Source organism: Lepus europaeus, chromosome 19 (genome assembly GCF_033115175.1).
Source record: "Lepus europaeus isolate LE1 chromosome 19, mLepTim1.pri, whole genome shotgun sequence".
Lineage (NCBI taxonomy): Eukaryota > Metazoa > Chordata > Mammalia > Lagomorpha > Leporidae > Lepus > Lepus europaeus.
Window position 1 is genome coordinate 45042691 of NC_084845.1, and position 131792 is coordinate 45174482.

Consider the following 131792-nt stretch of genomic DNA (forward strand, 5'->3'; position numbering starts at 1 on the left):
CTGGTAAAGCTGCTGCCTAAGACGCCGGCATCCCATATGGGCGCCAGTGCTCGCCTCAGCTGCTTCGCTTCCGATCCAGCTCCCTGCAAATGGCCGAGGAAAAGCAGTGGAAGATGGCCCAAGTGCTTGGGCCCCTGCTACCCATGTAGGAGACCTGGATGAAGCTCCTGGCTCCTGGCTTTGGTCTGGCTCAGCTGTTGCAGCCATCTGGAGAGTGAAAGAGTGGATGGAATATTCTCTCCCTCTCTCTCTCTCCCTCTCCCTCTCTGTAACTCTGCCTTTAAAATAAATAAAAGAAATTGGGGAGCTAGTGCCACGGCTCACTTGGCTAATCCTCTGCCTGTGGTGCCGGCATCCCATATGGGTGCCAGGTTCTAGTCCCGGTTGCTCCTCTTCCAGTCCAGCTCTCTGCTGTGGCCTGGGAGGGCAGTGGAGGATGGCCCAAGTGCTTGGGCCCCTGCCCTGCATGGGAGACCAGGAGGAGGCAACTGGCTCCTGGCTTCGGATCGGCACAGCACACCGGCTGTAGCGGCCATTTGGGGGGTGAACCAACGGAAGGAAGACCTTTCTCTCTGTCTCTCTCTCTCTCACTGTCTAACTCTGCCTGTCAAAAAAAAAAAAAAAAAGAAATTTTTTAAGAAATTAAGGAAGGGACCGTTAAACAAAAAGGAGCCAGCACTTCTGGATTTGGGATGTTCTTGGCCTGTGCAGATTACAGAGGACACTGAAATGAGGAAACTACAGCTGAAAAATCATGCCCTGGAGAGGGGACCAAGGGTGTGACACAGCTGAAAGGATTAGAGGTGTGACTCACGGATCCACGCAGCCATCCCAGCAGAGAGGCCCTCACCCAGGAGGCTGTGAAGGAGAGGGGAGGGCCACAAGGTTTTGAGAGCTTTACATCAGTGGAAACTCTGCCAGCGTGGCCTGGAAGGGGTGGGGACCACAGTGCCAGCCTTCCAGGACTCTACACACAGGGCTGGCTGAGCCCCTGAGGGAGTCCCTGAGCCAAGAGACGTCTCTCGAGTCTTAAAGCTGCACTGACCCTGCTGGACTTGGACTTGCTGAAGACCAGTAACCCATTTCTTCCTTCTATTGCTTTCCCTTTGGGAATGGAAATGCCTAACCACACCTTCCCAGCACAGTGCTGGGGAGACGCATTCTTGTTTTCTAGTTTGACTAGTGGACAGAGATTTTGCCACAGGATGGCTCCTATTCAGATTCTCACCCATATCTGATTTAGATCATGAAATTTAGGACCGATCTGAGACGATGATCTTCAGATGCAATTTTGGATATAGAATCAATGCTGCTGGGGCCAGCACTGTGGTGCAGGTTAATCCTCCACCTGCAGCGGTAGCATCCCATATGGGCGCAGGTTCTAATCCCGGCTGTTCCTCTTCCAGGACAGCTCTCTGCTATAGCCTGGGAAAACAGTACAAGATAGCTCAAGTGCTTGGGCCTCTGTACCCACATGAGAGACCGGGAAGAAGTTCCTGGCTTCTGGCTTCAGATTGGCGCAGCTCCGGCCACTGAGGCCATTTGGGGAGTGAACCAGCGGAAGGAAGACCTCTCTCTTTGTCGCTCCCTCTCACTGTCTGGAACTCTACCTCTCAAAAACATTAAAAAAAAAAATCCTAGTCCCTGTCGGGGCACCGGATTCTGTCCCGGTTGCCCCTCTTCCAGGCCAGCTCTCTGCTGTGGCCCGGGAAGGCAGTGGAGGATGGCCCAAGTGCTTGGGCCCTGCACCCCATGGGAGACCAGGAGAAGCACCTGGCTCCTGGCTTCGGATCAGCATGATGCGCCGGCCGCAGCGGCCATTGGAGGGTGAACCAACGGCAAAAAGGAAGACCTTTCTCTCTGTCTCTCTCACTATCCACTCTGCCTATTGTACTCTGAAAAAAAAAAAATCAATGCTTCAATGGACTGAGACTTTTGAGGGATCTTGGAATGGGTATTTTACAAATGTGCATTTTGGAGAACCAAAGAGCAAACTGTAGTGACTTGGATGGTGGCCCCATTAAAGGTTTGGTACGTCCATGTCTTACCTATTCCCCAGAAAGTTACCTTATCTGGGAAAGGGTCTTTAAGGATCTTGAGATGAGATTACATGGATGATTCAGGGGTCCCTTAACCCAATGGCAAGGGTCCTTAGAAAGAACACACAACAGGCAGAGAGAGAAAGGCCCCGTGAAATCAGAGCCCGCATAAACCAAGGCGCCCCCGGAGCCCCCAAAAGCTGGCACGCTCCCTCAGACCCCTTAGAGGAAGTGGGGCCCTGGGTTTTGGACATCAGCCCTCCAGAACCATAAGAGAATGGGTTTCCTTTGTTTAAGACACCAAGGCGGTGGCAATTGGTTACTGAATGCAGGAAGAAAATTCTGTGGAAATCTAGGGAAGAATGTTCTCAGAAGAGCGAGCCTCATAGACAAAGGCCCTGAGGCAGGAATGGAGCCTGGTGGGTTAGAGAAGCGCCAGGAGCCGGAGCAGCTGGAGAAGATTAGACAGGGGAGAGCGGCAGGAGGTGAGGTCAGAGGCTGCAGGGCAGCAGCTTATGTGAGATCCCGCACAGCTGAGCTGGCCTTTGTGCTGGGCGAGGCAGAGCCATCAAAGGGTTTGAGCACAGCAGTGACATGATCAGACTATGAGTTTACATAAACACAGGAGTAAATGAATGCTAGCAGCCGCCATGCCACATCCCAGTTATGTCTGCGTCCAAGCCATCGGCCCATGTGCGAGTCTGGGGCAAGAGTGTGCCTTAAGTGCTTTTGCATCCCTAGGGTTCGGCATGAACAATCAAAGAGCTCCTACAAACCAATAAGAAAAAGATCAAAATATAGGCAAGAGAAAAAGAAATGCAAGACATGAAAAGAGGCTAGCTCAATTGCATTCCTGGAGAAATTGCATTCCAAGAGATACGAAAACATGTGTTCACAAAAAGACTTCTGTGCGAATGGTCAAAGCAGCTGTATTAACAATAAGTAAAACCGAACCAACTCAGGAATCCATCAACAAGAGAGTGGACAACTTGTGTGTCTACACAACAGACAACTATTCAATAAGAAAAATAATTAACTCTTGCAATAACATGGATAAATCGCACAGACATAACATGGGATGAAAGACGCAGACACAAACATACACAAACTGTATGATCCCATTTATAGAAAGTTCCAGAACAGGCAAAACTAATCTATGATGGAAACACAGTGATTTCTTCTCCGAGTCTGGAAGTATGTTACTCAGCGTTTTATTACTTTAACTAAAATACCGGAGAGAGGGGGAAAAAAATACCAGAGAGGAACTACTTAGGAAAGGTCTGTAGTTTTGGGGGTTCACAGCCCAAGAACTGGCAGCTCCACGGGTTCAGGATCCTGGTAAGGCCTGAGGATGGTGGAGGAATGATCACACAGGAGCCAGGAAGCAGAGAGATCATGAGGAAGCACAATAAGCCAGAGTACTCAGGGCTCCCACGACACCCCCCTTGTGAGGGCATGCCCCAAAGAGCCACAGGCCTCCCACTAGGCCCACATCCCAAATCCCCTACACAGAGCAAGTCTCCACCCTTAGGCCGTCAACCATCAAGATGTCACCCATAAACTGTTAACAGAAGGCTATGGGGTGGGAACCTCCATGTGAGTTTGCGGAGCCAAAGCCGGTTCAAACCACGCCAGGGAGCAGAGGTGGATGGGGTAGAGACAGCGAGGCATTTTGGGGGGTTGTGTTCTGTGTCGTGATAGAGGAATGGGTTACCTAGAGGTATGTGTTTGCTACAATAATCAAGTAAAAGGGCCGGCATCGTGGTATAGCAGGTTAAACTGCTGCCTGTGACACTGGTATCCCATGTAAGCGTGGGTTCGAGTCCCAGTTGCTCTGTTTCCAACCCAGCTCCCTGCCAATGCACCTGGGAAAGCAGCAGAAGTTGGCCCAAGTGCTTGGACTCCATTTACCCATGGGGGAGACCCAGCTGGAGCTGCTGGCTTCAGCCCTGGGGTAGCCCTGGCTGGTGTGAACCACTGGATGGGGAGGGGTCTCTAAGTTTCTGCCTCTCAAGTAAAAAGTAATTTTTTCAAATGTGAATCAGAGAACCGATATGGTGTGCCCAAGCCCCCCAGGTTCTGTCTACTCCTGCGTGTTGAGTGGTTTCTGATGAAGTACTGAGGCTAGTGAGGGGCTCAGGGACCAGGGATGATGGGTATCACAATGAGGCTCACTCTGGCACGCACTGGAGAGCCCAAACTGTTCAACACTGGTGCTGTCCGTGTGCGCAGGGGTGTGGGGCTGGGCCGGGTGGGGTGGCTGGCGTAACCCCCCATGCGTGGTTCTTGTCCCCTGCTGTCTGTGCACCTGTGCCTTTCCATGCAATGCCTGCTGTGTCACCATGTCCCCACTTCTTTGGAAACCTTGTACTGAACACAGGTTTTGCAGGATTTGAGGATTTAAAAAAATGACTGTGAAGTTCATCGTAGAAAAGTTAGAAAGTCCAGAAAAGCTCAAAGCAGAGAGAAAAACTGCCCTGCCCTGCCCTGCCCTGCCCTGCCACGCCACGCCCCCGCCCCCAGCACTTTGTTGGCCCTCCCTCTTGCCTCTCCTAGGCACACGCCTCTGTGTCCACACACACGCACATTCACACGGATTTATGTTTGCATGTTATTTTTTGTGTTAGTCTATTCCTACTCTTATTTGAAATGCACAAAGACAGAGATCTTTCTCTGGTTCACTCCCCAAATGCCCACCACACAAGGGCTGGGCCCGGCTGAAGCCAGGAGACAGGAACTCAGTCTGGGTTTTCCTCATAGATGGTAGGGACTAGGGCCATCACCTGCTGCCTCCCAGCATAGTGTCAGCAGGAAGCTGCATCAGAAGCAGAGCCAGGACTCAAACCTGGGCCCTCTGCCGCAGGATGCGTGTCCCAAGTGTAGCCGCTACACCGAACGGCCACCCCTGTGACCCCTGTGTGTATTTTAACAACACTGAGGTCCTATGGGACTCTGTGTTTCGTGCATGTTTTTCATATTTAATAAGGTTCTTCTTTTTTTTTTTGACAGGCAGAGTGGACAGTGAGAGAGACAGAGAGAAAGGTCTTCCTTTTGACGTTGGTTCACCCCTCAATGGCCGCTGTGGCTGGCGCAATGCGGCCGGCGCACCGCGCTGATCCGAAGCCAGGAGCTAGGTGCTTCTCCTGGTCTCCCCTGCGGTGCAAGGCCCAAGGACCTGGGCCATGGTCCACTGCACTCCCTGGCCACAGGCAGAGAGCTGGCTTGGAAGAGGGGCAACCGGGACAGAATCCGGCACCCCGACCGGGACTAGAACCCGGTGTGCCGGCGCCGCAAGGCGGAGGATTAGCCTGTTGAGCCACGGCGCCGGCCTTAATAAGGTTCTTCTGAGACATGGTTCTCTAGCAAGAATCCACTGATATCTCACAGGTGGGGTCCACGTAGGGTCAGCCCGGGGCTCGTCTGCTCTGTGTGGAGACCCCAGGGCAGCGACAGGGCTGTGGACACAGACATAAGAGGCACGCAGGCTCCTGGGGCACAGGGCCTGGCAGAAACACTCGGGTGACCCTGGAGCAGAGACACCTGATCCCTTGCCCTAGCCTGGCTGCCCTAGTCCCCGCCACTGCCACCTGGTGTCAGAGCTCAGCCAGGGGCCAGGCCCGTGAGCCAGGTTCCCCGGCCGTCCTGAGCCGCCCCTCATCAGGTCAGGCCCGCGGTCAGGAGTCTTTCTTGCTGCAGCAAAGCTCTTGGCCCAAGAGGCATCCTCGCTCCAGCCCGAGCCCAGAGGAAACCCCTGCGCGTCAGACCGCATTGTGTTTCAGGATTTCCCGTATCCTATTTCTGGGCCACAATGGCTCCTTCCCCAGGGAAGCCCCTACTGTACTCAGCCCCACCACTGGCGGCCTCCGGACTGGACCACACGGAAGAGCGGCAGCCTGCGTTGGCGCCGGGCAGGGACAGGCAGGGGCTCTCATCACAGCTGCTCACCTCGGTAGACTGGCAGCACCTGCGGGTGCGGGAGTGAGGGTCCCGAGGCTCCGCAAGGAAGCGTCCAACAAGCCATCAGCCTTCAGGAAGTTTGTGGCAAAGGGAAGTAAAAGTGTGAGTCTACTTTGGTGCACAACATTTTGAACGTCCTCCACAGTTTCTTTCATAATATGCATTTCTTCATATTATAAAACTTTAGGGGCCGGCGCCGTGGCACACTTGGTTGGTCCTCCGCCTGCGGCGCCGGCATCCCATATGGGTGTCGGGTTCTAGTCCCAGTTGCTCCTCTTCCAGTGCAGCTCTCTGCTGTGGCTCGGGAAGGCAGTGGAGGATGGCCCAAGTTCTTGGTCCCTGCACCCACATGGGAGACCAGGAGGAAGCACCTGGCTCCTGGCTTCGGATCAGCGCAGCGCTGGCCGTAGCGGCCATTTGGGGGGTGAACCAACGGAAGGAAGACCTTTCTCTGTGTCTCTCTCTCTGTCTATATCTCTACCTGTCAAATTTTAAGAAAAATTTAAAAAAATAAATAAATAATTTAAAAAAGAAAAAAAAAGCTTTAACACCAACATAAAATCAAATCACTTGAATTCCATTCTTGCACGCCGTCCCTGTTTGGGACAGAGCAGCGGTGAGTGGCCTTGAACACACCGGCCTGGCCCGCAGGGCACTGAGGAGCGCACTCAGCCTGGCCCCAGCTTCCTTTCTCACCTCACTTCCTCCCTCCCTCCCACAGCCCTGCCCTCCAGCTGCAGGGCCACACCCTCTTCGGAACAAACCCTGCCTTTTCCTGCCACAGGGCCTTTGCTTATAGCGTGCCTTTGCTCACATCCTTCTCTGCCCCCCAACAATCCAAGCAGGCAAAGGTTAGGCAATGCAATCAGACATCAAGACCCTGATTCAAATATCACCTCCTCCTGGAAGCCCTCCAGAGCCCCTGGGACCAGGCCACACTCACACTCAACCCTGACTCCGTCCCGTGGGAGGGGCCCCCAGGGAAGCGGTGTGGGTGTCGGGCCCAGCTCCCCGGAAGCAAACTGGAGATGGGAATTCCTGCCCAGAGGTTTAGCAGGAATCTCCAGACAGAGCCGAGCAAAGGCGCAGCTCCAGGAGAACCGTGCCCCAGCCTGAGCCCCCAGGAACTCCAGGGAGGCAGTACACCGAAGACAGGGACAAGGGGGCCAGGCTGCGCCCCACCATGTCATTCCTGTCGCTGCTCGTAACCTCCCAGGCACGGCCACTAATGTCGCTGGCACCCAGTGGCCAAGACCAGTTGAGCTGAGGGCAGGCCACGGCCACAGCAGCTGGGAGAAGAGCTTGCCAGCCTCTGCCTGGGGCAGCATCCATACCCCCCACCCCCCCATGCGGGCGCTCCCCAGGGCGCAGCTCCCACTGCCAAGCTTGGAGTGGCCCTGGAGGGGCACTGAGCAGCCGACAGGTCAAGCACAGTCCAGGGAGGGCAGCAGCTTCGGGTCTGGTACCGGCCAAGTCCACGGCCTGAGCCGGGGCTGGCAGGGACCTTGCCAGAGGCCTGGGGTCCAGCGCTGGCCTCATCTCTCTCTGGCTGTGTCCCATGTCCCTCCCCGTGGTAGTGTAAGCAGGTGCGGGAAAGGCCACAGGCCTCTGTGCACAGGTTCTGGATCTTTCTCTGGTTCTGTCCACCTTCCACTCTTCTCAACTCTCCTCTCAATGGGCAAGCAGCTCCCCCAAACCCCTTACCCTAAATGCCTCCCCAGACTGGCCCACCCAAGGGGCTCTCGGCTCCATTCCCACCATCACGAGAGCTTTAGGACAGCTGTCAGAAGCTCACTGAGGCAGGAGCCTAAATACCAGACCCTGATGAATCCTCTTCCTAGGAGGGTTTGGCTCACCAATTCGTACAACCATGCACCAGGAGACAGAGCGCTGTGCTGTTGGGGCTGAGAGGGCGGCCCACCCAGTCCTGGTGACTGTGCGGCCCCAGGACGGCCCATGCTGGGGGTGGCAGCAGTGTCCCAGCAGGGCTCCGAGACCCTCTGCGCGGGCAGCCGCTGTGGGCCTGACTGGGCCACTGTGGAGGAGCTGTGTGCGGCTGGGCGAGTGTGTGTCACGGCCTAAGGACTGCTAGCTTAGGCTCACTATGCTCACTTGAAGTCAAGGGCCCTAACACCCAGAAATAGGGTTGATCGTCGAAAAGGTGGCCTTGGAGCCTCCTCCTCCTCCCCCTCCCCACCCCAGCCTTTGTTCCAGGGCAAGCAAAAAAGGCAGCTGGAGGAGAGGGCTGGAGGCAGGAGCCTAGCCGAGTGTTGCCAGGGAAAAATTGATCCTTCCCTGGACGGGCAGCCAGTGCCGCCACCCCCACCTTGCCCCCCACGCCCACCGTCCCACTGGCTCCGCCACTGCCCCATGTCTCCCTCCCTCCCTCTCCTTGGCAGGAGGAGCCCTGCAGCTGGAAAACCAGGCTCTCTCCGCTCCCACTCTCAGTGATGCTGGACCTGGGGTGCCTGTGGGTGGGGTGTGTGTGTGTGTGTGTATTTGTGAGTGTGAGTGCATGGGCCTGTATGCATGTGTTCGTGCACATGTGTGAGTATTTATGTGTATGTGTGCTCACAAGCATGTACATGAGTGTGTGTGGTTGTGAAGGGTGCGCTTGTATGCACACACGGCTGTAGCCGCCGGCACCCAGGTGCAGGTGAGTCAGTGAGACACCTGGGGGGGGGGTGAGCCAGGCCTGAGCTGTGCCTCAGTGTTACCACCTGAACTCCATCGATGGCTCTTGCCCTGCCGCCCTAGGGCCGAGGTAAGGGCCATGGAGGAGCCCAGGCGGGCAGGGCAGAGGCATGTCCCCGAATCCCTGCTGTCACACCAACTCTGAGGCAGGCTCTGTTAATTGTTTCCCCGACACACACACAATGTGAGGAGCCCAAGGCTCAGGGTGTACCAGGCCCGCAGCTGGCGAGTGGCTGTGAGACAGGCACCAGGTGTCTGGCTGCCTGCGGAGCCCAGGCCAAGGCCCCTGGGCTTCTCTCCCAGCCCTGCACTGCCATCCCCAGGGCTCTCCCTCAGGACTCCGTCCATGGGGAGCTGCCCCTCCGCTGACTGTGGGACCTGAGGCCTTTCCCTGACTCAGGTTGGCCCAATCCCTTGTCATTCATTTGGGGAGCTTCCCAGCTTGGGCTACAGAACCCCCATCCCACCCTGCCATTGTCACTAAGCAGCGCCACTGTCCTCCACATGGGTCCTGTCAGTCAGGGACGGGCAAGGGAAGTCCACGCCCTTTGAGGATGGCCCGTCCCTGCCTCGTCCCCTTCCCCAGTGGGCCTGCTCCTTCGTCAGCAGGATGGGCCACCGCTTGGGCCAACCGCACCCCACAGCAGAGGGCCCGGAATCCAGTCCTGTCTCTGGTTCTGATCCAGCTCCCTGCTAAGGCACCTGGGAGGCAGCAGGCGATGGCCCAAGTGCTTGGGTTCCTGCCACCCACATGGGAGACCCAGATGGGGCTCTGGGCTCCCGACTTCAGCCTGGCCCAGGCCCCGCTGTTGCAGACACCTGGGGAGGGAGCCAGCAGACAATCTCTCCCCATACGCTCGCAGGAGCACACATACACACAAGTTCCTGCGTGCGTCCAACCACCTCCTCCTGCTGTGGTCCCTCTGCGTGCTGGGAACCGAGCAGCACCGGCCTCGCCTCAGCGTCCACACTGGCCGAGGAGACCTAGGGGTCAGGGTGAGTGCCCTGCACAGAGCCAGGAAGTGGGAGGACCGGGGAGAAGCCCCTGGCTCCGCTGCTCTGCTCCCTCCCCTCCCCTCCCCCATGGGCTTTTCTTCCTCTTTCTAGGGCTGGCTCACTTCCCAGGGCTTCCTCCTTTGCCTTCTGGCTCTCCCCCTCCCCTCCCTCCTCCTTCCTTCCTTCCCTCTCTCTTGCTTTTTAAGATTTATGTATTTATGAAAGGAAGAATTACAGAGAGAGGGACAAAGAAAGACAGATCTTCCATCCACTGGCTCACTCCCCAAAAGGCTGCAAGGACGCCAGGAGCTTCTCCCACGTGGGTGCAGGGGCCCAAGCACTTGGGCCATCTTCTGCTTTCCCAGGTGCATTAGCAGGGAGCTGGATCAGAAGTGGAGCAGCCAGGACTTGAGCTGTCATATGGGATGACAGTGTTGCAGGTGGTAGGCTTTACCCACGAAGCCCCAGTGCCAGCCCCTCCCTCTGTTTCTATCTCACTACTTCCTACCCTCACCCAGGCTCTCCCATCCAGCCCTCCTGGGGAAACTCTCCCCAGTTTGTCCCACCAACTCCTCAGACTGCCCTGCACTGCCCACACGCACCCCAGGGCTCCCAGCCCCATGGGTGCCCCCACCCCTTCATGGCAGGGTCAGAGCCAGGGTGCATCTTGAGGCGGTTCCTATCATCAGCCAGGCCCATCCTTCCCCAGAGCCCCACTCCTGGCTCCCATCTTCCCGGACAACTCCTCCTGCAGGTGCGTATCCCCTCTCTGGGGAGGGCCCACTGCTTCTGGATGAATCCCTGGCTCTGGTGCAAGACTTGCTGGCTCTTCTGCATGTGGCTGAGACCCTCCCTCCCCAACTCCACCTCGGCTGCAGGCTCACCCCCCCCCCCACCGCCCCTGGGCCTTTGCTCAGCTGCCGCCTGCACCTGGGAAGCCAGGTGCTCTCGCTCCCACTCCTTGCACAACTCCACCCCCAGCCAATCAGCTTCCTGGCCTCTACCTGACCAGGAGGCCTCTGCTCAGCCTCTGTGCTTCCCACTCATCCGACCTCCCTCATGCGGGGCAGCACAGCAGGTGGGAGCTGTCGTGAGGGACAGAAATGGGTTCGAGGTAAGAAGTCCAGGCCGCTGGCCAAGCAGAGCCCCAGGACTGCGGGGCTGGGTGGGGGGGCCTGTGATCGCAAGCCCAGCCCTGCATGCCCCAGCTGGGGACCAGAGCCTGCTGCCTGGGATCCGGGCAGGCACCCCCCTTATCGCCTGGTGCTGGGCTTTTTGCCCAAGGCGCTGAGGCCAGTCGGGGTCATGCGAGGCTGGCCCCTGCAAACCACTGCCATGTCTGGCCTGACTCCTGGCTGGCCCAGGCTGTGAAAGAGAAGCAGGGAGAATCTCCTTGCCCAGGCCCCGCCCCCGCCCCGCCCCTGCCCATATAGCAAGTACACAGCAGAGAATGGGGGTCTTTATGCCCATGGGCAGGAGGGCACCACGGCCCCTCGAGGTACCCCCACTGTGCCTTCTGGTGAAAGGGCTCTTTGTGGGGCTCTGAGACAGCCTGGGGGCAGACGCAGGGCCCTCCCCCTGTAGGAGGTGGCAGCAGTCAGCTCCAGGGCCCTGCCCGGGTAGGGGTCACAGATCGCGGCGGGGGGAAGCCTTGGGCCCAAGGCCCTGAGGAAGAGGCCGGGTGACGGCAGCAAGAGGGGGTGGAGCTGGACTCGCGTCCTGTGTCCCCCAGGCCAATCCCGGGCCTCCTCCCTGACCTCATCCTCACCCCCCCAGCCCCCTTGCTGGCGTTGATGCTTGGGCGCCTGGCACCGCCCACCCCCGGGCTTTGCCACGCCGCTCCTGTGCCCTTGATGCCCCTTCCTGAGGTGTGAGTGCTCTCCGCCTCCGCAAGGGGGCCCGCTGGGGCCACACCCTCTGGATGGCCTCTGCTGGACCTACCCCGTCACCCTGCTCAGGCTCCATCCCCGTCATTTATTAGGTCGGGATGGGCTATTTTTTAAGATTTTTTTTTTGAAAGGCAGAATTACCGAGAGACAGGGAGGAAGACAGAGAGAGAGATCTTCCATTTCTGGTTCACTCCTCCAAATGGCTCTAACGTTTGGGGCTGAGCCAGGAGGAAGCCCTCAGCCCGGAACTCCATCTGGGTCCCCACGTGCATGGCAGGGGCCCAAGGACTTGGGCCACTTCCTGCTGCTTTCCCAAGCACATTAGCAGGGAGCAGGATGCAAAGTGGGGCAGCCAGGACTCAAAACAGAGCCCACATGCAATGCCAGTTTTGCAAGTGGTGGCTGAACCAGCCACACCACAACGCCATGGGGTTTTTGGTTGGTTTCCCTGATTAGAATGTAAATTCTATGAGGGGACTTACTTTTATCTCCTGTCTCAATGTCTGACACCTTGGAGGGTGGGATGGGCTGGGTTAGAACGAATGGACAGATCATTTTACTTATCCTTCTCCAGCCCCAAGAGAGGCACTGGGGACTGCAGGTTGTTTCCCACATCACACAGAGAGAAAGAGGTGGAACTGGCATTCCACTTGGGGATGTCTGAGCCCTGCCGTGGCAATGTGCACCCCACCTCCCTGGTGACAGCCACTCCACATGTCACACCTGCTGCCTGCCTGGGCCCCTGGCACCATGCTGCTGAGGATGCTCTTCCAAGTCAGCTCTGACACCCTGAGCCCTCCCTGCAGGCTGGACTGATTCCAATGCCAGGTGCGCATGCAGAGCCCTGGCAGCACCCAGCCTCCTGCCTGTGAACGCCAGGAGCAGCTCCATCCCTCCCCTGAGCTGTGCCCTGCCACCCTGTGCCACCAGCCAGGCTCCCGCTCTCTGCAGCCTTAGCCCCCACTGGAACACAGGGCAGTAACCTGCCCAGCAGGTGCATCTGTGAGCCATGCGGGAGAGAATGTGCAGGAAAGGGCTCCTGGGACCTGACCCCACCTCTCCACCAAAGCCTGAAGCTGGCAAGTGGGGAGAAAGGGGAGGATGCTTGATGTCCCCACCCCCCGGCCCCCAGCTGGAAGGAAGGCTGAGCCAGGGGCTGCCAAGGCCGTGAGTCAGCCTTCCCTGAAAAGCCGGGCGGGGGGGGGGGGGGAGGCCTGGGTCTTCCTGCATGGGTGTGGAGGACTCCCAGGGGAACAGCAAAGCCACGGGGCTAGGAGCCACAAGGAGGAACCTGGAGCAATGTTCGCAGCCCCTGCTGGACAGCACTGGCCCCTGGAAAAGCGGTGTCTTCCCAAAGCCCAAATGTGGCATCCACCTGAGGCAACCTGCCCCTCCCCTCCGACCGCCACACCCCCTCTCCATTCCTCCTCCCCACCTCCCGGCAGCCTAGGACAGGACCCCAGAGGGCAGCAAGCCAGCCACTTCACCGGGCAGATGGAGAGAGGGACTCAGGAGCAGCAGTGAGCCGCCAGGCCCACCAGCCTGCAGGCCTGGCTCTGCCTGGCCCCAGAGCCTGGCACTTGGCTCTGCCCTTGCCCCATTTCCCACGCCCCTCCGTCCCCACCTCCTGCTTCAGCCGCGTGGAACTTCTGGCTGCTCCAGCCTCGGGGCCTCTGCCCATGCTGTGCTGGGGGCCTGGGAAGCTCTTTCCCTGTTCCTTTCTCTGGTTGAGCTCCCAAGCGCAGACGGGAGACTTCTGCAGAGCGCTGCCCCCTGTCCCCCAGCCCACCTGTGCAGGCCGCGTTCTGAGGCCCTCTCTGGACTCCCACCTGCCACAGCTCAGCTCAGCTCCCAGCAACATCCCCCCCAAACACACACAGCAGGTGCTCACTGTTTGCTTGTGAGGGCACCTGTGAACAATGGGGAATGAGGGAGGGTCTCTCAGGTGGGAGTGCGCCCTCCTCCCTCCCCCACGTCCCTCCTGTGGCCACTGCAGGCAGCTGGGGAGGAGCTAGGAGTGCCAACGCCACCCTCAGCTCTCACTGTCGCTTACCCAGCCTCGGGTGCGAACGCTCCCCTTCTCTAGCTCCTTGTCCCAGCTCCAGACTGGTCATGCTGGGCGCTGACCAGCCCAGACACCCATCTACCGCGGGCTGTCTCCAGCCAGGGACACAGGGAAGGACTGAGGCCCAGGGAGCCAATGGTTCAGTCATTCATCTGTAAGCACCATCTCCACTCCGGGCATTGCCCTAAGTGCTAGGGACACCTAGGAAGAAAACTGGGGTGGGCCCTGTCCTCCGGGGACAGACAGTCCTGCGCCCCCCCCCCCCCGCCCTGCACTGTGGGAGCCTGACTTTGTCTCTGGAGGGGACCTCTGCGTGCCTCCTCTCCCTGCCAGGAACCCCCTCCTGGCACCCTCTCTGCATGCCTAAAAGTGACTCCAAACATGACAGGACGGGGGGGGGGGGTGTGATGACACTGTCACCATGGCAGTGCTCACCTGGGCTGTCAGTCACTCTCTCAGGAGGGTTCCCAGGTCTGTGAGGTTAATGGCATGTCCTGAGGGCTCATGGTTGGTAAGCAGCAAAGCCAGGATTCAAGTCCAAGTCCACCACCGGGCCCCTGGCTTCTCCAAGCCCAGGGGCTCAGATCCACTGGCTCATTCCCTGACAGCGGTGCCACCAGCAGGAAGGGCCGTGGCCGTTGTCCACCAGGCCAGTTTTCTGTCAGTCAGGAAGAAGGGGCTGGGGTCTTGCCTGGCTGGAAGGGTGGTGGCCCCCTCCCTGCCCCCCCCCAGAAGCCCCATCTCTGTCTAGGGACCTCCTTTCCTTCTCCACTGTTCTCAGTGCCTCAGGGGCGCAGCAGGGGAGGCCATGTCCACCCCTCCCAACCCCGCAGCCAACAAAGACCACGCCAGGGACCCCGACTCTGCCGCCCCCGCCTCCTGCCACTTCTCCCTGACTGGTGCTCTTCCCCACTGGCCCTGTCACGGTGCGGCTGAGGCTGTGGGGGTGGCCCTGAGGCAGGCCCCGCATGGTCCAGCTCATCCATCCAGGCCCAACATGGCCACCCGAGGCTCCTGGTCTCAAGCCAGTGAGTGAGCAACTCAAAATAACTGCTTCCCTTCCCTGACACAACTGTCTTCCCTGGGGTGCACGGCAGCTGCAAGGGATTAGGGTGGGGAATGGAAGAAGTCCCCCCACCCACAGCCTCACCCCACGCGGCAGGATGAGGCAGGTGGCAGTGGGCGGGGCGCAAGGAGCCTGCCCCGCCCCCCATCCACAGCCGCTGCTCTGGGGACCAGGTCCTCCCTGGGGCTGGACAGGGGAAAGAAGGGATGTGAGGGGGGGGCCTCTCTAACCCCTCACCCCAGCCTGGCCAGCACGTGGCCCCTCACTTGACCACACCCCTCAATCTGGAACTGTCTTTCCGGTGAGGAGCAGGCCCCGGATGAGGCCGACGCCGCTGTCCCTTCCTTGGGAGAGCCTGGTGGTACTTGCCTTCCAGCCTTTATTTACCCCCTACCCCCACCCGCAGTTTTATCTGCAAGGCCGGCAGACACACACACACGCACACGATCAGAGAACCATTATCTGGTTCACTGCCCAAATACCCACAATAACTGGGGCGGGGCCAGACCAAAGCCCAGAGTCCAGAACTCCATCCGGGTCTCCCAGGTGGGCGGCAGGGACCCAGCTTCCTGAGCCGCCCCCCCCCCGCCTCCCAGGGTGCACGTGAACAGGAAGCTGGACCGGAAGCGGAGCCGGCACGCCACCCAGGGTCTCCCTCCACCCAGGGTCTCCCTCCGCCCAGGGTCTCCCTCCACCCAGGGTCTCGGACTTCGATGCAGGCGTTCTAAGCAGCATCTGAACTGCACGAATACTACCCCCCCACCACCGCGCCCCCAACTTCTAGCTTTTAAGAAACCCTTGCATTTTATGTATTTTTGATAAGCCACCTCATATCCTGTTTGGAACAGAGACACAGCATCTGTTAAGAAATAAGTAAACATCACCCACTTTCTCCCGACTGCCTGAAGGTATTCCCTCCTCCCCGGCTCCAGATGAGGGACTGCACATTCGCCTCTGACCGGTGTTAGGTCTGGGTAATCAGTGGCTAAGGAACTGCCCCCCCCACCGTGGCTTCAACCAATCACCACTCAGTGCGCTCCTGAGGCTTCCTCTGCGGCCCCGCCCTCTGGGCAGTCCCGCGCCTGGCCCTGCTGGCAGCCTGGGCCGCGCCTCTCACCTGCTCCACGTGTCTGCACAAGCGTCGCCAGACAACCTCGGCCGTGCTCACGGTGTGCAAGAACACAGCAGTGGAAGCCAGTGGGGCTCCTTAAGGCTTAGCCCGGAAGCCGCGCAGCGTCACTTCCGCCCCGTCCTCTGACCCTTCCAGCAGGTGCAGGGCCCACCCAGATCCAAGGAGAAGGGGCTACTGGAGGCCTTGAGCGCTGCTGGGCCGTCCTGCTCCCCGGGGCCGCCAAAGTCGCAGACTGTAGAAAGCTACACGAACACTGGGAGCGGTGTATGAGAAAATCTTTTTTTTTAAATTTTTTTATTTTTTACAGGCAGAGTGGAAAGAGAGAGACAGAGAGAAAGGTCTTCCTTTGCCGTTGGTTCACCCTCCAGTGGTCGCCGCGGCCGGCGCACCGCGCTGATCCGAAGGCAGGAGCCAGGTGCTTCTCCTGGTCTGCCATGGAGTGCAGGGCCCAAGCACTTGGGCCATCCTCCACTGCACTCCTGGGCCACAGCAGAGAGCTGGCCTGGAAGAGGGGCAACCGGGACAGAATCCGGCGCCCTGACCAGGACTAGAACCCGGTGTGCCGGCACCGCAAGGCAGAGGATTAGCCTGTTAAGCCACGGCGCCGGCTGAAAATCTTTTTTTGAAGATTTACTTGAAAGAGAAAGTGGGGGAGGGAGAGCGAGAGGAGAAGAAGAGATTTTTTTAAAAAGATTTATTTAATTTGAGAGGCAGAGAGAGAGAGCGAGAGAGAGGTCTTCTATCGGCTGGTTCACTCCCCAAATGGCTGCAAAGGCCGGAGCTGGGCCAATCGGAAGCCAGGAGCTTTTTCTGAGTCTCCCACGCAGGTGCAGGGGCTCCCGCTGCTTTCCCAAGCAGAGAGATGGATTGGAAATAGAGCAGCCACGACTGAACGGGCGCCCATGTGGGCTGCCGGCGCTGCAGGAGGAGGTGTAACCTACTACGCCACAGCCCTGGCCCCTGAAAAAATTCTAACAAGGGTGGTCTTGCATGGTGGGAATATGAGTACTATGTGCTTTCCTGTTCTTACACTTGAGAAAAGAAATACAGGGGAGGCTGACATGAGGCGTCTGGGCAGAGCTGAACCAGGGAGCCAGGCTCTCTGGCATCAAGGACCCCTACCAGGGGAGAGGCGCAGCAAAGGAAACCATCCACGGCAGACTGAAAAGGTAATCCACAGAATGGGGAAACTATTTGGAAACCATATATTTGATAAAGGGTTAATATCTAAAATACATAAGGAACCCCTACAATGCAACATCAAAACAAACCAATCAACCCAAATTACTAAGAAAGTGGCAGGCGGTGCTGTGGTGTAGCAGGTAAAGCCACCGCCTGCAGTGCCAGCATCCCATATGGGCGCTGGTTTGAGTCCTAGATGCTCCACTTCCAACCCAGCTCTCTGCTGTGGCCTGGGATAGCAGTAGAAGATGGTTCAAGTTCTTGGGCCCCTGTACCCGCTTGGAGACCCAGAAGAAGCTCCTGGCTCCTGGCTTCGGATCGACGCAGCTCCAGCCGTTGTGGCCAACTGGGAAGTGAACCAGCGGATGGAAGACACCCCCCCCCCCCACTCTGCTTTTCCTTCTTTCTCTATGTAACTCTGACTTTCAAATAAATAAATAAATCTTAAAAAAAAAAAAAGATGGCATGAATTTAAAATCTATTTTTAGGGGCTGGCACTGTGGCACAATGGGTTTTAAAGCACTGGCCTGCAGCGCTGGCATCCCATATGGACACCGGTTTGAGTCCCAGTTACTCTACTTCCAGTGCAGCTCCCTGCTAATGAGCCTGGGAAAGCAGCAGGTCATGGCCCAAGTGTTTGGGCCCCCGCACCCATATGGAGACCCAGAAGAAGCTCCTGGCTTCTGGCTTTGGCCTGGCTCAGCCCAAGTCATTGTGGCCATTTTGGGAGTGAACCAGAGTATGGAAGACCCCCCCCCCCCCGCCTCGCTCTGTAATTCTGCCTTTCAAATAAATAAATAAATTTTTATTAAAAAATATTTTAAGGCCGGCGCCGTGGCTCGATAGGCTAATCCTCCACCTTGCGGCGCTGGCACACCGGGTTCTAGTCCCGGTTGGGGCGCCGGATTCTGTCCCAGTTGCCCCTCTTCCAGGCCAGCTCTCTGCTGTGGCCCGGGAGTGCAGTGGAGGATGGCCCAAGTGCTTGGGCCCTGCATCCGCATGGGAGACCAGGAAAAGCACCTGGCTCCTGCCTTCGGATCAGTGTGGTGTGCCGGCCGCAGCGGCCACTGGAGGGTGAACCAATGGTAAAGGAAGACCTTTCTCTCTGTCTCTCTCTCACTGTCCACTCTGCCTGTCAAAAAAAATCTATTTTAAAAAAAGATAATTTATTTGAAAGAGAGAATCTTTCATCTGCTGGTTCACTCCCCAGATTGCTGCAACAGCTGGGGCTGGACCAGGCCGAAACTAGGAGCCTGAAGCTCTACCGGTGGGTGGCGGGGGCCCAAGCACTTGGGCCATCTTCTACTTTTTAAAAATTAATTAATTTATTTGAAAGGCAGAGTTACAGAGAGGCAGAGGCAGAGAGAGAGAGGGACAGAGAGGGAGGCCTTCCATCTGCTGGTTCACTCCCCAAATGGCCGCGACGGCCAGGGCTGCACCAATTTGAACCCAGGAGCCCCCTCCGGGTCTCATGTGGGTGCAGGGGCTCAAGGGCTTGGGCCATCTTCCACTGCTTTCCCAGGCCATAGCAGGGAGCTGGATTGGAAGTGGAGCAGTTGAGACTCCAACTGGCACTCATATGCCAGTATTACAGGTGGCGGCTTAACCCGCTGTGCCGCCATGGCGGACATCTGTTTTGTCTCTGCCTGTGAAATAAATAAATGACACCATTTTTTCAGTGCATCGACAAGCCCCTTTGCTAAGCTGGGACAGGTGGCACAGACCTCTTCCGTGCTAAGACATTTTGTCCAGGGTCTGAGATGTGCTCCCTGTGCGCACCTCTGGGGAGCCAGCTACAGAATTACTGTTTTGCACTGTCTCCCAAGGTCAGAAGTTTAGGTCTGTTTCCAACACCAAGAAAAGAGGTCCCCAGCATGGAAGAAGGCTTTGAGTGAACCCAAGGGCCATCTTGGAGGAGGGAGACTTGGAACCCGAAAGTTAGTGTGTTTATGGACAGATTTTACTCCGGTCACTGATTTCACCACATTCCTTCTCAAACAGGAGGCTTCGCAGTTTAAGACTGTATGGAAGCAAGGCGTGGGGCAAGTCAAGTGATGAGAGAAGCCACGACAGCTCTGACGAGCGCTCATTGCTCCCAAGCAATCAGACGAGGAGGCTCCCAGGCTGTCTCAGACCCATTTACAAGGGGCTCTGCTCGATGCATTTCCAACCCCGCCCCTTGCACACTGTTTTGCTTTGCCCCAGGAACCATGGAGACCAAGAGGCACACTTTTTCCAAGGCTCATGCTCCAGCCAGATGCTCACCGTCTTGCAGAGCTCCAATCTGGGAGCCTCTGTGCAGCCCGGAGGCACTGCTGGCTTGCATCACGGGACCTGCATTTCCAGGGTTTGGAAAAGGTAGAGATGTGAGCTACAAGCTAGAATTCGGGGAGAGGGTGGCATCTGCGGCGGTGCCCAGGGCGGGCCGCTCTTTCCCTTCTCCCCCCTCCCCAGCACCTGCCTCTCCACCCGCAGACCCATCACTTCCACTCACTCACTCCGGCAAAAACACCAGGAGTTAACACCCGATTCCCTGGATCGCAAGAGGCGCAGCCAGGACTAGAACCAGTGCCTATATGGGATGCTTCAGGCCAGGGCTTTAACCTGCTGTGCTGGCCCCTGAATTTGATCTTTAAAAATTGCCGGTGCCGTGGCTCAACAGGCTAATCCTCCGCCTTGCAGCGCCGGCCCACCGGGTTCTAGTCCCGGTTGGGGCGCCGGATTCTGTCCCGGTTGCCCCTCTTCCAGGCCAGCTCTCTGCTATGGCCTGGGAAGGCAGTGGAGGATGGCCCAAGTCCTTGGGCCCTGAACCCCATGGAGACCAGGAGAAGCACCTGGCTCCTGGCTTCGGATCAGCGTGGTGCGCTGGCCGCAGCAGCCATTGGAGGGTGAACCAACGGTAAGGGAAGACCTTTTTCTCTGTCTCTCTCTCTCTCACTATCCACTCTGCCTGTCCCAAAAAAAAAAAAAAAAAAAAAAAAAAAAAAATTGTGAAGTTTAAATAACTAAAGTTAAAAAAAAAAAAAAAAAACACTACTCAGGCTAAGGAACAGAGCAATGCTGACACTGGGAAGCCCCTGAAGAGGCCGTCCCGCGGCTGCGGCCCTGCCCCAACACCACCATCTTCAGGTAAAGCCTGCTCCTGCCTCCTACAGCTACACATTGTTTTCTCTGCCTTAACTCTTTATGTAAAGGAAAAAAAAAACTTTGTATAAAGGGATCATATTAACCTAGTATGGCTTGTGCTTTTTCACTTTGCATTTTGCTTTTTAATTTTTCTTGTCTTTGCAGTTGAAGAGCAAGCTCTGATCTGCTGGTTCACTCCTCAAATGCCCGCAGTGTCATGGCTCCCAGAAGCCAGGTCTCCCGTGTGAGTGGCAGGGACGCAGTCCGTTGAGCCGTCACTGCTGCCTCCCAGGATGTGCGCGAGGAGGCTGGAGTCAGCAGTGGAGCCAGCACCTGATACGGGACACAGGCTGCTCCGCAGCACGGGAGCCACTGTTCCCAACGCCCGCCCCTTGCGCTGCGTTTTGCTGGTGAGCTTCCTCTGTGTCCTTGCGCCTCGCTGCCATTGGCTCCTTTTCATCGCTGAACCGTGTTGACGAAGCATGAAGATAGCAGGCGGATGTGAGCTGCTGCCCGCAGAAATGTCTGCCAGCCCAGCTCCACGCTCAGCTTCCCGCGCGTCCTCAGCCTCGTTCTCTAGGGGAGCAAGCAGGCTCCAAGTTGAGTGCTTTCAGTGCCCAGGCCCGGGGTTCGACAGCCGGACTCAAACCTGCTTCTGCCGCTAGGAGCATCACCGGGTGACCTTGGGCAGTCATCCCTGGGCTTTGGTTTCTAGTTCAGTGTTAAAATCCAACAAAAGACGACACAAGTGCTACAACTTCTGCTGGCCATGGCAAAGCTTGCATTGAGTGTTAGCTGCCAGTGTCAACAGACACGGCATGTGAGCTTCAGCTCCTGCACCCCCTTCCCCTCCAAGCACATCGCCACTGCCTATTAGAACGGGTTCACTCAGCAACCTGCCGCTGAAAAAATGGTCAGGGACTCGGGAAAGCAACAAAATCTGAAAACCTGAACTAAGCTTCGGTAGACATCCCGTCCTGAGGGAGAGGTGGGGCTGTCCTTTATGGACCCCACCCCCATCAAGTCTATTCTAGATGCTTCCTGAGCAGGTGTGGTGTGTGCTCCACAGGGTGTAGGCTGCAGGAGGCTGGCCTTCTGACAGGCAGCCTTGGGCTTCACTCCCAGGCCTGGCCCATGTGAGCCCTGCAGCCCGCATGAGTGCTTTGAAGTCTGTGCTTGTCTGTGGACGAGGGTGGCCCCTGCACCTGACCTTCCAGACGGGGTGCTAAGGGTGCCATGTGGGAGGGACATGGAAGCATGCTGCTGCCTGGGAAGCCATGCATCAGCATAGGGCGCTGTCCCCACCTGCGCCCAGGGGGCTGGCGCGACCTAGGCCTCCCATATTGGAGCATGGGTTCGAGTTCCAGCTGCTCTACTTCCAACCCGGCTGCCTGCTCATGTGCCTGGGAAGGCAGTGGATAATGGCCCCTGCCACCCAAGTGGGAGACCTGGATGGAGTTCCGGGCTCCTGGCTTCAGCCTGAATCAGTTGCAGGAATGACCATTTGGGGAGTGAACCAGCAGATGGAAGTTCTCAATTTCTCTCTCCTCTATTTGCCTTTCAAATAAATGAATAAACCTTAAACAAACAAACAAACAAACAAACAAAAAAAAAAAAGAGAGAGAGAAAGAGAGAAAGGAAGAAAGAAAAGAAAAAAGAAGGAAATGACCCCTAGTACCAGGCCTTCCCAGGCTCCTGGGAGACAAGAATGGCAGTGATGTGGACCCAGAAGGCCAGGTGCAGGGCGACTGGCTTTAACTGCCATCCCAACCTCTGGGGCTTGGGGCTGACTTCACACTCTTCATACCGTCTGGATTCACCGTGAACACTTGTTACTCTAATGATCCCTCCATGGAACACAAACCTCTATCCCCTAGCTTCTCACCCTCAGGCCCTGGAGTTCAGTGGGCACGCAGCCACGTACTGACCAATCAGGCCAGCCCTCACTGCGGAGTCACAGCCCCCTCGCGTTCTCCAGGCAGGGGACCTCCAACACGAGGGAGGAGAGGGATGGCATGTAACTCCCACAGGTGACCCGGGGCCTCGGGCCAACTCTGTCACCCTCAGAGGAGCTGACCCATTTCTCTCTGGGCCTTCGTGTCCTCATCAATAAAATGAGAGGCTGGGGTGCAGGCAGGATGTGTGTAGTCGATTCCGACATTCAAGGCCTTTGGCTAAGGCCACTGAGGTACGTGCGGTTTGGGGGCTGGTCTCCGGCACACCTGCTTCCCTCCAAAATGGCCCCGGGTGGGGCCGGTCTCCCAGCCTGGCTGCAGAGGCAGCAGTCACTGGGTGCCAGGCAGTGGCTGCGCGCTAGATCCGCAAGGTCGTGCATCTGACTCCACCTCTCGTCTAGAAGCCAGTCCTTGTACAACAGGCCACGACTTCCAAGGCACTGGACAATGCAACTCAGCCTGCCCCAGTGGCTGTCAACATGCAAGGCCAGCCTCCAGCCCGGGCAGCCTGACCCATCTGTCCATCTTCTCTCAGCCTCTTGCCTCGCAGTTGTCATCTCACTAGGCTGGGAAACTGAAGGCAAAGAGACCGTGTAGTCAGGGTGGCCCAGCTCCAGCTCAGACACGTCCGTCACCCTGGACGCCTCCCTCACTTCCTCCAGGACGGATATGCGAAGCATCTGGGAAGCCAGCAGCTGCCGCCTGCCACCCCACGGAGGGCAGCGGTGAGGTCATCCCCATAGGGGACGGGGGCCTGGGGTGAAAGGGGCTCTGTGTGCAGGAGACAGCCTCCCTGTCTTCCTGTGAACTCCAGGAGCACTGCACGGACATGCTGGCACCACAGATGAACCGTCAACCCCGCTTGGCTCGCCTCGCCACCACAAAAGCATCTTTCATTGTAACAGACTCCAGATCGCAGGAAGAGTTCACTGAACAGTGGCTGGAAACAAGCAGCCGCGTTGAAGGCGCTGGTTGACCCCAGTCATCTCTCAGGATTCCTGCTTTGCCCCGGAAAGCCGGGGAGACTGGTCCATGGAGTCTGTGTGGACCATGGCATGTGGAAAGATGGAGTGGATGGCATCCAGACCTGACCAGGCTAGCCCTGAAGGAGCAGGCTGTCATGCTGAGCCACCAGGGGCTTCGCAGAGGGGCGGCAGCCACAGGACAGGTGGCTCTAGCCTGCCTGTCAGCACACAGAGAAAGGGGAAAGTTGTGTTCTTTTTCCCAAGATTTATCTATTTATTTGAAAGGCAGAGTTAGACACAGAGAGAGATCTTCCATCTGCTGGCTCACACGCCAAATGCCCGTAATGGCTGAAGCTGGGCCAGGCTGAAGCCAGGAGCCTGGAACTCTGGGTCTCCCACGTGGATGCCAGGGGCCCAAGCACTCAAGCCATCTTCAGCTGCTTTCCCGGGCACATCAGCAGGGAGCTGGATTAGAAGTGGAGCAGCCGCGACACAAAGTGGTACCCAAATGGGATGTGGTGTTGCAGGTGGCAGCTTCAGCTACTGCACCACAACGCCGGCCCCGGGAGAGTTGTCTTGACTGAGCCCGCGGAGGTATGAGGCCTGTGACCACTGGGGACGGGGGAATGCTCAGCGAGCCACGCAGGGTAGCACAGCCGCACGACTCCCTCCACAGAGACAGACACAGGACGTGCCCGTGGGAGAGGGTGCTTCTTGCCACTTAACCTCTCAGGAGGCGGCAACAGTAGCAGCAGACCTCTGACCCAAGTGATAACGGCTGGTGCTGCCAACCCCGAGCTTGCCCCTGTGGAATGAAACCAAATCCAGAAGGAAGTGGCGAGGGGACAGCACAGATCTGGAATGGCCTTTTGTTTAGCTGACTTTTAACTTTCAATTACATAAACATAACCTTTCCAAAAAGGTCTGGGTAGAGCACACCAAAGTACACAAGTGCTGGGAAACCCACGCCGCCCGGGTGTCAGCACCGCGCGTCCTTCAAGGTGCTCGAGGACTGTCAGTCCCCACACTGCTCTCCCCCACAGAAATGCCGCATCAAATAAACGCGCTTAACTTCTGCGAACGGAACGAGAGCAACAGCGCCAGGCTCCCTCTCCTCACAGGCACACGCCCCAGAATAATGAGCAGTGGAGGGAAAGCAGTGCACAGCTTGGGTTCCGGCCAGGGACTCCCTGTTTAAGGAAACATTGTCCTTAAAGCCCCGCACTCAAGCAGGGACTCCATCTGGAACTCGGACAGGGAAGCGGTGAGTTGGTCCAGTGCAGACAAGACTAGATTATTCTAGTCCGGAGAGAACACGCAGGGCTGCAGTATGTCACCTTCCTAAGGTGATTAAGAGCAATTTGGACCGTATGTCATCTTGCCTTAAGCTCCACTTACGATCCAACTCCTAGTGAGAGGATTCTACTGGCCATTTACTATTTGTGTGTTTTTTCCATTTAGTTTATCTCAAAAGTTGTTCCCAAATCAGCTGTACACATCTGCCTTAGTCTTTAACCGCTCAGCGCGAGTTCCCAGTATAACTGCACACTGTTCTATTCCTGTATCACAAAGGAAAGGGAAACACCATTAAAAAGGTGGGAACCAAACTTACAAACCAAGAATATAGCATTTTATTCCTCTCCAGACGATGAGTCTTACACAGCGTGTACATAGATGCGGGGACTACAAAACCAAGCCTGGGCCACAGGAAGAGCAACTGGTCTGAAACTGCCACACGGGACACCTTTACCCTGTGCTGCACGCCGAGTTATCTTCCACAACGCTGGGGTGGGCCGCAGTCGCGTGCACTTCACGGTGCCCCGCACCACTGTACGTACACCGCAGTCACGTGGTCGCTGGGATCCACACAAGGGGACCAAGTAGTAAATAAAGCAATCACAGCACAGGGGATTAATATAAATATGGTTTTGCATTGTCCTCCAGATCGTTTCCTTTATAAACCAAAGATCACATTCAGGCTCTTTCCCTTGAGTTGTATTTCAGTTATTGCTGGAGGGGGGAAAAAAAACCAGAAAGAAAGTTCAGTTTAAGTTATTGGAAAATGGGAGTGGGGGTAGTGTGGTGCAGCGGGTTAAGCCGCCACGTGGGGTGGGCGCCATCCGATATTAGAGTGACAGTTCAAGTCCCAGTCATTCCACTCGGACCCAAGCTTCCCGTCACACGCCTCAGAAACAGCGGATGATCCCTCAAGTAGTTGGGAGACCCGGATGAAATTCCTGGCTCCTGGCTCTTGTGGGCATTTGGGGAGTAGTTAACCAACAGATGGAAGACCTGTCTGTCACTCTGCCTTTCAAGCAAACAACTCTTCAGAAAATGCATAGTGTCACCAGCCCACTACCTCCGATGACACTGGAGTGGGCACTGGGCTGAGGCACGCACACACTCTGCAGCACTTAAGCAGCCACCAGTGTGTGAGGAGGGACCTCTCTGCGGGACTGATAAAGAGGCTAAGCTGGAAGATCTCGCTGGAAGGAGGCCCCAGGGAGGGGCAGGTCCCGTTGTGGCCGTGGAACAGCTTAACAGTCCTAGTCCCTCCTAGGGGCAATCCTGACACAGGGCTGACCCTGGAGGAAGACCTAAGATCTTTCGAGGCAACGGACAGGCCGGGCCAGAGGTGCTGCAGCCACAGGCCCCAGCTCACTGTCTGGCCCTCTACAGAAGGGCCGGCTCACCTTTGCCTTGTTCTGCACTGGAAGATATAGTTTGAACTCTGCTGGCAGCTCATCTTCTGAGTACAGCCTGTCGGAGAAGTAGACCCGCCGGATGCGACAGTTGGCGTGGATCTGCGGAGGCAAGGCTGACTTTGAGAGCGCCCCCTCCCGGACCCTGGCTAAGCTTCATCTCAGGGGCCCCTCTTCAGCAGGGCCCGAGTGCGGATTCTGGCAGGAGTGCCTTCTGTATCTGAGCTTTTTCCAAGTACAAAGCCCCCCAGACAGAGACTTGGAAACTTGAGCCACAAGCCGGGGTCAGAGTGCCCCCCGCGCTCCCCAGCCTGGGCTCCGTCTGGAAAGTGAGCAGTACCTGCACCCTCAGCGTCTCGATGTAATTCGTGCCATAGGCTCGCCGGGTGAAATCGGACAAGTTGAACTGGATCTGGTTCCAGCCGTCGTCCAGCCGCATGGGCATGGTGCAGATGAAGGGCTTCACCCGGGTGGTGCTCTGGTAGTTACTCGCCCGAAACCGCCGGCGCACATTCTTGTCATCTAGCACCTGGGAAACATGGGCAAAAGTCATGCCACTGCAGCTCGGCACAAGCGAAACAACCTCAGTAAGAACTCCCGCAGCCTGGTCTCCCGAGGCAGATACCCAGAGGGAAGCAAAAAGACCAGACGCAAGCCAGGCCACACAGTGGATGCAGATGGCCTGGAAGCTGCAAGTTGATCTTGTTTGTTGCTAAGACAACATCAGCTGCTTATGACATATGACAACCAGCAGGCTGTCAGACCATAGAATAATTTCATAAACATTCTTTAATTTCAAAAGAAAACAGAATAACCCAGTTATAAATAATTACCCCTCACCCCACATGATACTACACTAATCCTTAAACTTGTAGCTTTTTTTTTTTTTTTTCCCCAAATTATTTAAAGGCAGAATTAGAAAGGACACACAGACATCTTCCATACACTGATTCACCCCAAATGTTAACAACGGCCAGGGCTGGGCTGGGCTGAAGCCAGGAGTTAGAACTCCATCCAGGTCTTACCCATGGGTGGCAGGGGCCCAAGCAGTTGGGCCATCTGCTGCTGCTTTCCCAGGTGCATTAGTGGGGAGCTGGATCAGAAGTGGAGCAGACAGGACTTGAACCAGTGCCCACATGGGATGCCAACGCCCGCATGGGATGCTGGCGACACAGGCACCAGCTTAACCCACTGTGCCGCAACGCTGGCCCCATCTTGCAGCTATTGGTCATATTTTAGGTGCTTACTATTTAGAACTTAGCTTTACATTTCAATTACTAATACCAAATTTGTACCATAACACCAGACACACAGACAGGGACACACACACACACACACACGAGTGTACAGATGGTTTCGCAGCCCCTCCTCCTCTCAGTTGAATGGCTCTGTGGCAGAGGCAGCAGTGAACATAACCATGCGCCCATCTTCTGCTTACCTGAACTTCAAAGGTGAAATATTTCTTCAGGTTCTTGATAATCATGACAAGGAAAGGAAGTTTAATTCCCAGTGTCTTCTTAGGGTCTGCAGGGCATGTGATATAAGTGGTGCTGCAGAGAGAGGAAATACCAACACCCTCACTGTCTGTCTGCTCTCTTCTGTGGTATGCACAGCAGGAACACATGGGGCAGGAGGATCAACTGGAAAGCAGATCTCAAAGATTAAGACTCATCACCCTCAACCCCAAGTCAAATAATGCCTTAAAAAATACTCGGCTCAGAAACTAAAGATGAGACATCAACAACAAAATAACTGAAAAACAAAGCCAGGGCAGTGGCCCTTAGAAGCCCTCTCAATGAGAGAAGATTTTAATGCTGAGCCAAGAGAACCATGAGATTCTAGAAGACCAAAACTATGACCACCATGGCATGAAAACCACAGGCACCCGATGATCAGTGTCCCGCCCCCTCCCCTCTGGTTAAATAATACAGCTAATACTTACAGAGGGCTTACCATGTGTTACGCATGAGTTTAAGACATACTGGTCAATCTAACCCTCACAATAACCCTACTGTTACAGAGATGTCTCGTTCTCATGTCCATCTTACAGATGAGCAAACTGCGGCCTGGGGGATTCAGTGACTTGCCCAAGGTAAGCTCTGTGCAGCACGGCTGGATTCACACGGGGTGGTCTGACTCTGCAGTCTGTGCCCTTAACCTGTACGACCACTGCCCCCTCAAATCCATCGTGTCTGGGAGAACAGAGCTGGCGACCTACCTGACATTTGTCCCTTCAATCTCCAGCACCAGGGACTGGATGTCGTTATCAGTGATCCTTTTGATGTGGCCATTTCGCACCTATCAGGAAGAAAGTTAGATTGGTTAGTCCTGTAATTTCTGCTAACAATCTTGTAAAGACTTTGAAGGCTCAATTGGGACACATTTAAAGAAAATCACAGTAGTCCAAAGGGCAACAGAGGTTGGGGACACAGTCGGTTGAAGCTGATACATAAAGACACCAGGCTATTACCTCTATCCAGGGTGCCATCGGCCACCACAGGAATCCCACGTGACTTCACAACCTGTACTTCAGGATCTACTCCTTCCTGAAGAAATGACTCTGGATTCAGCTAACGTTTACTGAGTGCCTACTGTGCACTTCATGGTGTTCACATCCATTCCCTCAATCCTCACAAAAACAAAAATGAAAAGCTGGGTGGTGCTGCTTCTGTGTTACCCACGTGGACATCAGCCCCCAGGGCCCTCAGATGACAGACTAGAGGGGGGAGAGTCAGGATGCACCAGGCTTCCCACTGCCTGATCCTGCCTCACATATGGTGGCCAGAAAGGGCAAGGGGATGCGCACTCCTGAGAAGGAGGGTGGCGATCGAAAGAGTGAAATCTTTCCTCTCCTTTGCTCACTCCCACTCCTTGTCGACTTCTCCAGAATCTTCTGCTTCAAGTATGAACTCAAGTCCCATCTGTGCCACACACAGAGGCCTGCGTTAGCACTGTCAGCCCACGCTGACCTCTCTTCTGATCTGCTTCTCTGGCTCGCATTGTCTAGACTACACAATTTAGCACTTCATCCTCCATCGTTCCATATTGTCTGCCGCAGATGTAGGAGGCACAGAATGGGGAGGAATCAACATTCAATACCAACTCCTCCTCTCAAAACATTTAGGAAAGAAGTTCTCTTCCAGCATTAAACTCTTTAGCTCCTAACAGGGACAGAGCGATAGGCAAAGGCACTCTGGAGACAGGGCTACACTGTGCCAGCGTTAGAAAAAGATCCACCAGCTTTAGAACAGGACACATCAGAAAGACAAACGTGATCTTCTAGTTGTGAAAATGGGTGTGCCGGGCTGTCCGATCCTATGACTTGATCCCACTAACTGAAGCTCTCTTTGTTCATTAATTGGCCTCATGGTTACAATTTTGCTTTTCATTACATCTGCACAGAGAGGGCGAGAACAGTGTTGAGTCTGAGAGCTGTATCTTTCAACATGAATGATTAATACGATGGCATTCTGTTTTTAGACACTGGTCTCTGTGCGCTCTGTTCCTGAGAGTCCGAGCCACTGGCATCGCGCTGTGGTGTGCCCCAGAGAACAGTGACATCACTGCCTGCCTTCTTCTACAACTGTGACTTGAATCGTCTCTCCTCAAAAAAGTGTAAGCCCAAGTGAGAGCGGGGTCCGTGTATTAAGCATCAATACTATCTTCTACAAAGCTCTGTACTGTGCTAGGCGTAAGCTAAGCATTCAAATATGTGCTGAATTCTGGAATCTGTCACCCTAAGAGCTGGCACACATGAATAGGTTCGAGGAGGGTTTTGAAAATATTCCTGGAAACATATCCACCATGGACTATTATAGGAAGCCAGAGATCCTGGGGGATATCACAAGGCCCATGAAGCTGCCAGCATGAAGAACGCTCTCCCATAAAACATCCTTTGGTGCCCATTGTCAGAGACAGAGTGCTGGGCTGGACAGGCCCCCCAAGCGCTACCAATGAAGCATTTCTTGGGTTCTCAAGACACAAGCGTCACATTGAAATGCTTCTCAAACAAAGCTGGCGACACGCAATGCCCTTCTGCTTTGAATTCTGGGCTTCTGTCCAAGGGAGATTAAGAGCACAAAGGCGCGGGTCTGTGCAGAACATGCCAGTGCTGCCCACCTCGTTGTCCACAGACACGATCCCAACTAATGTGGCGATATGCCTCCTGCGTTTTCTGTGGACAATCAGGCAGACTCGTTGGTGAAGGAAGAATTAACCAAGAAATTATCGCCAAATAACATGATGTGGGCCAACCGATAAGAGCTGACAGTAATTCCAACGAGATGCAAACACTAATGTTATAACATGCCACAATTATTCTCCGTAACATAAACATTCTTTCTTTAAAAGGTGCACACAGCAAAGATCAAATAGATGGTTAAATTAAAGGATTAAGAAGTAATTAGGGCCAGAAGACTACTGTTGCTAAGAGGCAACATGTCACTATTTAGTCATTGGTGTTTTTAAAGCCAGACCTCCAGCTCATGTCCCCAAAGGTCTCTCAGGCCAGAGTTCCACCGGGCCTCTCTCAGCCCCAGGATGATCAGCTGATCTCTGATCTCTCGGGGAGGAAACAGCAAGGGATTTGCCTCTGCCCACCTCAAAGTTTCTAGCAGATGACTTCATCAGGGCATGCCAGCAAATCTGACCCATTCAGGTGTTCACAGAGGAAAACAATGCCTTGCAGCCTCCCATAGAAGCCACAGGGACTCCCAGGATCCCCACACTTCCGCCCCAGAGGGAAGCCGGCTTTCGGCCGGACTTTCCGACTTCCTAAAGAGACTTCTGTGGTGTTGCTGGATAACTACCACACTCCCGGGTTTAATTCTCACCCAATGCATATCTTCCCCACAATGAGAGGCCTGGGAGGGGAAAGGCAGGGTTTTGAAGGTATGCCGGCTAGTCTCTTTTGAGTGTGAACTTGGCTGGGGGACAAACAAAACAGAATTTTGCCCAAAGAAGAAAGTTCAGTCCCCAAAGAGGAAAAACACAAGCATTCCCATATCACATGCTTTCAGAGCTTTGAGACCAAAGTTGATTTGCTAGTGAATTATGATTTTTCTCCATTATTAAACTCAAAGGGCTACAAATACAAACTTACTGGAAGAAACGAGGAAAATGAGGTGGGGGAAGGCTAGCACTGGGAGCTAGGAACGCTGAGGGCAGTAAGTGCCAAGGCCAGGTCTCTAGACTCTAAAGCCAGGGCCAAAGGAGAAAGGGCAACTGGGAGGTCTGGCCTCACTGCCCTCAGTCAGGCCCTCCAGGAAGCAACTCCTCTCCTCAGACCGGCTGCTGACACGCACACACAAGAGACATGAACAAGATCTGTTAACAAGGCGTCCACTTCCTTTCCACTCAGATACCAGGGACCAGCCTGGCTCGGAGATGAAGATAAAATGCAGCGGTCAGCGTTCACTGCTCACGATGGAAGCAGGGTCTCACTTTCCTCTCTAATCAGAAAGAGCAGCTTACTCCCACTTGTTCATCCTTTCTCATTCGGGGTACATTCCTGTTATCACAGCGTGGCCCAGGGAGGTTTATTCCTGGAAAACAAGGCCACGGTGATCTTACAGGACTTTCATTTCCTGCGCTGGAGGTCCTCCGGCAGCCAGCACCCCGGTCCCTGAGTTACAGATCCGAGTGGTTTTCGGCCTCTGCAGACTCCCGAGTCCAGCTCAAGAGCCCTCTCCCAGGCTTTCCACGGTTGCTGGGGCAACCAATAAAGAACACTAATTTTTTTTTTCTCCTCTAATGTAAGCCCCAGGGAAGAGGATCAAACCGAAGGGGGAAAAAAAAAAAAACACTACAAGGATAGGGAGGAAATTGGCCAAGGCTCTCTATTTCTATGAGTGCTTTAAAAATAACACATGAGCTGTAGCCATTCCCTTCCCTTCCCTCCCCCCACTTTAGTTTTCTGGCTCCACCCACTCACCCTGGCAGGCAGCTGCACCCCAGCCATCTGGCATCCTACTCTTAATGACACATGTTCCAATTCACATTAAGCCAAGAGAGCTGTCCATTTCAGCAGGAGGGTTTCTGCCCCAGTCGGCTGGGCTCCAAGTCAGAAAACAGGCTGAGGGCGCCCTCTGTGGGGCAAACCGGGCATAGCTCTGACTCCACACCTGCGCCTAGCCAGTCTAGGGCTTCTCTTCCTTTGTAGCCCTTTATAGATCTACCTGGACTGCAAGCAGGTAGCTCTGAGCTTCTCCAAACCCTCATGGGACAGTTAGCGTGGGACAATAACGTGCACTGCTAGCCAGACTCTTCCTAGCAGCGCCTCAACAGAACGACTGTAAGGAAACCCAAGCCCCGATTCAATGGCCGGAAAAGCTCTCATCAGGAAAATGACGAATAGCATCTGACTGACCCTGGGAAACTCAGAAAAACAGTGAGTCCATGGATCTTTCTCTGCCCAGATGCACTCAGTAACGGGCACCAATAAGGTTTACTCCTTAAAAACTATGGTGGCCGGCGCCGTGGCTCAACAGGCTAATCCTCCGCCTTGCGGCGCCAGCACACCGGGTTCTAGTCTCGGTCAGGGCGCCGGATTCTGTCCTGATCACCCCTCTTCCAGGCCAGCTCTCTGCTATGGCCAGGGAGTGCAGTGGAGGATGGCCCAAGTACTTGGGCCCTGCACCCCATGGGAGACCAGGAGAAGCACCTGGCTCCTGCCATCAGATCAGCGTGGTGCGCCGGCCACGGCGGCCATTGGAGGGTGAACCAACAGCAAAGGAAGACCTTTCTCTCTGTCTCCCTCTCACTGTCCACTCTGTCAAAAATTTAAAAAAAAAAAAAAAAAAAAAACTATGGTGTAGAGTTTTTTTCTGGATACTTTGTTCACTTTAAAAATTAGAACAGAGGGCCGGCACCACGGCTCAATAGGCTAATCCTCCACCTTGCAGCGCTGGCACACCAAGTTCTAGTCCCGGTCGGGATGCCGGATTCTGTCCCTCTTCCAGGCCAGCTCTCTGCTGTGGCCCGGGAGTGCAGTGGAGGATGGCCCAAGTGCTTGGGCCCTGCACCCCATGGGAGACCAGGAGAAGCACCTGGCTTCTGCCATCCGATCAGTGCGGTGGGCCGGCCGCGGCAGCCATTGGAGGGTGAACCAACGGCAAAGGAAGACCTTTCTCTCTGTCTCTCTCTCTCACTGTCCACTCTGTCAAAAAAAAAAAAAATTAGAACAGATCAAAGGACTCTAACACTAGCCAGTGAGACAACAAGGAAAGCCTGTGTTTGGGGATTTACTTGGGAGAAGAGGAGAAACAGCAGTAGCAGACAGACAGGTGGGAGAGGCCAGGGAGTCAGCAGTGTCATCTTGTGGCCTTTGAGCTGAGAATGCCGGGTGTAGCAGTTAACACACTGCTTGTGATTCCTGCATCTCCTACCAGAATGCTTGGGTCTGAGTGGCCGTTCCACTCCCAATTCCAGCTAATGTGTATGCTGGGAGGCAGCAGGTGATGGTTCAAGAAGTTGGGTCCCTGCTGCACACATGGGAGACCTGGTTTAAGTTTCTGGGTTTTAGTTCTGCCCTGGCCAAGGCTGTTGTGGGCGTTACGGGAGTGAACCAGCAGGTGAAAGATCATTACCTCTCTCTGCCTTTCAAATTAATAAAATTTTGCTGGAAAAAAAAAAAAAAACGACTGGGGCTTATACAATGTTTTACACGTATGTGGGAATAGAACCTCCTGGTACTCTCCTTGCAAACCACAAGTAACGTTTACATTAAGCATGAGTCCTTTATTAAATTTAAGATTTGCCACTGGTCCAAGAAGAGAACATGAAACAAGATAGAGCCAATTTCTAAGTGAGTGGCTTGAAAACTTTAAAAGGCCTCTATGATCAAAAAACAATGTAGCCAGTAGTACTTTTTTTTTTTAAAGATTTATTTGAAAGAGTTATAGAGACACAAACAGAGATAGAGACAGGGAGAGAGAGATCTTCCATCTACTGATTCACTCCCTAAATGGCCTCAGTGGCTAGGGCTGGGCCAGGCCAAAGCCAGGAGCCAAGAGCTTCATAAGGCCTGTTAAGCATTTGGGCCATCCTCCACCATCCCCCCAGGAAAAGCAGAAGGGAGCTGGATCAGAAGTGGAGTAGCTGGGGCTAGCACTGATGTTCATATGGGATTCCAGTGTTTCGGGTGGTGGCTTAACCCGCTGCGCCACAACACTGTCCCCAGGAGTACAGATCTTAAAAAGCTAATTCCAGTGTGACGACCTAGACAAGTTTACTCAGTCTGCAGTCCGGAAGCCCTCTCTGAGAAAGCACCTCTGAACTGTGATCTGGGGACTACGGCAGGTGGGAGCAGGGAGAAGATGGGGCAGCCAGTACAGAAACCTGAAGGGGAGAGAACAGAACTTCGTTCTACTGTGTAGGGGCTACTGCTAAGAGGTGCCTTACCATGGGCCGGGTGGCCTTAGAGCTACATTATGAGCTTTGGACCAGGAAAGCCATGGTGCAAGGACAAACCCACTCTGATTTCTGAAGTCTGGTTTTTCTGCACTTTCTATTCATAGGCATGGATGCTGGGAACGGTTAGAACCATTATTTTAGTCTTGAATAAGCCTTGGTTCCCCACCACATTTTATACTATATCCATAACTCTGTTGCCAAGCATTTTAGATACACTTCATTCGATCTTCATAGGCATAAGTAGAAAGCAGACTAGAAAAACATGTGACTAAGTACTTGCCACTGTTCTTTCCTGCACAGGGAGGCAGCCGGTCGGGTTTCCCCCACCCAACAATAAACCTTTCCCCCCCAAAAAAAGTACTTGCCCCAGGCCACACAACTGGAAGAGAACAGAGCCAGGAAGCAGAACCCAGGCGTCTGAGCACAGCCCAGCACTGGGGTTTCAGGATGACACCATTCTCCTCCTACGGAACGTGCAGGCAGTGGGTGGCACACAGTGGACAGGACTGCCCAGCGTGAGCTAGAGAGCCACACGAGCACACTGGGGACCTAACTTAAGTGCCCAATGAAATATGTTCAAGCTGAAACGTGAAGTGTGAGATGGGTGGGAGGGTTGCAGAGGCCTTCCTCAACCTCCCAGCTGTGAGCATCCGCGTGGCAGGTCCATTGGCAGGGGTTCAAACACAAGGAGAAGCCTTGCCTGCAAGTTCACTGGTATTGTGGAAACCACATTTACTTCTCAGGTTTGTAAGGAGACACAGCCTACACAGAAGTCGAACCTAATTTTCAAGATTATTCTTCATAGAAACCAAACAGAAATTCTCCCTGTATAAATTCAGAAAGGAGACTCAAGTTTTGTGAAATCAAAACAGTAACAAAAATAGGCACCATGGTCAATATTACCTACGGGCAAGGTCGGGGCCATGTCTAGATAAAGGTGGACTGTCCTCTCTCCCCCATCAAACTCTGCCCTTGTCACAACTTTGCTTTATTCCCGGGGAGCAGGGAAAATGCTTTTTCCAGCTCTGTCTCTTCCCAGGTCGACCCAACGCCTACCACTCAGTGGCTGCTCAATACAGCTTAGATAAGTCTGCTAGTGTTTTCTGCCCTGGCCTGGACTCCCAACACTTTCTGAAGACACGTTAGGGAGAAGCAAACGCACAACAGAGCCCAGAAACATGGCCTCCAACTTTCCTTTCCTCCCTCTCCTTCCCCTGCCCTGGCGGGGCACTGGGCAGACTCACCCCAGACACTTCCGAGCTGCAGTCGCATTCTTCGTCCTGCCTCCCTGCCCAAGTGCTGCCCGAATGGCCTCTCAAAATCGCAATCCAGGCCGGCACCATGGCTTAACAGGCTAATCCTCCGCCTTGTGGCGCCGGCACACCGGGTTCTAGTCCGGGTTGGGGCACCGGATTCTGTCCCGGTTGCCCCTCTTCCAGGCCAGCTCTCTGCTGTGGCCAGGGAGTACAGTGGAGGATGGCCCAAGTGCTTGGGCCCTGCACCCCATGGGAGACCAGGAGAAGCACCTGGCTCCTGCCATCGGATCAGCGCGCTGCGCCAGCCACAGCATGCCAGCCGCAGCAGCCATTGGAGGGTGAACCAACGGCAAAGGAAGACCTTTCTCTCTGTCTCTCTCTCTCACTGTCCACTCTGCATGTCCAAAAAAAAAAAAAAAAAAAAAATCGCAATCCAGCCACCACCAGCGTTGCCACTGCCCATAAAGAGGCCAAGGTGCCATGGCAAGAGGCTACAGCAGGAGCTAGTGATGCTCACGCTGTCTGGTGACAAAGGAATTTCTGTTCTCCCTGACTCAGACAACCTGTGCAAGTAGACAGGGACCACCCATGGAGCAGCCGGCACAGCGGATGCAGACCTGAGGTGTAAGCTCTCGTGGAGTTCCCCAGTGGCTACCCTTAGAATGCGCCCACGCTGAAGTTCCTCACATCCTGCTACCACCCTACGTGGACACACAGGGGAACTCTGGACATCCCAAAGGGCAAGTGGTCTGCCCTGCATGACATGAGGACCACCTGCTCTCCATCCGGAGCCTGCTGGGCGAGCCCCACATCGACAGCCCTTTGAACACACACATCGCGGAGCTCTGGAAAAACCCCACGGCTTTTAAGAAGTACCTGCAAGGAACCCACTCGGAGCAGGTCTCCAGCCAAGCCTCCGGACCCGGGCCGCCCAGCTCTCCCCGCGCTGTCGTCTCTCCTGGTTCCTCCTGAGATGTCTGTCCCATCCTGATCTCTGGGCTGGACTCTGTGTCTTGAGCTGTGGTGCTATTTTTGTTTGTTTCTTACATTAAATCTCTGAGTTCTTGTGATATATATTAAATACATACATTCTGGTTGTTTTTGTAAAAACAAACATTTTTCAATCCAGTCTGAATAAGAAGAGGAGAAACCGGTAACTTCTATTGTGAGGCTTCTGCTTACAATTCCTTCATCAGGTTTTTGTTGCTGAAACATCTGTTTCATTTACTCCCTATCACCCTGCCCTTGCACATAACAGTGTTTTCACACCTGTTTATGTCATCAGGGTACCGTCGGACCTCTAGTGGCGTTGTTAAGAGACGAGGTGCACCATGGTTACTTTGCTTCTAAATTCCGAGTGTAAACATGTTGACTAGTCAAAAAACGCATGTGGAAAATAAGACCCACCAGATCAAGCACAGAAGGGCTCAAACTGGCAACTCCGGCAACGTTCACCATTCTGAGGGCTCCCTACACGGCGTTCTTTCAGTGCTAGTAAGTCCCTGGCCTGCTCCGAAAACCTCTCCTCCTAGTTCAAGTCCCACTCTCTATGTTAATTGCCTAATACCCATATTCGTATCAGAATTCAGTTGTGGAGTTCAACTGGCACACACGGCTGCTCTCTCCAGGCCTTCTGATAACCCCTAACTGACTCGGCAGGAGCTGAGAAGCCATGGGCCCTGCGAAGAACCCAGGTACACTCACTCGGGGTTCTCTGCTTCATTTCATTGAGAACAAAACCTCAACACTAAAACTCTCAGGGACAGAGTGAAAAGTGAAACAGTGTCTTCCTGTGTGATACCCTTGGCGTCAGCTCTAGCTGCGGACAGTACAATCGTGGGAAAGCCGCGGGTCAGATTTTCCATAGCAGCCCAGGCCCGGCCTCCCGCTGTTCGACCTTTCACCTGTCTTCAGCACAGTAGGAACACAGCACCCTCCGCAGAGCACGGCTGTTCGCGTTCTCCCCCACCCTCGCCGCGGCCCAGAGCGTTCACCTGTGGCTACGGGACGTGAGAAGTGTTCTGAGATGCAACCCGGAGTTCCTGGCTTCCTAGCCACTACACTGTTGCTGCAGACTGCTCCCCTGGAATCGCTGTACAAACACCATTCGGCCCACTCCTCTGCCTCTCCCCTGAGGAGGGTACCAAGGAATAGTCCTTAAGCCACCTGCCGCCCACACAAGGTGCCTACTTGACCTTATATTCAAAAAGATGGTACGGGCTGACTGCCGAGAACTTTCGTGACAAACGAAGTACCAAGCCGTAAAGTGCAGAGCAACGCATAGCCAGCTGGATCTTAGCCGCTCCTGGAGCCCAGGGACTGCCTAGTGAGTGCCTGAATTCAGACAACAAGGCTCGCACCTGGATCCGAGCTTACTGATCCGGACAAGCCCTTGTCATCATCAAGCAGTTTACCCCAAGCACAAACTGGGCACGGAAGGCGCGGTACGGACCCCCGGTTACACAGAGCGTGGAGCGGGTGCAAAGGCCACGATTTCTAGCTCGTTTGGGATCAGCGGGAGAAACGGAGCAAATGAATGAAACCCAAGCACCCGCCGTGGCCCCGGCGGCGCCTCCACAAGGGAGACGCGAACAAGGGCCCTGTGTCCAGCGCCCAGCACCGTGCCTGGCACCAAGCAGCGTTATCAGTAAAACCTCGTGGAATCCGCATCCTTCCCTCTGCCCAGCTCCAAAGCGCCCTCACGGAAACGCACGCATTTCACGCTATGAGACGGGCACCAGCGACCCCACCATATTGAGGGGAAACCGTGGCCCCCAAGGATCGGGCGAGTGAAGTTTTCGGCGAGAGCCCGCTGTCCCAGTTCCGCTGCAGCCGCAGGACACGGCCTCTCCCGCCACGCCCACCCCACGTGCACCCACTCTGGGCCGGGGCACAGCAGCGGCTGCCCGGCCCCGGCCCCCGGCCCCGGCCCCGGCCCCCGGCAGAGCGGGCGCGGCCCTGCTCCCCGCCCAGCTGCCCCCGCCGGCCCCTGACCTTTTTGTCCCAGATCTGCAGGGGTTTGCTGCCGATGCTGTAGAGGATGGAGAGGAAGCCGCTCTGGAACGTGTTTTTGAACATCTCGCCGGCGGCCTTCCCCTCCGCCGCCCCGAAGCCACTCTAGGCCTCGGCGGTAGAGACGAGCGCTGAGTAGCCAAGGGAAAGCAGGGAGCCCGCCCTACTCCAAAGAAGAGACGCCGAGCGCCCGCTCTCCCGACCTGCAGCCACCCACGGCTGAACAAGGACACACGATACTCCCACAACACCACCCCCACACGGAAACCACAGCAACCGCCGCCCGCGCCGCTTCCCAGGATTAAATGGAGGCGGAGGGCCGCTCGCCGCTGGAAATGAATCCCTCCGCCCAGATGAGCCCGCCTCCCGGAAGCGCGGGACCCAATCCAGCCACAGGAATCACAAACTTCCGGTGCCTTCCTCGCTTAAGCCCCGCCCTGGCCCCGCCCCTTTCATGAAAAGAACTCCGTTGCCAAGGGACTATTTTTTCCATCGTCGTTCCACTGCTGCTTTTACCGCGGAAAGAGACGGAGGATGAAAGAAATTGTTGTTAGCACCTTCGCGGTGCGGGCGAGGCGAGGGGCGCGAAGGGGCGAGGACCGAAACGAGCGGCTCAGCGAGTGCTCACCTGGGTGACCTGGGGATTCCTGGTTGACTTAAGCACAGAATAAAGGCAGCAAGAGTGTGGAGAACCCAGTGTGCTAAGCGCGTCTTAGCCTTCAGTTCCTAAGAGCCGCAGTGCAGTCAAAACGGTACTCTGAGGAAAATGGATGGCCTTAAATGTCGCGATGAGAAAACACGACAGCCTGAACATTAGGATAAAGGCAGAAAGTAAACAAAATGAAGTTGGTGGGTTGAATTGAACCAGCGGCTAATGTTTTAAAGAAACAGTCAACACTTAGCAACATTTCAGAAAATACATAAAATAAGTTGTGAGAGTTTAAGTGTGGAAGGAAATCTCAAAAGTTGGAGCCTTCCCCCGTTACTGACTATCTTTCTAAATATGATCTGGTGTGCCTAAGCCTGGGCTAGGTGGTGTGGCTAATGGAAAAGCGATTTATAGATAACACCATCATCTTTACGGCGGTTTTCTTTTTGTAATCAATTACAAGAGTAAATCCAGCATGAACTATGTATCAGGCACTAAAATAAATGCCTTTGCCTTGATTATTAACTCTTTTAATCCTGAATAATCAAGCCAGAGTCTCCAGGCACAGGGGGGGAAATATGTGAATCTTAAAAAAAATTTTATTTATTTATTTATTTATTTGAAAGGCAGAGTTACAGAGAGACAGAGGCAGAAAGAGAGAGAGGTCTTCCATCCGATGGTTCACTCCCCAGATGACCACAATGGCTGGAGTTGCGCCGATCTGAAGCCAGGAGCCAGGAGCTTCCTCCAGGTCTCCCACGTCTGCGCAGGGGCCCAAAGACTTGGGCCATCTTCTACTGCTTTGCCAGGCCACAGCAGAGAGCTGGATTGGAAGCGGAACAGCTGGAACTTGAACTGGCGTCCATATGGGATGCCGGCACTGCAGACAGTGGCTTTACCCGCCACGCCACAAGGCTGGTCTCATGTGTGACTCTTCCTAGAGAGACCAAAATGTGTATATAAAACCGAATTTTGGATATGGATTCAGTGAAATAACTCATAATCAGGAAATAATGAACTAATGGCTCCCCACAATAACTTTAGCCGCATGTGTGCCGCTCTCTGTAGAACTGTCGCTGGTCTGTGCCCTTCCAACATACGGACTCGGATTCCTTCCGTTTCGCATGCATCCCAGTAAAAACGGGGGAGAAAAAGGAGTTTCGTGTATATAGCTATTGGCCCTGCACTACTGACTGGTTCTGGTGGGAGAGAAGTTCCGCTCTGACCCAGCTTTGCCAGACCCTCATCCCCTGCCTACCTTTGCAAAGTTTATGACACCTTGTGGACCGCCTCAATGAACTGCTTAGGCATCTCCCAGGGACTTGGAAGGAGTCCGGTGTGTGTGGGTCCCTAACGCTTGAATTTCCTCTGAGCGAATATGCCTGTTTCTCTCATATCCCTTACTCCTTTCAGCCAGACTGGACTTGCCTTTTGCTATGATCAGGCGCTGCCCCCGCCCCTCGCCCCTGCCTAAGCCATGCCCTCCTTCACCTTGTAGCTTATTTCCAGGGGGTTGGGCTTCCGCTTTAACGTTCTTAAGTGTTTTTCCCTTTGCACCCCTCAGCCACTGAGATTCAAGCTGCTGGTCCTTCCCGCGCCTCTGAGACCATTGCAGCTGCTTTGCACCTCCCGACACTCGCTGCAGCCAGCTCAGATCCCTGAGCATCCCTTGACTGACATCTGGCCAGCACCTCCTCCTCCCCTGACCTCCTGATTGACATCTCTGATGTGTGAGCTTTGAGGTAGGGTTTGCTTATTGTGCAGTTCACACCATTTTCAGCGTTAAACTTTTTTGATGCATTTACTGAATTGTGCAGCCATCATCACAAATTTCAGAACATCGCTCTCACTCAGCGCTGTGCCGTCTGAATATGCTATTTTGTGTTCACCCTCTCTCAGTTGGTGGACATCTGAGTTCTTTCCAGTTTGACAGTGTGGATGCTGCTGCTATGAACTCTCACTTCCACGGCTTTGTGATGACATATACTTTCACTTAGAACTGTCACTAGGAGGGGAGTTACTGGGTCATCTGGCAACTTTGTTTAACATTTTGAAAAACTACCAGTTTTTTTGTTTTTGTTTTTTTTTTTTTTTTGTTTTTTTTTTGACAGGTAGAGTTAAGGCGGTGAGAGAGAGAGACAGAGAGGAAGCTCTTCCTTTTCCCTTGGTTCACCCCCCAGTGCCCGCTGCGGCCGGCGTACTGCGCTAATCCAAAGCCAGGAGCCAGGTGCTTCTTCCTGGTCTCCCATGTGGGTGCAGGGTCCAAGCACTTGGGCCATCCTCCACTGCCCTCTGGGGCCACAGCAGAGAGCTGGACTGGAAGAGGAGCAGCCGGGACCAGAACCTGGTGCTCATATGGGATGCCGGCGCTGCAGGCAGAGGATTAGCCAAGTAGCCACGGCGCTACCAGGTTGTTTTCCAGAGTGAATGTAGCACTCTGCCGCCCCACCGTGGGGTTTCTCCAGGTCCTCTGCAGCTCCTGTCATTGTGCCGATCACCTAGGCCTGCCTTCTGCCCCGGCCACACCCTCCTCTACAAACACCTCTCAGGCATTCTGGAAGGCTCCTTTCTGCAGGTGCAGAGTCCTCACATTCTTCACCACCACTAGGAAATTGAATCTAGGACTATGACACTTTGTGTTTCCTCACCTCCATCATCTACGTCCTCACTTGTCTTTGTCCTTGGCCTCGATTGCACAGTTCGTTCTTAACCGCTTGGTTTGAATACATCCTCTTTTTTTTTTTTTTTTTTTTTAAGGTTTATTTTATTTGAAAGGCAGAGCTACAGAGAGAGAGAGAGAGAGAGAGAGAGAGAGACCTTCCATCTGCTGGCTCACCCCCTGCAAATGACACTAACAGCCAGGGCTGGGCCAGGCCAAAGCCAGGATTCAAGAGCTTTATCTGGGTCTTCCATATGAGTGCAGGGGCCCAAGGACTTGGACCATCTTTTGTTGCTTTCCCAGGTGCATTAGCAGGGAGCTGGATGGGAAGTGGAGCAGCTGGGACTCCAGCTTGTACCCATATGGGATGCTGGCACTGCAGGCAGTGGCTTTACCTGCTCTGCCACAGCACCGGCCCCTTGAATATATCCCTAACAACCTTGTTACCTCCCTCCCTGGAACTCACATGAATTCAAGGGGCTAAACTGCAGCCCTGCTAAGATGTGGTTGCAGCTACTCCAGCTATCCGCAAGCACCTGGGCGTGGCTGGAGAAGAGTTACGAGTCGCGTGGACGGGTCTCACGTGTGGCAGTCCTGTTACACCCCTGGTACTTGTGCTCCCTTCTCTCCGGAGTTGACACTTCAGCTCTCCCACCCCAACGCACACACCCCTTGCACAAATCCGCTCTACCCTCTTGCCCATTCTAGTGAATACCGACTTAATGCCTTGTTCAGACCAAAAGCCTTGGAGCTGGCCCGGTTTCTCCCCTCACCCCACCCCCAGGCCACATGATGAATCCCTGTCTAATCGCATCACCAACTTTGTGAGTACTGTCCTGGTCCTAACAATCAACTGCTCTCCCCTGTACCCCCGCCCTCTCTCTCACTCCACCTGTGGGATCCGACAGCCTCTTCTCCACAGGGCCTACAGGGTGGGGGAGGGGTCCTCTTGGTAGCTCAGCGCTAATGGCCAGGAAAAAAAACCCAACTTACTAGAGGATGTGATACTCTGAATGTAATTCAGTGCCTGAAGGAATTTCATATTAGATCTGTGACTTTAATTTTTAAAAGGCTAAGCAAATTTAATTAAATGGGTAAGCAAGGAATGTTTAAAACATTTTATTAAATTCGAGTTTAGACTTAGGTTTGCTAGTGTTTGAAAGCTTAGGAGATTGCATGAAGCTTTAGGTCTTTCTTATTAGTTATTCCAAGTATGTGTGCAAACCAAACAGGTTGAGTTTTGAAATGTCTAAGGCAACTAGATGGTGGATGCAGTGTTTAGGGCTTAACACATTAAGTTTTGCGCTAATTGAACATCCATCAAAGATAAGCCGAGGTGTTTATATTTGTAGCTGTGAAGGATTTGGAGTTGATCTTAAAGACACAAGATGAGAGGCCAGTGCTGAGGCACAGCGGGTTAAAGCCCTGGCCTGCAGTGCCGGCATCCCATATGGGCGCCGGTTCGAGTCCCGGCTGTTCCACTTCCTATCCAGCTCCCTGCTAATGCACCTGAGAAAGCAGCAGAGGATAGCCCAAGTCCTTGGGCCCCTGCACCCACATGGGAGACCTGGAGGAAGCTCCTGGCTTCGGATCAGTGCAGCTCCAGCTGTTGCTGCCATCTGGGGAATGAACCAGCGAATGAAAGATCTTTCTGTGTCTCTACCTCTCTCTCTGTAACTCTTTCAAATAAATAAAATAAATCTTTAAAAAAGACATAAGATTGGCCGGTGCTGTGGCTTAACAGGCTAATCCTCCGCCTTGTGGCGCCGGCACACTGGGTTCTCGTCCCAGTTGGGGTGCCGGATTCTATCCCGGTTGCCACTCTTCCAGGCCAGCTCTCTGCTATGGCCCCGGGAAGGCAGTGGAGGATGGCCCAAGTGCTTGGGCCCTGCACCCGCATGGGAGACCAGGAGAAGCACCTGGCTCCTGGCTTCAGATCAGCATGATGCGCCAGCCGCAGCGGCCATTGGAGGGTGAACCAGCGGCAAAAAGGAAGACCTTTCTCTCTGTCTCTCTCTCTCTCACTATCCACTCTGCCTGTCAAAAAAAAAAAAAAAAGACATAAGACGAATCTGATTCTTGCATGCCCAGCTTTAGTAACTAAGCTATTGCTTAAACACTAGTAACTGCAGGCGTCCTATCTGAGAATCTTTGCTCACTTCTGAAGGTTTCCCCACAGCGCTTCAAACACACTAAAGTGCAGCGACTTCTCATGTCTACCCTACATTTTTCCTGTTATTTTCAGAAAGAATATTTAGAAACTGCTTTTGAAATTATTTCATTAATTTTCATAAAAGAATTTTTAAAAAAGATTTTATTTATTTGAAAGATAGAGTTACAGAGAGGGAGAGACAGAGAGAAAGATCTTCATCCACTGGTTTCACTCCCCAAATGGCCGCAGTGGCCACAACAGCTGGAGCTGCGCCGATCCAAAGCCAGAAGCCATACCTGGAGCTTCTTCTGGGTCTCCCACGCAGGTGCAGGGGCCCAAGGACCTGGGCCATCTTCCACTGCTTTCCCAGGTCACAGCAGAGAGCTGGGTCAGAAGAGGAGCAGCTGGGACTAGAACCTGCGCCCATATGGGATGCCAGCACTGTCGGTGGAGGCTTAGCCCACTATGCCACAGCACTGGCTCAAGGGAAATGTTTTTAAATCAAATATTGAACTAACAAAGTTCACAGAGTTGGACATTTTAAGACGTTTAATTCCAATTATCATTTTCAATTTTCTTAAGTCAGAGCCCATATTTCTGTTTGTTTCAACTTATTTCTGTAGGTCCCGGGGAGGCCCACAGGCCGTGGGCACCATGCCCCAGTGCCTGACAGGAGTCCTGCAAGTTTCCCAGGACCGAAGTCACTGCATGGCGAGGGACAGCGTGGAAGGCCACTTCCTCGGAATTGCAGCTGTCCTGCCCAAGTCGTACGGCACAGTGGTTCCTTCCTGAGATTTTACCCCACACACTGCCGAGTGCAGGGGCCGGCGTCGTGGCGTAGTATGTCCAACCTCTGCCTGTGATGCAGCCAGCACCATCTATGGGCGATGGTTTGAGTCCTGGCTGCTCCACTTCCCATCCAGCTCCCTGTTAATGCCTCTGGGAAAGCAGTAGAAGATGGCCCAAGTGCTTGGGCCGCTGCACCCATGTGGGAGACCCAGGAGAAGCTTCAGGCTCCTGGCTTCAGCCTGGCAGCCTTAGCTGTTGGGATCATTTGAAGGGTGAACCAGCAGATGGAAGATCTCTCCCTCTCTGTCTCTCCTTCTAACTCCATCAAATAAAATTTAAAAAAAGTAAAGGAGGTGGCAAAAAGGTTTCATTCCAAATACTACTACCTACCTGAAAAAAAAAGTATGTGCAAATGTGTTCCTTGCAGCCATACCAGTAATATTGAAACACAAGAAACAATCCGGGGCCAGCACTGTGGCGCAGCGGGTTAATGCCCTGGCCTGAAGCGTCGGCATCCCATATGGGCGCCGGTTCGAGACCCAGCTGCTCCACTTCCAATTCAGCTCTCTGCTGTGGCCTGGGAAAGCAGTAGAAGATGGCCCAAGTCCTTGGGCCCCTGCACCTATGTGGGAGACCTGGAAGAAGCTCCTGGCTTTGGATTGGCGCAGCTCCAGCCGTGGCGGCCATCTGGGGAGTGAACTATCGTATGGAAGACTTCTCTTTGTTTGTCTCTGCCTCTCTTCTCTCTGTAACTCTTTCAAATAAATAAATAAATATAAATAAATCTTAAAAAAAAAAAAAAAGAAACCCAGCACCCATTGACAAAGGATTGCTTCAACTCTGATACACCACACAATGGAGCGCCATACAGCCCTGGAGAGGTGGCAGCTCCAGCCATCCGTGTCACCACGGGACAATTCCTACAACTGAATGAAGTCACAAGTTGCAGAGAGAGAATGTATACTCTGGTTACATTTCTGTAAAAAATGAAAATCGTTCTAATTAAGAAATGCTAGTAAATGCGCAGGGGTAAAATGAGAAGATACACACAAGTTTAGCAGGGGTTACCCCAAGGGAGGCCAAGAGCTTGTGTGTGTGCATTGTGTGTGTGTATGAGGTGCTGGGACGGGAATTTCATTAATTACATTTTTGTTTTACCACAAGCATGTTATTAGTTTAGTAACCAGAGAAATCCAGTATTAAACCACCAAACACAAATGAGATGTGAAGATGTGAGCTGACGTTCTGAACATCCAAGCGTATTGTGGATGGAGCTGTAGCAGGTCCTTGGGTCGGTGGGCTTCTTGTCTCCATCTCTCAACATCAAAACCACTAACTCCTCCTTTACCTTCCTTCTGCAACTACAGCTCCACTCTCACCCACCCCCCAGTCTTCCACAACATCCAAGATTATTTGATGTGCTTCAGAGGCTTCTGGGAAATAAGACTTGCTCAGGGGAAGCTAGAGAGAGCTCTCGTTTTGGAAAATGGGGGGATGGGTAGCTGGATGGGTCACTGGATGGACCCAGCATTCCAATTTCTGCAGGCATCTAAAAAATCCCAAACCAATCAACGATCTGTCAGGCGACCTCAAACAGCAGCGGGTCAACATAGGAGACACAGACCTGTCACGTGGACGAATGCCAACATCCCAGATATTCAGGGGACCAAGGGAAATGTGCAGAGCCTGGAGCCAGCTTGAGGCAACCAGGCTGGCAATGGAGCCAGGAAGTACCGGGTCACCTGCGCTGTGTGGCACCGGCCTCACAACTCTGGTGTCCAGCGGGGATTCAGTTCCAAGCTCCCACCTCAGGAACTGAACACTGTGGCATCGCAGTAGCACCGGAAAAGGCCTCTTTGCTTCCGGCCTTGCCCGGGCTTCATATACTACACGTCCTCGCTTTGCCTTGTCGTTCAGAGGAAGCAGCGGAAGAGCAAGGGAGGCGGAGTGGCTGCCCCCCGCTGCAGGACTCAACCAGCCTCCAGGCTGTACTACTGGAACAGGGTGTTGGGGTTGGGGGACAGGACTGGAAGACGGGATGAACCGGGGAGCTACAGCAGCAGGCCACTTACTGTTCCTGACTGGGAGGTTTCCCCGCTCCCCAGGACTGGCTCACTCCCCACACCTGCCCACTCAGCAGCTCTGTGGAAAGTGTCCTTCTGACTGGCCCTCCTCCGGCTAGAACCCGGCACAATGGGCGTCTGGGCCACGCAGTCCTCTGGGATGCAGGTCTCAGTGAATGGCTGCTTCCGCACTGAACACTCTCCATGCGTTTCTTTTAAAACCTTTTATTCAATAATATATACTTTTAAAATAAAATGTTAACTGCCCGTCATGCCATATGTTGTCCCCACTCCCCCGCTGCGGCGTCTGTGGTGTGCTGGCAGGACAGACGGCCACGGGACGGGACAGCAGGAACCGACCATTCTGCACACCCTTCACAATTCCCATGCTTCTGGGTTAGGAGGGAGTCAACAGGAAACCAAAGGCATGTGAACCTTTTACATTCGGAAGTGAGGTTTGATACACGGTGGTGGGCTGCCCTTCGCTTGGTCTGATTCGTGCTCGCCAAACCTGCCACCGTTTTGTCTGCTCACGGAACGTGATCTCTCTACACACCTTAAGACGTTTGATTTGGTTCTTGTTCTGCTTATGGAAAAGTGGGAGAAACCGCAACAGACCTGGGGAAAGAGACGGGGGGGGGGGGGGAGGGGAAAGACGGCGTTAATCGATCGGACCCTCTGGGAGAGGCCCCCACCTGTGTGGGGCTCCCTTCTCTTGAAGAGGCCTGAGGACAGAATGTAAGCTTGCCTTTCCCTGCCACTTGGTGGTTTTCGGTTCCAAGCAGCACCCTCTCCCCAGCACCCGAGCACAGGCCGACCTCACAACCTTCTGCCAGTTCAGGAAGGCGCTCTGGGCCTCCTGCCTCTTCTCGTGAGTCCAGCTGCTGATGTGGAAGCCTTGGAGCCCCCTGACCACTCTGCGCATGCCAAGCTCCAAGTTCAGCAGCCCAAGTCGAGGTCCCCCTCACACCTGATCCCATCTGAGAACATCCTGGGCAAACATCAGTGACTTCGTACTGATTCAGAGCAAAGGGTCCACTAACAGAGCATGAAAGGAACTACCCTCGGCATCGGCAGGCCGTGCGGCCTGAAAACTCTTCTCCTTCAATGTCTGGTCCAGCAAAGAACGCACTGAGATGCCAGCAGCGGAATTCTAGAAGTGTCTCCCAGATTGGGACAATACTAAAAGAAAGGACCTGAATCATTCCACGACTTGGGCAAAGAAAGGGTCCCACGCCTACAGAGTGCACAGTTAAGTTACTGTGTGCCTTAAGGCACTTCAATCCATCTCCAAGGGGCCGACTCCTCTGGGGGGATCTGAGAGGGAAGCACACCAGACACACCACCGTCAGCCAAACAGTGGGCCTGCAAGTGTATGCCTGTGTTCCAAGGAACCGGAGCAGGGAGACATTTGCATCAATACAGAGCACTGGGCCACAAGTCACAGTCACGCAACAAAGGCAATCCCAAGCAGCGGTCGTCTGAGTGGTGCGGCCCAGCACCACAGTAACCCCGCAACTCTGCTCACCCCACTCCCGCAAGAGCAAAGCCCTCCCGCCACGGTGAGGGGCCTCGACCACCAGGCTGGCCTCTATGCAGCTCAATGATCCCACCCGTCCCCCCTGCCCCCCAAGACACAGGAAATTCAAGTTAAGGTCCTCATAGCAACAGTTTGTCTTTCACTTGGGAAGGCCAGTTATTGTCAACATTTTTATTTATGAAAACAGGATTTAACATGGCATTTTTCTTCCCTCTAAGGGCAGCAGCACAGAGGTCACACATCGGTCGTCCAGGGATACAAAGAGGCGGCCAACGGTGTCTCAAGTAGTCACTTGTAAAGGATCACAACCCACGCAGTGTGGCTCTTCTGCCAACAGAAGGCTCCATGGTTCTTGAAGATTATCCGAACTTTCCACTGGGTGTCAAGATTTCTGTCCCAAACTCTTGTTAGTTATCATTTACAGCAAGAAGAGCCAGCAAGTGAAAAACTGTTAATTTATTGATTCAAAGTTCTTTTTCTTTTTTAAAAACAATCCCCAATACATGCAGTTCAGGGTTAAGTATCACATTTGTAGCACACTGTTGAGTCTCAACACAGACGGAGGTATCACCTGCACAACCCCATCTCCTTTCCCGCCAGCCTCTACAACGCCTGGCTGGGAGTGTGGTCGCTAACATCCACACAGCTCAAAACCGCACCACCTGTTCTCTGGTCCCGATGTTTCCCTGCCACCTGCCCTCCTTCCTACCCCGTTCTTGAGCTAACTTTTAAAAGGCAGGACATTACCCAGTTTCAATTCATTAAGCTCACTTGCTTTAAAAAGTTTAATTCATTCAACTTTGGCTTCTCCGTGTGCTCGTGTGGCCCCTGTCTGCTCTTGCTGTCGGAAGGGTTTCAGTTTAAATGATGGCGACTCTTGTCAGTTATCCACTCATTCATTTGTAGGAGGGAAGTTTGCCTTTCCCTGTGGGTGTCCATGAAGTAACACAAGTTCCTAAATAAATCATCTAATCTGAACTGGCATTAAAGGAAACTGTTACCTGGGCTCTCTTGAGTTACATCAATGCATATATAAAAATTCCTGCAGCTGTCGCTTGTGTCCCCACATAGTTTTGCTTCTCTCCTCATCACTGCAGCACCTGGGAGAACCTAAGCCATTTCCCTGAGTAGCACAGACCCACAGCACCCAGGTCCCCCTCTGGGACTCAGCACCTGACTCTTGAGCACCACCTTCCAGTCCCACTGGAACCACTCCGGGGGCAGGGGTGTTCCAGGACATGTACTCGGGGCCTTCTAATTTTAGCCCCACAGGAAGTGTTTCCTCCTCGAGCTCTGCTTTCAGGTTTCTTTTACTGGTTCCTTTTACCTAGACCCGCTCTCGGTCACTCTCCACACCCAGGGATTAGGTGCTCTCCTCGGTCTCTCATCAAGCAGTCCGAGTACCTTCCTGTGTGCTGGAGAATGCACTGTGCGTACGGGTGCACTGGACAATGTCTGGGGCCTCCCCAGGCCAGCACTGGCACTTCTCTAATGGGTAAAACACCCGGGATGCTTGGTCTGCCTTACGTACTCAACAGTTTCTCCCTACCTGGAGAGGGGACAGGAGCAAGGCCAGCTGACGGGACCCAGGGGAGCACGAACTGCCACAGATGCACATGGCACGGAGCGCGGCCCAGTTCCGCTCACACTGTGGGTTTCGCCACTGAAGCAAACCTTGCAGTTGTGCTCGCCTGTGGCCAGCCAGCAGCGCTCCACCCATCTGGATTAGGCACGGGAACCTTCTGTTCTTACCCTGCCAGCTCTATGTTCTTGAACATAGGCAGTACCTGAGATGACAGTGTAACACTACCCTGTTCCCCATGTTTTTTGCTTTTCTTTAGGAAATAATTAAGTCCTTATCATAGGCACTTTAACCTGTTATAAGGTAACGAAGCAAACAACAATTACTGAGATGAGCTTAAGAAAATATGAACTGAACTGGATAATGAGTGGGTAAATTCACCATAGTTTAGTCTAAAAATAAGACTAGACTTCCACTCCCAGTCTCTTTCTCTCTCTCTCTCTCTCACACACACACACCCACACACACACACACCACACCCACACCCACACCCCTCCACACATCCTTTTGGAAGTTCTGAAGGCTACCTAACCCAGTTAAACCCTATAAAATCTCAGGGGAGCTGGGTTCATCTGGAGACAAAATGGTTTTGCAGACAGGTAAAAGGGAAAGCCTGGATTAGACTCCCTTCATTCTGGGGAAGGCCGGCCTAGCTGTGAAGACCAGACCGGGGAGGGAGTGAGCATTTCACACCCAGTTACGCTCTAGGTCTAAGGCATGATGAGAGGTCGAAAGAACAGGTGCTAGAGAAGTAAACTCTCCTGAACAAGGAAGAACCACTCCTGTGTCACAGCTGCAGTTACAGAACCAAGGCCGAGCAGCTTGGCTGTGTCTGCGCCAATGTCATGGCCAAAGGAGAGGGGAGGAGGAAGTCACTCTGCTTCTCCAGATGCCTTTACTGCTTCTGGGGACCTATGTGGGCAGGGGGAGCAGGGGACAGAAAGGGTTACTGCTTCCCCAAGACCTCCTGAGTAGGCTCCTGCCTGGTCCAGACAACTTGCAAAATAAAAAATGCAGGGGGGAGGGGAGGAGGTGCTAAAGGAGACAGGAGGCAGGGGAGCAGGAAAGATACCCGGTGCCTGTGCGCGCACCTGAAGGCTTCTGATCCCCAAAGCGCCGAGTCTGGCTGCCTGACACGTATCGGCAGGTTCAGCCGAGAGCGCCCATCTCATTTTTGATTTGCAGGTAGAACAAATGTTTACGTTAATATTCAGAATGTGCAAGGCTGTCAGGCAGCAATGATATGAGAACCTTAACAATGTACTTCCTGGCTTCGGGATTTTATATTTTTTAATCCGTAAACTCAACTCTACAGTAAGAGAAGAGTTTCATTTGCATTTTAAGTTTCCATAAACCAAACAACAAAAATAGAATCTACATTTAGAGATAGGACCTGCTACCAATACGATTTTATTTGAATATGGAATGTAAACAGATGTTTCAAACAATCTAACCTTATAAAAATGTATGGCATTATTGAATGGTTAATAGAGAAGTCCTAGAGTGTGACTAGGGGAACACCTCTAGCACTAGCTCTAGCCTAGGTGTTAGGTCCCCAGAGCTGCAATACGGCTCTGCAGCTGGGGCAAAGGGACCAATGGCAAGCCATGCTGACGGAAAGGTAAGCCCCCAAATGCTATCAGCCCCATCACTTTTTTAAAACAAAGTCTACTTTCTTTGCTAACTTGAAGGTTGAGTTAGCACGGTGAATCAAACAAAAGCTTTAACACTTGCCCCAGGGCCACTCCCTCCTTCCCCAAGCCCCTGTACATGCGTCTCCTCTCAGGCGCCTTAGTTATGGGATGGCCTTGCCCACACAACACCAGTACCTTCATGCCAGAAAGACTGATCATCGCCATCACATTCACGTATCACACATCAGAGCTGACAAATGCACAGTACCCCGATTACAGCCAGAAACTTTCTCGTAGGGGTAAAAAGGAAAAGGGGGTAGGAATTGGCAGTACATTTTTTTTTCAGTTAAGTCTTTCCTGAAAAATTCTAACAGGATATTTTTCTCTTCCCCCGATCTGCCTGAAAACTGACTTTCCAGTTTTAGTTATGGTTCTGAACAAAAAGGGCTTTGTTTCACAGATGCATTAAAATAGGTGTACACACTGGGACGTGCTGGGAATGGGGAGGTTTTCCTTCCTTAGAAGGCTGTGGGGAAAAAAAAGCCAAACAACAAAAAAAATAGCAACAAGATTTTATGGTTAGGGAAATCCACAAGTGTTACAGTGCGCTCCCAGTGACGCACTCGGCATGGAACTTTTGAGACCCACAGACCTGCTCACGGCATCAGATTTTAAGTGATGCCTTCTGACACCAGAGAGGGCTCTTGTGAAAGCAAGTGATGAACAGCACATGTAGAGCAAGACTGCAGGGATGGGAGACATTTCCTGGAGAGCTCATGTCATAAAAAAAAAATACATAAAACATGGATTTGTAAAAGAGTTAAAAAAAATACTGTCACTGTTTTAATATCTCTTTCTTGTCTATGAGGCTGGTGTGTCAGTACAGACTGCTGACGTTTGCTAAAACTGGAGCCTGAATTCTCGTCAAAGGAAACCCAGACCACAATGGAATAGATAGGAAGTCAGATATTCAGAGCTTGTTGATTGCACGGGTTAATTCCACAGTGCTGTCCTGTGAAATAAGGGAAATGTACAACAACTCCGAGTTTCTCATCTCCCATGCATTCCAGAGGCAGAGTGCCCTCAGATCCTGAACTACGTGCAGGGCCAGGCCGCAACGGCAGCTCCCTGCCGACTAGTACTGGGGAGTTGCTTTCTTTTTGACAGGCTTTTAGGTCTTTACTCTTCTTTTTAGAAGGAATGATTGGAATTTCTTTTTATCACACTGTAGTTTTCCTTCAAGATTTGTGTTGGGTTGGTTGGTTTTATTGGCAAGCATCAATGCCAAATTACCCGTCGCTCTCCCGTCTTCATCGTGCTGCCGTGAGACCACTGGAGAGCACAGCATTATCTGCACAAGGCTGGGACTGCTCCTTCACCACAGGGTCTGCAAGAAAGCAGGGTCAAGGTCAGCAGGGCCACTGGGGAGGGCAGCCGAGCCCTCGGCGGGGACACAGCCTCACACGCAAGGCGGGTCAGCCGCGTGCCCGAGTGGAGTGCACATCACACACACACGGACACCAATGTGGAGCATGATGTGGAGCCTGTTCTTGTAGCCAGCTCTTACACCTCCTCAGAGCACAGGCTCAACCGCTGGGACACGCGGAACCCCCCCTTACCATTGTTCTAGGGGTCTGCTATCTCACGGTGCTCGCTTTGAATACTAACCCTCATTTCTTCAAACCCCATGCAATAAGCCGTTCGGAGCAAACGGTGAATAACAAGAGCCATCAGGAGTCTACCAGTCCTAAGCAGCAGTAGTTTAAAATTTTCTTAGCTGAAGTACAGAATGGATTCAGAAAAGGAGACCGCGAATGGCACGTGACACACATCAGTCTCTGAGCTAGCTCAACGGGAGAGGAGCTCCGTGCCAGGCCTGGGGTGCAGGGGGACGGCAAGCTGCACTTGTCTGAGGGCTCTGAGGGCGGGAAGGCAGACGGTCAGCCCTTCTAAAATCTGCTGTCTCCTAATGTGTAAGGGCCAGAGGTTCAAGACCAGAGCAACAAATTCCTCAGGCGGGGATTTAATCTCTGGAGGGAAGAACGAAGCTGGAAAGACAGCACATCAGTCAAGCAGCCAATGAAAATGCTGAAAGCTTCCACTCCGACTCAGCGAATGACCGAGCCACTCACGTAAGCTCCCTGTCTCCAGTCTCCTCCCTGATTAGACTGTCACCCCAAAAGTGAATCTTCCGAGCAAAGTTCATTTGAAACACACTCTATCAGTAGCAAGAGCCACCTGTATAAAATGAATGCACAGGGCTGGTGCTGTGGCGTAGCAGGTAAAAGCCTTTGCCTGCAGTGCCGCCATCCCGTAAGGGTGATGGTTCAAGTCCTGGTTGCTCCACTTCTTTTTTTTTTGGGGGGGTGGGGGTGGGGGATGCTCTCATCTTTATTTCTGTGCTTGGGGCCGGTTGCGTGTGCACCAGAGGCCGGGGGAGCTGCAACTAGCCGGTCGGGGAGGGGGCTGCAGGAGCGTCACCGCCACCCCAGTGCTCCACTTCCCATCCAGCTCTTTGCTTTGGCCTGGGAAAGCAGTGGAAGATGGCCCAAGTCCCTGGGCCCCTGCACCCACGTGGGAGACCTGGAAGAAACTCCTGGCTTCGGATCTGTGCAGCTCCGGCCATTGCGGCCAATTAGAGAGTGAACCAGCGGATGGAAGACCTCTCTCCCTGTCTCTCCTCCTCTCTGTATAACTCTTTCAAATACAAGAAAACTGAATGCACACAAACTTCTGAGGTGCCAGTCAGATCAGGTCGATTTCAGTGAGCTGTTGCCATACCTGCTTTCCTTTTCCTCAAATTTCATTTGTCATTTATTTCTTTGCTTTTTTTCTTTAAAGATTATTTTATTTATTTGAAAGATGTAGTACAGAAGAGACAGAGACATCTTCCATATGCTAGTTCACTCCCCAAATGGGCTGCAATGGCCAGGGCGGAACCAGATGAGCCAGGAGCCAGAAGCCTCATCCAGGCCTCTCATGTGGGTGCAGAGGCCCAAGGACTTGGGCCATTTTCCGCTGCTTTCCCAGGTGCATAGCAGGGAGCTGGATCAGAAGCACAGCAGCCTGGACTTGAATCAGTACTCATATGGGATGCCAGTGCTGCAGGCAGTGGCTTAACCTGTTATGTCAACTCCAGCCCCTACTTATTCTCTTCTTTAGAAATATACTATAGTGGGGCTGGTGCTGTGGTGCACCAGGTTAAAGTCATGGCCTGCTGCACCGGCATCCCAGATGGGCACTGGTTTGAGTCCTTGTTGCGCCACTTCCAATCCAGCTCCCTGCTAATGTGCCTGGGAAAGCAGCAAAGGATGGCCCAATTCCTTGGGCCCCCGCACTCACATGGAGACCCAGAAGAAGCTCCTGGCTTCAAATTGGCTCACCTCTGGCCATTGCAGCCACTTGGGGAGTGAACCAGAGGATGGAAGACCTCTCTCTTTATGTCTACCTCTCTCTATAACTCTGTCAAATAAATAAAATAAATCTAAAACAAAATTATAGTTACTTACTTTTGACTAATCACTAGCTTTAAATTTTTTAAACAAATTTATATATTTTATTTTTTTAAATACGGAGACAGACTGAGATTCTCCATGTACTGGTTCATGCCTCAAATGCCTACAAAAGCTAGGTCTGGGCCAGGCCCAAGCCAATTTGGGTGTCCCGCAGGGGTGGCAGAGACACAAGTACTTGAGTCATTGTCTGCGGCCTCCCAGGGCACACATTAGCTGAAACCTGGAATACGAAGGTGAGGCAGGGAACTCAAATCCTGGCACCCTGATACAGGATGTGAGTGCCAAACGCCCACCTCTAATTACTTGCTTTTTAATGTATATATTTGAAAACAAATTTTTAGATCTTTGTGATCTATTGAGGGGGCTAGGAAACTGTCAAACAGACTAGACCCAAGGGAGCTCCAGCTTGTGAACAAGCAATTACTTCTGGGGATCAAGAAACCAGTTTGCGAAGTTGTCTCAGCTGTCTAGGACTAATGAGGTCACACTGCAACAATCTACTCCAAAGAGCCAGAATGCCTCTGAGCGTCTCAAAGATAAAGGGTGAAAGATGTTCCCTTGAGTGAAAGATAAACCCCGGCCCCCAGTCCCTGGTGACTCACAGAAGTACGGGTGCTCCATGGCCTCTTTAGCGGTCAGCCTCTGTTGATGGTCGTATCGCAGGAGTTTGTCCAGAAGATCTAGGGCCTCAGGGCTGACAAGGTGTCTGTTTTCACTATGGATAAAGTTCTCCCAGCGTTTCCGGGAATGTCTGAGAAGAAAACGGAAGCATTGGTACTCCGAGACCATGACTCAGAATACCAATGAGAGTACAACAAGAGTCCTCACCTATTAGGGCCAAAGCCAACAAAATCATGGAACCCCGGGCTCATTACGATCCTGCTACATCTCATTTTCACGGGTGCCCACCTTGCCCCCCACTGTCATATTATAGCATCATGACACAAAACAGTGTCTGGGGTTCAAAAGGACTAGTCAAAACCTCAGCATTTTATTTAGAATTTGTAACCTTTCTCAGTGATCTTTTATTCCCTAGGCTGTTATTCTGAGTAATATTTACTGGTCAGGAGATGTATTTAGAGGACTAGCCTCAGAAACACAAAAATTCCAAAAAATATACTGTTTATTGGAAACTGTCAAACTTTAACATGATGGCATTGCACCTGGAAATTCAAATATGCTATAGAGAACACAGAGAATCTAATAATCGCTTATTCAAAGAACAATCGCAGCTTTCTTAGATTGCTATTAAAATAAACACATGCTGCACCAGAAAGTTTTCTCTAACATTACGATTTTCCATCTTCTATCCAAACACAAGTTATATCCTGAAGAAATTAAATGATTAGAAGATACAAATTATCTCAAAATACCATGGGGAAAAAAAGCATTTCACTTTTGATACAAGTAGGAAGGAGAAAGAAAAGTGATTTTGGCTAACCTTCCCGCTTCCAAAATGGGGTGAGGCCAACCCCCCCGCCCTTACTTACTGTCCCAGGATATCATTGAAGTGTGGATCTAGGTCTATGTGATACTTCTTCAGATACCCATACAGCTCATCGGTACCCAGAACCTTGGCAATCCGAACAAGCTGAAACATAAAACAAGTTGACCGAATCACTGAGCACAGCAATTGGACTGCAAGTCTGTGAGGACACAGGACCAGGGGAGCCAGAAGACTCCGAACCATCAGGCCTCCAGGGCCCAGATCCAGATTTGAGTCTAATGTGGGCTGACAAATCCAAGGACATGAGGTCCACACAAATGCCTATCACCGTACTGGAAGCTCATGATCACGGGAGCATCAATCTAGAATCTGCTGTAGTAGACAAGGAGGGGCCCAATTGCTTCATAAAATCACTTGGCAAGTGTAGCACAGAGGACACCATCTGTCTCTGTAACCAGGGAGAAGATTCTGAGACATTCTTTACCTTGAAGAAACGTTTATATGCAGACATTGCTATTTAGTGAGTGGCTCGAAAACAGCATTCCTAACTAAGGACATTATTTTTTAAAAAATATGTATTTATTTATATATTTATTTGAAAGACACACAGAGAGAGAGATATATATATATCTTTCACCCACTGGTTCACTCCCAAATGGCTGCAAAGGCCAGGCAGGGGCCAGGAGCCTGGAACTCTGGTCTCCCAGGTGGGTACAGGGGCCCGAGTACTTGGGCCACCTTTCAGTGTTTTCCCAGGCACATTAGCATAGTGTGTTGGGCTGCAAGGCCGGCATCCCCATTTAGGGGTTGGTTTATGTCCTAGCCGCTCCACTTCTGATCCAGCTTCCTGCTGATGTGCCTGGGAAAGCAAGATGGCCTAAGTACTCGGGCCCCTACCACCCATATGGGAGACACAGATGAAGGTCCTGGTTTTGGCCTAGCCCTGACTGTTGCAGCAATCTGGGGAGTGAACCCGTGGATATATAGCAGGTATAGCCAGCAGCAGCTTAAACCACTACGCTGCAACAGTAGTCCAGACATCCTTTTCTTGGCATTCAGCCCCAGTAAACAGAAGTGGATGGCGTCCACTCACCTGGTCATAGTTGTCCTGCCCGTGGAAGAAAGGCTCCTTCCGGAAGATCATGCTCGCCAGCATGCAGCCCAAACTCCACATGTCCAAGCTGTAATCATACATCTGAGGCAATAATGATCAACAGTGTCAGAAACCCACTTCTCTGATAAGCATTTCTTATCTTCGTTTACAGATTATTTAAGAACTGAAAGCTTGCCTCTCCTCATACAAAAAAAGTACCCGAAAAAAATCTGCAAGTAGCTTTTGGGGGGTAGAATAATGGCTGGGTTCTGGAAGGATCTAAACTGACTAAATAAACAGCAAAGAGGAAAAGCCCCAAAGAAGTTTAAAAATAACCCCAAGAAGCTCTATTAACAAGTTTACCTGATAGTCCACAAGGAGCTCTGGTCCCTTGAAATACCTTGAGGCTACACGAACATTATACTCCTGAGCAGGATGATAGAACTCTGCCAGGCCCCAGTCTATCAGTCTTAGCTGCAACACGACAGAAGTAAAACGCATGAAAGGAGGGTTTCCAGGCGCCAGTGCCAGAGAACAAGGCTTCATCACACAGGCAATGATTATATGGCCACAAACAAAATGTGAGCAGGTGCACTCGTTAAAAAATTAGTTTCAGCAGCTGTCTAAAAGGTCCCTTCTAGAGTAGAACACCTGGAGTATTTTTTGCTGTTGTTAATTTAAATTACCCTGGCTCACCACTCTCTCCAGATAACAGAACTCAATGTTCACAGTACTTCCATGTGTAACATATTTCCCCGCATTCATAGCTTTCGTTATAAGCTCCAGGCATAACTGCAAAGGGTGGGGACATTGCCCCATCCCAAGACTGAAGCACTGCTCTCACTTGTCATTAATGGACTACTAGCTGATCCATTTACTCACCATCAGCGACAACCAGAGCTGGCTATCAAAAACAGGAGAGACCCAAGTGTATGTTTAAGGCCAGGCAGATTGGTCTGAGGGTCACTGAGAAGCAAAGCAGAAACCACCATCTGTAGTTTCTGAGACCCTTGGGAAAACTATGACCAAAATAAAACAAGCGATAACAGTTAGGGTCCTCCGTCTACTTTCCTTGTGTACTGTTGCTATGCAAAGCAGAAACCAACATTGGAAGGGGAAGAAGTAACAGTAATTAACCCAAGTCCAAAGAAAAGAGCATGGTCTCCAGAAACCACCGTGGTCGTGGAGAGCCTCCGGGTCTGCCCTATGCCTTCTGATTCGGGCTTGCCACTGCCTGGCGGTAATGGTACCTTTTTCTGTTGGTGATCTATCATGACATTGTGAGGTTTCACATCCCTGTGCATGATTCCCTTGCTGTGGCAGTAATCCAGAGCCTATTAGGTAAGAAAGCACAGAGAAAAGTAAGCAAACCCTCAACCACCCTCCAATGCAAGCATATGCTCATTAGTGACACCTTGACTTGAATACAACATCCCAAGGTGGGCTCAATGCCTGTAATCAACAAGGGAAAACAAGCTTCCAAAGGCACCCCTGGCTCTCTGTGCACACCACGGCTGGCAGCTGGTGGGAAGAGGGCTCTGGAAGGAACATCAACGGCTATGAGGAAGGTATCTTTTAAAAGGTAGAAGAAACCAGATTTGGAAACCCCACTGGAGTCGCCTCTCACAGTGGTTCAAAGGATAAGCCAGAATGCACGTGCACATGGAAGATGACGTGCAAGTACATCTTTCAACATGGCTTGTCTTTTAGACAAGTGTCCACATGTGTGTTCCAGATAAACAAGCATTAGTATTTTCCTAAAATACAACTGCTGAGTCACTTGGCCTTTGTATTATTACTCAGAGAAGAGCTTCCTTTACTTGATACAGATAGGGTGTTTATGTATGCAAGTCCGTGTTTCAGAAAATCCAGAGTTGTGCTACCATCACCACAACTTTTCCATTAGCCCCAAATTTCTGTTTAGCAGAATCCTTGACCTCTACCCACAAGATGCCAGTAGTACCCTCCCACGCTAACATCCAAAAACAGTTCCAGGTATTGCCAGATGTGCCCTGAGAAGCAAACCTGAGCCGGCTATTTTAGAAGACACTGCATGGACATCTTCACGTTGGAAACCAGGGAATGTTCCCTAGGATCTGCATCCCAGAAATGAGCTCCTCTAGTCTGTATCAAATTCTGCTTTCCCCACACAAAAAACGTATGAAATACACACTGCTTTTTATTGCAAGATCAAGAATTAGCAGTGCTAAACTATGGTGACAGAAGAACACCATCCCCAGGGAAGGGAACATGAAGCCCTCAGGTTTGTTCATAATATTCTCCACCAGCCCCGCGGCACCGTCTACAACCACGGAAATACTCTACACCTTTGCTCTACCGTGCTTCACAGCAGCTGACGTCCACACAAGGCCACTGAGCATCTGAATGTGGCTACTGTGGGTAAGGATCGGATTTTTAAATTTCACTTAATTTCAGCAGCTACCTATGGGAAGCAGCTACTGTATCAGACAAGGCAAGTACTATATCAGACAAGTAGATCTGGGTGATGTTTTAAACAAGCAAAATTTAAAAAATACATTTCAGATTTATTCACTTCCCCTCCTCCTTCAATTCTATTTTTTCTTTGTTTTCTAACACTTGTCAAAGATCCCAGCTCTGGAAGGCACACCTGCCTGAATCTGTGTCAAGGCTCAGACTCTGCTGCAGGCCCCAGCAAGTCACTGAGCAATCGTCACCCAGCAGCCACAACCTCAGTGAAAATCGACATTTTCAACCAAGTTAAATATTTCCTCTTCCTCACCCTTACTGCTCCCTGCAAACACCACCATCGTTATCAAACACTGACTGGTATTTCACCTAGACTTTGCCCAAAGGAACAAACCAACTGGGACCACAATACTTGGGAAGAAAACTAAAGGCTGACTAAACAGAGGAGGGTAACTAATCCTCTTGTCAAGTTCACCAATCAGACTCCCTGTGGAGGTACTGACATGCTTTAACATTCCTTGAGGAATTACTTTGGTTTTCAAACCTGGTACAGTTTGTGACCACTGGCATAAAAGATGCTTCTCGGGTTTCATCTGGGCTTCTGTGCCTCACCAGCAGACCGAGTGTGCCCTGACTGCTTCCAAGCAGGGAGATTAGACACGGAGCAGCTGCATGGCCAGCCTGTGAAGAGCTGCGCCACTGTGATGTCTCTGCCTGATCCAAGGATGAATGTTAAGGTTATAGAACTGCTACCTTTGGTGCTGCCTGACTTGAAAATAACCAAGTGTGAGATGCGGAGTGCACTCTCCTGGGGAAAGCTCCTGGGCTTCTCCGGGATGCACCTCCAGGAAGGGAGCTGCCTCGCTGTTCAGTGCTGCAAACCTCATCCACCCTAGGCTTCAAATCTAGTTTGGAGAGGACAGGGGAAAAGGCAGGTCCTAAGTCAAGCTCCGCCTCTTCTGCTGTTCTGTCCTTACTGACAAAGACCTCAGACTTAGTGTGAACACTTCTCTAATGACTAGTGGTTAGAAGCGCTCGTAAGAACGAGATTCATTTCTCAGAGCTGCTGTTCACATTCCCATTCCTCAAAGCCCAGCCTGACAGCCCGATAACTTAGTTTACACACGAAGCTTCACCTTAGCAGTTTTGTCTGATAACGTCAGCATCTTAGTCCAAGATCCACAATCCTACCACAGTGTGCAACATCATACACTAATACATACATTTCTGGCGGAATCCACAGCTCGCCGCAGGCTCTTAGTCATGCATGATCCTAGGAAGCTAGAACTTACTGGTCTGTTCTACTTTATAAACCTTTTTAGAATTCTTCATCTAGGCATTTACCTGGACAGACTAAAAAGATCACTCCTCCATCAATCAGTACTATCTTCAGTGTCACAGTGCTTGAAATTAGGAACTCTCCTAGAAGGTCTACTAGCCAGGGGTGGCGGGAGGGAAGAGTGGCAGTCTCACACAGGAGAAAACCAGCGGCACATGCTGCCATCCCCGTACACCTCACTGTTACCTTCACCAATGCTCTTCCATCAAGAAGTGGAGTTTATTTCTTCACCCTTTTAAGACGGGGTGGCCACGGGACTTGCTTTGCCAATAAATTACTGGCAAACAAGACACAAGAGAGGGTTGAGCTCTGTACCTGTCTTGTTGCTAGGAAGCCCAGGACCATCCTGGGGGCAGCCTGGAGATTCATCTCCCAGATGATGAACCCTCAGCTATCCCAGCTGCCCCAGACACATGAACAAGGCCACCCTAGGCCACCCTGTCCCAGTCAGGTCAACAGTTAACTTACACAACTATGAAAAACAATAAATTATTTAGGTCATTACGTCTGGGGTGATTTGTTATACAGAGAAAACTACTAGTAAGCCTGAGAAAAATTCAAAGGCTAACAGAGCTAAGGGGTCCTAGTCTTTGGTGTACCGTCCCTGTGACCCCTCCACTCGGCCATCTTCCCCAGTCCCACTGCAAAGTTTCTACATGAAGAAGATACAATAGAACCCTCAAGAGAGGCTAAAGACACATAAGTTCTCTGGGTATCAAGAAGTACTCTGCGGCAGGACTGTTTGTCCCCTCAAAAACTCCTCCTTGAGTAAACAAGTCTGAAAAATGCCGTTCATAAATGCCACTTACTTTAAGTAGTTCATACATATAAAACCGGATATCAAAGTCTGTGAGGATCTGGTAGAGTTGCTGAAACAGATTGCAGAAAACAGAAAGTTAATTTAGTCTTACTGTATTCTGTCATCCCAAGTGTTGGTCATTCGCTGTAAAATTACTTAGTGCTTACGTTACTAAGAAGTCTCATGACTTTTTACCATCTAACCTGGAATAAATCCAGGTTACAAATCAGGATGCAGTATTTCAATCTTCAGAAGAGAGAAAAAAACAAGCCCACATGGACCCTTTCTATTTAATGATCTGCATGAACATGTATACAAAATTACTTTATTGCGAGTCTGAGCTATCCAACTGTCCCCATATTTTTTTAAAATTTATTTCACTGGGGCTGGCACTGTGGTGTAGAAAGTTCAGCCTCTGCCTGCAGTGCTGGCATCCATATGGGCACCAGTTCAAGTACCGGCTACTCCACTTCTGATCTGCTCCCTGCTAATGGCCCAGGAAAGCAGTGGAAGATGGCCCAAGTGTACCAAGTGTTTGGGCTCCTGCCACCTACATGGGAGACCTGGAAAAAGCTCTGGGCTCCTGGCTTCGGTCTGGCCTAGCCCTGGCTGTTGTGGCCATCTGGGGAGTGAACCAGCAGATGGAAGATCTATCTCTGCCTTTCAAATAAATAAATGAATAAATAAATATTTTTAAAAATTCATTTATGTATTCATTACAGAGAGACTGACAGACAGACACACTTTTCATCTGCTGCTTTATTCCTCAAATTCCAAGAACTCAATCTGGGTTTCCCATGTGGGTGGCAGGAACTCATGTAGCACTTGTTAGACACGGAGTGTTAGATGTCATCATCTCCTGCCTCCCAAGCTCATTAGCAGGAATATGGATTGAAGAGGACTAGCTGGGACTTGAATTAATGCTCCAATATGGGGTGTAGGCATCCTGAGCAATGGCTTAACCCAATGTATTGCAGTACCCACCGTCCTGACCTCATACGACATGTAAACAAATTGGCTCTACCGTGGCACCAGTGTATTTTGAAGATCTGAGTGTATAGTTAAACTCTGAAGAACTTCCATCTCATATGATAAAATCACGGTAAGACAGGTTGTCGGCGAAAAAAATGAGGAAAATGAGGTGCCAATGAGGTACATCTGGAAATGGCAGACTTTCCAAAAACCTGTGTGTTCCCCAAATTCAATTCCAGGCTAGAAAAAAGGTAACATTCCGTTAAGACCAACTGTGGCTTGAAAGCTAATCAAAAAGGAGTGATGGGACAAACATTTGGTGTTTAGACAGCTACGACACTGCTTGGGGGTCAGCGTTGTGGCACAGTGCCTAAGCCACTGCCTGAGACAACGGCACCCCATATGGGTGCTGGTTTGGGGGTCGGCTGCTCCACTTCCAATCCAGCTCTCTGGTTTTGGCCTGGGAAAGGCAGAAGGTGGCCCAAGTCCTTGGGCCCCTGCACCCACATGGGAGACCCGGAAGAAGCTCTGGGCTCCTAGTTTTGGCCTGGCCTACCCCTGGCTGTTGTGGCCATTTGGGAAATGAACCAGCAGAGTGAGATCTCTGTCTCTCCTTATATCTCTGCCTTTCAAATAAATAAAAAATAAATCATATTAAAAAAATGCATCACTAACCCGTGTCAGAAATTATACTATTATCTTTGATAGTCAGTCAATTGCAAGTAAATCCCTTCACTCACTAATCCAAGCATTACTTTCCATAAAATCAAACATCTCTTGTTCCTCTCCTGGAGGAAAGACCAAGCAGGGTTGGCAATGTCTCCAAGGAGCACAAAAGGGAGAAAAGAAAACTTTACATTCACAGTCTCGAAACTGCAAACACGATAGAGAAGCAACAAATTAAAACGTAGCCTCACAAATACGTGTGGAGGAACAGGCAGTGGGGATGCAAGGAGGCAAAGGCACTTGCCAGCAGGTACTGCTTTATCGTTTGGATCCGTGCAAATACATCACCTGTTCAAAAAGGGCTTTTATTTATTTTTTTAAATAAAAGCATCCTATTTTCTGAGAACCATTTAACATTTTCTAAGAACATCAGGACTTAGCTTCTTTTTCAAATTTCTCTCTCTTTTTTTTGACAGGCAGTTAGACAGTGAGAGAGAGAGACAGAGTGAAAGGTCTTCCTTCCGTTGGTTCACCCTGCAAATGGCCACCACGGCCAGCGCGCTGCGCTGATCCAAAGCCAGGAGCCAGGTGCTTCTTCCTGGTCTCCCATGCCGGTGCAGGGCCCAAGCATTTGGGCCATCCTCCACTGCACTCCCGGGCCATAGCAGAGAGCTGGACTGGAAGAGGAGCAACTGGGACAGAATCCGGTGCCCCAACCGGGACTAGAACCTGGAGTGCCGGTGCTGCAGGCGAAGGATTAGCTTAGTGAGCTGTGGCGCCGGCCCAAGTTTCTCTTTCTAGGTAAGAATACTCCTCCCTCCCAGCTTACTAAAAAACCTGATTTCATTAGCTTCAGACGGCTACTAGCTCAGGGCACGGCAGGCCGGCACACCAGTGGGGTCTGGAAGCTGCTCCACACTAGGGGCCAATGCTAGCTGGGACTGAACTGCATTCTGGGAGAACAGCATCGATAAGCCTCCACACTGGCAACCACACAATTAAGGAATCAGGTGCAGAACTGTACTTCACTGAACTTCAAGTCAACAAACAGCCCACAAAAGACGAAAGATCCAATTTTTGACCCTCAGAGGGCTGGAACAGCTTATCTCCAGAAAACCAATAGGGGCTATTTTATCTGGACTTTTATCTATGGAATGCTTTCCTGTCTTACCATGTGGTATCAACACCAATCATGTGTGCAACAGCATAAGGCATAAAAACAAATGTCCCTGGATTGCCAACGTACTATTTCAAGCTATGCCACCAGTGTCAATTGTATTTAACACAAAAGACACAGCTGTGTAACACTGTTTAGGCCTAGTTCCACTGCAAAGTTGTTCACCTTCACATCTCAGGAGCTCTGGGTACGAGCCAACCAGACTACACCCTAACATGCAGTCACCTGGGGCTAACATGTAGAACTTTCCAGGGATAACAGTTGGGGGGGGGGAGATCTTTCAACTTTTGTAGCTCTGTTCACCGTGGCCTTCAGCACAACTGTGTCTATCATCTCCAGGCTCTGTTTGACACCTTCATTCTTCCCTCTGCAGTCTCCATGCCCCCAATCTGGAATACCCTCCTCCTCTCCTCAACTCAAAGTCAAACCCAATCCATCCCGCCCTGACCCCTTTCTACAGAGCTGACAGTAGTCTTTCTTTTCTCTGAACCCCCAGGCCATTTGCTCTTCAGGACACAGAAGACACCAGTGGCCCTAGAGTCAACATTTCTCACTCAGGTATTGGCAGTGCTGTGAAGTACTCTGCTGAAAACAAGGGGCTCCTTCATTGGGCTTATGTGCTGAAGTCTTGTGGCCACATACTATGCCAAGGTCCCCAGGTCACTCAGTCCTGCACCCACTTTTTCCACACTGAACTCTCCAACCACATTCTAAGTCCTCGTGCAGAGAACAGCATATGCTTTGCCTACTCCACACCCCTAGGGCAGCTCTCTGCCTCACACATTTGCATCATGTTCACCGGTCAATGGAACAAAACAGAAACTGTCTTCCAAGACAACACGAGCCCAGGACAAATCAGAAACAGAGGGCCGCACTGTGGCACGGTGGGTTACACTGCCACCTGTGACGTCAGCATCCCACACTGGAGCACCGGTCAAGCCCTAGCTATTCTGCTTTTGATCCAGCTCCCTGCTACTGTGCCTGGGAAGTAGTTGAAGATGGCTCAACCACTTGGGCCCCTGCTACCCATGTGGGAGAATCAGATGGAATTCTAGACTCCTGGCTTCACCTGGCCCAGGCCTGATCATTGCAACTATTTGAGGAGTGAACCAGTGGATGGAAGAGCTTGCTCACTCTCTACCATTCTGCTTTTCAAATAAATAAAATAAATATTATTTTTAAAAATCAGAAAAATGGGGCCAGCACTGTGACACAGCCACTGCCTGCAGAGCTGGCATCCCATATGGGTGCTGGTTCAAGTCCCGGCTGCTCCACTTCAGGTCCAGCTCTCTGCCATGGCTTGGGAAAGCAGCAGAAGACAGCCCAAGTCCTTGGGCCCCTGCACTCGTGTGAGAAGAGCCAGAGCAAGCGCCTGGCTTCTGGCTTCGGATTGGCATAACTCCAAGCCGTTGTGACTAATTGGAGAGTGAACCAGTGGATGGAAGACCTCTCTCTCTGCCTCTCCTTCTCGCTCTGTGTAACTCTTTCAAGTGGATAAATAAATCTTAAAAAAAAAAAAAAAATCAGAAAAGAGAGACTTGAAAAGAACCAGTTTCCCTCCATTCTTCTTAACAAACCAACTGAAAAATGTTGGTGGGAAGTTAGCTTTGCTTACATGTTCATAAATTACATGACTTACCAGAAACACGAAAAACAAAACAAAGAAACCCAAGTCTATGCTTCCCGGAAGATTGCTCCTCTTCCAATCCAACGCTCTGCTTATGGCCAGAGAAAGCAGTGGAAGATGGCCCAAGTGCTTAGGCCCCTGCACCCACATGGGAGACCTGGAAGAAGCTCCTGATTTCGGATAAGCCTGGCTGTTTCGGGAGTGAACCAGCAGATGAAAGACCTCTCCTTCCCTCCCTCTATCTGTACTATCAAATATTTAAATAAACTAAGGTAGTGACAAAGAAATGGCTCTTTAGTCCTAGTTTAGTTTCAAAGCCAAACACTGGCATTTCCCTAGAAATCGTTTTTATTACAGGACTACTAAAGGGACCGAGGTGGAAATTTCTTGGGTCTTCTAATAAAACCCCAAAGCTTGAAGAGGACAATGGCAGAACCTGCAACGTGATGATCAGATTCAGGGGCTCCATGGTCCCAAGTCACAGACAGTGACAATGGAATGGGCACAGGTAGGCCTCATTCCTACTGCATCAGCAGCAGCCACAGACTCCAAGGCCCTATCCTGTAACCACACACAAGAGTTCCCAAGTAGCTCTCCTCACCTGCCTGCCAGATAAGGAGTTGTGGACACAACAAACTTACCCAGTGCAGAATGTATACATTCCCTGACAGGCACAGCTCAGTCTCTGTCCAGAAACCCCAATGGCCCCCAAGCAGGGAGAAAAAAAGAGTGGTAGGAGTGGAATATAAAGCAGAAGTGAAAAAGGCATTTAATGCAGGAGTTACCAGTGTAGGGGTTATTAACATATAACCTCCAAGATCCAGAATAAAACCAAGGTCAACATTTTTAGAAATTAAAGGAAGGACAGCAAATCTTTAATTAAAAGATAATTAAAAGCGTAACTCTTTTAAGTAAAATAAATAAAATATTTTTAAAAAAGTCTTACAAGGAAATGACAGAACTTTTAATGACCTATGGTGAGGAAATGTATTTGGTCTGTGAACTTGGATCTGAACCATTAACAAGGCCTCGCACAGTATCAGCTGGTCAAGGCTTATCTAAGTGACAGAGAAATCCTCCAAACATTAATGAGAACCTACCATCTTCCAGGATAGACTGTCTCCCAATCTACAATTACTCTTCCCAAACCACAGGAAATGGAGAAGCACATCATAACAGAAACCTTTTGTACCTAAGATGGGGCCTTACAGTCCCCTGAGAGTTTTGAGTTTGGGAGTTCGCTGTGACTATCCATCCCAAATCTAAGAGATAGGCTGTTCCTATTTGCTTGTTTTGAAATTCTGTCTTTTGTTCCAGTTACAACTGTATATCTTATAAGCTTTTATACATATGAAGTTTAGCTGCTTATTTCAAGACACAATTGACCAAACCATAAACTGAAATACAGGAGGATAAGAATCAGTAAGGTCACAGACCAATACTAAGTTAATAAGCATCATATAAAAAATGGCCATGTATTAAAGTCACAAAGCAAAAGTTCCAAATAATCAACATTATATCAATCATGCTCTCTGGATACATTCCAAATTAGGAATTAATAAGAGAATAATTTAAAAAAATCCAACTGGACCTTGGATCATATATATTCACACACACAAAGCTATACAGGACATTCTGGGACAATAAATACCGGGAAGTGTTCGCATATGGGTTCCAGATTAGATGGCAGCACTGTATAAACTTTAAATGTGTGAGATACACTAACAGTGCTGTGGTTATGTAGGGAAATGTACTCGTTTCAGTGCTAGCACCCTAGTATTTAGGAGTGAAGTAGCATGGTGACGGCTGCAACTTACTTTAAAATAATTCAGCAAAAAAGACAGGAGAGAATGCAAACATGGCGAAACATTAACAACTGGCAAATCTAGGTGAGTATGAGGGTACTGTCTGCACTATTCTTTACAATTTCAATAGGTCTGAAGATTTTCAAAGTAACAAATTTGGGGAGAAAATTCAAATCCACAAGTTTTGGAGTTTGCATTTCTGATATGAACACAACTAAAATGATTTTCTGGGGCTGTACAAATGTAAGTGCATGTATTATCAATCAAGAAAACCTGAAGCAAGGCGCTGGCACTGGGGCACAGGGGAAAAGCTGCTACCTGCAGTGTTGGCATCCCATATGCTTGCCAATTCAAGTCCCAGCTGTTCCACTTCCAATCTAGCTTTCTGCTAATGTGCCTGGGAAAGCAGGAGATGACAACCCAAGTTCTTGGGCCCTGCACCCAAATAAGTCTCCCAGAAGCAGCCTTGGGCTCTCAGCTTTGTCCTGGCCCAGCTGCAGCCATTTGGTAAGTGAACCAGTGGATAGAAGATCGCTCGCTCTTTCTCTCCTTCTTTATAACTCTGCTTTCAAATAAATAAATGAAATCTTAAAAAAAGATCTGAAACAGACTGAATGAGCTGACTTTAAAGAAGTTAGGGAGAAAAATGGTGAAAGTTGAAGGAAGAAAAATAATTAACATAAGAGCAAAAACACAATGAACTGAAAAACTCATAAAAACAGGAGCTGAGCAAACTCAAAAGCTGGTTCTTTGAAGGATTAAAAATGATCTCTAACAAGATGATTTAAATTGGAAAGATAAAGAAAAAAAAAAGAGAAACAAAGCAAAGGTAAAGGTACAAGTAATTTAGGAAAGCAAGGGGCTGGTGCAGTGGTACAGTGGGTAAAGTTGTGGCCTGCAGTGCTGGCATCCCACATGGGCATTGGTTCAACTCCCAGCTGCTTCGCTTCCCATCCAGCTCCCTGCTAATGGCCTGGACCCACATGGGAGACTGCGTTGAAGCTCCTGGCTTCTGCCTGGCCCAATTCCAGCCATTTGGGTAGTGAACCAGTGTATGGAAGATCTTTCTCTACCTCTGCCTCTCTTTCTCGGTAACTCTTGGAAAGAAAATAATCTTTTTTTTTTTTCTTTTTTTGACAGGCAGAGTGGACAGTGAGAGAGAGAGAGAGAGAGAGAGACAGAGAGAAAGGTCTTCCTTTGCCGTTGGTTCACCCTCCAATGGCCGCCGCGGCAGGCGCGCTGCAGCCAGTGCACCGCACTGATCTGAAGGCAGGAGCCAGGTGCTTCTCCTGGTCTCCCATGGGGTGCAGGGCACAAGCACTTGGGCCATCCTCCACTGCACTCCTGGACCATAGCACAGAGCTGGCCTGGAAGAGGGGCAACTGGGACAGAATCCGGCGCCCCGACCGGGACTAGAACCCAGTGTGCTGGCGCCACAAGGCAGAGGATTATCCTATTGAGCTGCGGCGCCGGCCAATAAAATAATCTTAAAAAAAAAAAAAAAAAAAAAAAAAAAGATTTAAAAAAGCCTAACCACGTACTAGCATGACTAGCATGTAAATCATGAAGAGAATTCTATTAACAGCTTTGTGCCAATAAAATTCCAATTGAATTACTCTAGAAATACTTATTATCCAAATAGACTCAAAAGAAGATAAAAACTTGCATAAACCCTTCTTAGTATGCTTTAAATTTATTGATCTATTTATTTGAGATAGAAAATTCTCATCTGTTAGTTCACTCTGCAGTAGAGCCAAGAACTCAATCCACTGACTGACTCAACAGACCAAAAAAACCTGAAAATTCCACTAACAACAAAGTGGTCCTAAAGCAAGACCTTCAAACTCAAATCAGAGAAAGCCTCAGAAACTGGTAAGCCTCGATGTTGCTGCGAGAGAACAGAGGGACCTGAAAACAGAGAAATTAAGTGAAAGCCACATCCACACCCCGCAGCTCTCCTTAGCAGTCAGGTTCACCCGGGGAGCAGCACCCTCAAACAGGAGACGGCATTCAAGAACCTCGCCTTTTCAAACAACTGTAGCAGACAAACAACAAAAACACACACAAAGAAAGGAATTTGGAAGAAAAGTACAGAAAAGGAATGAAAGAGAAAAATATAATATTCTCAACAAGAAAATACAAGCTATTACATAAACCATGAAAGAACACGACACTATTTTTAAAAGCTCACAGGCCAAAATGGAGTTCTTAGATGTGAAGTCTAACATTCGAATGAGTTCTAGAAATTGAGAACAAAGAAGAAAGGAGAGAAAATCAAAAAACCTTAAAAGTACTTTTCCAAAATGGAGGGACATGTTTTTAGATCAAAAAAGCCCAGCAAGGATCCAGAGCACAAGATAAAAGGGACCCACATGAGGGCGCATCGCTGTGAAATTTCACAAGACTGGAAATGAAGGGAAAACCTTTAAGGCTTTAAGAAAAAGAAAAAAAAAAAAAGGGGGGGGGGTCACATAAAATGAATCTGTAGTGGCTTCAGGGGTAATACTGGAATAACCTCTTCAAAATTAAGGAAATTTTGAATTATAACCTAGAACTTTACACCGAAGCACATATACAAATTGAGGGGACAAAATAAAGATGTTTTCAGATATGCAACCCTTATAAAACATGAATTTCCAAACCCTTTAAAGGAGCTACTAGAACATGCAACCTGCTTCAAAATATTTCCTTTGAGGGTTAAGATTCCAAACAAATGATATGTACCCCAGGGAACTGGAAGTCCTGCTAACTGATCTCCAGCACGTAAAACAGGGCAGCTGTCTGTCAGTTAAAGCGACAAAATGCTGAAGTGGAAGTTTCCATGTGTGGCTACATAACTGGTGAATGGGGTATAGGCACGTGAAACCTGGGCACTCACATGATGACACTCCACCACCACCAGCTTTTGAACTTCTGCATTAGGAAAACATCTGGTCTCAATGAGGGCTGTCTAGTTCTCAGACACACACACACATCCCACCATGCACACCTGGATGAATGTTGGTGATTCACACCATCACAGCTGCAAAGCACTGTTACGCCACTGAATGAAGACACTTACATCCCACTTTTTAACATTCACTAGTGATTCCAACTGTAAGAAGTCATATTAACAGGAAAATGTCACATTTAGGAAATGCTATATTTACACAGACCTTGCTACTGACTGCTTAATTCAAAATAACTTTTTGCTCATTTACCACTAATTAACCTTAAGGTTAAGGATGCAGTGTTTATTTTACCCAAAGGCATCCCTCCTAATACAAGCATCTTTGAACTGGTTTGGTTTTGTCCCAAGCTCCAATGCTTACAAAATCCTAACTCTTTTACTGATGGAGTTAAAAATCACTCAAGTGTCCTCTGAATGCCCCTAAAAATCACCATCGCTATTTTGTTTTCACATTAGTTTTCAAATTATGCCCTAAAAAGGAGTTTCTATCAGGTCTCTATGCCTACCCCCAACAACTGTCACAAGTTAAGTGTTCAGTATGCAAACAACCACTAAAACAAATTCATAAAACCTAGCTTAGTGACCCTACCTCTAAAGGAACACTGCAAAATTTAGTATGCATTCTAAGTATAAAATGTAAACCCAGAATAAGGCTCTTCTAAAGGAGCAAATCTTAACGAGTTTATCATTTGCTTTGTTCACGGTGTACATAATCACATATGCTCATTCTCTGACAGCTTGAATCCAAGGTATTGCTTCTTTTCCTAAGAATTCTGTATCAGTTTATCCCTTCCCACGAGCAATGTTATATTTATCACAAAAATCAAAGTTAACATCTACTTTAAAGATACGGTGTCCAAAACAAGAGTATTACATACAGCATCAATAGCACTTAACAAAACCTCCTCACCTCCCAATAATCCCATGTCAGAAGGAAAAGGTATACGCACCTTAAAATCTGTATTATTGATATATTCAAATACCAAAGCTGGTGTCTTTGACTGTAAGAAAGAATACCAATGCTTGTAAGTACTCAAACAATGAAAAATACAATTTGATTCTGTCACAATGGTCCACTTCCAAATCCCACTTAGATGAAAAAGGGGATTCACTCAGCGGGGACACATTCCCTGCTAACGTTTTTACTTTTATGTTTTATGTGGAGAATTCGCCTCAAAATCACTGGGGATGGTGGGAAGCAGGGAAATGGGCAGAGGTACGGATGAAACAAAGCTGGCAGCAGGCTGATCACCCCTACCACTGGGTGACGTGTGTGGGAGGTTCAATACATTATTCACTTAGTTCTGCAATGGTTGAAACTTTTCATGATGAATTTTTTTTTAAAAAAAGATACACATTCTGAACAGCCTGTCACTGGCCTTGACCAACATGTTAATGGTTATCTGAAGAGTTACACTCTGCAGTGTTCGTCTGACAACTCTAAGAGGAGTGACACATTTCATCTTTGTGTCACAAAACAAGCATCTGACAGAATTATCATAGGTCTTGGGAATCTATCGTAAGTCTTTTCAGGATCCAAAACAAAAATGTTTTTTACATTATCACCAAACTACATTGTGAAATTACTCCACTAAAGAGTGTCTCACCTTACAAGCAGACATGTTCCCCCAAAACCATATATAATCAAGTACTTTTAAAGCACTATGATCTTTAGTAGGAGTTTTACTTTAGTAGGAGCAGAATGTTCAATCTCTGTATTACCAAGTTCAGGTGGGTACTTGCGATGCCTGCATCCCATGTTCAAGTGTCCGGGGTCAGGTTCCAGCTCTACTCCCAACTCCAACTTCCTGCTAATGTGCACCCTGGGAGGCTTCAAGTGATGGCTCAAGTACTTGGGTCCCTGCCACCCACACACATGGGAACCTGCACTGAGTCTCCTGGGCCTTTAAGGAGTGTACCAGCAGATGTCTGCCCCTCTGCCTCTCAATAAAATATAAAATACAATAATGCTAACTGTCCGTGATAAGCTTTCAAAATCTGAAGAAAAGCAAAAAAAAACTTGGAAATCTTCATTGCTGACAACTTTTGCCAAGGCACTAGAAGTTTCCTATGAAATAGGCCACATGCAGGCTTGCAGATCTTTGTGAGGACGAGAGCCCCAGCAGTAGCCATGATCAAATAAATCTGTCTTTTGTGGGCCCAAACTATAAGGGTTTCTTCAAGACCAGTACATCTCTCTAGACTACGGACTATATCTGATACTCTAAAAGCCAAGGGGTGATGGTTCCCTGTTGATTTTACTCACTGCAATTTACTTGTCTTATATGTCATGGAAAATACATAAAGTAACAAACTACCAAAACAGTACGGCATCACTAAGTTCTGTTAAATTAAAAAAAAAAAAGCAAAACAAAGATGCTCTTGGTATACTACATATTCATATTTTAACATGGTTTTTTTTTTTAAATGGTACGGCCTCTTTTTCAATTACGCCCTTTTCCAACATTAGGCAGTCCAAGGCCAGTAATTCCAAAGTCAGTCCAAGCTAATTAGGATGTGACACACTTTCAGTATTTACTGGATACAATCTGCTGTATAACCATCTCTTCAGGGTCTCCTCCTTCTTCAGTCCAACAATTATGGTCTGGAAAATAAGCTGGGTGTCCCTCTAAGGTCCAGGTGTTAATGTCTTGATCCCGAGTTTTATGTTCACAAATTCAGGATAGAGCTTCACTGAATCATGGTATCTGAACGTAGGGCCTCACAGAATGATTAGACTGGGTTAGGTTGTGAGGGCAGAGGCCCCATGAGGGATCCCTGCAGCTAGAGACCGTGGATGTGGAGAGCATTATCCTGTGTCTGCTTCCTGTCTGGCCGTGTGATTCTTCCTCCACAAGCACTCTGCTATCCATCAACTCACCAGACACCAGACCAATGGGACATAAGCCAAAAACAAAACAAAACAAAACAAAAACCCCAAACAAAACACTTGCTTCCCTCTTAAATAGCTCAAGTATTTTAGTTAAAGCAATGAAAGCCAACTGATACAAATGGTAGCAGGTCATCTTGGGCAAACTGCCTAACTCTGCAGCCATCAGCTCTTTCAGCTCTACAGTGCCGACAGTAACGGTACCGTCCCCTCTGCATGGCTGTCAAGACGAAATGATGTGTATTTAAACCCTAGGAACAGTGCCTGCATATAGCAGGTGTGTGCCACAGCCACTTCACAAAGTTAATGGAAAATGGATGTTATCAAAAAATTATGCATAAATTAAAAAATTTATATACCAAAATAAAATTAGCTTTTTATTTCATTATCCACTAAATCTTTGAACTACCCCCTATGAGGATGTCTTTAGACGACAGAAGTAAAGACCTAACTATGATGGGAGGAGCACAGGAAAATAAATGAGGTAGAGAACAGGCTAGTAAGTGGAGTGGAGGGTCCTGCAACCTTAGCTATTCAAAAATACTGAAGCTTAAGTTATCCACAGGGAGAAAAAACAAAATTAAATGGCACATTTAAAATGGCTAAAATGTAAGTAAAACAATATTTTTGTTCTACCTACACCTACAATGAGAGCGCTAATGGTGGATGCATGAGAAACAGCAAGACTACTTCCTTGGGGCTGGTGCTGTGGCGTAGTGGGTAAACCCGCTGCCTGCAGTGCCAGCATCCCATATGGGTTCTGGTTTGAGTCCCAGCTGCTCCACTTCTGATCCAGCTCTCTGCTATGGCCTGGGGAAGCAGTAGAAGATGGCCCAAGTCGTTGGGCCCCTGCACCCACATGGGAGACCCAGAAGAAGCTTCTGGCTCCTGGCTTTGGATTGGCGCAACTCTGGCTGTTGCAGGCAATTGGGGAATGAACCAGCAGATGGAAGACCTCCCTCTCTTCTCTGCCTCTCCTTCCCTTTCTGTGTAACTCTGACTTTCAAGTAAAATAAATCAATCTTAAAAAAAAAAAAAAAAAAAAAAAAAAGACTTCTTTCTCAGGGGGCAATGGGGCTGTCACTTGCTTAACTCTACATCAGATGCCTACATTCAAGTTTCAAATGTCAGGCTTTCCTGAGTGAGCTAAAACAATACAAATCAGTAATAGCAAGCTTTCAAAGCTGAGAGAAACGCAGGGCTTTAAGGGAGATAAAAATCTGTGGGCTAATAAAAATAATGAGGTAAAAGGCATGGGACCGGGGTTTTTCAATACACTTTTAGGTTCTATCAGAGTGGTGAGGACCATCTTATCATTGGGTCACCATGATTTTCTTTCTGGTTTTCAAAACCATTCAGTTGTAAAGACAAACGTCATCACCCCACCAAGTGTCCCTATTTGAGAGGTCAAACACACCCCCCCATGCCCACACCTGGGTTCCCTAGTGAACCCCCACCCCCCTCAACCACCAAGCACCTACCACAGGGTCCTTTACAGTGTCAATCAACTTAATGATATTTGTTCCACCACGAAGGTTCTCCAGAATCTTAACCTCTCGTTTTATCTTCTTTTTCTTCACTGGCTTAAATACACAAGAGTTATCAGAAGTGAGATTCCCTTTGAAGGAAATACAGTAAGTAAAACTTTAAAACAATGTTAGCCAATCAAATACAGTATGGTATCTTGTACACTCTGCTGTATTAAAGGGCATGCCTACATTAGAAGAGAAAAGATGGAGATACAACAGGCTTGTCCTTAAGAACCTTCACCACGAAGTGAAGTCACTGACAGACTCACACAGCTCACATGGCAAGACCTTTCAGTAGTTACATTTAGAGCACTTGAAAAACTGGAACACCCATGCCACACTTTACAAAAACAAAATGCTTCCTTACCAGATAACTGCCAAATGGAAAATGTTACAGATCTGAACAGCTGTCTATCATGCACTCACCAATGGAAAAACTGAAACAAAATGGTAGACACCTGCTCTGCCAATGAGTTACTGTAATTCTGTCTTCTAGGAGTGAAGACCGGGTCACTGACATCAAGTTACAAACTTGTTTCCCAGCTGCTGGCTCCCATTTCCTGTCACCACTCCCATTTCCTTCACATCTACAATCTGGAACCAGCAGGGCCAGCAACATTCCCCAACAGATCTCATCCCTAAAGAAACAGATGCTGGTCAGCAAAGGAGAAAGCTGATCTGTCTGGTACAGCAGTGATTGAAAACCGCTATTTGTGAACCCATCAAGGTGCTGGGTAGAAAAAGTAAAGAGCTTAGTCAGAAATACAGCACGCACATTACCTCTTGCTTAACCAGGCTGAAGAATTTGGAGGATAAAAGCAGTTCTGAAAAATAAGCGTATCACAAGGGAGTACGCATTATAAGGCACTTACGTACTCAGTAAATGTTCACATTAATATTTTCACATTTCTAGTTAGTACTAAGTCATATTTAATCCTCACAGGATCCTCTGTAGTAGATTCAGCAAAGCTGAGCTATTCGCCAAGGCCACACAGCTCAAGTAGGGACAGGAATCAAATCTGGGCATTCTAATGCTACATGCCACACGCGGTTCATGCTTGTTTCCCAAGTATGGCTAAAGGGAGAAACAACTAAGAAAAAGGAGTGCGCCACTGAGCCCCAGGCCGAGAGAGGCCAATGGGTTCTATGAAACAATCAAGTATGATTTTAACCAGAGAAACCCTCCTCTTCTGTTGGTCACTAAGATACACACAACAGAGCACAGGAGAAGACCGACACACGGAGCACCTGCATCACCTGCGCAACGGCAAGAACGTGTTCCTGCAAATCAGCTGCCGCAGTGAGGCCCCTGAGTTCAGTCTGTCAGGGCTCCTGTGCAGGTCTGGCTGCTGCGCATCTTCCCCACCTCCATGCAGGAAGCTCACTCCTCAGTCTGTGTCCAGTAGGAAGCTCAGTACTTGGGGAAATGAAGTACTATGCAAGCTGATCAACAGGAAGACTAGAAAGCCTGCGGATTTCAAAACTGTCCGTTTCACGAAACAAACCAAACAACTGTTTCAGAGCCACCACTTGCAGTGCTGGCATCCCATATGGGCACTGGTTCAAATCCTGGCTGCTCCACTTCTGATCCAGCTGCCTGGGAAAGCAGTGGAAGATGGCCCAATTCTTCGGGCCCCTGCACCTCCCAGCGTGGGAGACCTGGAAGAATCTCCTGGCATCAGATCAGCCCAGCTCTGCTCTGCCTGTTGTGACCATTTGGGGAGAGAATCAGTGGATGGAAGATTCTCTCTCTCTCTGCCTCTCTGTAACTCTTTCAAATAAATAAATAAATCTTAAAAAAAAAAAAAAAAAGAGCCGGCGCCATGGCTCACTAGGCTAATCCTCTGCCTGCGGCGCTGGCACTCCCGGTTGCTCCTCTTCCAGTCCAGTTCTCTGCTGTGGCCCGGGAGTGCAGTGGAGGATGGCCCAGGCCCTTGGGCCCTGCACCCGCATGGGAGATCAGGAGAAGCACCTGGCTCCTGGCTTCGGATCGGCGCAGCGTGCCGGCCGTAGTGGCCACTTGGGGGGGCGAACCAACAGAAGGAAAACCTTTCTCTAACTCTGCCTGTCCAAAAACAAAAACACATGACAACTGAATAATCTGTGGTTTTCTTTTGCTAGAAAGGACATTATGGGATAGGTGCTCAGTACAGCATACAAGAGGCTGCTTTGGGATGCATGCCTGCACCCCAAATCAGAGTGCCTGGGTTGAGCCCTGGTTTCTCTCCTGATTCCAGCTTCCTGCTAATGTGTACCCTAGGAAGCAGCAGGTGAGATGACTCAAGTACCTGGGTCCCTGCCACCAATGAGGGAGACTCAGACTGAGTTACCAGCTCTTGGCTTCAGACTGGCCTAGCCTCAGTGGCTCTCAGCATTTGGGGAGTGAACTAGGGGATGGAAGATTGGACTGTATGTCCATCTGTCACCTTGCCTTTTAAACAAGTCATTAAAAAATTCTGGGGGTTAGGGGCCGGCACTGTGGTGCAGTGGGTCAAAGCCCTGACCTGAAGCACCAGCATCCCATATGGGCACTGGTTCTAGAGCTGGCTGCTCCTCTTCCAATCCAGCTCTCTGCTATGGCCTGGGAAAGCAGTAGAAGATGGCCCAAGTCCTGGCCCCTGGCTTAGGGGCGCAGCTCCAGCCACTGTGACCATCTGGGGAGTGAACCAGCGTATGGAAGACCTCTCTGCCTCTACCTAACTCTTTCAAATAAATAAAATAAATCTTTAAAAAAAAATTGGGTGGTGGTGGGGGCTGGAATTGTGGCATAATGGGTTAAGCACCTGTCTGCAATGGAGGCATCCCATATGGGTGCAGGTTCAAGTCCCGTCTATTCTACTTCCTTTTTTATTTATTTGACAGGTAGAGTTATGGACAGTGAGAGAGAGAGACAGAGAGAAAGGTCTACCTTCCGTTGGTTCACTCCCCAAATGGCCGCTACGGCCAGCACTGCACCGATCCGAAGCCAGGAGCCAGGTGCTTCTTCCTGGTCTTCCATGCCGGTGCAGGGGCCCAAGCACCTGGCCCATCCTCCACTGCCCTCTTGGGCCACAGCAGAGAGCTGGACTGGAAGAGGAGCAACTGGGACTAGAACCGGCGCCCACATGGGATGCCAGGCTGCAGGCGGAGGATTAACCAAGTGAGCCACGGCACTGGCCCCATATTCTACTTCCAATCCATCTCCCTGCCAATGTACCTGTGAAGGCAAAAGATGTGCCAAGTGCTTGGGCCTCCACATACACACACAGGAGACCCAGATGAAGCTCCTGGCTTCAGCCTGGTTCAGCCCTGGCCATTGTGGCCATCTGGGGTGAGAACCAGTGGATGGGAAATCTCTCTCCCTCTGTCTCTCTGTAGCTGCCTTTCAAATAAATGAATCTTTAAAAAATTTTTTTCTAATTTTTAAAAGAAGCATAAAGATAACTGCTAAATACAGATGAAGACTGTAGATTAGTTAAAATAATTGTATCAATGTTAATGTTTGCTATTTGATCAAGGCAGTATATGGTCATATTAGAAACTGTCCTTGTTTTTAGAAAATACACACTACTTAGGGATGACTGTAACTTACCTTCAAGTACTCTGGAATAAATATGCACAAACCTATATATGTATACAGATATGTACATACATGTAAATGTATGGGACATACTCACATGGAAAAGAGAAGGCTAAAGTGAATGCTAACATTTGAGGAATTTGGGTACAAGACATATGGGAATTCCTGCAACTTTAAGTCTAAAACTACATCAGGAAGAAAAATACAAGCTGGCTACCTTGTATGTCAATGCTATCAGTATATTGTTCAATGCTTTCACAGCAAGCAAAGTCTATGGAGTTGTCACTCACTACTAGAAAGCAGCTTCAGATCTGTGGGAGTAGTAACACAGAGGGGAGGAAGAACCCAGCCAGAAGCCTGCACACAACCCCAAACCTCTTCTGCACCCAACAGTCAGCACCAGCTTCTTCCTGGGGGTGGCAGCCGTTTAAGCAGCTGCCCCAGATAAAGCCCTGCATTGCTCTCTTACTCAGCAACAGGTCGAGCAGGCACACTGTTCCCAGGCAACCCAGTTAGGAGGAAGCTATCTTTTGATCTGTCTGAAGGTAACTTTCACAGCAAACGAAGCAGTTGTGACTGCCCAACTGTTAGCAGTCTAACAACTTCCCAAACCAGAGACTGGCACCAGCAGGACAACTTGAAGTGGCACAATGGAGCCCCGCAGCAGCTGCAGTCCTCACATGGACAAAAGACCAACAGACTGCAAAAAAGCAAAAGGCCTGCAGCCCAGGACATTCTCCTCCAAGCATTAAGAGCCAGGCTGCAGGGGCCAGCGCTGTGGTACAGTGGGTTAAAGCCCTGACCTGCAGTGCTGGAATCCCATATGGGTTCTGGTTTGACTCCCAGCTGCTTCACTTCTGATCCAGCTCCCTGCTAATGACCTGGGAAAGCAGTAGAAGATGGCCCAAGTCCTTGGGCCCCTGCACCCATGTGAGACCCGGAAGAAGCTCCTGGCTCCTGGCTTCAGATTGGCCCAGCCCTGGCCACCACGGCCATTTGGGAGCGAGCCAGCAGATGGAAGACCTCCCTCCCTCCCTCTCTCTGTAACAGTCTTTCAAATAAACAAAATAAATCTTTTTTTTTTTTTTTTTTTTAAAAAAAGCAAAGCAAAAAAGGAATCAGGCTGCAGGCAGCTCCCTTTAGCCTTAGTTTATTTCTCTGAGCCTGACAGGTGTTCCAGAAGTTTAAACACAATGAATTCCAAGGCAATGCAAGTACCTTTTACTTCTAGAAATGGAATAGGAGAGAAATTTAGGATTTATGAGAGAACTGTTGGAATCCTAAGGAAAATAAATGAGGAGTTTTATAGCAGTAAGGATGCTCTGCCTGGAGTCTGTACCCATTCCCCACCGGGTGCACAAACGGCGAAAGCACACGCATCCCCAAGACAATCCTGTGTTTCACCTCGCAGTTCAGAAAGTCTGCCACGCAGTGCTCATTTATTCTGATTCATGGGGTACCTGTCTGATGTTTAAACTGGCTAAACTATTTTTTAAAACAAAAAAGAACTCAAAGTATCTACAGAAAAGTAGCAAAAAGTTAAAGAAAGGACATTTAAAGTGTAGACTTCCTAACCTACAATGAACAATCGCCGTAACTGTTGGCAAGAGTGTAGAAGTGTCGAGGAAGAAAGCTAAGCCTGGACAGGATCTTTAATCTCGACAGTATCTCTAACACCCACTGCACCTGGACTTCAACAGTTTATTTCTTCACAACCCCGTTTCTTCTAATCTTTCAAGTCTTACCATTCCAATTATACTATTAGTTCCTGGAGAGAAGCTATTTATTCTCAGGACTAAAAACTTCTTAATATATAAAAGGGCAAGGTATAAAATAAAACTGACAATGAGATACCACCTCATACACATTAGAATGGCTACTTTACACTTACAAATGGTTAATTTTGGGGGCCAGTGCTGTGGCGTAGGTTAAGCCTCCACCTGTCGTACTAGCATCCCATATGAGTGCCAGTTCGAGTCTTGGCTGCTCCACTTCCTATCCAGCTCCCTGCTGATGGCCTGGGAAAGCAGTAGAAGATGGCTCAAGTACTTGGGCCTCTGTACCTGGAAGAAGCTCTTGGCTTTGGATCAGCCCAGCTCCGGCCATTGTAGCCATTTGGGGAGTGAACCAGCAGATGGAAATTTCTGTCTCTCCCTCTTTCTGTCTATCTCTGCCTTGCAAATAAATACATTTTTAAAAAATGGTAAATTTTATATTGTATGCAACTACAATTTAAAAAAAGGGAAAAAACAGGCATACAGTGAGCCTTTCAATCCCACCAAGAGAATGTTAAAACTCTTTCTGCTATTGGTTCTGCCTCTAAATTTGTTTACTTGTAACCATAACATTGTTAGTACAATATATTGCTCCTAGTGCAAGTCACTGTCTGTCTGTCTGCCTGTCTATCTATCTATCTATCTATCTATCGACCCAGTTTCCTGCTGGTGACCTAGGAAAAGCACTGGAAGATGGCCCAAGTGCTTGGGCTCCTGCAGCCATGTGGAAGGTCCACATGAACCAAATGATGGAGGATCTCCCTCTCTCCCTTAACTCTTTCAAACAAACAAACAAATAAAAGGGGGGGGGGGGGTTCAAAAGCATATAAGTGAGGAGCTCAATGCAGGACCCAAGTATGCCCTCCACTCACAGCCCAAGGTGCCACCTCGGCTGTGAGGCGGCAGACACTGCTGATAGTCTAGAGGTGACCTGGAGCCCTGCCCCACACATGGAAATGAATATTCCATATCAAGATATTCTTTGCACACATAGCTTACTCTCAAGTAACTCTAACATAAAAAATGTAAAGAATATTAACCTCAAAATCTAGTAAGTGGTCTTGATGAGACTTGGAAAAATCGTATGGATTAAAAAAATAAAAACATTGCCTACTCAAGCTTCAAGCCTGAGAGAGTAAAGTAGCATTTCATGTACGCCATGGACACAAATCACGGAGAACCCAGGCCCGGGTCCCTGGAGCTCTCTGGGTGTTGGCTCACCCACATTTCAACTAGCAATGGGGCAGCTGTAAAAATCATTAGAAACAAATGAATTTCCTTGCACTTCTCTTGAGTGTTCTTCAGTCTCTGCACACAGCCCAGCACATCCCGGACCCAGCAACCTCCTACACCTAGCTCTTGCACCCCTCAGTCAAGTGACCCTGAATAAATTACATCTTATCTCTGGGTCCTGGTGTATCTGTAAAAAGGGTTTGGATTTTAAAGGTTTCTAAGCTCCTAAGTTCTGTGACACAGGTTAGCCACACTTTCCATCTGTGACCCCACAAACCTAATACTAGAAACAGCACCGACAGTTCTCACACAATTCTGAACAATTATTGTTAATGTTAGTAATACTTTAATAATATTGGGGGCCGGTGCTGTGGCCTACTGGGTAAAGCAGCTGCCTGCAGTGTCGGCATCCCATATGGGCACCGTTTCGAGTCCAGGCTGTTCCACTTCCGATCCAGCTCTCTGCTATGGCCTGGGAAAGCAGTAAAATATGGCTCAAGTCCTTGGGCCCCTGCCCCAACGTGGGAGACCCGGAAGAAGCTCCTGGCTCCTGGCTTTGGAGCAGCCCAGCTCTGGCTGTTGGGGCCATTTGGGGAGTGAACCAGCCGATGGAAGACACCTCTGCCTTTCTAGTAAATAAATAAATCTTAAAAAAATACATTGTTTTAACAACTATGAGACATTTGTGAAAGCTAGAATTCACCAAAACTGTAGATCAGTATCACTGATGTGTAGCTTCAGAAGCTGTCTTGGTACACATGCCTGAATGGAGGGTATAAAACCTACCACCACAGAAAGCAGAAATAAAAGAGAAAGCACTCCATCATCATGAAAACAAACACCAGTTTGATACAACATAAAGATCACCAGTTCACTATGAAGGTATGAATAAGGATCCATAGTCAACATTACTCCTTCTTTATCACTACTTCCTGCCAACACAAAATGCTAAGAACATCTATAGAGGCCAGCACTGTGGCATAGCAGGTAAACCCACTGCCTAGAATGCCAGCATCCCTTATGGGCACTGGTTTGAGACCTGGCTGCTCTACCTCCAGTCCAGCTCCCTGCTAATGTGCATGCCTGGGAAAGCAGTGGAGAATGGCCCAAGTGCTTGGGCCACTGAACCCATGTAGGAGACCTGCAGGGAGATCCTGGCTTCACCTGGCCCCACATGGGCCATTCCAGCCATTTGGAGAGTGAACCAGCAGATGGAAGATATCTCTCTAATTTTGTCATTTGAATATATAAAACTTAAAAAAAAAATAAAAAACACCAAAACAAGACTATCATTGTAGCATTGGCTCTAAAAGCTATAAAAATTTTTTTAAAGATTTATTTATTTATTTGAAAGTCAGAGTTAGAGAGAGGTCTTCCATCCACTGGTTCACTCCCCAGTTGGCCACAACAGCTGGAACTGTGCTGATCTGAAGCCAGGAGCTTCTTCCTGGTCTCCCATGTGCGTGTAGGAGCTGGACTTGGGCCATCCTCTAATGCTTCCCCAGGCCATAGCAGAACCAGATTGGAAGTGCAGCAGCCAGGACACAAACCAGCACCCATATGGGATACGGGCTCTGCAGACAGCAGCTTTTACCCACTACGCCACAGCGCCGGTACCTACAGTTATTTTTATTTATTTATTTATTTGACAGAGTTAGTGAGAGAGAGAGACAAAGGTCTTCCTTCCATTGGTTCACCCCCCAAATGGTGGCTACGGCCGGCGCACTGTGCCGATCTGAAGCCAGGAGCCAGGTGCTTCCTCCTGGTCTCCCATGCGGGTGCAGGGCCCAAGCACTTGCGCCGTCCTCCACTGCCTTCCCGGGACACAGCAGAGAGCTGGACTGGAAGAGGAGCAGCCGGGACAAGAACCCAGCACCCATATAGGATGCCGGCGCCGCAGGCGGAGGATTAACCAAGTGAGCCACAGCACTAGCCCCCCTACATTTATTTTTAAAAACAGTGTTGCTCTCAGCTTCTGCATAGGAAATAGCAGTTTAATTTGAAAGACGCCAAGGACTCAAGAAGTTGCAGTCCACACTCCCATGCGGGGTGCACAAATTCTACAAGTTGTCACAAATGGCCAAAGGCTTTTTATTTCTGTGTGTGTCTTTCCCACTTTTGTAAAAAAGGAACTGAATGGGGCTGGCGCTGTGGCGTAGCGGGTTAACGCCCTGGCCTGAGGTGCCGGTTCGAGACCCAGCCGCTCCACTTCTGATCCAGCTCTCTGCTATGGCCTGGCAAAGCAGTAGAAGATGGCCCAAGTCCTTGGGCCCCTGCACCCGCATGGGGGACCACAGGGAAGTTCCTGGTTCCTGGCTTCGGACTGGCGCAGCTCCGGCCATTGCAGCCATCTAGGGAGTGAACCATTGGATGGAAGACCTCTCTCTCTCTGTGTAACTCTGACTTTCAAATAAATAAATAAATAAATAAAATATTTTAAAAATAAAAATAAAAAAGGAACTGAAGAACAGTTTTTTTTCAAAACCAAAAGATGAAATTTCTGATACTAAAGGAGCTTTCTGTTCTGCTATATAAACCTCTACCATTTCCCCCCTTTTCTCCTCAAAACAATTTCTGTAAAAAAAAAGTATAACCTCCATAGTGACCGAACAACTCTTGAGACTTCAGTCTCAGAACTTCACTTGATAGAGGTATTTTGCACACCAGTTTTTAAATTCCTAAAACGTAATGGCCCCAATACACTCCGATCATTGAAACTGGAAATGTACCAATACAAATTGAATGACATAAAACTCCTCCGCAGTCACTCCCCCTGCAGCCTCTATCAGCTATGGGAAGAACTGACGACACTTGTAACTGACAGCAGAGGGAAGACTCCTCCTCCCCAAGGGGGACACCTTGCATCTCGGTCACACTTAGCTCCCGCCTGCAACTGCAATGTTACTCGACAGGGAAGCCCTTTCTCCATTCCTCCAAACTGAGCAGCTATTTCCTATGAGCAAACACCACAATGGTAGGCATCAGTCCTAACTCCAACTCTGAGTAACGGAGCGCAACTCTGGATAAAGAGCTTACTCTTTAAAAAAAAAACCAGTACTTTTAATCCACTTTCCCAACAATACAATTAGTGGTTTCTTATCCCATCCTTTAGACAGGAACAACATCTGGATAGAAACGCTGCAGGGCTTTGGAAAGCATAAAGAAGGAGTGTAGTGTTCAGCCCCGGAAGCAAGGTGGTTCACGCTGCACCGTGAAAAGGAACAAGAAACACTTCATCCACTGGACATCAGAGGGGCCTCCGGAGCTCATTCCAGAACGCTGGAACTTTCTCTGGGCTCAACACGAAGATCCTGCAATCCAGTGCAAAAGAAAACTGAGAGGGAGAAGCAGGAGCAGCAGTGCTGGTGGTGAGCTGGGTAAGGTTCTTCGTGCCTGGGCCCTCCTTTGTAAAAACCACCTGCGGCAGTCTTCATACTGACTTCCCTAAAACATCCCAGCACGCTTCAGAGAGGAGCAAAAACTCTCCAGTCACTAGGAAGCGCGGAACAAGGATGACCGAGGAGCAATGCGATGCTCTCCTACACAGACAGGCAGTCACACTCACACCTGAAAGCTGCGCCGTTCAAAGATGGCACAGGAAATTGCACACTTACTCTAAAAACGCTGCTGCTGCACCACAGTTTGGACATTTTTCTGGAACTGCCTCAGAGTCAGCACTCATTCTTCCAGACAGACAGCTGGGGAATACGGCTATTTCTAATTCCAACTTAAGCTCTGCTTCGAGTCAAAGCAGCTTGTAGTAAAGGGAACACCATTTCTTCACATATTTATGCTTGCGGGGGGGGGGGGGGGCTGGGACTTCACTGGTAGCTCATATTCAGGGGAGGGAGCGCCAATCTGCAAATCCGTAACACCCGTCCCTCACTTCACGTGCCCAGCGTCTGACGGTACAGCGACCTCTGCCGCTTTCTCTCTACCAGAATTCTGCTCCTCCGTCACTGGCTAGGACGGCACTGAGCGAGGCTGCTGGGCACGGTTCTGAGAGGCGGCTCCCAGAAAGCCTAAGCCCGGCCCGAGAGAACGAACAGGGCCTCCCTACACAGCTGCCTAACACGCACAGGTAGCTTCTGAACCCCAGAGCTCACTCCACAGAACCTCTGTAAAGCAGCCTCAGTGGGTATCGTGGCCCGACCTTACATTACTTTTCTGTCCTCACTGAACGAGGGATCTGGCGATAATGAAGACCCATGACAGCTTCTAAGAACAACTTTGTAGGTCACCCAATAAGACATTATTAAAGCCACACAGTTACCTGAAGCCAACTCTTCAGGCTCATTACGTCTTCATTCAAGAGATAACAGAAGGCCTATCATCAAACTTAAGATTGCGAAAGCAGACATCAGACAGTTTTGTTCCAATTACTTGAGTGATTAAAAGAGTCTTCTAACTCCACTTTCACTAGCTGATAAGCAGCTCGATGGCTCCCAGCACTACCTGCGCCCCTCAGCCGTCCCACCTGAAACTTCACCACCAGAGGAGAAACAAGTGGTTATCACCCGAGGAGTTTCCTTCCCCTTGGCTCCAGTTTTCTCCAACTTTCTTTGTGGACTAACAAACACAGCGCTCAAAGAGCCCTTGGATCCATGGAATCTCCATGAAAAGGCTTTTCTTCCCTCTGAATATTTATTTATTTTGTAACAAATGGAGCCCTTTTGGGATTTTTGCTTTGGGAACCTCTAATTTACATTTTAGAACAAGGATGTTCCTGACCGGTTCTGCTTAGATTTAAGGCCGGTCTGCGTGTTTTCTTACGTCCAAGGAAAACGGGGTGGGATCCGGGCGTCCTGGACAGAAGAGACATAACACGAGACCTGGCACAGCTCATTCTAGAAACGAGGCTCGGGTAACTCACGTCCTTTTGGCCTGTGGGGGAAAAAGTTACAAACCACTTATAGGAGACTCACCTTCAGAATTTTTACAACCACTCTCTCATTGTTGGTGATGTTAATGGCCTCAAATACTTCGCTATACTTTCCCCGACCAAGTTTTCGAACCAGTTGGTAATCATCTTGATTACTGCGAGAGGCAAAAGACACACATAAATGCTGGGCCTTGGGATCCGCCAAGCCTATGCCCACGATACGCCCCGGTCGGCCACTTCCATGAACCAAGCGCTTGGAAGTGTCTATAAATCACGCGGCAACTCAGTCTCCATAGGAAAGCTACAACACACACCAGCCTCCTGCTGCTTTGCAGGGCTCCCAACCTAACTGGTCCCTTGTAACTTGGGGGGAGACGCTGAGTCCATCCATCATCCATCTCGCAGACCCTGGGAGCACTCCGCCCTGCCCGCGGTTCCACAGCACCTGCCTCCTATTTCACACCCCGAAGGTAGCCAGCGCCAGCTCTGAGAATCTGCACATCTTTCGAAAAAATCCCCCCCACCCGCCTCGTGTCAGAAAACTAAAAAAGCAGCGCATTTTCATAGAAGACAGCTGTTGACTCCCCACCCCGAGAGAAACCCCCAGCCTGAGGGGCGGCTGCTGCCTCCCTTCCGCAGCCAGGCCCTGGTCCCCCCCGGAGGGAAGGGGCAAGAGGGGTGCACAGAGCGGGGGGCGGGGGAGGAACGGCCGCGGGGTGAGGGAAGAGGAAGAGGAGGACATGTGCGAGGTGGGGGCCTCCGCCGCCCAGCCCAGCCCTGCCCGGCGAGCGGCCGGCGGGAGGCAGATCGCGGGGGCCGAGTGCGGTTTGCGCCGGGGGGCGGCCCGGCGGGGGTGGGGGTGAGAGGCCCCGGCGGGGGGCGGCGGCGGCGGCTTTACCCCCAGCTCGGGACGTGAGCCTCGTAGTCCCAGTAATCGCGGCTCCTCAGGCTGTTCACTTCGGCGTAGACCCGGGCCCTGCTGCCCGCGGCCGGGCCGGGCATGGCGGGCGGGACCGGGGGGCGCCGCGGGGCGCAGAGGGCGGCGGCGGCGGCGCGGCGGGGGGCGCGGGGCGGCGGGCGAAGGAGGCGGCGGGCCGCGGGGCGCCGGAGGAGGAGGAGGAGGAGCGCGGCGGCGGGCGGCCGCGCCAGGCCGGGCCCGCGGGGGCGGGCGGGCTGGGGGCGCGGGGGGCGCCGGCCGAGCCGGCCCGGCCCTGGAGCTGCCGGCGGGGCGGCGGGGCGGGCGGCGCTCGCGCTCCGCGGCGGCCTCCGCTCGGCTCGCGGCCCCCAGGCGGCGGCGGCTGCGGCGGCGGCTGCGGCGGCGGCACCGGCAGCGGCAGCCACCGGCCGGGAAAGGGGCAGCGGCGAAGAAGGAGGAGGAGGAGGAGGAGGCGGAGGAAACCCGGAAAAGGGGCCGCGCTCACTAGGAGCGGCCGCCGCCCAGCCCGGGACCGCCCAGGCTCACAGCGCCCCCTGCAGCGTGGGGGGACCCGCGGGGCGGTGCCGGCCCCGCCCCCGCCCCGCCCCCCGCCCGGGCGCGCCGGGCCGGCTCTCCGCATCCTGGGGCTGGCCGGGTCTCTCCCGCAGGGCCGTCCCGCCCGCTGTCGGCCGCCCGTGAGCCCTTGAGGACTGACCCCGAGACGCCCACCCCAAGACCGTCACCTCTGGTCACCCAGACCTTACCCACCCCAAGACCTTCCGCAGTACCCGGTCCTGATAGCCCTGTTACCCAACTGCTCCTCCCCAGTGACGCACTCTTCAACCGCAGAACCTCCCCCACCTCAAGATGTCCCCTCCCCTCTTGTGTGTGTGTGTGTGTGTGTTTTAATCCCCTTTCCCCGCCGTGGACCCTGCCCTGTCACTCGCAGACTCCTTGCCCCGAGACCCCATGCTCCCTTCATCCCAAGCCTTCCCCACAAAACCCTACACCGTCCCCCACGTTCTCTTCCAGAGCCTTCTCTGAACGTCCACTTCGGTCACTTGGTTAAGCTGGGGTGGCCAGTCTGGCCCGTATTGTGCCTTCTAGCCCTGGACTCTCTTCTCTCCTGCATCTTCTGGGTCTTCCTTGTGGCTGGCTCCTCCTTCTCCCCCTCTCTTAGCGGCCCCCCACCCAGCTAGCCAGCTCTGACTCCCATCCTTTTTCATGCTGCTTCCTGGATAAGGCCCTTGACCGGGTTCAGCATTGGAGATTACCCTGCCGCCTGCAATGCCGGCATCCCGCAGGAGCTCTGGTTGGGGTCCTGGCTGTTTCAGATGGGGATGAAGCTCCTTGGCTCCTGGCTCCAGCCTGGCCCAGACCTGGCTGTTGTGGCCATTTGAGGAGTGAGCCAGTGGATGGAAGATCTCTCTCTCTCTCTCTCTCTCCTCTCCTCCCTCCCTCCATCTCCTCCTGTCTGTGACTCTGCCTTTCAGATAAAATAAATCTTTAAGAATAAAAGACCCAGGGCAAGCTTTGCAGTGTGGAGGGTTAAGCCCCCACCTGCAACACTGGCTTCTCCTTTGGGCACCAGTTTGAGTCCCAGCTGCTCCACTTCCAATCCAGCTCCTTGCTAATGAGCCTGGAAAAGCAGCAGAAGATGGCCCCCAAGTCACTGGGCCCCTGGAACGCACATGGGAGACCTGGCTTTGCCTAGCCCAGCCTTGACCTTCATGGCCATTTGGGGAGTGAACCAGTAGATGGAAGATTTCTCTCTGTCTCTCCCTCTCTAACTCTGCCTTTCACATAAATTCTTTTTAAGGGGGGAAAAAAAGATCCTTGATACAGCTAAAAGCACAGATTATGGAGTCAGATCTATCCAAACGTGAGTCCCAGCTCTGCTGCTTACAAGCTGTGTCCCTGAACCAATTACTTAACCTCTCTTGGCTGCAGATTTCACAGCATAAAACTGGTGATGGCGCTCACTTCCCAGGGCTGTGCAGAGAACCCAAACTGGGCAAACCTTGTAAAACTCTGGGAGCAGTGCTCAGTATTAGAATACTCAGTGCACTGCGTGAACAGTACCAGACCAGGGCCTTATTCCTGTCTCGTTTCCCTCCCGGAGACGAGCCCACGTGCCTTGCAGTTCCTCCCACCCTTCCAGGTGACCAAGGGACACCTCCACCCCCACTTTCCTATGGCTGACTCCTTTTTCCTCTTCCAGTCTCACCTTAAAGTCACTCTGTCTAAAGTGATGTTTCTCTGTCTCAACACCCCAGCCGCACATGCTTCACAAAACTGCACCTCTTGGCGTGGGTTATTTCCTGGGTTATTGTCTGTCCTCTCCCCGCTGTGAAAACAGCGTGAAAGCAAGGACTGGCTCTGGCAGCCCCTCACCGGCTCACCCAGCATTTGCCACCGTCAGAGGCCTCCAGTGGTGCTAACTCACAGAGGACTTATGGGTTACCCACGGAGAACCTAGGCGTCACTGCCTTAACTGTGGCCCAGACTTATCATCCACAAGGAACCAGCTGAGCCTCCAAAGTGACATGCTGACAAGGGACATATCTCCAATGGTTCCTCCTGCCAAAAATGCGGAACCTGAATTTAATCGTGACACAATCAGACCAATGCAAGCTGCAGAATATCCTGCAATGTGGCTAGCCTGGACTCTTCAAAAATGCCAGTGTCACAGGAGAAACCTGCAGTAGTGTTCTTGACTAAACCCTGACTAAACCAAACCCTGCACTAATGCTCTTGACTATAGGAGACTGACTTGGCTATGGATCGGCGCAGCTCCAGCCATTGCGGCCAACTGGGGAGTGAACCAGTGGATGGAAGACCTCTCTCTCTCTCTCTCTCTCTCTCTCTCTCTGCCTCTCCTTCTCACTCTGTGTAAAACTTTGACTTTCAAGTAAAATAAAAAAATCTTCAAAAAAAAAAATAAATAAAGGAGACAGAGAGACCTAAGTGATGTGTACGATTGTGGACCAGATTGTGGGTTCAGAAAGAAGGGTGGAAAGGAGAGGAAGGAGGAAGAAAGAATATAGTTAACAAAGGACACTGCTGGGAAGACTTGCTTCTAGGATGTCCGCTCCGTGATAGCATTGGATAAATGTTAAGTTCTGTGAGTGCGAGCCGTGTACTGTGGTTGACACAGCAAGGACATAAACCTTGGAGCCTTGCCCACGTGACTGAAAGCAGATCCAATCCTCGAGGGACTTCCTAGACCTCCGAATTCTTCCTCAAATGAGCTTGACCCCCACTTCAGCCATTTAGCCCTCAAAAAACCCGCGCAAACCAGCTCACCCCTGCCTAACGCCTTCCTCCTCACGGCCCTCAGCTGCCTTATGCTGTGTGAACGTAGCCTGTGAACGAGTTCAGGCCCTCGGCCATGTGTGTGTCCTGTGTGCACACTGGTAGAGGGCCCCTCCCGGGTTTATTCCCTTGAGTAAACTTGCTCTGGCTGTGAGTTCGTATCTTGCCTCCTCTTTGGCCGGCACTTCTTTCCTAACAGTGATTATTCTGGAGAACAACTGGATTTTCGGAGCTTAGTGAGGAAGTATTTAGGAAGCATTATATCTGCTCTTATTCTCGAATGGTTCTCCAGAAAAACGCGGGTCCTTGAGAGCCTAAGTACACAAGGTCGAGGGAAGCCATGGAGGGAAGAAGCGGGCGCTCAGTGATGAATGTGGTTGAAGAGTATGTGAGTTTTGAGTAGACTGGGAAATCTTCTAAATAAAAACTGGGAGAAAATCAGTGAGGCATTTATGGAAAAAGTGGGCTTTAGGATTTAGTTCCCGTACCTGCGAACCTCCCTGAATGTCTCACACCAGAAGATACAGCTCTTCCCAAGCTCATAATGGAGCATTACAACTTCCTTCTGACAAGTCCCTGTGAACTAGCCCAGATCAGATATTCTTAATCCTAAGCCCTTGGTTGAGCTCCCTGGGTTCTTCGAACCCCGATATTGTGTACAAAATGTGTGAATCAGTGTATGTTCTTAGCATACATCAAATTCTCAAAGGAGGCCATGACCCAAAAAGAATTCGAAACCATTGATATGACTACTATGTCCAACTCTAGCTGGGGCCCCATTCCTCATCTCCACCCTCACCCACCTCTGACCCCACCCTCCCTCCCTGCACCTTCCTCTCATTCCTCACCATCTAACCCACACCCATCTCATGTAACCTGCTCCTACACCTGTGGTGTGTCTGAGGAGTCACTCACCCACACACCACTCTGGTGCAACACACTCTTGGATTTGGCTGACACCTCACTAACTCAGCCAGCCCTGAAATCTGCAGTCAGTGCTCCCCCAGCCAAATGCAATATGTTTTTATGGTTTGTTGAGAGGTAGGCTGGGCACCCCACAGAACTGGCAGAGACCCACTGCCTCTCCTTCCTGCCTTCCCAACATGCAGCAGGCTGGGCGTGAGTTAACAAGGGCGATGTGAGATGGCATCGATGCAACCCTCGCTGAAGGAGTCGCCTTTGGATGTGACAAGGGGCAGGCCGGTGACTCTGCAGGGGTGAGTGACCAGGCAGGGGGATTCAATGAACCAGAATTGATTTCCCCTAATGACTGTGGGAGTGCAATTTCGGGATGAGTATAATTCAGGGTTACACAAGGGAGAATCAACAAGGACATCTTGAGTTAAATAGCCCAACCCCTCCTGTGCCCCAAATTCTACCTAAATACCCAAACAGTCACCCAATACAAATACATTTTAAAACCCCAAGAAGATCACCTTCTATCTTTATAAGATCTATTTCCAAGACACTTGAGGGGCTTACAGGTTTTAAGAAGCCAGGACCCATATGGGCACCTGTTCAAGTCCTGGCTGTTTCACTTCTGATCCAGCTCTTTGCTATGGTCTGGAAAAGCAGTGGAAGATGGCCCAGGTCCTTGGGCCCCTGCACTTGTGTGGGAGACCCGGAAGAAGCTCCTGGCTCCTGGCTTCAGGTCAGCATAGCTCTGGCCATTGTGGCCAATTGGGGAGTGAACCAGCAGGTGGAAGACCTCTTTCTCTCTCTCTGCCTCTCCTCTCTGTAACTCTGACTTTCAAATAAATAAATAAATCTGTATATAAAAAAGAAGCTAGCCTATGAAAATTATGAACAAATAACTATTAAGAGTGACACAATTTGTGTGCTCTACATCACTGAGTCCTGAGAGAGAGACACATAGTAATTGTACATACTTACAGAGTGAACTATGACATTTCAATACATGTACACAATGTTTGGAATGATTGGTTTATCTACCAATTTTTTTTTAAAGATTTTATTTATTTATTTGACAGGTAGAGTTACAGACAGTGTGAGAGAGAGAGAAAGGTCTTCGTTCTGTTGGTTCACCCCCCCAAATGGCTGCTACGTCTGGAACTACACCAATCCGAAGCCAGGAGCCAGGTGCTTCCTCCTGGTCTCCCATGCGGGTGCAGAGAGACCTGGACCATCCTCCACTGCCCTCCCGGGCCACAGCAGAGAGCTGGACTGGAAGAGGAGCTAGAATCCGGAGCTCATATGGGATGCTGGCGCTGCAGGTGGAGGATTAACCAAATGAGCCAAGGCACTGGCCCCCAGCAATAATTAATTCTATCAAGTGAGTTTAGCCAGAACTCCGCTCTATATTGCCTCTTTTTTTTTTTTTTTTTTTTTTTTTTTTTTTAGCAAAGCAAGAACCCCCTTGCTGCAGCAGGGAGGGGAGGAGGCTCCAAGTGAGGAAGACCTGAGAAATTGGTCGAAGTGGAGTGTTTTAAGGATAATTCAGGGAGCAATCAATCAAAATGAAGGGACAAAAACCCATCAGAGGACCAGGACTGTAATGATATCTAGCCTGCTCATGATAAAGCAAAAAAACCCTCAGAAGGTATGATTGGTATGATTAGAGGTGTGATTCCTTCTATTCCCATGATAAAACTAGAACCTCAGAAGGGTGGGATTGACCCTTTTGTCTTGCTAACAGTGGCTTTCTGGGGAGAAGTATGCATTTTGTACCCTCTTAAAGAGACTTCCCCCTTTTCTAATTCCCACAGGGACCTGACCTAACTGCCTATTAGTTCATCTATCTCCTCATGTTCCCCCCACAGAAGAATGAACCCTAACTGCTGTTAGGGATATGGGGGTGACAACAACTCTGGCTGCTTCATGCTGGAAGGGGGTGTCATTGAGGGACAGCAGTAGAGCCTTCCTCTGAGGGCTGATCTAAGCATCCCTGGTAGAATGCGGATTTCCTTGGAGGTGTCTGGAGTAACGCCTGGAGATTGATGGCTTCAGTTGTTTAGTCCTGGATAACACAAAGCATAAGGCAGTTACTGTATCTCCCAACTGAGAGCCTCATCTTTTGAGAGTTCCAGGGATCCAGCTGGAGCCTCAATGTCAAACTCAGTTTTAGAGTTTTAGATGTAAAAGAGTTTTCAAAAGTTTAAACCATTTGGTCAAAGTAAGTTAAACCTGAGCATCTTTTTTTTTTTTTTTTTTGACAGGCAGAATGGATAGTGAGAGAGAGAGACAGAGAGAAAGGTCTTCCTTTTTGCCGTTGATTCACCCTCCAATGGCTGCTGCGGCCGGCACATCGTGCTGATCCGAAGCCAGGAGCCAGGTGCTTCTCCTGGTCTCCCAGGCGGGTGCAGGGCCCAAGCACTTGGGCCATCCTTCACTGCCCTCCCGGGCCATAGCAGAGAGCTGGCCTGGAAGAAGGGCAACCGGGACAGAATCCGGCGCCCCAACTGGGACTAGAACCCGGTGTGCTGGCGCCGCAAGGCGGAGGATTAGCCTGTTAAGCCACGGCGCCGGCCCAAAAGAGTTTTCAAAAGTTTAAACCATTTGGTCAAAGTAAGTTAAACCTGAGCATCTTAACCAAAGCTATGGACTAGGTCTAATTACTGTTATAAAGTTAATTCCTTTAAGACCCAAAATTTTAAGGCAATTAAATTTAATAAAGGCAACAGAAAACACATGAAACTTCCCTGAGATACATAAAACTGTGTTAGCTAGATAAGTTACAAAGTGCAGAAAAACCTTGATTGAAAAGGAATAACATGTCGTATCAGCATAGAAGCCCATCACTCAGCATGGTTGATACATCACCTTACAAAGAGGTCGAGAATCAGAGAAGCCTACTACCTGTCTTTTAAGAAGAGCTAACTTTAAAATAAAACAATCCTCAATACCTCTAAATTAAGGAAAAAAATCCTTTAAAAGAACATACAGAACTTTAACCCATAGTTTCTTTAAAGCAGTTTTTGAATTTTGAAGACATTAAAGCAGCTTTTGAATCCAGGTAAGAAATAGATAAGTGATTTTTTACACAATTATGCTTTACCAAAGTGTTGCAGACCTTAGGAGTCTTAGGAAAATGTTTAACCTAGAAGATATGATACTTAAGTATAGTACAACAATATTTTGTTAACAGACATACATAAATATTTTTGAGACTCACATTGCAGATGGCAAAGATTTAAACTAGCTATATTTAAACTAGATATATTTAAACTATATACAGTAACAATGACAACAACAGCTTATAGCACCTTAGTCACTATAACAGAGTTTCACAGACCTTTGTACTTTTTAGAGCAGTGGCACTCAATTGGAGAGCTCTAGTTTAACAAGGCATATTGATTAGAGGATAGAAGAATCTTAAAAGGAGGGCAGAGAAGCTTCTATGATTTAGCAAGCAAGAAAATGTGAACTCTTTGAGTCAGAGTAGCCAGGGTGCCCACCTTTGTCAGTTTAGGAAAAAAAAAAAAAAAACCTTAAGAGGGAGATTGGAAAACGTGGCCCTGCAGAGAGTCTGGTCGATGGTGAGAACACAGCAGCATTAAATGAACCCTGTTATAATGAGTTCTTCCTCATGTCTTTTCAAAATGGTGAATAAGGGAGTAGGGAAAATGAAATGTGGCATCCTTTAGTAGAAAGGGCCATCGGAGACCAGGTGCTGGGCCTTGGCTGCTGAACAGAGGCAATGTTCCCCCTGCACACACACTTCCTGACATATGAGATGAAGGAGAGGGGTGGTGAACAGCCCCTGGGCAGATCAGGCACAACAAAGTCAGGAGGGCCTAGGTAGAGAGTTTGAGAGAGAGCTAAGTTGGCGTAGGCCTCTTTTAAGATACTCCTCCTGCATGAGTGTGGCCAAGAGACTTTGGCTGGAAAAGAGGTTTTGTCTTCGAGCAAGAATTTAGATGTGAGACTGAGGGTAGCAGTAGCAAGGTAACAAGGTATGGGATTAGGAACCCAGGATGTATGGGCATGGCTGCCCCATTAATGAGGCAGGGATCCTGTGCTAGTCTAGGTTCCACTTGGCTTTTGAACCCCTAGACCTGGAGTGTTGCTGGGACTATTGCATGAATTTAAAAGCCCCTGCATCTAGAGGTTATCTACAATGATTCTTGGTCTTTTCTGAGTCTCAGGCTTTCGTGGATGTTGTCTCTGATGGGGAGAGGAGGATGGGTCTTTAAAATGAACCTGGACAGGCTGAGCAGTGATAGCCTGACCAACTTTTCCCTGGACACGCTTTTTTTTTTTTTTTTTTTTTTTTTAAGATTGATTTATTTATTTGAAAGTCAGAGTTACACAGAGAGAGGAGAGGCACAGAGAGAGAGAGAGAGAGAGAGAGAGAGGTCCTCCATCCAATGGTTCACTCCCCAATTGGCCACAACAGCTGGAGCTGTGCTGATCTGAAGCCAGGAGCCGGGAGCCAGGAGCTTCCTCCGGGTCTCCCACACGGGTGCAGGGGCCTAAGCATTTGGGCCATCCTCTACTGCTTTCCCAGGCCACAGCAGAGAGCTGGATTGGAAGTGGAGCAGCCGGGTCTCAAACCGGCGCCCATATGGGATGCTGGTGCTTCAGGCCAAGGTGTTAACCCACTGTACCACAGCACCGGCCCCTCCCTGGACACTCTTACTTAGGGATTGATGTTAACTCTGTCAGAGGGAGGCAAAGTCTCCCCTGCTCCTTTCAGAACTATGGTCTTCATCTGGGCCAGGAGATCTCGGCCTAGTAAAGGAGCTGAGCTCTCTGGTATGAACAGAAAGCAGTGAGTAGGCCGGTGCCGCGGCTCACTAGGCTAATCCTCTGCCTGAGGCGCCGGCACACCGGGTTCTAGTCCTGGTCGGGGCGCTGGATTCTGTCCCAGTTGCTCCTCTTCCAGTCCAGCTCTCTGCTGTGGCCCGGGAGTGCAGTGGAGGATGACCCAAGTGCTTGGGCTCTGCACCCGCATGGGAGACCAGGAGGAAGCACCTGGCTCCTGGCTTCGGATCAGCACAGCGCACTGGCCATAGCAGCCATTTGGGGGGTGAACCAACGGAAAAAGGAAGACCTTTCTCTCTCTCTGTCTCTGTCTCTCTCTCTCTCACTGTCTAATTGCCTGTCAAAAAAAAAAAAAAAAAAAGCAGTGAGTAAACATTAGATCATTCCAGACATAGCTCAAGACTGGGTGAGCTATGTACCTTGGCAGGCTCCTGAGACACCCTTTATAGTTGCTGTTTGAGAGGGGCCAACGCTAGAGCAAGTAACAGAGAAAGTTGCTCTCTGCATCCAGAAGGCAATGTATAGGCTTTCCTTTCACCATGAGAACCACCTGGGGCTCCTAAGTGCTGATCTGATGGGTCACTGGAGCCTGTAAGGAGAGCCCTGGGCCCCTTCAGTCCAGAATGGGAGGTCTACTGGAAATGCTTGACCCTGGAGTTCTTGGCCTTCAGGGACAGTCAAATCTCCAATGATCTCTGCAAATAGGACATGACCCTAGGGGTCCTTTTTGATAACCCTTGATGAAATGTCCACTGCTTTTGCAGCGAAAGCACTTGGGAGCTTCCCTGGGGTCTCACTGGAGCTCTCCCCTCCTCTTATCCTTTTGCTCTGCTATTGAGTCTCCTCCTGATTTTTTTTTTTTTAAGATTTACTTATTAATTTGAAAGTCAGAGTTACAGAGAGGCAGAGGCAGAAAGAGAGAGTGAGTGAGTCTTCCATCTGCTGGTTCACTCCCCAAATGGCTGCAACAGCTGGAGCTGCGCTGATCCAAAACCAGGAACGAGGAGATTCTTCCAGGTCTCCCACATGAGTGCAGGGGCCCAAGGACTTGGGCCATCTTCTACTGCTTTCCAGGCCATAGCAGAGAGCTGGATTGGAAGTGGAGCAGCCAGGTCTCAAACCAGCTTCCATATGGGATGCCGGCACTGCAGGTGGCTTTACCTGCTATTCCACAGCGCCAGCCCCCCAACCCCATCCCCCGCCCCCGCCGATGTTTTAAAAGACTGTGGTGGCCACCTTTAAGAGGTTGTCTAGGGTACTATCAGGTCTTACTGTAATTCTCTGGAGCTTTCTCCTAGTGTCTGGGCAGACTGGATTAGGATTCTGTCTTTTTAAAACCACCTGTCCCTCCACAGAGTCAAGGATCTAATGGAGTATATTTCTTTAAGGTCTCTCTCAAGTCTTCTAAGAAGGTGGAGGGAACTTCCTGTGGCCCCAGATCTATCAGGGATAGTTAAGCACAAAGAAATTCTGGATATAAGGAACCTCAAACCATGTAGGCTAACTTTCTCCATCCTCTAGCTTGTAACTGCACCATGTGGTGGTACAGAAAAAGATCAGACTTTTTTCCATTAAGCTGGGGGTGTCAAAGGAATCCCAAGGCCTAAGGATCCAACCCTAGAGAATGACTATTGTAGACAGTTTGTTTCCCAACTGGAATGAGAGGATAAGAAACAGAAGTGTCCTTCAGCTCCTATCTCTCCTAAGTTTGAGACATCTCTCAAAACTCTCTTGTGGCCTGTGGTGTCCAGATGTGCACTGAAGCCCACAGGGATGGGAGGAAGGCGGAGGTGGGACCAGCACATAACACCATGCTCGTTCAGCCTTCCATGCCTCTAACTAGGGTACGTATTTGTCAGAACAGCATGTGTGGGGAGTAATCAGTTCCTTTACCAGTGGCTGGCCAGACCTGGGCCTCTGCTCGGTCAAATACACACCATCATTTTGTTCCTCTACATGAAGAGAAATAGTTATTCTATACCTCTTACCCTTGAGTCCTATCTTATGGGCCTGATTTTGACAATGAGTCTTCACGACAAGAGCCTTAGCAAAGGTGTCTTGAGCTAGAGTTGGGAGGCAGGGTACCAGAGTTGGCCATCACCGAGGCTGGTAACCAGGCAGGTGAAGGGATAAAGGAGCATGGTGAGGGGATAAAGTCTCCCCAGTGAGCTTCCTCTGAGGTATAGGAAGGACCTGACAGAGGTGGCCCGAAAAGAGGGAAGAAAGGGAATACCAGAGAACATGCTGGAAGATTTGTCTCCACAAGTCCCGGTCACCAGGGGATCTACAGCTAATGAGGAGTCAGCTGCCTATCTGTGAAAGGGCTATGTAAACTCTTACCCAGAACTAACCAGATATCTAAGGAAATAGTGGCTAATGGGACCCGGAATTCAAGTTTGTAGGAACTGAGGAGATTTGGCGAGGTGAGGAGAGCATCCAGAGTGAGACCAGCAGGAAGAGAGATACAGATTGTCTTAGGGTCCGGGGTGAAGAAAGGATCCATTGGAACAAGGGGGCATGGAGCCCATGGCCGCATTCCAAAGCGCGCCCAGCCTCACTGACAAACTGATCTCCGAAGAAAGGACAGAATGCGGTTTTCAGCTCGATACCCTAACGGGCTGTCAAAGTCTAGTGCCCAGGCAAGGAGCCTTTGAAAAACACCAGAGTGTGGCCCTGGCCTGATGTCACAGCTACTCTAAGACTTTCTCCCAGTCTTTTTTTTAAATTTTTATTTATTTATTTATTTTTTTTATTTTTGACAGGCAGAGTGGACAGTGAGAGAGAGACAGAGAGAAAGGTCTTCCTTTTTGCCGTTGGTTCACCCTCCAATGGCCGCTGCGGCCGGCATATCACGCTGATCCGAAGCCAGGAGCCAGGTGCTTCTCCTGGTCTCCCATGGGGTGCAGGGCCCAAGGACTTGGGCCATCCTCCACTGCACTCCTGGGCCACAGCAGAGAGCTGGCCTGGAAGAGGGGCAACCGGGACAGAATCCGGCGCCCCTACCGGGACTAGAACCCGGTGTGCTGGCGCCGCAAGGCGGAGGATTAGCCTAGTGAGCGGCGGCACCCTTTTCTCCCAGTCTTGTGCGATGGACTGAGCCCCACAATAGGAAACCCAACATTTCAGAGCTGAGAGGGGGAGTACAGAGTCTCAGGTCCAGAGGATCGCTCCAGCCTACTCAGTCAGCCTGACCAGCAGCCAGGCTAACTGCTTAGAACTGGCTGACAGGGACCCAGTGTTCTTGAGAGGAGAGAGTTACTACAGAGGAGAATGAGGCTCTCAAGAAACAGAAGCAAGAGGAATCTGCTTGCTCACCCGTCTGGCGAGGTGAATTCAAACTAGATCCAAGTCATGGCACCACGCTGTTATGGGTAAAATGTTGGCAAAGAAATGAGACCTTGGTTCTTGTCTCACGTAAAAGAATGTCCACACGGACAAGTCAGCAAGCAAAGCAAGAATTATTGATGTCAGAAACCTCCTGCTGCAGCAGTCAGGGGGGGCTCCAAGAGAGGGAGGCCCCTGACATCTCCTCTTAATGATTGTCCAACTGCTGACCACTTGCTTCTTTGGTTATAAATCTCCACTCGTCTTTGATGGAGTTGAGCCCCAATGTTCTCCCAAATTGCAAGGCCCTGTTACAGTGGTCCCTATACACAGTTCCATGTTCCCCTTTGAATGAAGTCTGTCTTACCATCTTTACCAAGTGTCATGAATATTTTAACATTAATAAACATTTTTCTAAAAACTCATAAATCAGTAAAGCAAAAAGTGAAACTTACCTTTGTTGCCTTATACATTCCCACGTTGGGTGTGCATCTTTCCAGCCTATTTTTACCAAGTAAGTATGTATGGTACAATCTATGTTCTTCTGTTTGGCTTTCTTTTGTTTCAAAGTGTACAAGGTTACGTTCTCAAATATGTAAGAATGCATAGGAAAAGAACTGGAAGGAAATTAGATCCTTTTGGGTCTTGGAATTATAATATTTGACTTTTTTAATTAGCAAGGAAAAAACTAAAGATCTCCAGGCTATTGACTATCCTAATCCTCCCTCCAATAACTATGGGTCAATAGGGGCTTTTCACCCGCTGGGAAAAGGTAGAGGGGAAAAGTAAGGTTCTGAGTTCTCCATAGCCCAAGGAATCCACAAGGAATGCTGGACTCTCACCTTTGGCTGTCTTTGAGGATCCAGGTCGGTGAATAAAATGTGTTAATTAGGGCCCAACTGGCTGAACTCCACCTGGGTACATTGCATACAAATTCCTGAGAGATATCATTTTGTATTCTTTCTGTTGCCATCATCCTTACAGTGTGACCCACCCTGTCCTCCGTCCTCTGTCCAGAGCGTGCTCCTGAGGGGGGAGGTGGGGATGTGGCACAGCATGGCCTATGTGAGAGTCACAGGAATGGGGATTTCCTGTTGGTGCTCCCATGAGAGCTCCTTTCATTCAGCCCATCTGGCAGGGAAATGGACACATTTGTAGCCTGTCCGGCACTCACCTGTTTCCAGTGAGCTTTAACTTACCTAACACTTTGTGAGAAGGATGGATAAATCCATTCAGAATAAGATGTAAGTACAGGTTGAGCATCATAACCCAAAAATCCAAAATGTTCCAAAATTCAAAACATTCTGAGCACTGACACGATGCCACAAGTGGAAAATGCCATTCCTCACCTCATGTGACAGGTCACAATCAAAACGCAGACACACTAAAAATATCGTATAAAATTACCTTCAGGTTATGTGTATAAGATATATATGAAACATAAGTGAAGTTGTGTTCAGATTTGGGTCCCATTCCCAAGAGATCTCATCGTGCGTATGCAAAATTCCATGGTTCAAAAAAATCCAAAGTCCAAGCTACATCAGGTTTCATGCTCTTTGGACCAGGAATACTCAACTATCTCCAAGATGTTTGCATTTTACAGGGTCAGGACTACAAAGTCTAGCAGATGCATCCTTACTCCTGGAGTTTCAGAAATGCAAAGGTGGAGGGGGGATTCTGGAGGATAGACAGGAGGGCAGACAGAAGGGAGTATCGTGGAAGGTGTCCTGGGGAACACACTCCACATGGCTGGGGCGAGAGGGGGAAACTGTACAGTAGCAGGCACCCATAGCATCTGGTAAAGCCATGATGCCTCAGAAACTGCACTGCTCTTCTGCAGTATCTCTTAGTGCAACCAAACTGCCAAGAATTTCCACCAGCTCCCACATCCCATCCATCACCAAGTCCAGCTGGCTTTCTTTCCAGATGGCCAATCACCTCCATTCTGTTGTTGATGCCCACAGTTTTCACCCTAGTCAAAACCCAAATCATCTTCTCTCTGTGCTTTCTACAGGGACTTTTTTCACATTGCTCTCCAGACTTTCAGATACATCATATATTTTGTTTTTTGAAGATTTATTTATTTATTTGAAAGGCAGAGTTACAGAGAGGCAGAGGCAGAGAGAGAGAGAGAGGTCTTCCATCTGCTGGTTTACTCCCCAGTTGGGTGCAATGGCTGGAGCTGCGCTGATCTGAAGCCAGGAGCCAGGAGCTTCTTCTGGGTCTCCCAGGCAGGTGAAGGGGCCCACACACTTGGGCCATCCTCTACTGCTTTCTCAGGCCACAGCAGAGAGCTGGATCAGAAGTGGAGCTGCTAGGACTTGAATCGGTGTCCATATGGAATGCCAGCACTGCAGGCAGCAGCCTTACCCACTCCGCCACAGCGCCGGCCCCAAGACACATCATGTATTAATTCAGATGTCCTTAATCGGGGCCAGTGGCTGGAACTTAGCAGGTTCATACTTGGATGAAAAAAAAAAATCACATTTTCTTCACTGACCTCTAAATAAAATTTAGCATTTCTTCCTGTTACAGATGTAGTAAAAATAAAATAAAATGACAGCATCAGCAGTCCCTGTCACTTTGTCACCGGTAGAAGTCAGATACTTGTCTGTCATTTTACAGTTGGTGTGATTTTGAAGCAGGAAAACTTACTCTCCAGAAAGGCCAGCTGCTTTGACTATTGTGGGCAAAAGAATAGAGAGGCATTCCTTTGAGTCGGGCTTTTCTTCTTGCCCTCCAGCCCCTTCTCCTCCTCGCCTTGGGGCATCTGTTCAAAAGACTCGAGAGTGAGATTCGACAGCTTTTTATTCTCCCCATCGGCTGCTAGCTACCCTAAGAAAAACTAACCTGAACGATGCTGCATATGCAAGCTTTACGTTTTGTCGGAGGAAGCGCACCATTATGCATACTTGCACAAGTCTCACATTTGACTGGAAGGTGGAATGAAAGCCCAGATGCTAGTGGTGGACCCTACGTGACAGGACCTGCCAGCTCGGCCGCCCACTGCGGCACAGAAGTTCCCATGGATAATACGCCAGTTCCAGGAAGCACAATCCAAGCCCAAGAAGAAAACCAAAACTCCACATGTCTGGGGAGATGACCAACCTGTTCACTGAGAAAGTGGAGGAGACACAGAGGACAGTGCAGAAAGGTTGGTTGGGAGTCGACGGCACCAGTTGCAACCACACTAGGCATCTGGCCATTGCTGGAACTATCAATGAGTCCTGCAGAGACTCACCCAAATTACTAAGAAAATTGTATCGTTCTGCTAACACCGATACATTATGACCACCGAATCTTTTTACATCCCTTTCTGACGTTGCCATTTGCCCCAATAATGTCCTTCAGAGCTACGCGATCCCCTCTAGAACTACATGGATTATGTAGCTGTGTTTTTTCCTCTCTTCCAGTTTAGAACAGTTCCTTAATGTCTTTTTGAAAACTAGAGGCCAGTTATTTTGTGGAATCAGTTTGGGGTTGTCTAACGTGTCTTCACGATTTGATTCAGATTATGTACTTGTGCCTTTGGCAAAAACATCACATACACAGAGCTGTGCGCTCCCTGCAGCCTACCAGGTGGCATGCAATTGTCCCATTACTGCAGATAGTAACTTCAGCTGGTTAATTACCCAGGTGGTAGCTGCCAGGTTTCTCCACTGTGAAGTTACTCTTTTTACCTTTTTAATGAAAACATATTTTGGAGGGAAGGATTTTGAAAACCATATAATTATCTTGATCCTTTCAAATTTTCCACTTATATCTTATGGACTTATGGATGCTTATTTCATTCTGTGAATGAATGACACTCAATTATCATGAGTAATTTTGGTGCTCCACCTGAGCCATAGTTGGCTGGTGGGAGCCCCTTCCAGCTGGCTCCTTTTTCCTTTTGAAGCATCCCCTTGTCCCTTGAGCACTTTTTTTTTTTTTTTTGACACAAGATGCTCCAGGGGCTGGCATTGTGGCATAGCATGCAAGCTGCTGCCTGACATGGCAGCATCCTGTATAGACACCGGTTTGAGTCCTGGCAGCTCCACTTTGGATCTCTCCCTCTCTCTCTGTAACTCTGACTTCAAGTAAATAAATACATCTTAAAAAAAAAAAAAAAAAAAAAGATGCTCCAGGCTCATCTTGTACTTTTCCTGCTCCAGCCCTGGAATCAGCCATCACTTTGTCAATCCTTTTAGTGGAGAATAAGGGTTTAGAAGTCAAGATCTAGGCATGAGTGCTCATTCTTAGGAGATCACTGCTGCTCCCAGGGCTTCTCGCGTGGACTGAGATAGAGAACACAAGTGTGTCCACACACACACCATTTGCACCTTTATTTCTGCTTTCATTCACGCATATTGAAAAGCATGAGTTAATATTCTAAAATTCCAACAACACCACAGAATTCATTCTCATTCTCACTTTCTGTATTTGTAACCCTCTTTTCTGACAGTAAGCCAGCAATATAGGGCTCTTTTAGGTGCAAAAGAAAAATTTTTTTAAAGATTTATTTATTTATTTGAAAGTCAGAGTTACAAGTAGAGAGAGAGAGAGAGAGAGAGAGAGAGAGAGAGAGAGAGAGGTCTTTCATCCACTGGTTCACTCCCCCATTGGCTGCAACAGCTGGAGCTGCACCAATCTGAAGCCAGGAGCCAGGACCTTCTTCTGGGTCTCCCACGTGGGTGCAGGGGCCCAAGGACTTGGGCCATCTTCTACTGCTTTCCCAGGCCATAGCAGAGAGCGGGATCAGAAGTGGAGCAGCCAGGTGCCCATATGGGATGCTGGCACTGCAGGCAGCAGCTTTACTCACCACGCCACAGCACCAGCTCATGCGAGGAGGGAATGTTAAGAAAGACCTCTCTGAGGGGGTGATTTTCAGCTGTGATTTAAAGCAGGGGAGGACATCAGCCGTGTGGATCCCTGAAGAAGTGTGCTCTATGGAGAAGCATGCTGGTATGTTGGAGGAACAGCAGGTGTCCTGTGGCTAAGCAAGGAGCAGCTGGTGGCTGCTGGTAAAGGGGGCATGGTCCAGGGAGTGCTTTATAGACTCTTGGGAGGATTCTGCTTTGATGGTGACCATGACAGGAAGCCACTGGAACATTCTGAACAGAGGAAGACACTGCTTTATAAAGGATTGAATACAAAATTGAGGAATCAGCAAGACGTGCAGTATACCAGGTAAGTGAGGAGGACAGCCGGGAAGGTCCTAAAGAATGCTCCTACTTGGGGATCACTTTTCAGGGGAGCTAACAAGATGTGACAGGTGGAGTGTGAGACAGGCGGTGGCAGACTGTGCTGTAAGTGTATGTAAAATAAATTAATAGATACACACAATAGAAAAACTCTATGCAAAGCACCCAGCGCCCTGTGCAGCACGTCACCACCCAAGGAGTGTCCATTGATGAATGGAGCTGAAAGTTTACCCCCATTGACCCAATTTTGGCCCTGTCCCAACACGCTGGAAGGGACCCTTGAGCAGAGCCAGTCCTTTACAACCAGCATGCCCCTCCCTCCCTGCTCAGGGAGCCCAAACTCCTACTTCCTCTGAGCCCTGTCCCCCGCAGGCTGTGGGCTGGCATCTGATAAACAAATTCACAATAAGGTATTGACTTCTTGCAGGATGCCTGCCCCTCCCAGAAGGATCCACATTTTTTAAAAGGCAGCAACTCATTCACTTACTGCTGGCAGTGCAGTGGAATCTCTGACAGCACAGCAAGGAGGTGGAAAAGGTCATTTTGTTTCCTGCAGCCCTCAGCTGACACCTTACAGTAGTCTAGGACCTCCTTGAAGGGGCCCAGCCCAGGGCCAGGCTCCATTCCTCCTTCCTCTGCCTCAAACAACAACTCTGGGCTTTCATCACCTCTATTTTCCATGGGTATCTGGTTCCCAGGTCCTGCCTTGTTGGGGGCACCCAACAACCAGACTCAATGTACAAACAGAAACAAGGCTAACTGGAGGGCACAGCACTAGGGGCCTCCGATTGAGTGAGAAATTGATTTCTTTTTATTTATTTGAAAGGCAGAGTTATAGAGAGAAGAGAGAGACAGAGAGAGAGGTCTTCCATCCACTGGTTCACTCCCCCAAATGGCCACAATGACCAGAGCTGGACCAGGCTGAAGCCTGGAACCAGGAGCTTCTTCCAGGTCTCCCACATGGCTGCAGGGGCCCAAGGACTTGGGCCATCTTCTGCTGCTTTCCCAGGTGCATCAGCAGGGAGTTGGCTAAGAAGTGGAGCAGGCAGGTCTCAAACTGGCATCCATATGGGATGCCAGTGGTGGCTTAATCACCTATGCCACAATACTGGCCCTGAGAAATTGATTTCTGAGTGAGACTGGTCTACGAAGCAAGACCACAAAATCACAATGAGGTACCACTTCTAGCCCACTAAGATGGCCATAATAACATCAACAATAAAACAGCTAATAACAAGTATTAATAAGGATATAGAGAAATGAGAATCCTCATACACTTTGCACACTGACTGGCACATAGTGAGCCGTGTAGCTACCACTGTCCATCAATGCATGAAGATGAAAATAGCCTACACTGCTGCTGGGAATGTAACATGGTGCAGCCACTTTGAAAAACATCTTGGCTGCACTCTGGCTAGAAAGGTTTGACTTAGCATTACCATAGGACCTAGAAATTCCACTCCTAGGTATTTATCCAAGAGAAATTAAAACACATGTCCACCAAAACAAACAAACTTGTAGCAAGTATTTACAGCAGCATGTTTCATTATAGCCCCAAGGTGAAAACAACTCATGGGTTCATCAACTGATTGAAGAGATAAATAAAATGTGGCATATCTATCCGATGGGATGGTGTTTGTCAAATGAAAAGGAATGAAGTGTTGATGCATGTTGCAAGATGGTTGACAGTAAAAACATTAGAGAAAGAGCTGGCATTGTGGCATAGCAGGTAAAGCCACTGCCTGCGATGCTGGCATCCTATGTAGGTGCCGGTTTGAGTCCTGGCTGCCCCACTTCTGATGCAGCTCCCTGCTAATGTACCTAGGTAAGCAGAGGAGGAAGGCCCAAATCCTTGGGCCCCTGCACCCACATGAAGACATGAATGAAGTTTCCGGCTCCTGGCTTCTGTCTGGCCCAGCTCTGGCTGTTTTAGCCATTTGGGGAGTGAACCAGAGGATGGAAGATTTCTCTGCCTGTGAATCTCCCTCTCCTTCTTTAATTCTGTCATATAAATACAATACATCTTAAACAATCATTAGAGAAGGATCATAAAGGATCCACAGATGGCATGATTCAAATGACAGGAAATGTCCCAAACAGGCAAATCCATGGAGACAGAATGAAAATTACTGGTTGCCAGGGGCTGGGTAGAAACAGGGATGATTGCTAATAGGTATAGGGTTTCTTTTTAGGGTGATGAAAAAATGTTCTAAAACTGATTGCACAACTCTATGAATATACTAAAAACCATGGAATTGTATGCTTTACCTGGGTGTATGGCATGTCAATTATATCTCAATGAAAGTTACATATTTTTAAAACTGAAAGCAGGTAACAAAGGAAGAAGAAAAGAAAGGAGCAGAGCCCATGGATGAGGAAAACTGGCCAAGAGCCACTAACTGGAAATATCCGGGTCCCTGAGGACTGTCCTTGCTTCCCTGGAGTGTAGGTTCAAGGGGAAGAAAATGGGAAATGAAAGGAAACTTGTCCACTTCCCCTTGGGAAACACTGTGCCGAATTTGCTTGGGGAACTAGAGGCAAGAAAGGGGCTAGTAAGAAAAATTACTGAAGGGGCTGGCATTGTGGCATGGTGGGTAAAGCCGCCGCCTGCCATGTTGGCATCCCATATGGGATTTGAGACCCAGCTGCTCCACTTCTGATCCAGCTCCCTGCTAATGTGCCTGGGAAAGCAGGGAAGACGGCCCAAGTCCCTGCACCTCCTGCAACCACGTAGGAGACCCATGAAAAAGCTTCTGGCCACTGGCTTCAACTTGGCACAGCCCTGGCCATTGCAGCCATTTTAGGGAGTGAACCAATGGATGGAAGATCTCTCTCACACATGCTCTGTCTCTTTCTCTCTCTGTGTAACTCTGACTTTCAGATAAATAAATAAATCTTAACAAAAAAAAGAAAAATTACTGAGAACTTGGAAATAAGGCAGAAAGTGGGTGGCAAGCCATAGTGTGGTCTCACGGATCACTCCTGAGTGTTCCACTATTTAGGTCTGTTGCTTTGCTGGACTTGAGTTTTTCTGTTGACTGGGACCTAGAATCTGTAGAGTGACATGCTTACTTGTAGAACTTCATTTCGTAGAGATGCAAATGATTTTTGTCTGGTAGAAAAGATAATCCTAAAGGTTATAGTTGTACTGCCCTGTATAATATACTTTATGCTTATTTATTTGTTTTCATTTTATTTGAAATGCAGAGACACAAATGGAAAGAGATCTTCCATCCACTAGTTCACTCCCCAAACACCTGCGATAGCAAGGCTTGGGCCAGGCTAAAGCCAGAATCCTGAACCTCAATCCGAGTCTCCTACGTGGGTGGCAGAGACCCAAGTACTTGAGCCATTACCTTCTGCCTCTCAGGGTGAGCATCTGCAGGAAGCTGGATGAGAAGTGGGGCAGCTGAGACTCAAAACCAGGCACTCTGAGATGGAACAAGGGCATCCCAAGCAGCATCTTAGCCACTGTGCCAGATGCCCACATCTATGTAATATCTACAGGATATTAATCAGTTTGTCTCTCACTTAGCAGACTGATTTGAAGCTGCCTTTCCCGAGGGACCATATAACCCCTTTCCCTCTAATTCTCCTTTGCATCGTCTTTATCACTTGCTGTTTCCCTATTAACAAGTTAACTCCACCTTGGGTACATGCTCAGTACATGGGACTTAGGTTTTTAATATTCTTCAAGTTATCCTTTGAGAGGGCACAGCAGTCACTCACTGTATTTCACACAAGATAGTGACCAGTGATGGCCTTTGTCAGCACAGACATCAGAACCTGAGCTGGAGGGTGGACTGCCCAATGTGCAAATACGGAGTGATCGCAAAAGGTGCTTACAGCAGGGAGACATATTATAACGCTACCATGTGAAAAGAGGTTTTATTTAAAATGTAATACACACATGTGTACATATATGTGAAGGAAATGGGAAAAGAGAAAAAACCAAGTGCTTTCTCCTATTCTCTGCTCACAGACTCACTCAAGACTTTTGACCCTACTTTTGGGTAGAGGGATGTTCCACCCACACAATTCTCCGGTAGAGTCTCCAGCAAACACCTGCTGGATGCCCTCTACATTAACTCAGTTATCATGTTGTCTAGGGGTAGAGAGTGTCAGAGCCCAAGGTCGCGGGCTCCGTCCCACGAGACTGCCCACTTCAGCAGCCAATCAAAGCATCAGTTGTGGCCTGTACTTCTGACCAGCTGGCTATACATTGAGGTCTCCACACCCACCTCATTAAAGTTGATTAAACTGCTAGAGCAGCTCACAGAGCTCAGGGAAATCCTCTGCTTACATGTGCCTACTTATGATAAAGGGTGTTATGAAGGCTACAGATGAAGAGACGCACAGGGCAAGGTGAGGAAAGGGAGAAGGGGCAAAGCTTCCATGCCCTCCCTGGGTGCGCCACCTCCCGGGAACCCGCACGTCCAGAAGCTCCCAGAACCCGCCCTTTTGGGTCGCCGGGGAACCTTCCTTATGTGGGCATGCTTGAGTAAGCCGTTGGCCATTGGTTTATCGACTTGAACTTGAGCCTGTTTCTTCCACCACCTCCCACTCCCATTGTCACTCTGGAGGTTACAAGAATTTAAGGAACTGCCCATCAGGAAACAGAGATGAAGACCAAATGTAGGTGGTGTGGTTTGAACGTCACCCCCAAAATTCATATTGACATTCAATCCCCACTGTGACGTAGTAGGAGGTGGGACCAGGTGGGACATTTAAGAGGTGATTAGGTCATGGGTTAATTGGTTATCTTGAGAGTAAGTCTGTGGGGTTCTCTCAGGTGTACTTCTGGGGACTCAGAATGTCCCCCTCCCCACCGCCAGCAGCAAGAAAACCCTCACTAGACGAGGCCCGTCCGTGTGGACTTGGCGGCCTCCAGAACTGTAAGAAATACATTTCTTTTCTTTATGAAATACTCAGTCTCAGTTATTCAGGTACAGCAATGGAAAATGGACCGAGAGAGTATATTTCACAATATCACAATATACATACATACCTGCCATACAGAGAAAGAGAGAGAAAAAGACTGGAAAGTAAAAGAATAATCACCAAAATAACATTATCATGGTTTCTGAAGGAGAGCTTAAGGGAAATTTTTAACTTCTTTCCCCGTGCTTTCCTATATCCTCCAATTCTTAGCAATAAATATAAATAAATAAATAAATAAATAAATAAATAAATAAATAAATTCTTAGCAATTATGACATTTGAGGAGTGGATGTTTGGCGCACTGGTTAAGATACTGCTTGGGGGACTTGGTGTTGCGGCACAGCTGGTTAAGGTGCCTCTTGTGACAACAGCATCCCATATCGGAGTGTCAGAGCAAGTCCCAGCTGTTCTGCTTCCAATCTAGCTCCCTGCTCATGTACCTGGGAAGACCCAGCTGACCCAAGCATCTGGACCTCTGAGACCCCTGTGAGAGATCAAGATGGAGTTCCTGGCTCCTGGCTTTGACCCTGACCAGCCCCAGCTATTCAGAAAGTGAACCAGCAGATGGAAGATCCATCTCTTCCCCCCCTTCCTCCATCACTCTGCATTCAGAAAATAAATACATGCATTAAAAAAAAGAAAAAACACCAAGATGCTACTTGGGATGTCTGCATTCCATATTGGAATACTTGGGTTTGACTCTTGGCTCCATTTCCCATTCCAGCTTCCCATTAATGTACACCGGGGGAGGAAGCAGATTATGGCTCAAGTACTTGGGCCCTTGCCACGCACATAGATCTGAATTGAGTTCTTTTTTTTTTTTTTTTGAAAGATTTTATTTATATGAAAGACAGAGTTACAGAAAGAAAGAGAGAGAGACAGAGATCTTCCATCTGCTGGTTCACTCCTCAAATGGCCACAACAGCGGGGGCTGGGATAGATCAAAGCCAAGAGCCAGGAGATTCTTCTGGGTCCCCCATGTGGGAGCAGGGGCCAAATAACTTGGGCAATCTCCCACTGCTTTCCCAGGTGCATTAGCAGGGTGCTGGATTGGAAGTGGTGCAGCTGGGACTGGAACTGGCACCCATATGGGATGCCAGTGTTGTGGCTATGCCACAACGCCAGCCCTCTGGATTGAGTTCTAGGCTCCTGGCTTTGGCCTGGCTTGGCCCTGGCTGTTGTGAGGATATGGGAAGTGAACCAGTGGATGAAAGACCTCTCTGTCTCTGCCTTTTGAACAAATATAATTTAATTAAAAAAATTTTTTTGACAGGCAGAGTGGACAGTGAGAGAGAGAGACAGAGAGAAAGGTCTTCCTTTTGCAGTTGGTTTACCCTCCAATGGCTGCCGCGGTAGGCGCGCTGCGGCCGGCGCACCGCGCTGATCCAATGGCAGGAGCCAGGTGCTTCTCCTGGTCTCCCATGGGGTGTAGGACCCAAGCACTTGGGCCATCCTCCACTGCACTCCCTGGCCACAGCAGAGAGCTGGCCTGGAAGAGGGGCAACCGGGACAGAATCCAGTGCCCCGACCGGGACTAGAACCCGGTGTGCCGGCGCCACAAGGCGGAGGATTAGCCTAGTGAGCCGCGGCGCTGGCCTTAATTCAATTTTAAGTTTAAAAAATGTATTACATTTGAAAGATTTTCAAATTTCTTTTTTTAAAAATTTATTTGACAGAGTTAGACAGTGAGAGAGAGAGAGAGACAGAGTGAAAGGTCTTCCTTTTGTTGGTTCACCCCCCAAATGGCCACTACAGCTGTCGCTGCTACATTCCAAAGCCAGGAGCCAGATGCTTCCTCCTGGTCTCCCATGTGGGTGCAGGGGCCCAAGCACTTGGGCCATCCTCCACTGCCTTCCCGGGCCACAGCAGAGAGCTGGACTGAAAGATGAGCAACTGAGACTAGAACCCGGCGCCCATTGGGATGCCGGTGCCGCAGGTAGAGGATTAGCCAAGTGAGCCACAGCACCAGCCCTCAAAATTCTTTAAAAGAAAGCCAGTAAATAAACTTGATAAGAAAGTCCTAAGAGTAAATTAAGAGGAATTAACCTCCTATAAATGCCTACAGAATATAATGTTGAAAAAATAGAAAATCAAAAATAATTATTTGTTACAGAAAAAAGCTGACTGGGTTACAAGTTGATAAGAAGTCTTCAGGTCATTTGAGAGTAGTGGTTTGTTTTTTTTTTATAAGAATTATGGATTTTATTAGCATATTTCAATAAGCTATTTTTGTTTTGTTTTTCTTTATTGTATATTTGTTTTCTTTTTCATTGCTTTTTTTCTCTATATTATTTATTTCCATTTAGTTTCTTGGTATTTTATTTGCTTTTCTTTTTTTTCCTCTTTTTTTTTTAAAGATTTATTTATTTATTTGAAAGTCAGAGTTACACAGAAAGAGAAGGAGAGGCAGAGAGAAAAAGAGAGGTCTCCCATCTACTAGTTCACTCTCCAATTGGCCGCAACAGCCAGAGCTGCGCCAATCCGAAACCAGGAGCCAGGAGCTTCTTCTGGGTCTCCCACGTGGGTGCAGGGGCCCAAGCACTTGGGCCATCTTCCACTGCTTTCCCAGGCCACAGCAGAGAACTGGATCAGATGTGGAGTAGCTGGGATGCCAGCACTACAGACAGCAGCTTAACCCGCTACGCCACAGTGCCAGCCCCTTTTCTCCCTTTTTAAAAAATTTATTTTACTTATTTGAAAGAGTTACAAAGAGAAGTAGAGACAGAAACAGAATGGGGGGGGGGGGAGTCTTTCATACACTGGTTCACTCCCCAAGTGCCAAAACGGCTGGAGTTTCATTGATCCAAACCCAGGAGCCAGGAGCCTCTTCTGAGTCTCCCACACATGTGCAGGGGCCCAAGGGTTTGGGCCATCCTCTGCTGCTTTCCCAGACACATTACCAGGGAGGTGGAATGGAAGTGGAGCAGCCAGGACTTGAACTGGTGCCCATATGAGATGCCAGTGCTGCAGGCCAGGGCTTAGTGTGCTATGCCACAGCACTGGTCCCAGTAGTGGTTTTCAGGTGGTGTGTGTGTGTGTGTGATTTTGCCCCTCCCACCCCCAGGAGACACTAAACAATGTCTGGATTTTTTTTGTCACAACTGGGTGGGAAAGTGCCTTTGTATCCTATAGAGGTCAGGGAGGCCGCTAAACATCCTACAACGCACAGTACCAATGCTCCCTTTCCAAAGAATGATTAGTCTAAAGGTCAGTACTGCCAAAAGTTGAGAAACCCTGGTTAATAGGAATAAAGCCAAGAGGGAAAAAAAAAAAAAGCAGATTCTGGGTTGTCTATCCTGTAGTTACAATTATGCAATTGTTGTAAGTCCAGAATATAGTTAAAACTATGTATTCCCAACCCTCTACCCACCAAGCTCTGTTCCCTGACCTTGGTGCACCCCTGCTCCCCCTCCACTGTTGTCCTCTCCCTCCCACTTTACCTCCATCTGCTTGGAAATATCACAAAAAATAGAGGAAGTACAGTGTTTGCCGGGTGAACGGCACGTGCGTGCTGTCCAGTTTGCACACCTGTATATAGTGGCCCTCACACGTATCAAGGATATTCATGAACTTAAACCACAAGATGCTAGGAGTTGATCCAGAATGGTGGGATGGAGGTAGAGTGGGATTCAAACAGAAGCATGAGTAGGACCTCCATATATGAGGTAGTGAGACCAGTGTGGAAATTCTTTTCCCAAGATGGCCACTATAATACATTTTATTCCATATGCTACTCCATTGTGTGACTGTGCCCTTCCTCCTGCTGAGAGCCGGAGTCTATGCTCCTTCCCGCTGAACTGAGGCAGGCTCAATTGGGTGGCTAAAGAATGCAGTGGAAGTAACGCTGCAAAATTCTCAAGACTGGGGCTCTCACGCCAGAATCAGAAACTTCCGGGTCTGCCACGCTGTGAGGAAGCCCAAAGTAGCTGATATGGAGACACCATACAGAGAGGCCCTAAGACTACACAGAAAAGAGCGGACTCCTGCCCAGCTCCCTACTGGTCCAATGCCAATCAGTGTCCAGCTGCAGAAGCATGAAGGATCCCAAGCTACAGCCACCCAGCTGAGCCCGTCCCAAATTCTTCAACCACAAAAACTATGGGAGATAATAAAATGAGTGATGTCATTTTAATTATATTGAGGTGAAATTTTATATAGCATTTATAACAGGAATAACCAGTTGGCGTACCTTTCAGATTTGGTGTGGCCAGGCAGCTATACTTTCCACACCTTGGCAGAAGTTGAGAAAAATGGAACCAGGGAGGTTCATGACCCAAAAACACCAATCGCGACAAAGGGCAGGAGGAAGCACAGTACTAAAAATGAGAACGACCTGTGAGTGTGCATGGATCTTGGTCCCTCCTATCACTTGGCTCCAAAGATGCTGCCAGCCAGGCACACTTGCCCTCAGGAGGAAACTGGAGGAATCTCAGAAACTCACAAGCCAAGTCAAGTCTCCTTACATCAGCAAGAATGAGCCTTTTGAAATAAATGTTAGTGGGTGAGCATTTGGTACACCAGGCAAGACAGCACTGGGGGCTCTTGCATCCCATATCAGAATGCATGGGCTCGAGTCCAGACTCTGTTTCTGATTCCAACTTCCTGTTAGTGCACATCCTGGGAGGCAGCAAGTGATGGCTCACGTACTTGGGTCCTTGCCACCTGCATGGATTGAGTTCCTGGCTCCTGACTTTGGCCTGGCCTGGCCCTAGCTGTTACAGGCATTTGGGGGGGAGGTGAATCAGCTAACGGAAGATATCTGTCTCTGTCATTCTACCTTTCAATAAATAATTTATATTAATATTCTATTATATTAATAACTAATTTATTTCAAATAAATTTTAAAATAAAGAAGCTATTCTTTAAAAATAAAGGTTATATCTCACTATAATTAGTATCAATAAATTGCATCCATAAGAGAAGAAAAATGTTTCTATTTAAAAAAGGGAAGGGACTGTTTTGGTTTGGGTTTCTCCAGAAGCAGACTCTGAGACAGTGATTCCAGTACAAGTAATTTTTGGAAGAAATTTTGTGGCTTAGCAGGTAAAGCTGCCACTTGCAGTGCCGACATCCCATATGGGTACAGGTTTGAGTCCCAGCTGCTCTACTTCTGATCCAGCTCTCTGCTATGGCCTGGGAAAGCAGTGGAAGATGGCCCAAGTGCTTGGGCCCCTGCATCCACATGGGAGACCCAGAAGAAGCTCCTGGCTCCTGGCTTCGGATTGGCACAGCTCTGGCTGTTGAGTCCACTTGGGGAGTGAAGCAGAGGATAGAAGACTTCTCCCTTTCTGCTTCTGCCTCTGTGTAACTCTGACTTTCAAATACATAAGTCCTTAAAAAAAAAAAAGAAAATTTCAGAAAATACTGGGTTGGGGAAGTGAGTCAGGGAAGAGCAGGAAGACAACAAAAGGTATGCTGTCTAATCTGTTTCCATTGCGGGCAACTGGAGCTTGATCTCACCTGGGCACTCTGGATGGTGGTGCAAGATTTGGCTCAGAGGTATTCCAACCAGTGGGCACGGAGTTGCCAGCTTCTTCCAAGGGATTTGACCTTTGTTTCTTCCAGCTCTTCCTGCACTCAGGCTGAGGCTGCTACCTGCAAGAAAACAGATCTTGGGCAGTCATAAATATTCACAGCAAACATCATGCAGGGGCAAATGCCAAGGATTATGGCTAGAGCAACAGTGTCAGCTACAAGAGGCAATCAGAAAATATGAGACTTTTGTAAATAGAAAAAGGAAAAGCAGAAATAAAACATTCAATGAAAGGATGAGAAGGGAAACTTATAGAAATTATTCACAAAGGCCAGTGCTGTGGCTCACTTGGCTAATCCTCCACCTGCGGCGCCGGCACCCCAGGTTCTAGTCCCAGTTGGGGCACCAGATTCTGTCCCGGTTGCCCCTCTTCCAGTTCAGCTCTCTGCTGTGGCCAGGGAGTGCAGTGGAGGATGGCCCAAGTGCTTGGGCCCTGCACCCACATGGGAGACCAGGAGGAAGCACCTGGCTCCTGGCTTCGGATTGCGTCAGCCGTAGCAGCCATTTTGGGGGGTGAACCAATGGAAGGAAGACCTTTCTCTCTCTCTCTCTCTCTCTCTCTCTCTCTCTCTCTGTCTAACTCTGCCTGTCAAAAAAAGAAAAAAAAAAAGAAATTCTTCACAAAGTAGAATAATAAGAAAGATAGGAGAAGAAAAATCCAAGAGGTCCAACATACAACTAATAGGGATTTCTGAAATGAAAATGGAGTATAGGAAATTGTTATAAAACAATTCAAGAGCATGACTTTACAGATTTAAAGGGACCATCAAATGCCCAGCCAATGAAAGAAAAAAGAGCCATGGCAGAACACATCAACACAAAATTTCAGACTACTGGAGTTAAAGAGAACAGACAAAAATCTACCATGAAGACAATCAAGTCGCCAAAAAGCTACCATAAAGACAATCAAGTCCCTAAATCAAAGATTAGGACAAGAATTGCATTTTTCAGAAACAACACTGGGTGCTAGAATATAATGGCTTCAAAATTCTTAGGAAAAGTAATTTCCAACTCCAGAATTCTAAACTGAGCCAAAGTTTCATTCCATCAATTTTTTTAAAAAATATTTATTTGAAAGGTAGAGTTACAGAAAGAGGCAGAGAGAGAGGTCTTCCATCTGCTTGTTCACTCCCCAAATGGCCACAACGGCTGGAGCTAGCCCAATCTGAAGCCAAGAGCTGGGAGCTTCCTCTGCGTCTCCCACAGGGGTGCAGGGACCCGAGCACTTGGGCCACCTTTTTCTGCTTTCCCAGGCCATGGCAGATAGCTGGATTGCAAGAGGAGCAGCCAGGACTTGAACTGGCCCCCATATGGGATGTTGGCACCCATATGGGATGTTGGCACTGTAGACAGTGGCTTTACCTACTACACCACAGTGTTGGCCCCTAAATTTGGGTGTAAAATCAAAACATTTTTGGGCATACAACAGCCCCCAAAATACACTCCTATGCAGCATCTCTCAGAAAGCTGCTAAGGGATCTTCACCAAAATGAAAAGAGTGTGTCAAGGAAGAGAAAGACAGCAGACTCAGGGCATAGGGATGAAACAGGGAAGGAGAGAGAGCTGTGTGGCAGGCCACACGGGAAGTGCAACCTTTCTGTAGTGGAGGACCTTTCCAGAGGTCTCTGCAGGGAATGGAACTTGCAAATGACCTGCTGTACTTGACAGTGTAGACGACAGCACTCAGAGGGCTTGGGGAGAATTACTGAGAGATATAGAAAACCAAGCAGATATTAAAAAGAAAAAGTGGGGCCGGCACTGTGGCTTATTGGGTAAAGCCGCCACCTGCAGTGCCAGCATCCCATATGGGTGCTGGTTCAAGTCCTGGCTGCTCCAATTCTGATCCAGTGCTCTGCTATGGCTTGAAAAAGCAGTAGAAGATGGCTCAAGTGCCTGGGCCCCTGTACCCATGTGGGAGATCTGGAATAAATTTCTGACTCAGATTGGCCCAGCTCTGGCTGTTGCAGAATGAACAAGCAGATGGAAGATCTCTCTCTGTCTTTCTCTCTCTTTCTCTCTGCCTCTGCTTCTCTATAACTCTGCTTTCAAATAAATAAATAAATCTTAAAAAATACCCTGCTTCCTTAGGCTTGAGTATAAAAAAAAATCCCAGAGTGAAATATTAAACAAGGAAACCAAGGTAACAGTACTTGGTTTCTCAACAGTGGTTCTTACTCTTGACTGAAAATTGTAAACATCTGGGGAGCAGCAAGAAGTACTGATGCCTGGGCCTCAACCCAGGAGAGCCTAGAATTAATGGATCTGGGGGGCAGGCAAGCTTTAGGGTTATTTAAAGTTCCCTGCATGATTTAATGTCCAGTTACAGTTGAGACCCACTGCTTGGCAGGAAAAAATACTTCCATGACCACAGTAATGTAAACAGGGAATACTAATTTATCATGCAACTCTACGGCAAGAATGGAGACAGGAGAGGCAGGTGGGTGGGTGTGAAGCATTAAATCTGCTTCTACAATAGGAAGGCAGTTGACCAGGGCTGCTAAGCAAAGATATCACATCTCAGCATCTTATTCACACATATGGACATGAATACCAGAAGAAACAGCTGAAAGAGCAACAAGGCATTTTCTTACATGAGCAGGAGTCAGAGATGGAATATATGTGTATGGAGGAAAGGGTACTGATTTTTTTCTGTAAGCCTTGTAATATTTTTAAAGATTTATTTATTTGAAAGGCAGAGGGACACACACACACACACACACAGAGTCCTTTATTTGCTGGTTCACTTCTCAAATGGCCACAATAGCCAGGTCTGGGATATGCTGCAGCCAAGAGCCAGGAACTCCATCTGAGTCTCCTACATGGGATACAGTGGCCCAAGCATTTGGGCCATCTCCCGCTGCCTTCCCAAGTGCATTAGCAGGAGCTGGATTGGAAGTGGAGTAAAGGCTCAAACCAGCACTCTGATATGGGATGCTGGTGTAGTAAGCAGTGGCTTAACTCGCTGCACCACAATGCCGGTTCAAACTTTGTAATATTATTTGACATATTTATACCATGAACATGCATGAATTTGATCAAAGTTGAAGAAATAATTTTTATAAAGGATAAAAGAAAAAATTAGAAACAACATAAATAGGAAAAGGATAAATAAATTGATATAGCCAACTAATAGAATACCACATTATGCTTAAAACAAGGTAGCCTTGTATGTCCAACATGGAGGAATCTTCAAGATTCAGTAGGATGGTGGCTGGAAATAATAGGTGTGAAAAGCCAGTGTTTATAGAAAACACATGCACACAAAATAAAGTGACACATTCCCATGCAAATAGATATAGGAACAATTAAAAACACATAGAGAAAGATGGAAAAGGTGCATAAACTTGTGGAGGGTGGATATGGATATGAGATAAAGGTCAAGGTAGATTTTTTTAATTAAAAATTCTATTGACACACAGTAATTGTACATATTTACAGAGTAAATGTACACAATGTGTGGTGATTAGTTTGGAATGACTGGTATATATACCAATTTTTTTTATTTTTTTTTAAGATTTTATTTATTTATTTGACACGTAGAGATACAGACAGTGAGAGAGAGAGACAGAGAGAAAGGTCTTCCTTCTGTTGGTTCACTCCCCAAATGGCCACAATGGCTGGAGCTGCGCCGATCTGAAGCCAGGAGCCAGGTGCTTCTTCCCGGTCTCCCATGCAGGTGCAGGGGCCCAAGCACTGGGGCTATCTTCTACTGCTTTCCCAGGCCACAGCAGAGAGCTGGACTGGAAGAGGAGCAACCGGGACTAGAACCCGACACCCATATGGGATGCCGGCACCGCAGGCGGATGATTAACCTACTGTGCCACAGCGCCGGCCCTAATCTACCACTTTAGATACACTATTTCTTTGTGTTGAGAACATACAACATCCTCTCTATCAGCCATTTTAAAATATTCAACTAATTGTTGCCAGCCATAGCTATTCTGCTGTGTTACATAGAACATCAGAAGTTAGGGGCTAGCATAGTGGAGCAGTGTCATCCCCTGTGACACCAGCATCCCTTGTGAGTGCCAATTCAAGTTTTGGCTGCTCTGCTTCTGATCCAGCTCCCTGCAAATGTCCCTGGGAAAGCAGTGGAAGATGGCCCAAGTGTTTGGATACTTGCCACCCACATGGGAGACCCATTTAGGGTTCTCAGCTCCTGGCTTTGGCCTGGCCCAGACCTGACTGTTGCAGCCACTTGGAGTAAACCAACAGATGGAAGATCTCTCTCTCTCTCTTTCTAACTCTGCCTCCGAAATACATAAATCTTTTTTTTAAAGCTATTCCTCCTGTCCAACTATAAGCCTATTACCCTTAACCATTCTCTCTCCATTTCTCTCTCCTCCAAGGCAGATTGTATCCTGTTTCATTTTCCCTCCACAGAGCATAAATTTTAATCTTAAAAAAGTCAAATAAATTTACGCAACATCTGGAATATTCCACATCAAGTTGTAAACAATGGTTTCCTTTGGGGATGGACTGGGGTGGAGGACAGGGAGGAAAACTGTTTCTGTTTTACCAAGACTGTGATGGTGGGGAAGAGGTTGAGTAGGATGGGGTTCTGGGGTCCTGGGGTCCTGGTGGCTCTGGCCTTGCTCATATCTCCTGATTTTGACTCTGAAGAAGAGGAAGGGCAAGGCTCTGCCTTGCAAGGGCGGGCCCCAGCTCTCGGGGGACCTGGTAGAACTTGCTGTGATGTCACAGGGCATGTTGACAAGGTGACTCACTTTGGGGAAGGGTGGAGATGGTCCCTCCTCTCCTTTCCCATCAGCTACCTGTGGCTCTGGATCCCATGGAGAGCTGCATTTTAGCAATCCTAAAGGCGTCCTTTCCCAACCCATGGAAACAAAGGACCCTTTCAACCGGGCTTTGCACAGGGTTCTCTTGGAGCCAGCCTGGGAAAGTTGTGCAAGGCTGATTGATTAAGGTAAAAGGTGGGGGCTGGTGCTGTGGCATAGTGGATAAAGCAGCTACCTGTAGTACTGACATCCCATGTGGGTGCCGTTTCGAATTCCGGCTGCTCCACTGCCGATCCAGCTCTCTGCTATGGCCTGGGAAAGCAGTAGAAGATGGCCCAAGTCCTTGGGCCCCTGCACCTGTGTGGGAGATCTGGAGGAGGCTCTTGGCTCCTGGCTTTGGATCGGCACAGCTCTGCCCATTGCGGCCATTTGGAGAGGGAGTGAACCAGCGGATGGAGGACCTCTCTCTCTCTGCCTCTCCTCTCTTTGTGTAACTCTGATTTTCAGAAAAAAAAAAAAAAAAAGGTAAAAGGTAAAAGGTAAGGAGTGCAAGGAAGGGATGGAGGAGAGCTGGGAAATCTTGAGAGTGACTCCTGGGCTCATGTATGAGGAGGTGGTTGAGCGAAAGGCTCTAATTACCCCAGAAGCTTCCTTAGTGACCTTTTATATTCATAGAGCTCCTAATTCTAGTTCTAGCTATTTTCTTTCATTTTTTAAAAGATTTATTTATTTATTTATTTGAAAAGCAGAGTGACAGAGACAGAGAGATCTTCTATCCACTGATTCACTTCCCAATTGTCTATAACCATTGGGGCTGGGCCAGGCCAAAGCCAGGAGCCTGAACTCCATTCAGGTCCCCCATGTGTGTGGCAGGTACACAAGTACTTGGGCCATCAGGAAGCTAGATTGTAAGTGGAGACAAGATTCGATCCCAGGCATTCCGAAACAGTTTGCAGGCTCCCCAGGTTCAATCCACTGTGCCACAGTGGCCTCAGGACCACTTGGGAAGTACTTGGACCTGTTGTAAATATCCCCATTTTCTGGATGAAGAGAATGAGGCCCAGGGAGTATATACCATTTATCTGAGGGGCAAGTTAATAACTGAGTCCACTGACCTCACGGCCCAGCCCACAGTCTCTCTTTGCCTTTTCATCAGATCTGACTCCCTCCTGGAGAGAGAAACAGAAAGACATCACTGTCCCCAAGACAACAGTCTCCCTCCTGGAGATCCAATATTAGCTCCGCATTTGGTGCCAGATAGGCAGGAGCAGAGGGGCCCTCAGCCCACATGGGGCTCTCAGCCAAGTGCTGGTCTCTCCAAGTGAGTCATCCCTTGTGAATCCACCCAAGGCTGCCGAAGCACCTGCTCTCAGCTGGGTCTGTGCTGAGTGCCTCACATCCCGGCCCTCATTTCAGTCTTGCAACCAGCCTCCAGTGCAGGTGACATTCCTGTCACCTATGAGGAGCTGGCCACTTGGGCAATTTACCTATTTATTCTTGCCTCTCTTCATTTTGTTTTAAAATTTTATTTATTTTGTATTTGATAAGCAGAGAGTCAGAGATCTCCCATCCACTGGTTCATGCAGATGGAGTATCCTTTATCCAAAATGCCTAGGACAGAAGAGTTTGGGTTCTGAATTTTTTTCAGATTTTGAGTTATTTGAGTATACATAATGCAATATCTCTGCATGGGACCTAAGTCTAAAGACAAAATTCATTTATGCTTCACGTACACCTTTATACACATAGCCTACAGGTGATTTTTTTAAAAAAAAGATTTATTTATTTGAAAGGCAGAGTTACAGGGAAAGAGGGAGAGACAGAGAAAAAGAAATCTTCCATCTACTGGTTCACTCCCCAAATGTCTGCAATGGCTGGAGCTGGGCCAATCCAAAGCCAGGAGCCAGGAGCTTCTTCCAGGTCTCCCACGTGGGTGCAGGGGCCGAAGCCCTTGGGGCATCCTCCACTGCTCTCGCAGGCCATCAGCAGGGATGCTGGATTGGAAATGGAACAGCCAGGACACAAACTGGCACCCATATGGGATGCCAGTGCGTCAGGCGGAAACCTAACCCACTATGCCACAGCGTCAGACTCCCTGGAGGTAATTTTATACAAGGTTTATCAGGAACTTATGTTTTGACTGTGACTGACCACATGAGGCCAAGTGAGGAATTTTTCCAGGTAGGACATTTGGCTTGCATCCCACAAGAAAGTTCCTGGGTTTGATGCCTGGCTCTGGCTCCTGATTCCAGCTTCCTGCTAATGCAGACCCTGGGAGGCAGATATGATAGCTCAATTTGGGAGGCAGTGATGACAGCTCAGGTAATTGGATTCCTGCCACCCACCAGAGATGTGACTTCTGGCTTTAGGGTGGCCCAGTTCTGGCCTTTGTAGGTATTTGGGGAGTGAACTAGTAGATATTGCTCTGCTTCTCTCTTTCTAATCTATCTATCTTCTATCTATCTATCTATCTATCTATCTTCTATCTATCTACATATATTTTTAAATTTATTTTTGTTTGTGGAATTCTCCAGCTGTGGCATCATGTCAGCACTCAAAAGATTTCAGGGGGCTGGTGCTGTGGCATAGCGGGTAAAGCTGCCACTTGCAGTGCTGGTATCCCATATGGGCGCTGGTTTAGGACCTGGCTGCTCCACTTCCAATCCAGCTCTCTGCTATGGCCTGGGAAAGCAGCAGAAGATGGCCCAAGTCCTTGGGCCCCTGGACCTGTGTGGGAGACCCGGAAGAGACTCCTGGCTCCTGGCTTCAGACTGGCGCAGCTCCAGCCATTGTGGCCATCTGGGGAGTGAACCACCAGATGGAAGACCTCTCTCTCTCTTTCTCTCTCTCTCTCTCTCTCTCTCTCTCTCTCTCTCTCTACCTCTCCTTCTCTCTGTGTGTAACTCTGACTTTCAAGTAAAATAAGTAAATCTTTAATAAAAAGATCTCAGATTCTGGAGCATCTGGGGTTTCAGATTTTCAGATGAGGATGCTCAGCCTACAGTAAAGGCATCATTATGGGGTGCAGTGGGGGGAGCAAATGGGATTATTTGGATCCACATTTAAGAAGAATCTCAACTATAGACTTTCAGTGTAACTATCTTATAGGAAACACAATGTATTTGCATCATACATATGTTTGTTTAATTTTTTTTAAAGATTTATTTTATTTGTCTGAAAGAGTTACAGAGAGAGGTAGAGACAGAGAAAGAGGTCTTCCATCCTGACTAAGAAATGCAAAAGGAATGATAGAATTAGAAAAATCACCATTTGGCAGCTGTCATAGCAACAATTTATTCAGGCAAGCAACACCAATGAATACTAAAACTGGTGTGTGAAAGTAGGATGAGAAACAACATATTTACGTAGACTCAAAGTATCTCCCCCAAAGATACTTATAATTACAAAAGGAAAAACAGTAACTGTACTGCAGAGGAAGCTGGCAGGCACCATCTTAATCAAGTGGTCAAAGCAAAATAACATGTAGATAACAAATGTCTTCTGATGCGCCGTCCCAAGAACCACATTTTTCTGATATCCCTGCCCATGATGGAGAACCTAAACAGACCATGAGAAGACATCAGAAAAGCCCAACAAGCAGCACTGTTCAAAAATAACTGGCCTTTACTCCCTAGAAATTGTCAAGGTCACCGGTGTTGGCATTGTGGCACAGTGGGTTAAGCTGCCACCTGCAATGCCAGCATTCCATACAACCACTGGTTTAGTTCAAGTCCCAGCTGCTCCACTTTCCAATCTAGCTCCTTGCTAATGCACCTAGGAAAGCAGTGGCAAATCGCCCAAGTGCTTAGGTCCTGCCACCCAACATGGGAGACCAGGATGGAGTTCCAGGCTCCTGGCTTCAGCCTGAGCCAACCCCGGCCACTGCAGCCATTTGGGGAGTGACCAGTGAATGGAAGATCTGCCCCCCCAACCCCACCACCATGTCACTCTGCCTTGCAAATAAAAAAATAAAGAAAAATCTTTTTCAAAACTCATGGTCATCAAAGACAAAACGACTTTTTCAAATAAAAGGAAACTGGAGAGACATGACCACTAAATGAAATCCTGGACCAGAAAAGCTCACTTATTTATTTTACTATAGAAGACACAAATTATATAATGGATTAAATCTCTTGTTTTTCATAATCTTGTAAGACAACATCCAGTTTCCAGGATACATACAGAAACAGTTAGGGACAGTTTTGCAAGTTACTCTCAAATGTTTCTCTCTCTCTCTCTCTCTCTCTCTCTCTCTCTCTCTCACACACACACACACACAGAGGAGGATAAAGCAAAGGTAGTAAAATGTTAACATTATACAGTGATTCCTTATTCTGTTTTGCAGCTGAAATATTTTAAAATGAAAAATTAAAATATTGCAGTTTTAAAAGTATACCTCATGAGGCCAGTGTTGTGGCGTAGTAGGTTAAGCCCCTTCTCCTGACACTGGTATCCCATGTGAGTGTCAGTTCAATTCCCAGCTGCTCCACTTCCAGGCCAGTTCCCTGCTAATGGTTTGGGAACACAGCAGAAAACGGCCCAAATATTTGGGCTCCTATACCCACGTAGGAGACCTAGAAGAAGCTCTAAGCTCCAGGCTCTCTCTCCTTCTAACTCTTTCAAATAAATAAATAAATAAATCTTTTTAAAGAAAAAGTGTACTCATATATTGGCATTATTAATGTGATCCCCAAAAAGGAAACTTCTACCCTAAGGCCAGTGTCTAGAGTGACACAGACACATTTATCACATGTAGTATTTTATCAGATAAAGTAAGTTAATTGCTGGTTTGTTAAATCTGAAGGTTATGACTCATTTTTAGGCCATTATAAATCATACATAAATAAGTATATGATTGAAAAAAATTGAAGTATAGTACATATGCAGTGAAAAACAATTTTCTATTACACATTGGTGTGTATATGTATGCATGTGTGTGTGTCTACAGGTTCTATTCTCTCAGTAATGTTGTTCATTCAATCCCTAGGAAGCTGATCAGGTGGCCATTACTATCTTCATTTCACAGGAAAGGAAATTGAGACGGTGGAGCCAGTGGTATGGTGTAGTAGGTTTAGCATCTGCCTGTGGTGCCAGCATCCCATATTGTCACCGGTTTGTCTTGGCTGCTTCACTTCCAATCCAGCTCCCTGCTAATGGCCTGGGGAAGCAGTAGAAGATGGCTCAAGTCCTTGGGCCCCTGCACCCATGTGGGAGACCTGGAAGAGACTCCTGGTTCCTCGCTTTGGATCAGCTCAGCTTCAGCCATTGAGGCCATTTGGGGAGTGAACAGCAGATGGAAAATCTGACTCTCCCTCTCTTTGTCTGTAACTCTGCTTCTCAAATAAATAAATAAGTCTTAAAAAAAAAAAAAAAGAAACTGAGATGCTGCAACTCTAACAAAGGGTGACATTCAGATTCAAACCAACATCTCTTGAATTCCAAAGCCAGTGTATTTCTGCATTGTACCATACAACTTATTGATGCTATTGCCATTAGCAAAGGCTGATTGGGTACTAGTGACTTTACCTCTTGGTGCCTCAGTATGCTCATCTATAAAGTGGGATCACACCGAAAGATGCTAAGTTAAGACATCAAATGCTCAGAACAGTGCATATAGCCAACACTCAGGTGTGAGTTGTTATGATGAAGGGTCTTAAGAAATTAATGAAAAAAATGTATATTATGAAAAAAACTATGCATAGATTTCAAAATTTGTTTGCACCAATATAAACTTCACTTTTAGATCAATTTAAAAAAAAACCCTTATTTTTATTTATTTGAAAGCCAGAGTTATAGAGTGGGAGAGACAGAAACAGAGAGAGGTATCTTTCATCTGCTGGTTCACTTCCCAAAAGGCCACAATGGCTGGGGCTATGCCACGCTGAAGCCAGGAGCCTGGAGCTTCTTCCAGGTCTCCCACATGAGTGCAGGGGCCCAAATACTTGGGCCATCTTACGCTGCTTTCCCAGGCACATTAGCAGGGAGCTGAATCACAAGTGAAGCAACTGGGTGTCAAACTGATGCCCTTATGGATACCAGTGACTTCAAGAGACCATTATTTGAATTTGAATTTCACCCTTTGTTAGTGTTGCACCATCTCAGTTTCTTCCTTCCTTCCTTCCTTCCTTTCTCTTTCTTTCAGATTTATTTTTTTGAGAAGCAGAGTTACAAAGAGAAGGAGAGACAGAGAGATTTTCCACAGGCAGTGGCTTAACCTGCTAAATCACAACACCAGCCCTACCCATTTCATTTCTTAAAAAGGTTTATTTTATTTTATTTTATTTTATTTTATTTGAAAGGCAAAGTGAGAGAGAGAGAGAAAGAGGTCTTCCATCTGCTGGTTCATTTCCCAAATGGCTACCATGGCTGGGACTGGGCCAGGATAAAGCCAGGAGTCTGAAACTCCATCAGGTTCTCCCAAATGCACAGCAGGGACTCAAGTACTTGGAGCATCTTCCATTGCTTTCCCAGGTATATTAGCAGGGAGCCGGATTGGAAGCAGAGCAGCCAGAACTTGATCCACTGCTCTGGTATGGGATATTGGCATCACAAGCGGCAGCTTAACCCAATGTGCCACAATGCCAACCTCCGTTTCATATTTGAAGTACCCTCTTAGTACCTACTATGCTTAAGAGTCTGGGAATACCATGAGGTCTGAGGTGCCATTCTTCACTCCTGGGTTGTTTCCACAGAGGTAAACAGCCATCAAAGGCATCTCATGCTGAAGACTGGTCTGCAGACCCCTGGCCCATAGACCCAGACAGAAACATGTCTTGGAGGGAACAGTCTTGGCTAGCAGGACACTGCCATGACCACCCCTCACTGCCCTCAGTCCTGAAGGAACTATTGCTCCCCAGTTGGCATCAGGTCTCCCGGCAACTATCCAGGCAACCCAGAGCATGTAACAGTCCACAGTTCCCCACACATCCCATCTGGCACCATCAGTGCAATGGTCTCCTTGGATGAGATGTGTCCTTTTGCTAGAGGACTCCCAACCAGCCTTGGAAGTCCCTGCCAGAACCAATACTGGTCCAGTGGGAAAATAGAAACCACCATTAAACATCTAAAGAGGGACGATTGCGAGGAACTGGATAAGCAGGTGACAGAAGAGCAAGAAAGGTGGAGAGGCAAAGCAGCAGGAAGCCACTTCCATCCCTCAGCTGGAGGGGCGAGAGATCAGGAGAAGCTACTGGAGCCCAGGGACCAAGGTCAGCTGCAGAAGCTGGAGCCATGGCAGGCTTATCGTCTGGGAACTGGAGCCATGGAAGAGATGCAGCCATAGCCAGAGGCACCGCCCAAGTCAGAGAGAGAGAGGAGCCTCCCCCCCCCCCACACACACACCCAAGCTTCTTTCCTTCTCCTGTCCACTGAGATCAGTCAGTGTCTTCCAGTTGACCCAGTGTAGAGGAAATACAGCCTGAAGGGCTCAGTACCATCCCACAGCACCCAGTCCTGCCACATGCTCACACACGAGGGGAGGGGTGAGGAACAGATCTCAGTGTGCACGGGCCAGCATCAGCCCATGGCCTTTCTATCTTGGCATTCTGGTGGCTCATTCCCATGCCTGGTACAGATCTGAGCTTCATAGATGTGTGTGAACAAATGATTGGCCATTGAGGAAGGAGGCTCCTGTGCCCCATGTCATGGATCAGGTATAAAAAAAAATTACTCTGGGGGCTGGTTCTGTGGCGAAAAAGGCTGAGCCTCTGCTTGCAGTACCAGCATCCCATATAGGTGCCGGTTCACATCCCAGCTGCTCCACTTCTGATCCAGCTCTCTGCTAATGTGCCAGGGAAAGCAGTGGAAGATGGTCCAAGTGCTTGGGCCCTGCACCTGATGGGAGACCAGGAGAAGCACCTGGCTCCTGCCTTTGGTTCAGCGTGGTGCGCCGGCCGCAGTGTGCTGGCCGCAGCGGCCATTGGAGGGTGAACCAGCGGCAAAGGAAGACCTTTCTCTCTGTCTTTCTCTCTCACTGTCCACTCTGCCAGACAAATAAATAAATAAATAAATCTTTAAAAAAGACATACCCTAGAATATTCATCACAGCCCTTCCCACAATAGCCCCAAACCGGACACTCCCTGAACACTCATCAACAGTGGAATGGGTAACCACAATGGAACACCATATAGCAACATGAGAGAATGATCTATAATTATCTCCATCAGTGTGGGTGACTCTCATCAGCCTGGTGCTGAGTGAAAGAAGCCAGACACAGAGGACTGTGTGCAGCATGAGTCCACTTAACATAAATAGAAAAGCAGGCTCCACGGATGTCTGGCTTCAGAAGTCAAGGTAGTGAGTACTCTTGGAGGTAGTGGTGAAAGGAAGGGACTAGTGGGGTGGGGGGTCACAGTGTCCTTTGTTGACACTGTGACTCTTTGAGACTCTGAGAACCCCACCCCTCCACCACCAAAGAGTCCTTTCCTCCCACCACTGTCAGTATTACCCACCACACCTAGGGCTGGTCATGTGTCTTCTTCAGCTATGTGCTGGTTAATAAGTGTGTTCCATTTTTTGAAATTATGTCAAGCTGCATGATTATGATTTGTTCATTTTTTTGGTATGTAATTCTTTAATCAGAAGTCAATGTTGTAATGGAAGCACTGTTTTTTTATTCCCCCCCTTCCATTTCCTGCTTCCCCCATCCCACCTTAAAGCACTTCCCTGGAAACTGGATAAAAGAGAAAGCTGGGCCTGGTTCATGGCTAAAGTTGAGAAAAAAAACAGTACCAAAAGAAAAGACTAAGCCTTTTTTGGGTGCCAATCCATGGGAATGGTCTCTGGTCCCTTTGTTGGACACATGCATACTGTCCGCAAGGAGGTAGCACTATGATTTTAAGGAATAAGCATCTGTGAGATGAGGTGACTTGCTTCTCCCTCACAGGGGCTGGGGTAGAATTCGAACCCAGGTCTCACAGACTCCAGAGCCCAGGCTCTTAACTCCTTTGTTCCTTTATGGTCCAGAGGGAGCAGGAAACACAGATAATGCTGACTGTGGCCTCTCACTCTTAGTTATGCGCTTCCAATCCTGATTTTCCAGATGAGAGCAACCTTGTCAGTAAACAGGCCCTGACAATGACACCTTCTGGGGACTTTCTGTTTATGCCTCACCTCAGTTGGGACAAAGAAATTTCTGGACACCAAAGATGTTGGGGTCATGCCTGAAGTCGCCCTCTGCTTCTGAATGAGGTCAAAAGACCTTGGCCTGGCCTGGAGAGCAAGCCTAGGCAGGGGTCCCTATAACTCTGAGAAGAGAGGAATCATGGTCAACAGGGACACACAGGGAAAGTACTAGAACTGCTCATACTAGAAAGGTGGGTGGAGGCCGGCGCCGTGGCTCAACAGGCTAATCCTCCGCCTTGCGGCGCTGGCACACCGGGTTCTAGTCCCGGTCAGGGCACCGATCCTGTCCTGGTTGCCCCTCTTCCAGGCCAGCTCTCTGCTGAGGGAGTGCAGTGGAGGATGGTCCAAGTCCTTGGGCCCTGCATCCCATGGGAGACCAGGAGAAGCACCTGGCTCCTGCCATCGGATCAGCGCGGTGCGCCGGCCACAGCACGCTACCACGGCAGCCATTGGAGGGTGAACCAACGGCAAAAGGAAGACCTTTCTCTCTCTCACTGTCCACTCTGCCTGTCAAAAAAAAAAAAAAAAAAAAAAAAAAAACCCAAAAAAAAAAAAAAAGAAAGAAAGAAAGGTGGGTGGAAGGGAGCCCCAGAGGACAGGCAGGAAGTCCTAAAAGGCAGTCCCAAATGACCTGTGCTTTGTTCTTCTAAAGAGGTGAGACACAGAGGACCTCCTTCAGTTCCCCAAACGCACTCTCTTCCCTTCTGGGGCTCTGCACCAGCCCTTCAATCTCGACACCACTCTTCCCTTGGCTTCTCCTTGGGGACAAAGACTGTGGTTGAGTTTGGGCATAAGAGCCTGGTTCACCAGGATCTGAATCCTACTCAGTCTTCACCTCTGAACCGAGACCTCGCCTGATCCAGAACACCTGCCTTGAAGCCTTGCAATCTTGGAGCATCTGGCACTCCTCCTTGTACAGAATTGATCACCCTGAGTTGTAAGGTTTCTGTCAGACCAGAAATGCTCAGTGCAGGATGGCCAGGGTCAAGCACATAGTAGGTGCTTAATAAATCTGTGTTGAAAGGATAAGCAAAGTGCTCTGGCAGCTGTCAGACAGTGGGCTACCTCCCACAGCTGGTCCTTTTTCATCACTTGTAGTTAGTCACTTGGCCTGTGAGTCTCAGTTCCTTTCTATGATTTTTGAACTTTAAAAAAAAAAATAATTTATTTAGGCCAGCACTGTGGCTCACTTGGCTAATCCTCCACCTGCGGCGCTGGCACCCTAGGTTCTAGTCCCGGTTAGGGCGCTGGATTCTGTCCCGGTTGCCCCTCTTCCAATCCAGCTCTCTGCTGTGGCCCGGGAGTGCAGTGGAGGATGGCCCAAGTGCTTGGGCCCTGCACCCGCATGGGAGACCAGGAGGAAGCACCTGGCTCCTGGCTTCAGATTGGAGCAGCGCGCAGGCTGTAGTGGCCATTTTGGGGAGTGAACCAACGGAAGGAAGACCTTTCTCTCTGTCTCTCTCTCTCTCACTGTCTATCTCTGACTGTCAAAAAAAAATTATTTATTGGCCTGCGCCGTGGCTTAACAGGCTAATCCTCCGCCTTGCGGCACCGGCACACCGGGTTCTAGTCCCGGTTGGGGCGCCAGATTCTATCCCAGTTGCCCCTCTTCCAGGCCAGCTCTCTGCTATGGCCCAGGAAGGCAGTGGAGGATGGCCCAGGTGCTTGGGCCCTGCACCCGCATGGGAGACCAGGAGAAGCACCTGGCTCCTGGCTTCAGATCAGCACAATGAGCTGGCCGCAGCAGCCATTGGAGGGTGAACCAACGGCA

At 49.5% G+C, this 131792-nt stretch overlaps 2 protein-coding genes and 1 pseudogene across 5 annotated transcripts; 1 reads left to right on the forward strand and 2 right to left on the reverse strand.

Annotated features, from left to right (window-relative positions):
• Positions 1-24674: 24674 nt before the first annotated feature.
• On the reverse strand, positions 24675-38755 carry CFAP20 (cilia and flagella associated protein 20). Of its 2 annotated transcripts, none has more exons than XM_062177135.1 (6): positions 38431-38755; positions 27987-28066; positions 27207-27318; positions 26109-26297; positions 25760-25870; positions 24675-25076 (listed from the first exon to the last, which is right to left on the reverse strand). In XM_062177135.1, exons 1-6 carry the CDS (start codon positions 38512-38514, stop codon positions 25071-25073), a joined length of 582 nt encoding a protein of 193 aa, XP_062033119.1. In that variant the 5' UTR covers positions 38515-38755; the 3' UTR covers positions 24675-25070. The 2 variants fall into 2 exon arrangements, with proteins under 2 accessions (XP_062033119.1, XP_062033120.1); XM_062177136.1 differs by lacking the exon at positions 38431-38755 and adding an exon at positions 28239-29266.
• On the forward strand, positions 35946-36408 carry LOC133748599 (ubiquitin-conjugating enzyme E2 C-like; annotated as a pseudogene).
• Positions 38756-47004: 8249 nt separating the features above from the next.
• CSNK2A2 (casein kinase 2 alpha 2) lies at positions 47005-88260 on the reverse strand. 3 transcript variants are annotated; one of them, XM_062177759.1, is made up of 12 exons: positions 88121-88260; positions 87266-87377; positions 75726-75827; positions 72305-72355; positions 62168-62227; positions 58822-58905; positions 57935-58045; positions 57572-57673; positions 56522-56622; positions 55634-55782; positions 52810-52903; positions 47005-47378 (listed from the first exon to the last, which is right to left on the reverse strand). In XM_062177759.1, exons 1-11 carry the CDS (start codon positions 88222-88224, stop codon positions 52827-52829), a joined length of 1053 nt encoding a protein of 350 aa, XP_062033743.1. In that variant the 5' UTR covers positions 88225-88260; the 3' UTR covers positions 47005-47378; positions 52810-52826. The 3 variants fall into 3 exon arrangements, with proteins under 3 accessions (XP_062033743.1, XP_062033744.1, XP_062033742.1); XM_062177758.1 differs by lacking the exon at positions 47005-47378 and having other exon boundaries at positions 48428-52903; XM_062177760.1 differs by lacking the exons at positions 47005-47378; positions 58822-58905 and having other exon boundaries at positions 48425-52903.
• Positions 88261-131792: the final 43532 nt, after the last annotated feature.

What these genes read in the sequence shown, in the direction of transcription:
- CSNK2A2 (XM_062177759.1), bottom strand. Translation starts at nt 88,224, where the DNA reads ATGCCCGGCCCGGCCGCGGGCAGCAGGGCCCGGGTCTACGCCGAAGTG. An exon ending in ATATGTATGAACTACTTAAA is followed by an intron (nt 58,906 to 62,167) that starts GTAAGTGGCATT and finishes CTTACCTAATAG; the next exon opens with GCTCTGGATTACTGCCACAG. An exon ending in CATGGAGCACCCGTACTTCT is followed by an intron (nt 52,904 to 55,633) that starts GTGAGTCACCAG and finishes GCTTTCTTGCAG; the next exon opens with ACCCTGTGGTGAAGGAGCAG.
- CFAP20 (XM_062177135.1), bottom strand. Translation starts at nt 38,514, where the DNA reads ATGTTCAAAAACACGTTCCAGAGCGGCTTCCTCTCCATCCTCTACAGC. An exon ending in TGCAGATCTGGGACAAAAAG is followed by an intron (nt 28,067 to 38,430) that starts GTCAGGGGCCGG and finishes TCTTCCTGATAG; the next exon opens with GTGCGAAATGGCCACATCAA. An exon ending in ATTGAAGGGACAAATGTCAG is followed by an intron (nt 27,319 to 27,986) that starts GTAGGTCGCCAG and finishes CTCTCTCTGCAG; the next exon opens with CACCACTTATATCACATGCC.